The sequence below is a fragment of the Poecilia reticulata genome, chromosome 5, assembly GCF_904066995.2.
Source record: "Poecilia reticulata chromosome 5, P_reticulata-male-v2, whole genome shotgun sequence".
Taxonomy (NCBI): Eukaryota; Metazoa; Chordata; class Actinopteri; order Cyprinodontiformes; family Poeciliidae; genus Poecilia; species Poecilia reticulata.
The window spans coordinates 23,068,998-23,211,671 of record NC_088834.1 but is presented as its reverse complement, the minus strand read 5'-3'; the positions used below and the strand labels follow the sequence as shown (position 1 = coordinate 23,211,671).

At 40.7% G+C, this 142,674-nt stretch overlaps 7 protein-coding genes and 3 long non-coding RNA genes across 12 annotated transcripts in view; 6 read left to right on the top strand and 4 right to left on the bottom strand.

Moving 5' to 3' along the window:
* Positions 1 to 53,019: 53,019 nt before the first annotated feature.
* LOC145551731 (uncharacterized) lies at positions 53,020 to 81,503 on the bottom strand. The gene is made up of 4 exons (XR_014087618.1): positions 80,552 to 81,503; positions 62,677 to 62,734; positions 61,651 to 61,707; positions 53,020 to 53,590 (listed from the first exon to the last, which is right to left on the bottom strand). It is a non-coding gene; the product is annotated as an uncharacterized LOC145551731 (long non-coding RNA).
* On the top strand, positions 53,502 to 60,965 carry LOC145551730 (uncharacterized). Its single transcript, XR_014087617.1, has 3 exons — positions 53,502 to 54,299; positions 55,219 to 55,375; positions 59,754 to 60,965. It is a non-coding gene; the product is annotated as an uncharacterized LOC145551730 (long non-coding RNA).
* msx1a (muscle segment homeobox 1a) lies at positions 74,558 to 77,541 on the top strand. The gene is made up of 2 exons (XM_008409399.2): positions 74,558 to 75,640; positions 75,873 to 77,541. Exons 1-2 carry the CDS (start codon positions 75,214 to 75,216, stop codon positions 76,289 to 76,291), a joined length of 846 nt encoding a protein of 281 aa, XP_008407621.1. The 5' UTR covers positions 74,558 to 75,213; the 3' UTR covers positions 76,292 to 77,541.
* Positions 81,504 to 87,039: 5,536 nt separating the features above from the next.
* LOC145551732 (uncharacterized) lies at positions 87,040 to 87,922 on the bottom strand. The gene is made up of 2 exons (XR_014087619.1): positions 87,660 to 87,922; positions 87,040 to 87,566 (listed from the first exon to the last, which is right to left on the bottom strand). It is a non-coding gene; the product is annotated as an uncharacterized LOC145551732 (long non-coding RNA).
* A 2,952-nt stretch (positions 87,923 to 90,874) lies between these two features.
* On the bottom strand, positions 90,875 to 92,808 carry LOC103464960 (cytokine-like protein 1). The gene is made up of 4 exons (XM_008409398.3): positions 92,213 to 92,808; positions 92,079 to 92,123; positions 91,719 to 91,865; positions 90,875 to 91,625 (listed from the first exon to the last, which is right to left on the bottom strand). The coding sequence occupies exons 1-4, from the start codon at positions 92,357 to 92,359 to the stop codon at positions 91,524 to 91,526; spliced, it is 441 nt and encodes a 146-aa protein (XP_008407620.2). The 5' UTR covers positions 92,360 to 92,808; the 3' UTR covers positions 90,875 to 91,523.
* Positions 92,809 to 92,899: 91 nt separating this feature from the next.
* On the bottom strand, positions 92,900 to 105,500 carry LOC103464959 (limbin). 2 transcript variants are annotated; one of them, XM_008409396.3, is made up of 23 exons: positions 104,883 to 105,500; positions 104,697 to 104,772; positions 104,441 to 104,619; positions 104,277 to 104,333; positions 103,978 to 104,164; positions 103,777 to 103,877; positions 103,542 to 103,607; positions 103,307 to 103,441; positions 102,765 to 102,904; positions 102,352 to 102,676; positions 102,032 to 102,271; positions 101,317 to 101,492; positions 100,823 to 100,982; positions 100,515 to 100,691; positions 100,116 to 100,426; positions 99,428 to 99,602; positions 98,025 to 98,168; positions 97,678 to 97,905; positions 97,372 to 97,583; positions 96,844 to 96,931; positions 96,574 to 96,749; positions 93,670 to 93,771; positions 92,900 to 93,419 (listed from the first exon to the last, which is right to left on the bottom strand). In XM_008409396.3, exons 1-23 carry the CDS (start codon positions 105,102 to 105,104, stop codon positions 93,065 to 93,067), a joined length of 4,032 nt encoding a protein of 1,343 aa, XP_008407618.1. In that variant the 5' UTR covers positions 105,105 to 105,500; the 3' UTR covers positions 92,900 to 93,064. The 2 variants fall into 2 exon arrangements, with proteins under 2 accessions (XP_008407618.1, XP_008407617.1); XM_008409395.3 differs by having other exon boundaries at positions 102,349 to 102,676; positions 104,883 to 105,499.
* A 730-nt stretch (positions 105,501 to 106,230) lies between these two features.
* Positions 106,231 to 116,500, top strand: evc (EvC ciliary complex subunit 1). 2 transcript variants are annotated; one of them, XM_008409394.3, is made up of 20 exons: positions 106,231 to 106,653; positions 106,726 to 106,839; positions 107,280 to 107,366; positions 107,887 to 108,110; positions 108,188 to 108,272; positions 108,368 to 108,466; positions 108,538 to 108,666; positions 108,768 to 108,929; positions 109,531 to 109,747; positions 110,351 to 110,499; positions 110,626 to 110,724; positions 111,932 to 112,144; positions 112,276 to 112,385; positions 112,534 to 112,735; positions 112,940 to 113,164; positions 113,271 to 113,400; positions 113,581 to 113,683; positions 113,949 to 114,075; positions 114,177 to 114,273; positions 116,193 to 116,500. In XM_008409394.3, exons 1-20 carry the CDS (start codon positions 106,474 to 106,476, stop codon positions 116,339 to 116,341), a joined length of 2,901 nt encoding a protein of 966 aa, XP_008407616.1. In that variant the 5' UTR covers positions 106,231 to 106,473; the 3' UTR covers positions 116,342 to 116,500. The 2 variants fall into 2 exon arrangements, with proteins under 2 accessions (XP_008407616.1, XP_008407615.1); XM_008409393.3 differs by having other exon boundaries at positions 116,190 to 116,500.
* A 101-nt stretch (positions 116,501 to 116,601) lies between these two features.
* minar1 (membrane integral NOTCH2 associated receptor 1) lies at positions 116,602 to 121,827 on the top strand. The gene is made up of 4 exons (XM_008409392.3): positions 116,602 to 117,380; positions 118,059 to 120,066; positions 120,605 to 120,823; positions 120,955 to 121,827. The coding sequence occupies exons 2-4, from the start codon at positions 118,069 to 118,071 to the stop codon at positions 121,147 to 121,149; spliced, it is 2,412 nt and encodes an 803-aa protein (XP_008407614.1). The 5' UTR covers positions 116,602 to 117,380; positions 118,059 to 118,068; the 3' UTR covers positions 121,150 to 121,827.
* A 4,219-nt stretch (positions 121,828 to 126,046) lies between these two features.
* LOC103464955 (rac GTPase-activating protein 1-like) lies at positions 126,047 to 135,771 on the top strand. Its single transcript, XM_008409391.2, has 17 exons — positions 126,047 to 126,370; positions 126,664 to 126,763; positions 127,431 to 127,633; positions 127,817 to 127,971; positions 128,354 to 128,420; positions 128,516 to 128,569; positions 128,729 to 128,806; positions 128,932 to 129,046; positions 129,174 to 129,310; positions 129,388 to 129,552; positions 130,569 to 130,664; positions 131,637 to 131,835; positions 131,918 to 132,023; positions 132,128 to 132,260; positions 132,625 to 132,733; positions 133,456 to 133,564; positions 134,611 to 135,771. Exons 2-17 carry the CDS (start codon positions 126,679 to 126,681, stop codon positions 134,684 to 134,686), a joined length of 1,887 nt encoding a protein of 628 aa, XP_008407613.1. The 5' UTR covers positions 126,047 to 126,370; positions 126,664 to 126,678; the 3' UTR covers positions 134,687 to 135,771.
* Positions 135,772 to 142,639: 6,868 nt separating this feature from the next.
* LOC145551729 (uncharacterized) overlaps positions 142,640 to 142,674 on the top strand; it is a 3,162-nt gene continuing 3,127 nt past the window's right edge. Inside the window, exon 1 of the mRNA XM_081607297.1 lies at positions 142,640 to 142,674. This exon is cut by the window's right edge and continues 1,288 nt beyond it. The gene's annotated coding sequence lies outside the window, so the exon portion shown is untranslated.

The following is a 142,674-nucleotide window of genomic DNA, read 5'->3' as shown; positions in this document are numbered from 1 at the left end:
TTAAACCCATAAGCAATTATTAGTTTTCTCAAAGTGATCTTGAAATAAAAGCAAGCTTTTCACAAAACTATAGGTCAATTGTCTCACGGCAACGAGGAAAACCTCAGAAAGCTGAGAGTCTAAAACATTTTAAATAATTGGAATTTTACTGCTCAGGGGTCCAGGGGAATCGTGGGAGTATTTGAAGGATTCACAAAGGATACAGAAGATTTAAGATGGTAGGACTTTACACAGCCTGGAAATCTAGAGACCTACATTTCCCATGAGCACCGTAACGGTCTGTAACAGACGCTCTCTATCAGGCCTTGATGATTAGCATGAGCACAGTAACGGTCTGTAACAGACGCTCTCTATCAGGCCTTGATGATTAGCATGAGCACAGTAACGGTCTGTAACAGACGCTCTCTATCAGGCCTTGATGATTAGCATGAGCACCGTAACGGTCTGTAACAGACGCTCTCTATCAGGCCTTGATGATTAGCATGAGCACCGTAACGGTCTGTAACAGACGCTCTCTATCAGGCCTTGATGATTAGCATGAGCACAGTAACGGTCTGTAACAGACGCTCTCTATCAGGCCTTGATGATTAGCATCGAGACATTTTTAGAGACGACTTGAAATCCTTACACTGGTGCAGTTTGTCTATGAAAAGCAGAACGACAGGTATAAAAAATACGCTTTTTGGACATCTAATCTACGGGAAGTGGTGAATGAGGATAATCATCAGAGTATATTTATGATTACTTGAATTTGAATATTTTTACCTTCTTTTAAATACAGTTCTTTATATACTGTACTTTTTGGTACCGTTTCAGGGTCTGCAGACAGAAATTAGCTAGAATCTTTTATGAATAGTACTTCAGCTCCTTATCCTTGTTTATTACAATAAATAGATGACCAAATAATGGAGCAGATTGAATATCCTGATTGCCACTGCATCAATGAGATTAAGCTTAATCCATAACTACGTGGTTGTTGATGATCTCTAAGACTGTTGAGGATCGTCGCAATGTTTTATTGGCCAAGATAAGACAGACCTTGATGTTTCATATTAGTCTGCTGTGCTTTTTGTCTTACATCTCTGATTTTTTATTTTATTTTTACTTTTGAATCCTGAAAACTGAGCTTTACTGAGGCCTTTTTCTTATTAGCTTTTAAAAAATTACTGCGTAATCATCTGTTTTGTGTCACTAACGCATATTATTCAAATGTAGCTATATTTTCTTAATCTTTCCAGATGCAAAATGTCTTTTTAAAGGCAAATTTAGCAGCTTGAGGTTTACCTTCTATTGCAAAAACACATTCAGCCCTCATTCACCATCAGTGGCAGGCCCGCACCACCACGCCCCAGCTGGAACACTGGGAACTCTGTCACTGACAGTCAATCTTCATTTCTGGAGACTTCTCTCTCTAAAATGCAGGTCCCTTAACAAGGCTGAATCACGGGCGTAGGCAGGGAGGTAGCTTTGAAATGCAGAACTTCCTTGTACCAGAAAATAATCAAGGGGACTTAGGCATGGCACTGCGGCCGGAAATTCGCTGTGAATTCATTTGAGAACTCGGCTCTCTGGCTTTTGCATTAATTTTGAGTCCACTCCGATTTAGTCTTTTTTTTTTTTCGGTTTCTATGTTAAATACTCAGTTAAGCTCAAAGGTCAGAGCTGTTCCTTTGGCAAAAAAAATGGACTGAAGCCAACCTTTGGTTCATTTATAAAATAAATACACAGAAACATAAATGCGGTGGTGCACACACCTCTGGACCTCTGGTAAAATGCTACAGTATTCAACCCACTTGTTCATTTTCATCCTTCCTTTAGTTAAAAACATACATAAACATGCTTTGCAGAGAGGTGACATTAAACCAAAGGATCTCGTGGTACAAAGGTATCAGTGAGAAGTAGAGTACAAAAAAATTCTCTGCATTATGTATAAACCAAGACAGATTAAATATATAAAGCATTGAGAAAAAGTGAGAAAAGCATTTAACAAAAACTGGACATATTTCCACAGCTGAAACCTTTTCTTGCAAATCAAACATAAAGGCATGAACAAACACTCACAATACCTTGTGGGAGAACCTGTGGATGGTCAAATGAAACAAAACTTAAGTTCTGGTCCTCAGTTCTATAAGGAGTGTTTGGTGCTGAAACGTCACTGGTGGTGGCAGCATCATTCTCTGGACTTACCTCTCCTTAGGTGGAATAGGGGCCCATTTTGGTCCAAAAACTTCAAATGTTTTGCTAGAAGATGAATTTCATGTTTCAATATCACCGTGAGCCCAAGCAGAAATCAAAATTCCCAAAAGAACAACATCACAAGAGGGACACAGACATTTGTGAATCATTTTTTGAGTCCAAAACTAAATCCAGGTCTGTGGACTAAGAATGTCTTCACAAACATTGTGGAGTAAGAGGGAGCAAACATTATCAAGTCAACTTGTGACATGTGGATAGATGTTCATCAAAGATTTACCAAATGCTAAAACAGATCAAAATATGTTTCACCAACTTGCTAGTTTAAGGGTGTACATAATTACAGTCCCTACAAAAAGTATTCACAACCTTGGATGTTTTAGTTTTTTTCATTGCTTTTACAAATCAATCAAGACTACGAGTACCAATTGACTACGTCTCTGTTGAACTAGGTCAGTCGCTTTTAAAGGGGTGAAGACTTATGCAATCTCTTATTTTATGTCAAATGTTATATTTAATTATTTTGTGGAAATCAGTTTTTACATTAAAGGGTTTTTGTTTTTGATTATTTAGTTTCTTTGGTCAAAAAAGTCACATTTTGTTGATCTTGATTGATTTGTAGAAGTAATACCAGGCTATCATCCAAGGAGGGAAGCCTTGTTTTTTTTGTTTGGTTTTTTTTTGTCCAGGCACTTTATACATCCAAGTAATAGCACCTTTTTAGTTCTTGCTATTTTTGATTTGTTTGTTTTTCTTTCGCCAGAGTTTGGAACTGGGTGTTGGGATGATCCATCACGGTCTCAATTTTTCCATCAATAAAACTTGGCATTTTAGCAAGGGTGTGTGCGCCCTTCAGAGTTCATGTATCTCTCAAACAAGCTTGCCTTTGTTCTTCACATCTCACAGAGATGGTCCGTTATGTTCTGCTTATCCCACAAAAAGCCCTATTTTTTCACCATTTCCACTTTTCTTGTTCATCCTCATTTTATTTCAGCATGGAATAAAAAAAAACAAAAAAGCTGTGGTTGACACTGAATGCTAAGCCTTCCCACAATTTGTCTCGATTACTAAGACAAGTATCCGTGGTTAGACACAATCATGCCACTCCACACACCAAACTACAGCTGGCCTGTGAAGGGACGCGACGAATTGTGGATGATCCTAAAACTGCTTTCGTAGTTTGCCTCTGTGGTGATTAATATGCTTTGTGAATAATATAATTGCCCCCGAGGATACTGATAAAAGTGGGTCGTGACCTCATTCAGCATGTGGAAATACACTCTAGCCCTGACTAAACAGGGCTGAACCACTTGTCAGAGTCTGACATTTCATTACAATCCTAATGTTCTCATCAGGCCTCAGAACGGTAACCAACCATGAACTCTTCAATCTGCTGTTTCCATTCCTGTGTTCGGTCTTTCCCCCCTTTCTCCTCCTCTGATCCCAGCTCTCCCTCAGCAGCGTATTGCCTTCCAGCCAATTAGCAAAGCCAAACAGAGCAACAATCCCTCTCTTGGCTTAATGCACTAAGTCTCCTCGGCAGTAAATACCAACCGATTCTTCAAAGTATTGTCATTCAGCGGGGCCCTGCTGGCTCTGGTCTTTGTCAGGAAAAGAGGCTCCCGTCTTTGAAATGGCAGGCTTTACGAAAACCACGGCATGTTTCAGACGGAGACAAAAGGCTGGAAGTCCTATCGCGACGGCTGATGAGGCCTGATAAAGGCAGATTACAGTTAGCCTGGCTTGTTTCATCTGTGGTGTTTTATTGCGTATCAAGGACAGGTCGTGTGACAGGCAGCTTAAACTGTCTGATCTCACTGATGTGAATGTCTAGAGACAGTCGAGACCACTGTAATCGTTAACGTTTAGGAACTGATTCAAGTTTGATGTGAAAATAGATTCAGTCCCATCTGGGAATGTTAGAGAAAAGCCCATCTTACCTATGATTTCTCTTTACTGTCGACCTCAGTCAGTGGGAAGTGATTTTCATCACCTGCCCCCTAGGGGCCGCTATGGGTCTCTGCAGAGGCGCAATTTTTTGTGTCTGCTGTGTCTGTACGCGCTGACAAGGACCATAAATGTGGATGTCAAACAGACAGGAGATGGGGGGGGGGGGGGAACACTGGTCAGATGAGGAGGAGGATGAGAAGAAAAGAAGCAATAACAAAAGGTTATTTTAAATAAATTCTGTGTGACTGGAAATCTGCTTTTTCTTCTCTGAGCAGGCAGAAGAAATAAGTTTTTAAGTATTTACTGTTCAATATTCTTAATTAAAAGCGTTTTAAAATCACAGTATGCAAAAATGCAAATAAAAAATGTATAAATTCTCTGAGATGACAGATTCAACCTGTTTAAAAACCTAATGTTGTCATGACAACGGGACCAACCTCTCAAGATTTTTCCATTTTCTCTATTTAATTTCTCTATCATCATTCTCTCATTTTCTCTCTTTGGCAGCAGGCATGGTAACTATCAAAAACCCAGAGAAACAGTTTGTGTGGCTCCTGCTATAATTAAAATCAGACTTAAAAAAAGAAACAAAGCAAACAAACAAGCAAAAAAAATAAAATTCCCAAAAATCATAAACAGCAGAGGTTAATTTGATACCAATGAACTTATTTTTCTTGCATGGTCCTTGAATGACTTCTAGAAATGTCAGTTTCTCAGGTGTAACTTAATTCACTTGGATGTTTTCTGAAGTTGTTTTACTACAACCTCTTTCAATTTGCCTACATTCATAAAACCATCTAAGTTTTATGAAATATGACAAACTGTGACCCCAGATCCAACTAGAACACCAACCATCTGCTGCTACATGTTAGTTATTGGAGCTATGAAACCACCTTTATTAGACAGATAATATACAATTACTTGTGAGAATAAATTAACTTACTGTCAATGCCAAACATCAGATACCTTAAATTTCTGGAGCTCTATGCTGACTTGATCAATATGTGTCATGCATATTTTTTCCCAACGTATAGCACAAAGATTATATTTGTGATCTTTGTTTACCGTTTATACAGAAAAATATTCTGAATAAAAGCAAAATAAAATAGTCAGACTTCACTCACCTTTAGTTTCACTTGTAGAAGAAAAATTATATTTGCTGCTGGAAATGTTTTTGATCAAATGTATAAGGGGGGAAAAAAAAGCTTTGGAGTTTAATCTCCAGTAAATGTCCCGTAACCGTTCTTCACATTCACAATCTTTCATCATTACTGTTGACACAACATTCAGCATATCAACCATTTCATTCTGCCTTTTTATGGCAATTAATTATACATTTTAAAGAGAACGTAACACAGGAAAAATACAGATCATGTCAGTCTTTTTTAGGACCCTTCAATACAGAGGGCCGTGAGTAAACGGTACCCTCCCCTTCTTTTTGAAATTGATTTTTATGGGCATGGTAAAACAAAAAGGAGGAAAAGTATGAAAAAGTGTCACATTACAACTGAAGATTTTAAGATGAACGTCTCATTTATAATAAATTAAAATAACACAAGCCTGTGTTTTCAGATAAGAAAAGTACTTTTTCACATCTGCTTTGACCACTATTGATTTAAGTTGTCATCTGTAAGGAAATGCGAGGATGTTTCCCTGAGGTCGCCCAGAGTTGTGCCGGCTTGTGAGGAAGTAATATAAAATATTCAGAATTAAATTCACAACTAAGACTTGATTCTACATCTTACACTATTTTCACAAAATCCATCAAATGGGACAGTATAGAGTAAGGAAAATAACGTTTACGTTTTACCAACTGGAAGAGATTTATTTATTTTTACTCTCTTTCCGGTTCTCAATTTTTCCTTTTGACCAGCTGGAATTTACCCCATTCAATTCTCTCTGTTTTAAACAAATCACACTCCTGAACAGTGAACTAACTTAACCTGCATGAGGCAGCGCTGAAAAGGACACAACTTCACCATAACGACAAAGGAAGATAATCAAACCAAACGGCATGACAAAAGAAGCATGTAGTTAAAGGAGAAAAAGCTTTGTGCATCTGTCCTTTGTGTCCCCCTCCCCGGTGTCATGTGAAAGTCTGCTGGAGGCAGCTTAAGGAATCCCAAGCATGTCGCTGGTATGAGAAGACCCTGACCGACGCCAGACCGAGCGTCGGTGCCACTGTCAGTTGGTCCGTCACAAAAACAGAAGGAGGGGAACAAAAGTAGGACAGGACGTTATAAAACGGATGAGAGGAAGGGAAGTACGAGAAGGGGGAAGACTTAAAGCGGAGCAGCAAGTCAGGTGCCTGAAGGTTACGGTGGAGATGGAAGGGCAGAGAGGAGGGGGAAGGATGAAGCAGGACCCCCTGCTGAGTGTCCGTCTCAGACTCCTGTCTCCCACTCCTCTAAAGCCACAGAGCTCATCACATCTTTCTCTCCTTCATCCTTTCCAAAAAAAACCCCAAAAAACAAGGTGAATACACTCCTAGTGGACAGATTCACTTGTTGAAGGCAGTCCTCCCCCTCTATCTGCCTCTCAGCCTTCATTTTGGGGCCATTTTCACTTCAAAGCCTCTCCATTATCTGCCATCTCTCAGGGCAATTAGGAACGGGCCGACTTTGAACGGCAGGCACAGCCACTGCATTAAACTACTCATCCCTTGTCATGGGGGCTTTTGTTGGCGCTGCCCACATTGATGGAGAGGATACAGGGGCCCTGGGAACCCCTTCCGCCCCCAACCTTGCACCCCCTGCCCTGATTTTTGACTGGTAAACTGTGGAGTAAAATGGTGTGTAATTAAGTGGCAGTGAAAGCAGGTCCTGTTTAGGTGTGTGACCGGCTTGGTGGAATAGAGACGGGCTTGAGTTGGCACTTTGGAGATGAGAGGGGGTCGCAGAGGGTCACAGGCCTTCATGGGATGTTGGCGATGGCAGTCCAGAGATTAATCTCGGCAGGTCCGTGGCAAGGCTATGAAGTGGAGGGAATATTTGTGTGTTTGCTGGTGACACGATTCAAGCCAAAAGGATGAGAAATGGGTAAAAATGCTGAGAAATTAGTTGAAATGTTGGTACATATGTAGAAAATCTATATAAAGGATAAAGATTAAATGTTGAATTAACCCAACATTCATGCTTTTTGGACTGTAGGAGGAAGTCAAAAGCATGACCTGGAGAGAACCCACCAGGCACAGGGAGAGCATGCAAACTCCATGCAGAAAGACGCCGGGCCGGGAATCGAACCCAGGACCTTTTTGCTGCAAGGCAATAGTGCTACCAACTGTGCAGCACTTTTTAAGTAATATTAAAAATTATTGAATATGATTTAAAATAATTACTAAGTTAATTATTTAATAATAAGTAAAAAACATGGCAGAGTAGTGTGACAAAATGGACATTAGAAATAATTACACCCCTCCCTTTTCTTACTTTATTTAAAGACTTCTGTTTGACTATACTCACACTTCTACTCGAACTGAGATGCATTAAGCTGCAGTTACAGCAGTTTGCCACCAGTGGGAACATAGAGCACGGTGAGCACTCCTGACTCAGCGAGCCAACGGCAATGGACCTTACCACAGGGTATGCGTTTCATTGGCTAATGCCCATTTTACGTCACAGCGCAGCTATCATGTGCCTTACCGTCTCACAAACTCATGCTAATGTACATTGTGGACAACCAGACCGACAGAAAGTTTTTTGCGTCAGGACTCCAAAAAAATTGGTTCTCTGTCAGTGGGGTATCTGTACAGGCGATGTCAGGTATCCTGATTGTGTTTGTGGAACTAAAATTCACAGATTTCCAAAATCTGAAACGGAATGCCTTGCTTGGATCAAAGCTTGTGCACGACCGCATTTGCAGCTCAACCGTCGTAGGATCAATAAGAACAAAGTGTCTGCTGGCGTAAGTATTATTGCTTTGCTTTCTTTGTGTTTAGTGAATGAAAAAAATAAAGTCAATAATAAACAGATCCATTATGAAAAACTTTTAGCCAAGTACAGCATAATGGCAGTACCGATACAACTTCTACAACTTCGCCGATCTATGTTTTCGCATCCACCTGAATAATGTGTAGTTGCGCCACTGGTTACAGCTTTACGTTAGCTGAACAGATCACCCCTGTGTACCGTATCTGACATACATTAAAGATTTTATTTCACCTGAAAAGGCTTTTTACTAAACTGTAATCGTGTTAGCCACGCTAGCACAGAGTACCGAGTATCAGGCCTAGGCACACTGAAACATTTGTAAACCACAGAAATCAGTCATTTCAAAAGTAACCCTCTAAACCATGAATGCCCGACTTACCTTACAAGAACAGTAGGCATCAGTGATCTTGTCCACAGCTATATTTATGCTGAGGGTGTGAGGATCTGCTGTTTTCCTCATCGATCGGTAGCATTTAACTGTGACTCGCACAATGTTGGAGGCCTCCCGTGGCTCAAACACCTTGATGTCGTCCAAAAAAGACGATATGAACTTGTTGGTTCCTCTGTCCATTGTCGTGGCTGATATTTTTTGAAAATCCAGCAGAAATCCCATACTAATCGATTCAGAAATACTCTGTAGAAAGTCAGTTGAAACGAAATATGCCATGTTTAGACATAGAAACTACGTCCCTCGAGGCTTTGTTTGTGAGCAATGCAGTCACGTGGGACTGTCGAGGGGCGTTTCTGGGCGGCTGGTCAGCGGAGGCGTTCACTGTCGCTCTCTTATCTATTAATTAGCGCTGCTATTTATATTAGCTGTCTCTTATAGGGGAAGTGTGCTAGAGGAAAGTAACCAGATATTTGTGTGAAAGTTTTGAATCATTAATTGTTTGACCTACATTGTAAATATTTATTTATGAAGAGAGCCAACGGCAATTTAGCACAGTAACGGCTGGTCAGCGGAGGCGTTGTTGACTACCTAATGCTCCATGAAAGCCAGAGTCCATCCAGCAGAACAGCCCAAGGTTATAGTTAGGGCACTGAAAACCTCTTTGGTCAGACTTGGAAGCCATTTCTGCTGGATTTCGATTGGCTGTCCCTCAGTGTTAGCACAGATTTTTTCTGTTTCTTAACACAGCAACGTGTCTTGGACTCCCTGATGCCTTGACACATCAACGACTTCACAAAAAGTCGTCCTCAAAGGACTTTCTCAGTTCTTCGATTTTATGTCTCATTGTCATCAGTTCTTGGACAATACTCATTACAGGTTTCACCAAAGAACTCAAGCCCTAAACCCAGCTTGAGAAGAGCTTGGGGTCTTCCTCATCCATAGGAGATGTGACCACCGATATAACATGCTTTAGGAAGAGCGTGTTAAATACCTGATTACACTCTGCCTGAATGTTCTCTTCAATCCCCATAACCTGGACAAAGGCCTGAGAAACCAGGTTTCCAAATATGGCTTTTAAGTCGCCATATTTGTACTACAAGTTTTCAAGTAAGTCCAAAACAAAATCAGAAAAAATCTCTGTCAGGTAGCGCAACAGGCATTTGGTCCTCTCTCTGATGCTCTCATTCAGGTGTAATGATTCAAAATCCTTCCAATCTTCCTCTGGAATTTGACAAATAAATTCCTGGATCGCAGGTATTGCATAGTCATTGACTAAAATCTGCAGATCTCCTCTTAGTAAATCCTTTGCCATCCTGTTGTATTAAACGCCGATCTGTAACCTCTGGTACTGTCTTGGAATGAATTTTACCAATAGGAGTATATATCCATCCATCTATCCATCCATTGTTTTTACACCCTTGTCCCTTAGTGGGGTCATCTAACGTTCCGGGCGAGAGGCGGGGTACACTGGACAGGTTGCCAGTCTGTCGCAGGACAACACAGAGAAGGAGAATATATATATATATATATATATATATATATATATATTTTTTTTTTTTTTTTTTAACTGTTGTAACCATTAAACAATCTCCTCTTCAGGTCAGCTTTATAAGTGGAGACACATTGTTGATGTTATATTATAAAATTACATAAGTATTGGCAAAGCTCAATGTAATTTTCACAGGTGGTGGAGAGTTGTTGTCAGCAGCTGCTTTAAGTGACTAGAAAGTTATTTATAATCTAACTTAGTTACTTTCCAAATCAAGTAATCAGTAATCTAACTACCGTAATTTCTGCACTATAAGGCGCACCTAAAAATCTTCAATTTCCTCAAAAGCCGACAGTGCACCTTATAATGGTGCGCCTTAAATATGGACCAATACTGAGCCACAGCAGGTCTAGCAACTACGGTAAGCAGCCGCCGATTTCATTTTGCCCGTAGAAGAAGAAGCGCGCTGTGCATGCTGGGATAGTTGTCAGAATGCTGGTTTGTTAATAAAGTTTGACTGACCTATCTACCTATGGACCTGATAATCAGGTCGTCTGCAGGTCATTTAGCACCACGTTCTCCACGAACTGTCATAATCCATGTTTCTGCGTGTTTATTTTTGAGTTTTTCTGTGTGATCCTGTTCCCTGTGAGTCCTGTCTCTGCGTCTTCCCCGTTGATTGTCTCCCAGGTGTGACTCGTTCCCTTGATTCCCCCATGTGTATTTAGTCTCACCTGTTGTCTGTGTTCTTCGTCGGATCCTTGTCTATTGTTGTCACGCTCCAGTAGAACTGCTAAGTCCTGGTTTGTGTTCGCTCTTATTTAGTCCTTCAAGTCAGTTGCTACCGGCATTTAGCTGTGTGCTTGTTTCCTGCTGTGCTGCCTGTCCTGGACTCCGAGCATTATTATCAATAAATTAATCATTTCATCTATATCCTGGGCCCCGCGTCTCTCCTCACCACCAACCACCCCACCTCATGACAGAAGGATCCGACCAAGACCACGGTGAGGAACGCAACTACCATCAACATGGACCCATTTACCACCCCCACCGCTCCACCCGCTTACCCATTCCTCAAGTCCCAGGATATCTACAACATTGAATACGAGGAGGATTTCTGTCATCTACTCCATATGTTTCACGCTGACCCGTTCATGCTGGACCTAATTCAAGAACTTCACGAAGAATTCCTCATAAAGAGAAGATTCATCTCACCTGGTCCAGCATACACTCCGTTGTCTCCAGCCGCCACAGTCTGCCCATCACCTCCGCCAGTTCCAGCTTCCGCTCCAGCCGCCACCCCCTGCCCGTCTCCATCCGCCTGGCCGCCCGAGCCTGCTCCAGAGTTTCCCCGAGTCTGCTACTGACGCGCAGTCACGGAAGGCTCTCTTCGCCGACTGAGGAGGGGGTGCGGGTGCGGGGAAGAGAGACAGAGTCTGCGGCGGCAGCGTGTCGGTTGGTCTGTGTTACCCAGAAAGCAGTTGGGCACAATATCGCAACACCAACACCGTGAGTGAAACAATGACTGGGGAAGCCTATTATATAAAATACTCGGGGAACACTTCTTTATTATTACACATCCACATTTGTACGGGACGGGTGGCAACCCTAACTGTAGCATCTGTTCTATGCGCCTTATAATGCGGTGCATATGAAAAAAGTTTTAAAATGGGCCATTCACTGAAGGTGCGCCTTATAGTGCAGAAAATACGGTAAGTTACTTTTTCAAGGAGTAACCAGTAATCTGATTAAAGTTACTTTTTCAAAGTAACTATGCATCACTGCCTTTGAGCATGCATTAAATATACTTTTCATCAAGCCCTCATTTCTGTATTAAAAGTTTTTTTAATTAGTCTTGACAAAATTATGTTCTTAAATGTTTTTATTAGCTGTAAAATGATATAATTAATAAAAATTAGGCTTAAAATGTGAGTCTGCATATAATTAATATAGATATGTATTAATTTAGTTACTGAAATACATGAACTTTTTAAGTAATCCATCCATCCATTCACACACACACACATCTAAGGAGAATTTATACAGACCAATTAACCTGATAATCATGTTTTTGGACTGGGAGTAAACCGAAGTACCAGGAGAGAACCCACCATGCACAGGGAGAACATGCAAACTCCATACAGAAAGACTCTGGGCCGGGAATCGAACCCAGAACCTTCTTACTGCAAGACAACAGTGCTACCAACTGTGCAGGCCTTTTAAAGTAATCAAATTTACTGAATATGACTGAAAATAATTACCAAGATAATTATTTAATTTAAGGTAAAAAAAAAAACATGGCAGTTTAATTCTAATTGTTTTTTTGTTTATAAATGTATAGACACACTACAGGAGTTATTTTACTTAACAATACACACACACCTAAGGAGAAGAGTGATGTTTATAGACCATTAAAAATGAAAATGGGACGAAAGAAGAGGGAAAGCTTTACAGCAAAAATGTAAACAAAAATGTAAACGACAGCAAAAATGTTAAGAATAAAGTAAAAACAATTTAAATGTCAAGCAAATAGTTTAATATTTTCATATTAAACCCAAAAGAAAAAAACTCCAAACACTTTTTCAATAAAATGTTGAAGCTTATCTAGACATAAAGTTATGTCTAGTTTACAAACTATATGCAGAATGGAGTCTAAATATTGAGGCAACAAATTTAAAATGTATATATTTTTTAAAAATATGTTGAAATGATATGATTGTAAACCAAGTGAAGAGCTGCTGCAGTGACATCTTGTGTGAATGAACAGCATTTATCTTCTTTAAGGTTGCATTTCTCTTTATTTTCAACATTTTGATTTCAATTATGAAATATTCCTTTTTTCCCCCTCAACATTTTGACTCTATTGTCAGAATAAATTCCTTTCCCTTCATCTTTATACTCCAATTAGATCATCAAATGGAAAAAAAAAAATCCTTTCAACATTTTCTTTGATTTACACCGACGGTCTCATAGCAGAAACAAGAAAATCAAAGTTACACCTTTAGGCCACTACTTGAGAATTCACAAGTTTGTCTAAAAGCAAAGCTGCTGTCCAGGTTTTAAAATCCCACATTTATCATTTTCTCCATTTCCCCCTACCATTGAAGCTGTCGTCAAATTATTGTCTCGTTTTATCCTCTTTAGTATCCTACAGCAACTTTTACTACTCCAGACTGTATAAAGTAACTTGTAACAGGCCGCCATAGCATGTGTGTTGAGTGTTATATGACTTTTTTGTTTAAGGATAGTGGTTTTGTTTTGCTGCTGGTGAAGTAATGAAAAGAGCCAATGCAAAAGCACAAAGTGAAGACAGCTGGAGCTTTTGGTCCATGAGTGAAAATTTGCACAATTCCCAAAATGTTTTTTTTAATTACAAAGTTTCTTGAAATTGTTGTCTTTAGACAAATAGTTTTGCTTCATATGTATCGCAAAAGACATTAAAAGAGCTGTTTTTATTTTGCCATAAAATCTACAAAGGACATACTTTCCCTCAGTTATGCACCTTGAAAGAATGTGGCGGTTGCGGTGGAAGGAGGCTGATTTAGTCGTGCTTTGATGCTCTCTCTAGTTAGAGGCCTCCCGCTGAGCAGTGACATCCTGTCAGCGTGAAACCTCTTCTCATTCCACGGGTTAGACACTACATGACCACAAGATGTTTGTGTCAGAGTGAGGGAGACGCTGAAATGACTGCTGATACTAACAGCTCAAATTAAGTTTCCGCATTTTACTGACTCAATCAGGACTCTCTGACGAGCCACAAACTTCCACAAATTATATTTTGTGTTGTGGAAAATTTGATGCGATGGCATTTATCTTCATATCAACTGTCTTCAAGACGTTCGGCCGAAGTTTGTGTGTGCGTGGTTGTTTTTCCCCTGTGGGTCTCCGGTTCGGCCTTGTGTTTACCGAGTTCCCTGCTCTTGTTCGGCGCTGGCTGGAAGAGAGTCCGTGTGACCCTTAAACCGTTTCCCTTTCCGTCCCATTGCAAACACAATCTTCCGTGCGTTTTCTCAGGGTGAGGTGTTATGTTGGAGAACATTAGTGGACAAGCAGCATTGTAAAGAGCAAGGAACAAAGCAGATAAGTCAGGGGAAAAGTTCAGTGCTGGGTTAGGTTATAAAACAATGTCCCAAGTAGATGTTATGTGGTATATTTTGGGATGCATAACAGTAACAGTGATAATAAAAAGCAGTTCAAGATTAAACTGATATCAGTTTTGGCAACAGGTAGTACATCTGTGATTGAACTACCGTTGCAATCAAATGGGGCACATGTGAGCTCACATATGCTGTTAGATGGCCCTGGGTTCAAAACCTACCTGGGGTCCTTCTGCATGGAGTTTACATGTTTTGCCTGTGCATGCATGGATTCTTTCCGGGTACTCCGTCTTTCTCACACAGTTGTTTTTGTGTTTTTGGTTTTTTTTCTTGTGTGTGTGCATGGTTGTTTTCCATTTGCGTCTCTGTGTCGCCTGATGATGAACTGGCAACCTGTCCAGGGTGTACCTTCCTCTTTCCCAATGTTGACCAGAGATCCTTACCAGTGATCCCACAAGGATAAGCAGATTTAGGCTACAGTTTGATGTTTTGCTGATCTTGGAACCAAGAGTGGAAAATTTTGTAAAATGTACTATCCCTATAATACTGTTCGTTTGTGGGGCTGGTGCACATAATACTGCAGAGTTTGTGCTTCTCACAGTAAATCAAAAGTCTTCTCACACTTGGAAACAAATTTAGATTTCAGAACATTTTTCAGCCAGTCATCTGAGAATGGTACTAGTATGGTCCAACTAAAAATGTGGTAGAGAATCATCCACCTAAACTTGACTGGGCAGAAAGAACATTAATCTGAGAATTGTCCAGGAAGCCCAAATTAACTGGTGAAGCAGGAGATAGTCCATACCCTGAACCTACAAGTGTAGGGATGGTAGGATTGCCATCAGCATACAATTAAAGTATTGTTGAATACTTTTCTTGAGAAGAAATGTTGTAACTAGTTAGAGACTAAAAGGTTGCTGGTTGTAGATTATGATGATTTTTGGACCAATCCTGTGTGGATATCTCTTAGATGGTGAGGGTAGCTTAAGACTTTTGACTGGGATTGTCCTGCTGGGTCATCCCCACAACTTCACAAGTCAAACACATCCCTGACCTGTAGATATAATGCATTATTTAAACAGAATGCCTATGCTTGATGTAAAATATGAAAGAGCAATATATTCATCTAAAAAAGCTCCCATCCAAAACTCTCATAATTAATTAATTTATTTATTATTATTATTTTTACTTAACTGTCTGGAAATGATGACAAAGCCATTTTTACAATGTTGACTATGGAACATTTCAAAAAGCCATGTTGGATGCTAAACTCCTTTGTTAGGAACTTCTGAGTATAAATACACTATTAATTAATATTTTAATAAAATCCTATTTATCAACAAGAAAGCCAATACTTGTATTTTTTATTGCAAAATATATTACATATTGAACATGACATTTTTTTTTAAAAACCTGAAGCAATTTTATTGCTTTTTCCCCATTACTTTTACACTAAGAAATCTGGTTTTCAGGTTAGAAAAAAAAATCTGGAAGTCAAAATGGAAAACTTCAAGGTTTTTTTTTCTTTTCAAATCTCTTCATTGTTTCTTTATGTTTATACAAGCATACATAAAAAAGTTCTGATTTTACAACGTAAGATGCAAGATCAATAGTAAAATGGCAGAGTAACATTGAGATGCAGATGATTTTTAAGTTTTAGTTTGCTGTCATATTTTGGTGCTGTATGAAAATGCAGCACTTCACCCTGACAGGTGGGTTGTGCAATAAAAGAAGCTTATGTCATGAAAAGTGCAACCGTAAGAATAACTGTAGCTTCAAATTTACTTCTTCAATCCTTTAACTGAGTACCACACAGTATCCCCAGGGCTGGGTGGAATTTGTTGCAATTACTTCTGCAGGTAATTAGAAATCATTATCAGTGTAATAAAGCAATTTACACAGCCCTCAAGGGCCCTCAATGCCGTGATCTAAATGTGGGCTGGTGTTAAAGAAAAAAAAAAAAAAACAACCCAGGTCTCGCAATGTTTTAATTGCACAATGCCTGTGGGTGGTTGAGGTTTCAAATGGCTCTGATTGATGCTGAGGTAACAAACAGGTAACAAAATTGTTAAGGAAATAGAGCCAGGGGGTCAACAATGAAAAACTGTTAAAGGGTGCCAGAGATCCGAAACAAAGCCTGGCAGCTTATAAAAATGTTGAACATCAACACAGAAGGCATGTAGCATTTAAAATGAGTTAATATGTCAATCCCATTTGCTTTGTTTCTGTTTCTTTTTTTAAACATGAACCATTTCTCCATTTTACAAAGGAACGGTGTTGTTGTCTTCCTGACATGAAGGGAGACAGATAAAATCCTCTTTTGGTGCAGACAATCCCCCTTGGAATTCCCTCGTCTGTAAACACCAAACTGTGAAGTCCTAATGAGGACTGATCCCCACTCCTGCCCTGGTTTAAAAGGGAGAGTCAAGCAGCGTCATTGACCCCGGTTCTCGACTGCACGTTCCAAAGATTAAGCAAACACTGGTAATTGCCCCCGAGATCAGGTTCTGTTTTGACTGATGTCGCCCCCATGCCGCCCAGTCTGTATTTGATCTGCAGCAGGATGGCAGCAGTGCTCTTCATTCACTCTTCACGTCTCAGCTTCATGAGGAAAGAAGGCCAACAATCAAGAAATAAGAGAGTGAGGACTTCCTGTCATGCTGTTGACACGTCAATTGCCTTCATGTTTCAGCAAGATGAGTCTTTGCTTCTTGCTGTGGTCGTCCTTTGACTGCCACTTACACCACACAGATCATCACTTTATTATTTCTCCTCTTGAACTGTGCTCAGGTTTATCGGTCACAGTAGTGACTGTGACCGACCGTCTTCACTACTGAAATTGAGAGAAGCAAAAGAAAATTGAGCACAAAGCCAGGAAAAACGCAGCTGAAAATGTCAATGTTTCATTTAAAAGGTTCAAGTTTGTGGAATCAGTGCAGCTCAATATCCACCCAAGATAAGGAAAGTCTTTATTTCAGCCTCAAGTTCGTACAGTAGATAATTACGCAATTTAACACAGTTTTTTTGTGTGGTTTTGGGAACTGACAGTCTGACAGGACAACCCTCCTGTCAGACTGGCAGATGTCACGGTCGCTGTCCGTTAGCTGCTACAATATCTTACATTATGTAAGTTATATAGAGATAGTGTAGTGTAGCTTTTCTCCACATAAGCAATCTATGTGATGGTCTTTGTGATAGTGACTTGCTGTTTTGTTGTGTGTACCTCAAACTGTTCTTGATTTCAAAAAGTGCAATTTAACATTACTTAATTGCTTTGAAATCCAGGTGTTGTAATTTAGTTTTGTTCCCTAGTTTTAAGATTTACAAGTTTTGTTACAAAATCTGGTGACAAATACCCTTCAACGATTAGTCAAGTTATCACAGGATTATTAAAAAGAGATGGTGATAATAAACACACTAGGAGATCTCACGGGCCAAACCCACACCAGCTTGTTTAATCGAAGCCAAGTATTCAATCACAGACACAAACAATGACATGCATTTCTAATTAATTGTAATTCCTTTTCAAGATCTCACCCTGTGGTGATGTTGGAGGTTTCAGTGGAAAAAAATACATTAAATTTCATGCTTCCATGGTGGATAACATGGTCATTAAAACAAGCAATTCCTCTGCGCTTTTACTGGTGCAAACAAATCACGTCCAGACGGCCAGAGAAAGCAACATTAATGAGTCACATGGGGCTGGTTACAAAAGCAAATTCCCCGATGTTGGAAAAGGAAAACGTAAAAGATCAACTATCAATGAACTTGTTTTATTGCTTTAAATATGATATAAAAATTCCAGGTAATTATTAGCGTGACTTGTGTTAATATGCATGGAGGAGCTATTTGAAGGCGAGTGAGAGAACTGGATTTCAAACCGCATTTTCAGTTTAAACTCATAATGATTTTTGGCCCCTTTTCAAGCAGACGTCAACGTCGACATGACATGCAGACAAATGATTGCGCAGATGAGCCAGAAGCTCTTTGCAGTCAGTCATGACAACCTCTCGGAGTGTTACAGCCGACCCTGTCAACAGGCTCGGATCAAAACAGCCAGGAGCCCGGCAGTGTCGTGGCCGGGCCTGACCCGGGAAGATCAAACCCGAGGAGGGGTTAATGCCTGCTGGAACCGTCAGTCTGCTTTTCATTTTCTACCTGCTGAATCATCTCGGTGTGTTTTGTCGGTCTCTGGGGAATAACTTTTTTTTTTCTTTTTTCAAATAAATTTGACATGTTGATTACGGAGGATTTAGTGGCATTAGAGGAGTTCGCCCCCCAAATGAGTCCACCCTGGGAGCAGCTGGGGGATTAAAAGAAGACATTTTTTCCAAGGATGAAAATGTGCAAAGAAAAAAATATAATAATTGTCATTACGTCTCTTCAAAAGCGCACATGGAAAACACAAACTTGGTCTTAAAATCTCTTTCTAAGGCAGTTTGTGCATTTTATAGATTTAAACGATGCTGCCAGTACATTCAGTGATTTAGGTTTGTGGATCAATTAGTTTGTATTGCCAGATTGTCTTTATTGATTTGATAATTAAGCAGTTAGTGGTTAGCAATATGCTCTCTGACAGCCAAGGGGAGGCTTCAGACTCTAAATGAGGCATAATTGACAGCCTGTGGGCAAAGCTAATGCTAATAAAACTGCCTGACAACGCTGCAGGAATGTTGCCTCTATTAATGAAGCACTACCAGCCCCTCTTCTGTCTGGTGCCAAGGCACATGTGGAACCTCTAAAAGGGCTGCATTTCTGGTGGAGTGAATTACCCCCTCAAACCAGTCACACCAGGATATCAGGATGCAGCGCTGACTGAAGTTAAAAAGATCCAACGCAGGACCTAATCCCCTGAAAGCATTACTGTATACACGCAAGCTCACGGGGATGACTCGAGAACGATTAGACCCGAGTACGCACACAGGAACTGAGTTTATGGGAAGAACGGCGATACAGTAAACACTGAGTTAAGGGAGAGACGGCTCAGAAAAGTTCATGATATGTGGGTCAACTGCTCTCAATCAAGTCTCCCGACGACGGCTGAGAAGATGCATTGCTTAGGCGTGAGGTAAGTTGTGCTTTTGGGTAAAATAGTTCTCGCACAGCATCACTTTCCTCGTGTTTTGCTTTAGATTAACTATTACGGGGAATTACAAAGGGATCTGGAGGCAGAGGAAGGTAGAGGACCACAGTTTAGTAGACACAACAAAGTGGCAGACGAGGAGAAACATGATGAGGAGGAAGGAGAAGGATGAGAGGGATCCTCCTGTAATTGGTGAAGCTACATGGGGGCCGATTCAGGCCCTGGGCTGATATTAAAGTGACCCGAGAGGCTCCAGACACAACAGGGCCTCTAAACAACTCTGGCTCCACTGTGGAATGAGACGCCCACGCCAGCCCATTTCAGACTGGACCGCGCTGCAGGATGGGCCGCCAGTTCGGTTCACAACTGCTTGCAGTACAACCTCCCTCTTTAACTATGGATATGGATATTACCGTATGTTATTTAAGACGTTTAAAAGCGATTCCGCTCAAAGAGTTTGAATATGACATGAAAAAACTTTTTTTTTCCTTTTTTAATTACCTGGATAAATAAAACGCACTACTTCAGTCATCATGAAACCATCAGTTGTGAATTACTGTATCTCTTTAATGACAATCATTAAGTCAAATTCCAATTTAGCATAATGTCTGTTTTTTTGGAGAAGCAGTCAAAACAGCTGCTGATTTGTAAAGACAGGGTGGCAAAGCAGCTTGGTTGCAGTCTGAACACAAATGGTGTTAGTGCTTCCTCAGGTCTTAGAAATGTGGTAACGTTTCGATTGGACTAAAATCAAAATGTTTTGGCACTTCAGTTGAGAAACCTGAAGTTTCTCAACTTTTTCTAGGGAATAAATTCCCTAGAAAAATGCTTAGAAACTTTACTGAAGTGGAGGTGAACAGACACACTGGTTGAATGTACCTGCAAACACATTCAAGACTCTTGTATTGTCATTTAAAAAGAGCTAAAAAAAAAAAAATTTGAAAATGTGTGTTTCTTTTGATGGCCCCTCCTTTTGCTCAGCGCATGTCTATTGGGATGAAGGTTGTACATTTTCTTCAACTGCAACAGATAAATAAAATCGCTTTTAATCCAGATTGTTTTCTTGCACTTTTATTTTATGATTACATTTCAGTATATTTGGACATTTCACTGAGCATTGCTCACCATCCAGGTGCAATGTTGTTTAATTGAAAACCTATGAACACATGAGCGTACACCAACGCTGGCAAGTTGGTAGAGGAGAGTATTAATCAGAGAAGCAAACAAGAGGCCCATAAGGATCCATAGCTGAGAAGGGAAAATCCATTGAAGTAATTATTTAGTCCTGCAATGAGCAAATCTGGAGTTTAATAAAGAAAGCCGTGTAGGGGACAGAGTAAATATGTGGTTGGAGATGCTCTGAACAGATTAAATGAACATTTGAACTTAGTTTTTAGATGGAAAATGCTACAAGTAGCAGGAAACTAAGACCTGGAAACGCCATCCTCAAAGTGAAGCACTATGGTGACAGCGTCATGTTCACGATGATGTATGAGCATTAAATATAGAGCTGGAACTACAATTTACATCTCTAATAATGTGTTAAAATGGCCCAGTCAAAGACCACATCAGAATGCAGTGGAGAAGCTTTGGCAAAACTAATACGATGACGATGAAGAAGAAAGAAGAAAAGCGCCAAGGTTTCAGTCTCTAGACTCACAGAACTGAGCGTCCAAAGCACATTTTCTGATTTTTATTTCTCAAATAATACTCTCTCACCTAAGAATCCAACAAGGATCTGTGCCTGTGGGTGTTACATGCTCAGTGTGTCTGGAGGCTTTTTGCAAGTCAAGTGATTAAATGAGTGTAAAAGTGGCAACGGCGCAATACAAATAGGGATCAATAAAAAGCGTGTCTGCTTTTCTCTTTGCGAAAAGCAGACATGCAGGATAAGCGGTGCGTGTTCCACGCAGATTGTTGTGTCTGGAATAATCAGGAGGTCACTCTGAAATTAAGACTCTACTGCAGGGATATTTTGACGCAGCTTAAAACTCTGCTCATGCTTTGGAACTTGTGGGAAAACAAGTGTCATGGAAAGTTACGGATCTTTTTGTTTTCTCGTGGCGCATTAATGAACGCATGGCAGAGCTGCCATGACGGTGAAGAAAGCCACTCGTCAATACAACAGAAACACAAAACCGTAAACGCTTTTAAAGCTATGGACACAGCGAGGTTAATCTTTATCAAACCCACGCTGCGGCGTGGCCATGTGTCTGAGCCACACATTTCCCCCAATTGAAAACATCTTCATTGGGGATGTGTAAACATTAAAAGTCCTGATTGTCCTCTTTTTTATTTTTTTCTGCAGTTTGGGGTCCTGCCTGAGATCTGATTTTCCTCTCTTTGATGTGACTTTAATTCTCGTTTTCTCCTCCTCTCCCCCTTCACCTAACATGTGTCCCTCATTACATCACGTCATGCCAGAGAACAATCAGTTTGTCAAAACACATCTCCGGGGCTTAAACGGGGAAAGGATGAGAAAAAGCTACGAGGGGAAGCACGGCCGAAAACCGAAGGGACAGTCAGGAGCATTATCTAAGCAGTAACAGATAGCTGCTCTTCACATTGCTGGGGCCCCGGGGGCCTGGCCCATAGGCCCCTTCTCCTTGATGTTCGCACCGGGTCGCTCTGGGACCAGATCAGGGCGGCTCATTGAGTGACAGCTTCAATAAGGGTAATTACAGTGGGCTGCAGGGCCCAAGTTATGTAGTCTGGCAACTCCACCCACTGTGGAGACAGAGTGACTGTGTTAACTACGGTGTTCGACCAAGGTAGGCATCAGTCAGCCAGCGCCGGACCTCACAGCAGTAAACACAGACACACACTCATCCACACAAAGGCTCACATACACACACATACACACACATATAGATCACTGCTATTTAGTTATTAGTTTGTTCCCAGCTTTTTTTTAAATATACTTTCAAAAATTTTATGCAATGAAATAAATGATTCAAAACGCAAAAAAATAAAAAATAAATCAAAGAACCATCATATCTGTTAACAAACTGTTAAAATATCAATGATTCGATTTTCTCAAAGCATATTTTGCCTTTAATATAATTTGGCCCAGTACAGATAAAGCTGCTGTGATTTGATGGATAAAATAATACTTAAGCACGCAACTGTGATTGCTGAGGTTCTACAGGGCCACACAAAATTGTCTGCTGGGTCACATTTGGCCCCCGAGGCCCGAGTTTGACAAACAAGTGTTCAAATATTGTACATCTGGACTCTGTAGAAACATGTCATTTTTTTTTGCTTTCTACTATGATCACTTTTATTTTTGACACGTTAAACAAATGTTCAACAAATATTTATGCTTTTTTTTTTTTTTAATAGATCAACACGAGGATCTTAAAATAGCTAAAAATTTCATGGGCAACCACCAGAGAGAAGCTGAAACCTGATCCACGCAATGTCTTTTCTGCCAGTGACGAGTCTAGTACCAAAAATGTTGGACGAAGCAGAGGCAAAGGGGTGTTGAGGCTGATTAAGACCCATGTAATGTGAATCTAAACAGGAATTATGGACGGTTTGAATGACAATTTCAACATCTTGCACCATAAGAAAAGGCTTGATTTTTATGGAGAGAGAGAGAGAAGAGAAAAAAGGTTTTTAACTGCAGGATGGATTTCCTTATCTGATTTAAAATCAAGAGTTACAAATAATTTTGCAGAACTTGTAAACAACAAAACACGTGCAGCACACCTTTGAAACCGCGGGGTCATTTGTAACTCCTCTTATTGACTCCTTCATCCTGAGCAAAGTACACACATGCCATCAAAGTCAGCAAAACAGCTTTGCTACAAAAGCCGGAGGTATTTGTGGGCTTAATTACATTCATTTTACTCCTGGCATTTCGATGGTAAAACACTTAGCGCAGGAATTTTCGTTCTCTTTGTACCCCATTGTAATGAATACAAACCCATAATTGTTTCACACCCAAAGGCACTAACTTGACTTTTAATTTTCCACTGCTTGCTTTAGTAGCTGTGCCAAGTTTTCTTCAGGTAATGCTGAAACTCTGACTCACAGGGGTGCCGGCCATGAGAGCGAGGCCATCATTGAATGGAGCTAAATTTATACCGCGCTCACAAAGGTTTCCTGGTATTAAACGGTGGTGCTGTGGAAGGGGAAAGGGATAGTTTTGTTGTTGTTGATTTTTTTTTTCCCTTCCTGTTTGTAATTAGAATTGCTTTTTAATTATGTTTTTACTTAACAGCATCACAGCAATCAGTCAAATGTAATTAAAGGCCAAGCTCAAAAGCTGAAAAAAGCCACATCCATAACAGCTGCGCTTTAATGGTGAAAATCCTGTGTTGGTCTCCTAATTATTGCTTAACCATTGTCACAAAGGCAGCAAAGAGCAACGACTCTTGTGGGTTCGTACAGAAGGGAAAAATCAACCTCGGTGGCAGAGGGGGGACGAGCGCTCAGAAAGAAACGCACCGAGAGGAGAGAAAGTGACTCCTTGGCACGGAAAGACGCCGTGCTACCTTGTTGCTCAACGCTGAGTCACCCTCTGACATTTCGGGACGGTTATCCGCACGTATAACCACAGAAAAAAAAGAGCATAATCACTGCAGGATTTATCTTAGCTATTGTGGCGCTAATTAGAAACAAATGAGCTTTGTTGTTGAATTGCATACTCATACATTTTTCCTGAATATAAAGTTTGGTCTTTTTTGGGGGGAAATGGGAATGCGGGGGGGGGAGGAAATCTGCTTAAAAACCAAGAAAACAAAATCACGGCAGCTTTATAATGAGTATGAAAACCAGCTGTGATGTCTCCGGCTTGTGCGGGAATCTGTTTACAGGGTTCCCGAGATGAGCTGGGATCAAACGTGTAGGGATAGGGTTAGGGTTCAAACTGCATTTGAGGCCTTATCGCTAAGGGAGCAACACTTTGCAATCTTTCTTTGTGGTGTCATATACCTCCTATGTAGCTGCTGTGGAGAATAGGATTCATGCAGGTTTCATTTCACAACAGTCCACAAGCCATTTAGTCTCAGATTTGTGACAAACAACTCGTATGCTGCTCAAGCTTTATCTAACCTACAAACTGTTTATTTTTTTTTATACAAGCATTCTCAAAGATTACCCCTGATTAACAAGAACAGAAAGCCGAGAGACAGCTTTATCCTGATATCTCCAAATGCTACAAGTTATAACTTATTGTTTTGCGGCTAAAAAAAAAAAAAAGAAAAAATCCCACATTAACCGTCAACACGCTGCTCTTCTCATCATGAAACCTGGCACGTTAGTGCTCACTAACAGCTCAATGAGTTTATTTTGCATTTAAAGTTTGCACTTTGATTAAATCACTCAGTGATTAACACTGAAGAATGTGTGGCAGAATGCGGTTGTGTGCTTTGGCAGAGCAGCAGCAGAACAAGCTGCATTCCTCAGCTTGAACGCTTGGGAGAGCCCGTCTGCTCTCTCTCTCCCTCCCTCTCTCTGTCTCTCTCTCTCCGTTTTAGGTGCAGCGGCAATCACTCTTGCTTGTACGTTGCGGTTTCATTTGCTTGTTTTGACAAGAGTATTAGCTTACAAGATCCCACCTTTTAAGTGTGGGAGCATTTGGAAATAAACAGAGGCAGCATCATGAGAAATTAATGCAACAGCAGCAGGCAGGAAATAATGTTGACAGATGTTCTAATCTGTTGCCGCGTTGTTAAAGTCCCCGAGGTGAAAAGCAGAATCGGTTAATCCGGCTAATGAGGCAAAAATAATGCTCGGAGCTGGAGCCAAAAGTTCTCCATCAACCTTTTTTTTTTGCTCATCTCTTTTGCTTTTGTGTGCCCAGTTTTTCAGACACAAGACGGCAAAGTGAGAACAGGCCAAGAAAAAGCGTCAAGCTGTCTACGGCGTAATGAGCATCCGTGTTCTTATTTTACATCTGCGACCGCTCCGTTTGGGTGGTCGTGCCATCCGTGCTTTCCTATTTAGGTGCACAAACATGAGAAGTGTTGGAAAATCTAATCAGGGTTCAAAGATATTGTGTTTTTGTCTACATAATCACGTGACCTTTTCTTTTTTTTTTATAGCAGACATTCACCAAACAACTATCAGGTCTACTTACATCCTAAACGGCCTGAAAGGCCGAGCTGCATTCACATTGGGCCCCGAGATGGATTCCGACAGTGTCCGCTTTTGACAAGTGGGGAATGGAGTACAAGGATAAAGAAGACAGAAGTACTTATTCAAAAAGTGACAGGACAACACGTGCAGAAAGTGAAAACCAGCGCTGTTGTGTGCATGCATGCATGCGTGTGTGTGTGTGTGTGAACGCGTAGCAAGATGGAAACGTGCATGTGGAAATCTGCTGTTTGGCTCTCAGCGCCGTGCCAACACTGTGACAGATTGCTGAAAGACAGGGCGGTGCAAATAAAACACTAATGACACTATAATGGCTCATTAGCTTATGATGTGGGCAGCATTGTGTGCACGCATGTAAAGACGTGAGCACGCCCCGAGAGAGTGTGTGTGCGTGCGTGCGTGTACGTGAGAGAGAAGAGAAGGAGAGGGATGAAATGCCTGCAGTAGGAGTGTGTTCCCAGGCTAACCTGACTAGGTGAGACTCTCTGGCACCAGCCTTGCAATGCAGCCTGGGGGGGGGAGCCGTACAGTGCTGTAGCCTACAAACTTAGGTATGCACACGCACACACACACACACACGCACCCACGCGCACACACACACACTCACTCACTCCTATTTATTAAAAGCCCCGGGCCATTCAGGTTGTGCTTTTCTTCTTTTCATATCTTGTCCGACGGTTTCTTTTCAAAGCGCCACATGGCAATTACTCTTGAATACTGTTTTTTACATTCTGTAAGTGCATGTTTCACAATCTGCAAATAACACGCTGGCGATGCGCTACATGACGCCTCGCTCTTGGAAGTCTGTGGGAAAGCCGAGACCCTTCTGTGTCGCTCCCCGTTACGGCGGTGTGACGCCTTTAACTCTCCGGTTAAAAGGTGCTTGCTGTAGCGAGTCACGGGGGTCAGGTCTCTTCATGTGTTTGACATTATTAGCAGAGCTACCATGTAATCCAGACTCAATCCTCGAGCCAATGAGACTTTATTGGGGGTAAAGGGTGATGGTTATGGAAGCTATTAGACAATAATGGAATAAACTCCGTCCCTTAACTTATTCGGCCCCAGGAGGATTGCCCCGCTGCACCGAAGCTCTTCATCAGCCAGTATTGAGGCAGAATTGGGGAGCTTTCACTTAATAGTCTTATAATCCACGTTCAGAGTTATGGTTCAATCAAATCAATCAAATTTTGTTTGTATAGCATATTTCAGCAGCAAGGCATTTCAAAGTGCTTTACATAATTAAAACAGCATGTGACATTGAATAAACAGAAAGAGAAAGAGGTTTAAAAAAAAAAGATTAAAAAAGATAAAAACTTTAAAACCCGCACCCCTTTTCAACCGGGGGGAAAACACCCACACCCCTGTCCTTATCTGGGACTCTAACCCTCTGGGACTTTAGTCAAAAACGCCGTTTGACAAGGACTCCAACCTCTAGGTTTTTAGTTGAAATGCCGTCAACTGGGACTCTAAACCCTGTAGAACTTTAGTTAAGCGTCATTTATCTGGGACTCTAACCCACAGTTCTACATCTATCGTCTAAAAGAGTGCTTTCCCAGGGTTAGTGTGAGGGAAAGACTCGCTGAACTTGTTCCACATATTGTGACCACAGAGTTCAATTGATTTAATTGAGGTTTTTTAAGACAGACCAACATAAAGCAGTGCATGCATCACGATGTAGAGTCGAACCAAAGTGATACAGTTTACAAAACTAAATCAACGCTTTGTGTAACCACCTTTCCCTGCAATGATAGCCGAATGTCTTATAATCTCTACTAGCTTTACAGATTTAGAGAGAGAGGGCTTGTATTTATTTATTTTACCAAATCTTCTTTGCAAAATAGCTAAAGCTCAGTCAGATTTAATGGAAAATGTTTGTGCACAGCAACATTCAAGTTTTGTCATGGATTCTTGATTGAGTTTAGTTAGGCCATTTAGAGTATACTGTGAAGAAACACGTTTTCTTTTGCGGTTGCCCATCTTTTCTTCACCCATCTTTCCATCAGCATTGATGGAGCTTCTGAATAAAACCATATCTGCATCCTGATGCTGCCACCACCACATGTCACCACATGGACACACGTGGTGGCTACGTGCTTAGCATGTTTTGGATGTGATGTGCTTTCTGGTGACTGTAGAGCTTTACATTTGGGACTACAAGTTAATTTTCTGTCTCACCTGATGAGACCACCTTCTTCCACAAGTGTCTTTCCTTCAAATATCGCTCCCCCCCCTACTCTTCCACAAAGACCAGATTTGAAGTGCTCCTTTAGTCTTCCTGATGTTGTTTGTTGACTAATGTTCTCTAACTAACATCTGAGAGGTTCAGAGAACAGCTGGATTCATTCTGACATAAAATCACTCATTGGTGGGATTTGTTAGTCAACCTTATTTAGAGACATCGGAACCAAAACAGGTCATATAAGCATGCCACACTTGAGATTTTTCTCTCAAAAAAAGATATTTCAAAGCATTGCTAATTTTCCTTCCACTTAACAAATATGCACAATTTTGTGTTGGTAAAGTCCAAATAAATTACATTCAAGTTTGTGGCTGTCGCATGACAAGACGTAGAGAACTTCAAGGGCCTAAACTGCTTCTGCAAGTCACTAACGCTAGATGAAAACGATATAGTTGCCTTTTCCATTTTACAATTTGCACTTGGTGCATATTGAGCTTAGATTTAAGTAGAAAGTTGTGTGACTTTTGTACAAAGAGAGCAAAGTGGGTATGTTTTCAGTCGACCATCACTGCAACAAATTACTCCATAAAAAGAACAAAAACAAGTTGCATTCCTGCTGACGGCAAAGTCGCATCACAGATACTTAAAAGACTCGATTATGATGAATCATATGTCTCCCAATGTAAGAGTGTTATTATCCGTCATTACCATCAAAGATGGCGCACTGATGATTGTTTGTTAAGAGACCATAATTACAAGGGAAGCGACCAAAAAGTCTTTGAAATGTCTTAGACTATATGATTGTTTTGAAAATCCAGCAAAGGTTGCCTGCACTCACTCGGTCTGCTTCAAATATTCCGATTTCTTTTGTCCCGTTTCTTCCCGTCAATGTGGCAAAATAAATAAATAAATAAATAAATCACAAAAATGCCTGTTGTTGTTTCATATTATCCGCAAAGAAAAGTGACAACAATGAGAGCTACAGAGTTCAGTCTAACCTGCGCCGGTCACTAGGAGTCTGTGGTTGGGCGTATTTTATTTCCTGAGAATGTAGCACGGAGGCTAAGCTCCTCATTCTACTGGAACGTGTTTTCCTTTCTCCCTGTTTGGACACACAGCAGACAAGTGGAGGTTATGACAACACCCGATGAGGAGCCAAAAGACTTATCCAACAAGTAATTAGGAGCGGGGTCAAGTTGAGAGAACTAAGCCCCCTAATTCCTGCTTCAATGCCGTGGGTGAGGTAAGGCCCGACTCCAGATCCTTTACCTCCTGAAAAAAAAAAAAAAACTAACTAACTAAAACGCAACAAGAGGAGAGAGGGAATGTGGTGACTTTTGAAGTAGGGTAGAGGGTTTGGCATAATTTGGTTCCAGGCTTCCCCTGAAAGCTAATGACCTCTTTAAATGAGCACAAACTCACTATGTATGACCGCTTTTTCTGCTATTAACAAGCAATTTTTCCATATTTTTCTTTTATCGTTTTTTTCCCCCCACCATACAGCTATCTCAATGTGTTCCTGTGAAGAGTAGGAAAATATGAAGACATTTTTTTATTCCTTAGAATATAATTTAGAATAAGCTTGAAAGACAAAACTCCTGTCAGTACAATAAATCAGTTTTTTCTTTTATTATTAGTAGTATTATTTTCAAACAGTCCTCAGTAACAGGTCATTTTAAAATTGATCTAGTAAAAAAGGACCCAAGATACATAATTCTAATTTATTAAAGTAACTTATTGTAAACTGTGGTCAGAATTTACTTTACACTGGTCATCCAAAACGAGACAGGCCACCAACAGAATATATATTGGTGAGATATTAAAATTAGGGGTGCACCAATTTATCGGCCAGCCAATTTTTCTGTGCTGATTTCCTTCATTTTGAGAGATCAGTGATCGGCCAATTTTTACATGTGAAACTGATCTTATCCATTGATGTTATCAACCTCGGCAAAGGTCTAAAAATCAACCACTGTGCTTTTCTTTTCTCCCATGAGAAAGGTTTGACTGACAGACCGGCCGACCAGGGCATGTCTGCACATTTACAGTTAACATTAATCACCCCACTATTGTCGATTCAGCAACTTTCTTGATATATTGAGCAACATTTCAGACAAAAAAACTCAGCCAGAAAACTGCAATCCGTGCACCAATAATTAAAATATAAAATTTTTGATCCAAATCTTATCTCATCATTCCCCCTCATGATTATTTAACAGATGAAATTTGTTACTCCAAGGCAGCTTTTGAAAAATAAGCCAGTCAATGATTCGAATGGCAAAACAGGTAAAGCAGGCGCATGGTGCGCCATCTTGGCGTTCCAGCTACTTTTACATTCTCTGTTTCACGACAGCATAAACCAAAACATAATGTCTCAAAACATAACAGAACAGGGATTTATCTGTGGTAATTGCTTTTCTTATAAATCAGTAGAGAAGCAGGTTGTTTAATAATTTGAAACACATTTTATTTTAAGAAGAAAATTCCATTTGTAAGATGCTGATTATAGAGGGTTATACATTTATATCCCTCCCCCAACAACGATTTTTAAAAAATTATTGTTGTAACGATAACGGCAAGTTACCAACCACTAGTTACCAGGCACTTATGATCAACTAGTTATAATCTCTTGAACTGCGTTTCTGTTTTCAAGTGTTCGTAAAAATTGGTTGGTGTTGAAAAACCTCCATTTACACTTTATCGTAAATGTTCCTTTTGATGGTGGCGCTGCAGAATATGCAGCCTGTCTGTGAGTCTAAGGACTTTATGTGAGCCCTGGTGAAAAAAAGAAGAAAAAAAAAAAACGCCCATGATGTTTTCATAGCCACAGCAGGTCTGTGCAATTGACCTTCTCCCTGGCTTTCATGTGGCACAGTCCTAAGCCTCACCTCAAACCCACAACATGCTCCTAAATCAGCTGCTCAGGACAGACGCAGCGACGTTTATTATACCTGAAGCGACTCAAGGGTCAGCAGTGTGATTTGCAAATTTACCCTACACAACGTCGTTGCCCTACGCCTTCATTTTATTTTATTTTTTAGATTAGCCGTCGGTCTCTTTGTGACTTTCTTTCTAAAACTAATTTTATTGTTTACGCATGCAGATTGACACAAGAATGACAAAGCAACTAAAACACCATTCTTGTCAAGAAAATGATTGTGGTCTTAATTAACGAATCTTGCTGCGTGTTTGAGCTTGAGGGCCGGTCTCTGTGTTTTGGACCGTGCCCGTGCGTAGCCGCTGTGGCGGAGGTCGTCGCGGAGACGGCTCCAATCAGCCGTCTCAGCGATGGATTAGACCGGACTCGGAAGAAAAATGGGAAATAGTCTTCTGTCTCATAAAAAGCCATTAAAGTTTATTGATGAGACTAATGTGTGTGTTTAAAGTAAATTAGAAGGAGGGGGCGGGAGACGCCATGCTTTGAGAGAGAGGGTGATGAAAGGTTTGCATTAATGAACATGGTGGATGAACTTCTGTTTTCCATTTGGGCAAACCGCTTCCTCTCAAGCTCAATGCACTAAAACCACAAAAGCACACAAACACACACACACATTTAGTACCTGCTTACAAATACTGTATATTCTGCAAACTGACAATCCCTCTGCAACACACTCAGACACAGACTCTCAACCCGGCCTCCCTCACAGCAACGTACACATGTAAGTCATATACTAACCAGAGTAGGCCTGGCGCCTGGGGAAAGCAGCCTGAAATTGCCCCTAAGAAACCAAATCCACTTTATCAAACTGCCAGATGTCACTACCAATCCTCCTCCTGAGGACTCTGCTTTCACCAGGCAGTAGCACAGAGGGAGCACTGATTCTCCTGAAGAGAAAGAGAAAGGGGGGAGATAGTGACACAGCAAAAAAGAAAAAAAAAAGAAAAACAGAAAACTTTTTTTTTGGTAGATTGGTAGATTCATCATCTTTCATTAGATTATTTTTATTTCACAACCAATCACTTTTAAAAGATGTATCTTATAGCTACAAATATGTTGTTTGTGCAGCCAAGCTTTCAAAGAACAATATAACCTCTATGTACCTTTACTCCCACACTGAATCTAAAAAACATTCAGTGTTTTAGATTTATTTCACCCCAGCATCTGAAAACCCAAAGCTGAAGCCAAAATTATTTTCAACTATGCATACTTGAGATGACAGTTCTTGTGCCGCACAGTATTTTTCAGTCAACGTGTAGCCTGTCTTTATTTCCAGTTCAAAAAGAATCAAGCTTGGCATTTTGAATACTCTGACTTTTTCACTTGTAATTACATAAATAACAAGTGGAGGAAGCCTGCAGCACTTTTCAGCTGTTTCTACGTTTTAAAAGGAGCGGCGACAGAGCAACAACCAACATATGAATGATTTTCAAGAAGCTGAAGATAGATTTATGGTTAACTTATTGAACTGGACTTGCATGTGCCAATCACGCCTGCCCCTGCACATTGGCCTCATGTGGTGTTCGGTGGCTGGTTGGTAGCACCTCCAAATTTTTTTTAACTTGGCACCTTTCACTCAAAACAGGCCATTTGGAAGGTGGTCTTATACTGGCATTTACTGCATATAAGCCATTTATGAGGGTTATATACAAAATCACACCACTGCTCGGCTTGTGCACGCTCAATATGGACTTCTTAAAGTGCAACTCTTACTGAGCCGCTAACTTCGCCTAGCATTAGCATTTTGTTTTGGTGAAATCTGTACTGCATTTGATCACCTGTTGCTCATAATCCAAAACGATGAGTGTGATCAGCCCTAAACTGGATGATTTTACGCTAAATAGAGAAGAAGTAAACCTCAGTTTGATTTTTTAAAAATCTTTACGCTTTCTTGGTTTCCCCTTAAATGGAGCTAAAATTTCTTCATGACACTCTTGTGACTGTCATGTATCATTTCGGCTGTATCTTAACGCCACCCACCATCTTTTGCCAGCCTGCTGCCAATGGGGGCTCCAGTCTTCTCCCCCCTGGAGGTTACCTCCTGCTGCCTTTTTGGGGTTGTAGACAAGGTAGCCCCAGCAGACAAGACTCGACCTGCATCAGGTGCATGGTAGCAAGCCCCCATCCAGGCCAGGTTCCAGGAGGGTAACCCAGACTTCTGATCGCAGGTGAGGTTTTCTTAACCATGTGGCCAGATAGCTTTGAGAGTTTTAAAACAAGAAGACTTTACTGAATTGTTGAAAGTACACGTTTCCTGAAGACCTCCCCTCAGAGGTTTATATGGAAATTCCTACTGGAAAGAGATCCTGGTTAAGATCCAAATTATGCTGGAGGTTCTTCTGGCTTGGAAAAAAAAAAAAAAAAAACTTGGGAGAGGGGATTTATTAATTTTGTTTCCTGGACTTATTTCCAAGGCCCACTCGCTGAAAAGCAAAAGACAATGAAAGGAGGGATTGAAGGATGTTTTGTTTTTTACCAACTGAATGTAAATTAGTGACCTTCCAACCTCAAAAATGTGAGATTGAAAGGTCGTCCCCAAGAACCAGATACCAGTGGAAACACGCAAAATGTTGGTTAGCTTTGATTGCTGTTATAGCAATAAAGATCTTTCCATTCATAATTGGGAGGATATGAATCATTTCTGAAATCCTAGTTTTGATGAAAAGAAGAAGAAGAAGAAGAAAAAAAAGCTGAAAATAAATGTTTTTTATTTTTATTAGTGCTGATGCCTGTTTCCATTCATACATAACACAAATACAAGTACAGAAATAAATTTTTGTTAGAACGAAAATATTTTTATATCTGAATTGGCCACTTTAGAGTTTTAGACATTTCAATTAACTCATTGAAGAAGTAATAATATGTTAAAAAATTGAGTGTTTTTAACAAATCCTACTTTGATCGCAGTCACCAGCTAATCTAAACTACAACACTCCTGACACAATTTCAATGTTCACAAGCTCATGCATATAATTCTAAAACTTCATCTTTTTTTCTGACTCAAGCTTGCAATCATTGTTTTCTTATTCTTTTTTTTTTGTTTTACTAATAAATGGTAAGTTGTACAACACATTTTTCTTTACAGGGAGACAAAACTATCAAACGTGCCCGTTTAAAAGTCGCTTCAATTCACTTGGACTACTTTTCAATGTCGAACGTGTTCCATGCACGATACCGTGTTTTGTTTTTGCAATCTAAATAAGGCGTGCGCAAAAATGAATTTTCCAAAAAGGTAAATTTGTGTTCATAGCAACATGACCGCGGTTGCTGGAGACGCCAAGCAAAGCAAAAACACTTTTCAAAGTCCAACAGCTCCCGTAAGGGCTCCAGCGCCTTGCTCGGATTGAACAGGAAGTGAGAGGTAATTTGCCGTGAGCTCTGTCCAGCTTCAGAGCTCCCAGACATTGTGTCGTCCAATTAGAAGTGGAGTCGCATGCTCACAGAGACACGGAGCCAGCGGGTCACAAAGTTGAAACAGACTCCTGCCGTCCCCAGACAGATGTTGATTGAGTTCCTGGTAATCTGTTTGCTAAAATCACTCGTACCCCATTTTCAGGCTTTTGAAAAAAATTTTTTTATTATTATTTAGAATCCATGTGTTTTATATAAATCTGAACAATCAGCCGCAAGCGGGACTGCCAGAGAAAAAGACGAATATCGTTTTGAAAGCAAAATACTTTGTCATGGGTGCTTTGAGAAATGGAAATGGGAAATGGGGACATGCAATAAGAACAATATGGTTTAAATCAAGTCGGCCTTATTTTACCATTATGTCACTAATTGCATTTCTTGCTTTTCCATTCCGAAAATAGATGTTTTCTTCGGTGGGAGAGAGACATTTTAACGCATTTTCATGCCATAATTAATTAGTTCCACTTAATAGCCTGGAAAAGGCCCCTGATTGTACTAAAAACATGCTATCTTTCCCCATCACATCCAGACACAATCAGTTACTGATTGGTCTTCTCTGAGGAATCAAGGGTTTATAATGTTACATAGCTAACGTTCAGCTGAAGGTTACCGACTTTTGTTTGTTTCGGAAAAATGCTACGTTTGTTTAAACATGACACAATTTGGCAAGGCGAACAACTTTTCATACTTTGGTTTGGAAATGCTACTAATGTTTCTCGTCTTTACGACGGATGCTTTTCAAAGACGTCATGCTGCTGAAAGATAAAAAAATAGAGAAATAAAATCTTACCTGATTCTGTTTTTTCATCCCTTGACCTACCTCCGATTTCTGATAATGCAACTTTAATCTGTCACACTTAATTCATTACGTCTCAATGTAGGGACTGACAGTGCTCTTATGTTAGGCTATAAAGAGAAAATATGGAAGTAAATATGTGTCACCAGGATTTGAATAAAAAATTTCTTACCCAGTTTAACCATATTCAAATTGTAAATCAAATACCCACTGCATGCTTAAAGAGTGGGATAACTTCTATTAGCAATGCAGGCCGATAGAAATTTATTTCCCAGCATTCTTCAATCAGCATAGGAACACTGTTAGTTTAGTACTGCTGGGATTGCTGACTGATTTAGTAAAAAATGTGGAAATAAGTCTAAAGGAAAAGCGAAATAGCAACTTCTTTAGGAGAATCTTTAGCCTGGAACTTTTTCTTTTCTTTTACCTAGAAGTAGTAACTTCTTCTTTCGAATGCAGACGTGGTTAATGTCGATGTTACCGTCATCTTCTGACACAAACTGAATTGTTTTTAACTGGTGGAGAAATAGCCAAATAAAATAAGTATTTGGAGTTGTTTATCTGAGGCCTTAATCCACATCAGCTGGTCCTGGAGGACGGATCCGATGGCCTGGGCCGAAGACGACGTCCACCACACTAAAACAACTTCAGTTTCTAAAACATCAAAGCGGTTCATGCAAATGCTACTTTGTTAAACTTTAAACTGACATTATGTTTGCATGAAACAGTGGGTTAGGAGGTGCCACCATTTGTACTGACAAATGAAAATGTAAGCAACTATCTAACAGAAATACAAGGCCATGTAAAGATCTATAAAAGACTTTTGTTGATCATGAGCGACATTCTTTGCTCTGAGTTTAGCTTCAGCTTCTGGGAACAACTGGCTTGAATTTGTAAGCTAGTTTATCATTTCTATATTACCTGCTTACATATATTTTGCAGCACATCCCCCTGTGACGTCAGCAATGAAGAAACTGGCAGCACAATAAAAAAAAGGTGTGAACGTCTTTCATTCTGATGTGATAAATTCCTTTTTAACACAAGTGTTGACGCTTGATTGACTCGTTTTTTGTTTTTGTTTTTCAGTCAATGTCACCTCTCAAGTCTTTGGCACTTCCGCGTTGGCTTCAGCTTTCTGGCCCGGAGGCTGCTGGTTAAACTTATCTGCTGTGTGAGTGCCAAGCTGCCCGACTGCCGCCTGTGGCTTGCACGGGGCGCGGGGGGGAGGGGGTTGACACACAATCGCACAGAGACTCTTAACTACTCTGACAACAACAGTTGATTCATGCAATTTTCCCATCGTACACAGGAAGCGGCTTCTCAGGATTCCCATATTCCCAGGATGCCACGGGTAACATGGTGTTTCCTTACCACCTCTTCATCTTCATCTTTATTCCCCTTCTCCCCCTTGTTTGTTTGTTTCCCTGATGTTTTTATTTAAGGCATCAAAAGACACCCCCCACTTGCTCCCTCCCTTGCGACATCCCCTCAAAGCCCCAGAGCAGTCAGAATGATTTGTAAACTTCAAAAGACTAAGAGCCCCAGCCTGGTCTCCTCTGCTCATTTAGGTAATTCAATAAGCCAGGGGGGACAAGCGCAGCGGCACACTGCTTCCCCTCCTGCCCTCTGTACCCTCGCTCTTCCGAATGGAGCCTCTGTGGACTATCTAGCACACATGTCAGTCTGTAATGGAGAAAGACTCCGCTATAAGGAAGGATCCTGTAAAGGAATACTTCATGCCGTATTTGTTTAAAAAAAAGAAGAAAAAAAATCAAATTTAAGTGTGTTTAGATTAGCAGCCAAGTGGTCCTGAATCCTGCTTTCTTTGCCTTCATCTCTCGTTTTACTCACATCGAAAGCAGCATGCGTGATCGTTCGTTCTTCCCCCCCCCCGAAGCGCTTTCGTTCTTACATCACGACAAAAGAATGTGAATTAGGCCCCGTATTAATGTCTGTGTTTGATCTGACAACCTTATGAAGCAGAAGTGGTCCGACGGAGAGACCCTGGGGAACTCCTGTGTGTTGCTGTCACATCTCTGCCTCTCCTCGGCAAACGCTTTATCAGCCAGATCAGTGTGTGCGTGCGTGTGTGTGCGTGTGACGGCTCAACGAGGCACCAGTGCCATTAACGAAATCAGCCCCCCGACGACTTTCCTCTGCTTGTCGAGACAGAGGTGGCGGCAGGTTTATGCAGGCAGCGCCACAATGGGACCAAGCCTGTAAATGCTGGGAGGGCATAAATCTCTATCTTTATCAAAACCACACAGAGACATTGGTGGCCACTCCCACTGTGGGATCCCTGTAACCATCAAATCTGCATCTGATAAGCTTGCCCACTCCATTTTGCTGGTCCACATCATAGACGGTTCATACTGCCGGACAAAGCTTGGGGGCGTGGGAGGGGGGGTAAAAAAAAAAAGAATACTTAAAAACCAACACACTCTGAAACAAGCCACAGAAAATGATTTGAAATTGCATGACATGTTGCAGCTCATGTCGAAACACAAATCACAGTCTTTAGACCTCAGTGAATCAGTTTATTGTAAATAGCAATTAAAGAAATTGGTAGCGAAAGGTGGTGGCTGCCATGGTTGAAACAGTGTGCCTTTTGTCTTTAATTAGACTATTTGAAAAAAAAGAGTGACACCTTGATCTGCAGAATATTGCCTCATCTTTTAAGTCTTTCCACACCTTTTTCCACATCCTGAGCTCGATACATGGCTCGTGATAAACTGCAAACTTTCATGAAACGATGAATTTCTTTTTTTTTTGTGTTCTCCCACAATTGTCAGATTTGTGAAGGATGTATCTAATAGTTGTTATGTAAACACTTGAACTCTGCAGCTTCCCCAGAGTTACTTTGTGTTTAAGTGCTTTGCCAAGCCTAGGTAGGCCACACTCTTTCCATCTCTGGATGTTCAAAGCTTGAGATATTATTTTATTACCCAACCCTGGTTTAAACTTCTTCACTCCATTTTCCCGGATCAGTTGTTTTTTTTTTTCCCCGCTTGGTCTTAACTAATGCTCTCTAACAAAAGGTTGCGGCCTTTACAGAACACCTGTATTTTTTACTGAGAACAAAATAAACACATATTGACTCTGTTTACGAATTAGGTGATGTCTTGCACATGATTTGATTAATGTCAGAGTGAAAGGGGCAGAATACAACAGCAAATATCACTTTCTTTTTATTTATATAAGTTTGGAAAATTGCTTTTTTGTAGGGTTCTTACACAGTCGCGAAAAGTCTTAAATTTGATCCTAATTCAGGGGATCTGCATGAGTTTGAATAAAGAAAAACATAATGTTGTATCTCCAGGCTTTATTATTATCTTAAAGGGGCCTCCATCAATCCAGTCCAATCCAGTCCATCTGTCCGTTTCCATATTGAAAGTCTGACTACTGTACAAAAAGTCCTTGCATAAACTTACTACGAACTCTTGCATTTATGCAAAATGGGAGAAAAGGACTGAATGCTCCTTGAAAGGTCAATCATTTTCACATCAGAAATGTGTAAGAATGTAGACTTTACAATTATGCTGTACTTTATGTTGGATAGCACATAAATTTACATTAAAATTCCTTGACATTTGCAGCGGTTCTGTGATAAAAACGTGTGAAGGTTCACGTGGTATGAATGCTTTTGCGCGACCCTGCGGTCTCCCTGGCTTACTGTCTCTGTCTCTGTCTCTCTCTCTCTCTGTGTGCCTGAGCCCACCTTCTAAGGAGGCAGTAAATGGTCCATTTTATCTCTTCTCTGTCAGCCATGACTGCAAGACCACCAGATAGCAATCTAGAGAAAAAAAATGGAATAAAAACAATATAATCACCCCCACAATTCTTTTTACAGTTGTTCAAAAACCGTTCAAAGCAAAGTATGATTGAGATAAAATTGCAGAGCTTCGTCCGGAGGAAGGAAATGCTGACTTTGCCTCTTCCTCATTAACGCTCGAGCGCATACGGGCCGTGCGGCCCGCTGGTGCCGCCCGCATGGCCACGGTCAAGCAGGCTGGCACTGGATGGGTTTTTCTCCACAGTAAAAGCAGCTCGCACAGAATATTTAGGTTGCACTGTTCAAATATTTGTAGTGCCCGACACAGTTGCTGCCACCCAGAGCTGGCGAGTCGAAGACTGCCGGTAATTGATTTAATTATCAGTAATTACCCAATGGTTTTGTGTACTCTCTGTAGTCCCAAAGCAGAGGAGGGGGGCGTAGGGTATGGGACAGGGGGCTGAGGGGGGGCGTCAAAGTTAATGATGTGTTTCCATCTTAATTAATGCTGTGGTAAAGCTCAGCCGTACAAACACATGTAGACGTAATTTTGTGGCGACTGGCACAGATCGGCGCTGAGGGTGGTGGTCTTTCACAGGGTGACATGAGTGAAAGGACCAATGCCACATTTTTGTAGCCAGACTAAAACACCAGGTGTAAAAAAACAAAAACAAGACACAAATCTAATGTGCGTGGGCCCTTTGCATTCACGCAAGCTCCTGAGCTTTGGATTGGTAGGGGGGTTGTGTGGGTAGGAGGGGTTGGGGGTAGCTATTAAAAGTCTCGAGTTCTAGCCTGTAAATGTCATGTTTGGTCAAAGATTTCCGTTTTTGCCTTCTAATTGGTGTCGGGGGGATTTGGGGTTTTGAAAGGAGAGAATGAAAAAAAGCAAGTGAGGAAAGCGCGGAGGGGAGGGCGCGGGATTGGTGGTGGCGGCCGTGGGGGGGTTGAAGGCCGGGTGGGGTGCTTAAGCTCATAAAACTGCAGAGTTGCATTGAACCCAAACGGAGTTTTAATGGTTCCAGCTTCAGGAAAGCACGACTCGGGTCACTGAGACTGGAAAACGGGGTTGCGCTAGAATAATAATTCCCCACTTTGATTTGACAGCACAAGAAAAATATTGTGTCAACACATAAAAGGGGGTACTGGTGATCATAAACTACATTTACTGTTCAGGACCGTTGAACGGGAGGTGTTGCTGACATGAGAACGTCAGTGTGGGAATGAAGAAAAGCTGGGTCAGGTTTTAGATCTGCGGAGACGTATAAAGAAGAAGTCTTCGACTATTCAACAGACTCCTTATGTTGGAGCTTCAAAGGTGACAGTGAGCTGTTGTCATAACTCCCACTTGTGAATCTGAAGGCATTTCTCTCTCACACTGTGTGCACAAACACCCCCACGTCTCCCATGGCTCTCCTCTCTTACCCCCCCTCCCACCACCTCCCCCCAGCTAGGTCTCGGTCTCGACAGTGAGTGGGTTACTCCACTGTTTACAATATTTCAAATTCCCTCTCAAGTGTTTGGTTTGGCAGGTTGTTCGGCCTTTTCCCTTGCAATTACAGGCTTGCTGGGTTTCTCAAATGGGGCTTTTGAAGAAATAACACTTTTCTCCCTAAGCTTAAAGGTGGTGGTGCTGGGTGGGGGTGAGGGGAGTTTGGCCAGTAGCTCATACAGTCAATCACACAGACCGAGCCTGAGCACTGTCTGACGCACTTGGCTACTAAAATATCCTAGAGTCTTGCATGAGTGGAGACATAGATGTACACGTACACTTTATGCCTCTCAGTTTGGTCGGTTTTCAACTGAGTTGCAGAAATGTATAGATTTGATGTGAAAACTATGAAATACTTTTAATTTTGTAGCTAAAAAAACAAAAAAAACAACCAAAAACTAGCAGTGTGCCATGCAGACTTTTATTTCCTCTTGCACTATTAGTGTGAGAATGAAAATATCAAAACATCATGTAACCCTTACACAATGTGCGTTTTCATTTCACAACCACTGCAAATTGTCCAGCCGACGTTTTCCATCATAGGAAAGCTTCCTCCTTTTTCTTTTGGCACTTTTGCTACTATACATTTGTAGAATCGTAGAAAGTTTCGAAAAGCAGCTGGTGGAAATAAGTAGCCTGAAGAGGAACGGGTGTAACAACACTTGCTGATCATAAGACATGACAGGACCTCAGGTTAAGGCAACAAGATGACATGGAGGTTTTACAATACTTAAATAAATAATAAATAAATAAATCTGTAACATTCAGTCTAGGCATCAGAAGTCTATCGTGTAGTTTTGACATGCCTTACTGCCAAATAGACATGAAAAAGATTTTATGTGTTTAGAGTAATAAATGTTTAATAGCCTGCAAAGCATGTTTCAAGGATTCTTTGAGAGTTTTGTTTTTAAGTTCAGATCTGAAGAGATAATTTATTCAAAATGTGAGCAATAGGTGATGAAATGCAGTCCGGATTTCTCAAAAACAGATCCGAACGTCCTCAGAGGTAGTGGCTAACAGTTAGCTAGTTGCACATCTCTCATAGTGTTTATGAACCTTCACATCTTGTCTGTCACTTAATCAATATTTCTTTATTCTCCCAGGGACCCCGAAATGATGTCATATAAAAAAATAAATGTTGGGAAGCAGGTTCTTTCTTGTTAATAGTTAGTGTAATACATATTTCTTCTGTTTTTGTGTTAACCTAAACACTACAGGTGATCAAAATTCATTCTAAAATAAAACAAAGATAACCTAAGCGAATACAGAAACCAGTTTTTGCATCATGATTTATAATTCATTAAACAAGAAAGCTGTCCAAACCGAACTGGTCTGATATGAAAATATATTAACCACGGTGTGATTAACCACCTCTGGTTTTTGTTCAGCTGCCTCAGCCAGACTATTGCCAGATCTGTTCGATCAATAAATCTGCTGAATGGAACCTGCCTGAAAAAAAATCAAGTAGACAAAAAGGATCTTTAAAAGTAACACATAATGAAGAAATTCACTGACATCTGCTGGTCCAGAAAACCTTCCAAAATTATTTTTAAGGTTCTGAAACTTCAGCAAAACATCATTATTAGACACATTATTGACACACAGAGAAACATGGAGCCGTGGTGGAATCCAGCTTCCCAAAGTAACTCCAAGGGAGCATCAATGACTCATCTGAAGCACCGCTGACCTCAACCGCGTCACTTAATTCAACAATAAAACAGAGAATGTACGAACACGGAGGGTTTCTTCCGCTCCCATTAATGGCCGTCCTCCATTGAGGCTGGATTAAAAATTCCTCCGCCAAATTCTTCCATGTGAAAGAGTGAGTGCCAAGCAAATGCTTGATGGCCGCCAAGAATAACGAGCAGTTTAAGGGTCAATTGTAATTTAAAATAAAGAAAATAATTACTTGAAAACTGGATTCTGTATTTATCCAGTGTATTTCTGTTTAATTTTAAGACTTGTTTAATGATCTGAAACATTCAAGGGCCAAGAAATACGACATCTAAGGAACAAATCCCTTTTCATGCCCGTGTAGAAAAAACAAAAACTTTACAAAATTCTTACCGCTACTATATAGCATTGACACACGGTGTCAAATGTAAAATATTCACCATTTTATATGGGGCGCAACAAAAACAGCTCCAACAAAGTAATTAGATCAGATCAGGGAATTTATGTCTCAGGTAAAAATTAGAGCTCAAACTTGTAAATAGTGTTAATTTTGCAGTTTTTAAAAACTGGCTTTTATTTTCCAGGCGACTTGTTTGGTTTCATTTTGGAAGCTGATTAACTGGGAAACTTGCTGTTTTAAGCAGGCCTGCACTGGTTAATAGAGCGATAGGGATCAACCAGAGAAACGTCAGCTGTTGCTTGAAAACAAATAGGTTTTTAAACATGACAGTGGACCTCTGTATTTATGTAGAGAGGATAAAGTTAGCTTGTGGAAAACAATGGCATCTGATGCCTGCAATAACAAATTGAATCTAAGCAATTAAAACTCAAAGTTCAGTGATTCACAAGACTTTGGTATCTGTTATAAGCTCATTTACTTTTTTAGAGATAAAGAAAAAATTGCACTTACATCTTGTTACTAAATGTGGGCTTGAAAAGAATCAGCCATCAGTAACAAACACAGAATCTGATAGATAAAAAATTTTTTCTCAAGAGATTGTGCTGTGTCTCTTGACTCGTGGAATTAAATTACGCATTTTGTTTTAGTGAACTTAAATTCACTCTGAGAGAAGATAACAAATGATCCGCATTCATTCCATAGTGCTCAGTATTTCTTAAAGTTTAAAGTTTAAGTGAGCATCATGTTCTTATCTTCTGCTTAAGTTAGAACAAATGAGACAAAGAGGAGAAAGCGAGACGTGAGCGCTCAGAAATAAGATGCTACCGTTTTATTCATCTGAAGTTGAAGACAATGAGTGATTTAAGCACAAACATCAGGTCATTGCCGCATGACGTTCTAGTAATGATGTTAGATGTAATTACACAACTGCTTTGCTAAACTTTTTCTGCGAAGATTATGATGCCCTGTTCAGATGAAAGGCTCGATAATATCAACTTCTTTGGCCTTGCATTGTCAAGGGGGAGTAAAGGAAGGAGGGGGGTGAGTTCCTTACCCCGAGGCTAAGAATCTGCCCCCTCCCTCCCTCTCTTCCTCCCTCACTCCCTCCTTCCCTCTCTACACCCCCTCCACCCACACAAGGGAGTTACAAATCCCATTTACTCTGACTGGAGCCAGGAGTTGGCTTGAAAAGGCCGGGGACAAAAAGCGATTTTCCACGGAACAAAACCATTACAATGGTCCCACTTTGATCTGGGCCCTCCCCGCCTCCACCTTCTCCAGTCCTACCAGTGCCAATTGAACTTTGTCACCACGCAACTGTCATCCACTGAGGGAGAACCCTTCCCACTCTGAATGAAGCGATCCGCAGCAATTTACTCCAGACAGCACTTTGAAGTGTCAGGGAGAAGTCAGGCTCTCGGACCGCGCCTCTCTCCCCGCCGCCTCGGCCCTTTTCTGTCCTTCTCCCCGCAAATTGAAATGGCCAGCGAGACAGCGTGGACACTCCAGAGGGGGCAGCCGCAGAAGAGAGGGAGCATTAAATGTCCAGCATTGCAGTTTTTCTCCCTCCTCCCCCCCCTCCCATCTGAGTAACAGAGGCATGCAGTGCTGGCATGTGGATAATAAGCCATGGGGCCCTGCAACATCAAAAGCTTGGAGAGCCCCTAAGAATACAAATGTGAGGCCTAATGGTACACTTCATTAATGTCCTCGCCATCAAAGCCCACTTTACTGACTTGGGAGATTGACTAATTTACACATTGTGGGAAATTGCTCCCAGCCATGCGTAAAACTGCCAGGCATTTATATGGAAAGACTCGGAGGAGGGAGGATGGAGGGGGGAGGGGGGGTAAGTGGAAGGGACAGCCTGGGTTTTCTTCTGTGTTTTCTTCGTCTGTTGGAAGTGGCTGGAGGCCAAAGAGCGCCGTCACACATACAATCTCCGTGCCTTTGTTTCTGACTTGGGATAATCATTTAAGGCATTTTAAACGTGCAACCTTAGCGTTCTCCCTCCTCTCTGACTCATCCTCGTCTCCTCTTTCATCTCAGATACCGCCTTGTTTTAGTCTTGTTTTCAGAAAACCTTTACAAAATGTTTATTTCTCGCTGGGAGTGGGATAATACGGGCCTCAGGTTTGATGTCAAATGGAGCAGGAGCCTGAAAGCTCGCTCGTTAGATTAGTTTAGCAACAAAATGTGGATCAAGAGAGAGAAAATAAACGTGTGTAGGTCAAATAAGCTGTTCAAACTACAGATCTAATCAGGGAAGTGATGTCTTTGAAATTTTATGATTTTGATTATTTATTTCTGCAGCTGCTCTGACCCTAGTTAAAACATTTGCAATTTTAAAATGGTGATTTTATTTATTAAGGGGGGAAAAGAAGTGCCAGTGTGAAAAGTAAATGCCTCCTAGAGCTAAAAACTAATACCTGGTCTGTCCTCAGCAGCAAGGACTCCCATCAAACAATCGCTCACTCCATTTTGGAAAATTGTTTTCAGCCGCATCGGAGGGATTTTGAACGTTAACGGACCGTTTGAAGTCATACCGCAGGTTAAGAATTGTATGATGTAAGGCAAATTCACTGGCTACTTCCAAAACTTGCACAAAATGTTAGAATGAAGCCATTTTAACGCTTGTGCGTGCGAGGACTGAGGCAAACGTAGAGGTCTATGGAAAATGATACAGGTTTTACGTGTGTGGAGTCGGTTGGACATACAAGGGTTAAGGTGGATTCGGTGTATCGCCCTGCTGCGCAACCAGGAGAATTCATGGTTCCATCAATAATGGCAGCACCACCTCATGTAAGACTGAGTTCAATGTAACTCTGTGCACTTTATAATACATGTAAGTAAGTGACAAAAACTTTCAAAAAAGTTAAACTTTTGTCTCATCAGTCCACAGAATATTTGTCCAAAGATCTTTTTGGTCAACAGTGGAACTGGCCTTGGATCTCTCTCAAGCCAATTCTGTTTCTTATTGCCGAACTAAGACTTAACATTAACAGAGACACTTGAAAACTTCATTTCATATTTACTTTGTTCATCTTTGCCTGTTGTTAAAATTAGGTTGGTAATTTAACCCTTTCATGCATGGTGGTCACTACAGTGGACAGCTATCTAAAAGTAATTTCCTTGTGCTTCTTGTGGATTTTTATGTTATAAATGCACACAAACCACTTAAGTGGACACTAATGCATCATAAAATACCCTATCAACAATTGGCCATCAGCTGCAAATGCAAAAAATTGTTTTTGTTAAATCCAATATGGCCGACAGACAAAAGCATGCCAACCAACCCGGTCCCTCCTTCTACTGTAGACGACTCTTGCAGGTAAAAAAAATATTGTGACATCAGATAACCCCTAAAGAACAACACTACTGATGTATTTTTCAAATAACAACTTTGTATTTGGATAAAATTACAATGACAAAAATAAAATGAAAAACAAAATTTTTTTTTACAAAATTTTTCTTCCTACCTTTATTTTATGCCTTAAGAAAATAAAATAAAAAAATTGAGAAAAAATTTTTGACTCAAAGGATCATAAATCATGCATGAAAGGGTTAAAACATCAAGATTGATAAAAATGTAATGAACCTGAAATTAACCCATTTGATTCCTACAGGGCTGCAGTTTTTTTTTAAATCTGTATGTATGAATTTCACAGCATTTGGATTAGATTAAATTCAAAGTTACTCACCCAACCCGGTATTTTTACCGGGTTGGGTGGGTCTTCCACGTCTTTTGTTGCCGTATCGGGCCAGAACTGTAAATTTCTCACAATGTTAAACGGATCCTCTGACGAATCCAGGGAAATCCCTCTCTTTGAATTAACTTTAACAATCACACACTCATACCCACAAAAGCTCCTATTACTGTCATCAGCACTTATTACAAGCCATAGCTGCACGCGGTCCGGTGTGTTTTACAACCATGTAAAATCGTGCTGCGGGGATTTAAATGACAGCTTGAGATATTTTTTGTAGCAGCTGAGCATAAACTTTAGCACGAGCGTGCACTTTATTTTATTTTTTTGCGTGTGTGTCTCAGAGGGATCTGGAGGGAGTTAACGCCTGGTTTCAGGCCCTGACACCTTTGATACAGAGCAAGTCTTTCAGCGGGAAAATTAGACGGTTTTAATTAGTCTTTTTGAAACAGTGTAGCCGGCCGCAGACACCGATGCCAGTTGCCGCTCTACTGAAACACTGAGGAGAATGTGAAAAGTGTGTTGAGTGTCTGTATATGTAAGCACAGCTTTGACATAAGTAAATACACGAGCTTGGGTGGAACACCTGTTTATGTTGGAGACTGAAGGGGCTGACAGACATTATAAAGGAGTTTTCAGCTTTTTCCATGTAGCAAGAAAGTAGCAACATTTTTTTTTTTTTAAATAAGCTGAAATAGCAAAAAGTGTTGTGAGCCACTGGAGCGTGTGGACTGTTGGCAGGAAAGGGAGCTCAATGTGTCTCATTTGCAATCTGCACAAAGTTTTGAAGTTGGCCCGGCCTGAGCTAGTGCACACTTCAGTCGCTGACTGGTCAACAGAGACGGCTTGAATATCGTGACTAATTCGACCAATTAAACTGTCACGGGCCTTTTTTTTTTTTTTCTCGAACAGGCTGCTCATCCATAATGCTGTCCTCTGTTGCCCTGGTCTTTGACTCAGACTCTCTCCTTTCACAGTGGAGCGGAGAGAGTGCCACTATGACAGCTTGGCTGGGCTCAGTCACAGATCAGGATGACTCCTCAGAATCTGAACCATCAGGTCAGTTTGGGACAATGTGGTTCCATCATGTTGGTGATTACTAGATTTACTGGCAATAAACAATTTTCATAAGGTTCGATTTACAACAGCTCAATAACAATGTCACATGAACTAAACTAGTTATAGCTCATTCAAAGACCTACCAAGCAGGAAGTGCTGTATTATGTAATATAAGAAGCAGTGGCAGTTCTTCAATAGCAGTGAAGCATGGCATGATGACCTTAAAATAAAAAAAAACAAACAAACAACAACAAAAAAACACAATTAAATAAAGAAACAACAAACAGCTAAAATTAATGTCTTCTATTCACAGAACACAGATCTCCAAAATCTCAAGCTGTGTTTTAAAGGGTAACTTTTCCAAGCTGAATCATCCAGCTCAGATTAGAACCGGTTTGACTATTTTAGATTTTTCAAATATATATAATCAAATACTCCTTTCTAAGCATATGATAATTCTAGCATCATTAACCAATTTCAATAGTCTTACAGTCAGTCCTCAGTGGTTTGACATCGAAATTAGTAATAATCATTCATATGAATCTGACAGATCATTTCTATTTTTGAATGATCTTTGATCCTATAAATGTTCTCCATATGACAGAAGGCTGACTTTGTAATTGTCTTTTTGTGTCTCTGGAGCTTCAGGTCTGAGTTCATCCCTTCCCTATATTTTGGGCCTGGTGGTTTCTAGTTGTAATAGCTGAAGTTGTGTGATTCTTGATCGTTCCTGTTTAGGAGCAAAAGTAATTACTCTGGCTTTGTTTCTCTTCAGCTGAAGAAAGTTGAGGCACTTTCATGCATCTGCTTGACATTTGAATGGGTTCGTAGTCACCCGGTGACATTGCAATGTAGACCTGTGTATCATCTGCATAGTTATGGAAACTAATCTTATAACTTGTAATAATCTGAGCTAGTGGGAGCATGTATGTGTTAAACAAGACGGACGCTTGTGATTAAGCCTGAGAAAGCACTACAAACCAATACTTGACAATATTAAATGATCAAAAGGACTTCTGGCTTCAGTAGACTTCTTACAGTGCTGCTAATATTGCAAATATATTCTTAGTTGGAAGCAGAAGATGACTTGTTGTCGTCTTGACACAGAAAGACATGAAAATGTTTTCATAAATACAGTTTAATGTTGATTTAAACAAGTAGTAGTTGGCTTCTCTGCTCAGAGCCTTTCAAAGTCACTACGGAGCGGCATCAACAACCAACCAATGGAGTCATTTCTCGGTGGACCTGACATCAATGGAGTAAGCAGAGTCAGGTCTTGTGAAGCTCAAAGGGAGCGCTTGAATTCACCTTTTGTTCGTCCCTAAACTAGACGCTGGGGAGACCGCGCCAATCTGGTCAGCAGATCTCAAAGAGAGAGAGAGCCACACTTGGATTTAAGTAATGCGCTGCTCCTTGTTGAACAAATTCACCATTGTGACTCGTTAGCCTGATACTATCCACATACCTGCTTTCGGGGAATGCCTGTGAAAGGACTGCTCTGGAGTCTCTGCCAAGAGGAGCGATGGGAGTGCTGAGGAAAGAGGAGGGGTCCAACCTAATGGGTCACAAATTCACATTGAGAGGAGCCACATCTGCATTTTATCAACGGGGCCCAGATAGTGTTACAGGGGGACGATTGTCTGCAGATTGGCCATTGGTCCTTCTAGAGTGGTAAATTGTTGAGCAAAAGCAGAGCTGCGCGCGGGATGACGTAGCATGACGCCGACTGCCATTCACTCAAGTCACGAGGTTAACAGTGTTAAGAAAAGACCTGATAAACGTGGAAGATGCTTCAAATAACTCCACGTTGGGCACCTTCATGTTCTCCTGGGACATTCTCCATCTGTGATTATGTTCGACGCTTCAAATCTTGATAATTTAGTTATGTCTTGTTCACGTTAGTTTCCTCTTATTTTTTATATTTACTCTCTCCGACATCAAACATATCAGCAGTAATTTGGCGGAAAGCCTTTATCTGCTCAGACATGCTCTCTTCCCATGGCTGACCCAGAACATCGTCTGACACGTCTTCCCCACAGGGAGCTTGTGGACGTGGGGGCCTGGCGTGGCCTGACAGTACAACAAGCCCCATGAGGCGGCGGCGTCCCCGTCGGGACCCCCTTCTCTCTTCCTCTTGCTTCATTACCGTCTTCTCCCCTTCTTTTCTCCCTTTCATCTGCAGCCTATCGCTGGCTCCGAGCCGCTCTCATCCGGGAATACGGTGAACGAGGGGCGGGAGGCCGCAGACAGAGCGGATATGGGAAAAAGCAGAGTAAACATTTCAAAGGCTGGGGATTTTCATGTTAACTTTAAAGGCCCTCTTTAATATTAAAACAGGCTGCAAATTAGATAGAGGCAAATGTGCGCTGTTTGCACGACAGCGACGCGCATGATAAGGGTTTTTGTCTCACCGATGGATCAAAGCTGAATGAGTGAAAATAATTAAAGTTCACAAGAAGAAAATTTGTCTTGAGGGATAAATTGATTGATCAATGGAGACTCTGATTGGCACTATTTATTCATCATGACTTGGATAAAAGGTTGCCTTTGATCTGCTGCTTGTCGTACTTTCATAGCTTCTTGCCAGGCAGCTCACATCAAACCCATGCAGCTCTGTGGAAAAGTGACTAGATAAAGTTCTTGAATTGGTCTTCAAAGGGCAGGCCAATAAAGACGCTCAGACAAATCTCTCCGCTTTATCTTGATTGTCAGAGTAAATGAGAGGGAGACCCATTCCACTTTGTGATCACCCATTTTCACTCTAATTTTGTTTATGGGACGGGGATAAACAAATTAGAGCTGATGGGCGGGATAAGACGTACACACACTGACACATATACAATGTTTGCACTTGCTTACCATGTATTGTCGTCATTAGGGACCTCGCAGTGGTTTGAGAGTTGCACTTTTTGATAACTTGTGATTACGTTTTTCTTTCAATTAGTTAAACACAAAATAGTTAGTAGTTGTGGTTGTAGAAGGAATTTGATATTTTCTTTCTGTACAAATTCAAGTCTGACCTGTGTGGTGGGCATTTGTATACGGACCTTTAAAATCTTGCTGGAGATTCTCGATTGGATTTTGGTCTGGACTTTGACTAGGCCAGTTTACATGGCTAAACTATTTTGTTGTTCAAAGTTTTTTTTGTTTATGCTCTCTATTTAACTCCACCCATCTTCATATCAATTTTCCTGTTTTTTCCCTGCAAATAAAACTTCTGACAGCATGATGCTTCCAGCATTATGTTTTTATTGTGAAGTTATTTTGTTCAGTGTGACTTACAATGCTGGTTTTCTTCTACACGTGACATTTTGTAAAGTGGTAGCAAGACATTTTATGCAAGCAAGACTTTGCATTAAAGATGGTTTTTGTTCACTAATTTTCCTCTGAGGAACCCAGGAGGCCATTAGAGAACCGACATGCTAGTAAATACCATTTACACGGTACTGATCTTTGGGCAGACTTATGAATTATGGAATTTACAACAGGTTTACAAAGGCCAATTTCTATATTCAGGTAATTTCTGCTTTAAATTTGCTTAATTTGCATATTACAACCTCTCAGTATACGCTGTTTCTCTTTAGAAATTGCGCTTCATTAACATTTAAAATAATTACTTACTCAGAAAACATCACATTCCTGCAAAAGAAAACAACAACAACAACAAAAAACACTCATTTTATTGTATTTGTTTTTGTTTAAGGTAAAGCAATTTTGGTTCAGCATATTTAATCTGATTTTTTATGTATATAAATCTTATTTAATTTTCCACCTGGAATTAATAATAATAAATAACTTTTTTGTGAAATTGTCAGAACACATTTTACAGATTTATTTTAGATACATACAATTAGCAATAAAACAAGTGAATGTCTCCTGATTCACCAATCAAGGTAAGCAAATCTGCATAAATCAGTCACCAATTAGCAAACAAGCAATAGACTTTACATTTTTGTCAAGAAGATTCATTATGAATTACATTTGACACTGACTCAGATGTTTTATTTGACAGGCCTTGAGCAACTGGGTGTAGCTTATTGCTCTCATGCTCACAGAGGCCAGCTTTAAAGAAACGTCTCTCCTCTGATTTCTTTGATCACCTAAAAGCTCGTTCCTTCACTGATTACGCAGATTTTAGTGAAATCCTCCATCTGCACATCCTTGCCGTTTTATTGTGCATTTTCTCTCACATGCAGCTATGCTCTCCACCTGGAAGCCGCCTTATCGCCAGACTCTCATGCACCCCCCAGACTCCACTAATCAAGACAAACTCCAGCCCTCATCTCCTCCAAAAACCCACCCTATCATATCCTTCTCTCATTTCTTCCCCCCCAATCTCTGCCTCTGACCCAGAACTCTTTCCCTCCCCTCCTGGCTGCTGGGCCGCACAGGGTCCCACTGTAATTGGTTTAGACATAATTTACTGCCCACTTGGTAATGTAGCATTTCAGCATCTGATAAAAATCATATCAAGTCGCAGCGCTGGCCGCCACGGCTTGAAAGGGTCTCATTGTAATCATTTAGATACCAGAAGAGGTTCCTGCTCTCTTTCACTCAGCTTCGCTCGGTTACTCTCCGCCCCCCGTCAGCCTCTGTACTGCTGTTCTCTCCACCAGGACTTAAATTAACTTTTATGTATATTTCACCCACATGTAAAACTCCCTGATGACATTTCCCTATTTATTTCTTCACTTTCTTTTCTTTTTTTTTTTTTACTGCAAACCATTTTTCAGGGTCAGGACAAAACGTTGAAACGATAATTGTGGCTGCTGTTACTCGCTTGACTTCTCAGGGTAATAATATTCTTGTTTCCCTTTATTCTTTAGAGACAGGGCAGGAGGAAGAAATTAAACTTGCGTCTTGCAGGAGGAAATACCTAAAAAAAAAAACTAAAAAAAAAACACAGAAATGGGGAAATTGTGAAAGTTTTTATGATAACTGCTGCAGTGTTTTGCAAAAAATAAAATAAAAATAAAAACACTTCAAAGTGTTCTCATTTTATTATGTTGCAACATCAAACTTCAATGTATTTTATTGGGATTTTATGCAATAAACGTACAAAAAGTATAAAATTGTGAAGTACGAGGTAAAATATACATTATCTAAAATTTTTTTTACAAATAATAATAATAATAATAATAATAATAATAATAATCAATTTAATTTATAATGCACTTTTCATTAATAAAAATCTCAAAGTGCTACACGGTGCAGCTAGAAACAAATAAAATCAGCAATCAAAAACAATAAAAAAAGACAGTCATTTAAGAGTGGAGTAGGCTTGTCTAAAAAGAAAAGTTTTCAAGCCAGTTTTAAAATCGGACAATAATTGCGGGGCTCTCATGCTCGATCACCCATAGTCCTTAGTCTTAGAAATAGAAATCTAGAAAAATGTCTATCAAACAAGGTATATAATTCAAACACTGCATGAATATACTGGCTTGTTAGAAAACATTAAGGACCAATCAGTGTAATGAAGATGAAGGAACACAGTAGACAGGTCCGGTTGAAAGTTGTGGAGAAGTTTCATGCAGGTTTATACCAAAGCCTTGAAAATCTCAAGCAGCACTGTTCAATCCAAAAATAGAAAAAGTACGACAACAGCAAACCTAGAAGCCATGACCTTACCTAAACTGACAGGCAAGTGGATTATGAATCAGAGGAGCCACGAAGAAGGCCGTAGTAACTCTGGGGCAGTGGCAGAGATCCAAAGGTCGGGTGGGGCAATTTTTGGCCAAGTATAACTTTTCCACTGATACACAGTCAATGGAGCGAAACTCGACTCTTTATGGTGTAGGATTTTGTTTTTCATTATAACTGCATAGCAACTCTGTGTGGGTGGGGTCATCCACGGAGGGCGGCCCCAGAGTCTGGACAAACAATCGACTTAAACACAACAAGCACAAAAACACAAAAGCACCTCATTGTTAGACAACGCTGTTGTTTTCAATCAATCTATTTTTCCCAAAGCTACCAATATGCTCAATCCTTGTTGTAAGTTTTTACAAAAGGCGAAGTCTTTCTCGTATGACCACCAGGGATCGGAAGTCTTCTGACATGGTGTTTTGAGCCTGACGTGGCACGCTTGCATCCCCAATAAAGTAGGTACTAAAAAAGTAGTCAGGACTGAAACAGACATAAAAAGTATCAAAATGAACGAGAAGTTATTATCTGTTGAAATTAAGAAAACTGTAGAAGAAACAGTCCTGTACACTGTTTTGTTAAATTCTGCATTCATAGTAGCCCAGACTCCTCCAGTTAAAACGCTAACAGGATATTGAGATAATTAGCAGGATGCGTAAGGATATGAACTTTGGGTTCAATTGCATGTGAAAGGACTTTTCTTCCAGGCTTATGAGAGCGGAAAGGAGACTTATGAACCAGCTAATCCAATGATAACACTGATTGCCTCTTAGCTTGCAGATTTTCAAACTATATATATTTATATTTAAGCCTATAGCATGATTTAGAAGACTGATATTTAGACACTGTACTGTGAACCGGTGATGTAGCCTTATCAGTAAATTAAAACGTATAGAACACGTAGAGATTTTTCTGCTGTGTTTTACCCAATAAGCCTATTACAAAAGCTAATTTTAAAATAACCTAATACTGTTTTCCCTTTTAGAAGGAGTGATTAGGATCAAAATTTCCACCCACCCACCGAGTTGCAAGAGGGTGGAAAACAAATCCTCATCGCCTGGCGGTGGTATTTGAGATGGAAATTTAGTGGAGCCGATTCCTATTTCCAGGTCCTGCAGTGGATCCCTATAAGTGCACAATTTGCCATGTGTTTTATGAGCGGCACTAAATCTGGGTTTTATCAGTGTTAGGGAAAATTCCAGGGGCTCTCCTTGGGTGTCGTTAACATTCGGAGCGACAGCCACGAAGGTCCGTCCACTTGCTCCAGAGCTCATCTGCTGTCTGCCTGAACACAGGAAGGAAGAAACGGAGAACAAAAGATAAGTATCTAAACATTAAGCAAGGTCTTTGTGCAGAGAACATTTTAGATTAAGTAGGAAGGTGACCAGGTAGCAATCGCAGCCTCAGCACTACCTGCTTGAAAGAAGGTTCTTTACTATAAAATCAGCGGACTTGAAGTAATTATTCGTTTTGATAAACATTTTTAAACCTATTTTCATAAAGTTTCATTAGATGCTTTTTCTTATCCTTTTGGAAATAATCTCTGCTAGTAGCTCATTTCTCACGCGTGCAGCGTATAGCTAACATTTGTTGCCAAATTTAACTGGAAAGCAAAGAAATCTGTTAGAGATAAAGGTATAAAAATAAATTAAAGGGTCCAGTAACTTGATTTAATCTGGTTCAGTGTCAACATTTAGTCTTTTGAGTTTCAAACAACAATCCTTGTGAATCAGATTAGCATGAAATAAAGTTCAGCTGTCCTGGTAGGACCTTATCAAACTGTGTCACATTTGCAAAACATCTTGTTCCACCAGGGTGTCAGTCAAGGGAAGGCTGAAGAGGGAAGGAACGAAGAAGACATTCAACAATCAAAGGAGAAAACAGTGGTGTTACAAGAACTGCGCACTTCCCTAAAAGTTTGGAAAAGAAGAGGTGGGAGCTGGTCAGGAAGACCCAAGAGCGACACTGTCCTACGTGGACTGGTCGTGTTCTAAGTATGACGACAATCTCCTCTATTTTACCATATTTCCTAGACCAGCGAGTAGGGTTGCGAGACAGAAGCCTTTTCATTCAAAGAGAGCATCCAGGACCAGTGGCGCAACTACACATTATTCAGGTGGATGCAAAAACATAGATCGGCGCCCCCCCCCCCCCCCACCCCCCCACCGAGGGACGGAACGTCAGGGTGAAGGAGCGACGCTCACTCAGCACCCCCCCCCGAGGCGACGATACGTGAAGGGTAAAACTCGCTACATTTACCTCGTTATGTGCGCGAGGTGAAGGAGCGTAAGGCGCGCAGAATTGTAAGGGAAAACATCATCGGCGCGCCGCCCCCTCCAGACGGGGTTTTGGCGCCCCCTCTGGTGCTGCGCCCCTATGCGTTGCATACCCTGCATACCCACTTTTTGCGCCACTGTCCAGGACTAGCAAAAATGTTCCACAACAGTGTAAAACAATGTTGTAGAAACCAAGACTTGAAGCTCATGGCCACAATTTAAAAAGTTTGGCATCACCAAAAGAACAACTTGACCACTGTTCAAATTGAACAGAATTATGCCCAATATAATATAATTTATGAAACTGCTTTTCTCCAGATGAATTTGAGGGTGTTTTTTTTTTCCTATCAAATTAGAGCAAATCTAGAACATGCTGTGTGCTTTCTTCTGATGACAGGAAAATAAAATTTTTGGAAAGACTTTGAAAGAGTGCAGAACTAAATCTGACAGAAAGTCTCTGGTCACCTGAAGAGGGTGGAGGACAAGAGGAGTTCTGATAATCTGATAGATTTAGAGAATAAGGCAAAGTAGACAAATATTTCCAAGTCAAGATGTAGGATGATGTTGTACTGATTTTGGGAATCAGGTCAGTGAGAAGTCAGAAAAACATGACTTTTGTGTGTCTTTTATTACAAAGGTCCAACACGGGAGATGACATCGCCAAACTGTTTCACCAGCGAGTTCTTAGGAAAGAATCACTTCCTGTTCAACACAGCGCACTCAGTCAGTCCCAGCACTTCTCTCTCTCTGCTCAATTTACAGACATCAAACATCAAGCAACCCCCCTAAAAAAAGTATAGTATTTTTTTTATATATATAATTTTTATTTTGTCCATTTTACAACATAAATTATCAATTTAATGAGTCTCTAGAGGGCTCATGTAAGCTAATTATATTATAAAACTGTAAAATTTGATGTGAAAATAAGACTTTTTGCTTTGCACAATAGTAAATGTTTCAGAAATTTAGATTTTTTTAAAACAAGAGCGTAAAATAAAACACCCCAGAGAAATGAAAAAAAGTCTGGTTACCTATCTTTAAAGGTTCTTCTTTGGGAAGAACCAATGAACAGGTTGACGATGATTGTGCTGTTTTCTCAGCGTCCTCAGGGAAGCAAGTCAGAAGAAGACGACTGACCTTGCTTGATAAATGCAAAGCTGAAGTTTAGTTCTATCCTAATTATCTCTTAATGCATCCCTATTTCCTTTGGTTTTGCTTTTTTTCTATGCGATTCTGCGCGACTCGAGGGGCACAAGCAGGTGGGGAATATTAGACCATCATACGAGACTCTAATGGGATAGCTTTTCCTTCACTCGACGGCCTAAACAAAGTGCCTTTACTGGAAGAATAACCACAAACCACCAACCAGCCCATGATCCAACCATTTAGGTTGTTTGGATGAATTGGTGTCCACCGGGCTACACAGGCACCAGCCTGAGTCGGCTAAATCGGGCGTCAGCTGAGGTTAACCTTCTCGTCTGTTTGGTGTGCCTGTGAGCCGTCAAAATGCTGAAACTCTCCACCACTGCAGGGCCGCCATCCAGGGGTGAGCCATTAGTACTCATTGTGAAAAGTGAGTTTTTAAGTGCTCGCTAAATCAAAGGCAGGCTTATATTTTCTGAGGAGGAAGGACTTGGGAGTAAATAGGTGGTTTTCCTGCTCATTCCAAAGTAAATAAGATAGAAAACTGCTTCCATCTACTTCGGAGCTCAGCCGTCTGGGTTCTATTTACACCGCCAGCTATTAGCCATCTCGCACCATCACATTTATGGCCGTGTGCACAGATGAAAGGTATTTGTACGCATGGAGAAAAACCTTGAGAGAGACCAAGTCTTGTTTGGCTGAAATAATAGAAAAGAGATTATCGATGCATGTGGTTGTCTGCTTAAATGCCCAACCTCTGACTTGATAGTTTTAACAACTTAATAGCTTGTACAAAAGGGCAAAAGTGAGGCCCATTATGTTGGGAAAAATGCAATCTGTTCACAGGACTGGAAACAATTTCACAAGCCAAGCTGCAAGTTAAATGTTTTTTTTTTTTTTTTTTATTGCTTGGGCTCGTTTAGAACAGCTCTTAGAAATCAGGTGTCATTGGCAAACAAAGTAATTACATTTTAATCCCAACTAATATGTTTCAAAACTGTGTAATGAAACAATTAATACCAGCACCGCCTCCAACCTCCCACGCCTGCAGGCGATGGAAAGCTGCCAAACCTTCACAATCCTCGGCACCGTAAATGAAAACACAAATGAAACTGTATATCCGTCGGCGAGGCGGTGCTGACATCACCGCCTCCGCCTGTGCGTTGTCGACTCTCTTCACACGAGAGCGTGCACTTGATAAGACTTTGTGGCCGCTTAAGAGGCTTTCTAGTGGTTTTCATCATCTGTCAGGTGTCAAGTGTGGTTCTTTGGCTTTGTTATAATAAAATCCCCCCCCCCCCTCCACCCCCTCTGCCCTCTTTAGCTGTCACTGATCCACAGAGGTCCCCTCATCTACCGAAATTCGCCCTAATGTCAAGCCATGAGAGATTAACTTCAGGGCAATAACACGCAATTAGATTTATTTCCCCCCTCTTAAGCCTATTAGGCTACAGCTGAGCAGTCGGTGGTCATGCTTTAGCTGAATTTAATTGTGTTTCTTATGCCCAATGAGCTGTGTACCGCGGGGGGTGGGAGGGACGAACAGATCCTCGTTTTGCAGAAATACGCACCTTTAAAGAGTTCACAAGTGGACGAGGCGATCGTGGCTCTGAGGCAGTGCTGTGCTGCCAGCAGGGGAGATGTGGGGACTCTGCGAACTGCAAAGTGAAACTGACACCACCTCTAATCGTTTCACTTTATATGCCTTTCACGTACTCACTAATCCTGTTACGCGAAGATAAAGATGTGTCTTCCACTCTGAGCCCCTGTGCTGCTCTGACAAAGGCCTTTTTTTGGGGGCCTTTGTAGATGCATAGCTTCATCCTTTCTTTGCCAGTCGAGGGGCAGAACAGAAAGGAGAAAACATAGATGCAAAATTGCTGCTTTTGGTATCAAACGTAAGAAAAATCCTTTTTTTCAGCAACGACTGGTGATCCGAAAGTGGGAAGGTGCCTCTAATATGAATAATTACTGACTATTCAGGGCTAGAAACATTTTTTTTTCTTTCCAAACATGACAGTAAAATCAACACTCTTTTGTGTGGAAATTGTTACTGAGCAAAGAACAGCAGACATTTGAAGATGTTTTATTTAAAAAGGGAGCCTTATTCCCTGTGACACATCTAGAAACCGGTGTGGCTCTTTCAGGCTGCAGGAGAGTGAGAGAGAGCAAAACCACAGAAGAAAACAGGAAGGCTGAAGGGGGATACAGTTTTATTCTTTGAACTTTCTGTCAGATACGAGAACTAAAAATGTTGGCAGCCCTGTGGACAACTTTCTCACACGTGGTACCAGGTCGACTTTGCTTCCAATATTAGGAACCACTGATAAGATATAAAAAATATCTTGACTACAAATAATGTATTCTTTTCTAAAGTCCCTGATGAGAAATCTAGTTTATAGTTCCCTGATGAGAACTATAAACGTTGGTTAGCCAAAGCTTTACACAAAAACAATGATAATAAATTGACAATAAAAATCATAATAGATTATTTGTTCAATTTTGATGCAGATGAGAAACAAATTCACTACTTAAGAAGTCGTTCACAAAAGGATATAAATGTGTTCAGATGCATATTTATAGTAAAACGTCAAAAAAACATGGTTTGCTGTTACTGCTTTCACCAGCCTTGTCCGATGCTCAGCTTTAAAACGGCGCATTGAGGATAGGCATGACTAATGACAGTCTCACGCAGTGCTTTGTTTGCTCAGAGTTAATCGTCTCCCAGGCTTCGGCGCAACCCTTCGCTCAGTTCCTGATTGTGGGATTGTCTCTCTCTGCCTTTGGTATGGTCCTCAATAAATTGAATGCAGCTCAGTCACACAGCAGAGCAGTGCATCGCAGCAGCTTGTGAGCAGCCACACAAACTGATTTACTGGTGCCAAGATGCTAATTCGCTAACTTTCTCTATATGTCTGGGCATGAATATAAATCTAAAGCTGTAAAAGTACAGAAGCTTTAAGTCTGTAGCCGAGGTTAGATGTGGATGCCCTTCCATTAAAGCCCATTTTATCTAAATCTTTGGGCTTTGCTTTCCGCCTTAGCTGGACTTTGTCAAAAGCAGCTATTCAGGGGTTAAAATCAGATTCGCTAGGGTTAAAAATAAATTGAATATGGCACAAATTGCATCGTATTCCAGGTTAGAAATTTCCTTTTCTAAACAATGATTGAGGGAAAAGTTAGTTGCAGTGCACACCAGAAAAATGTACGTATTTGGCCTAGTGTGGCGATGCAGACGGAAAACATGTAACAAAAATAGTTTTTCCCAAATAATAATTTGAAAAGTACAGCATTCATTTGTTCTCAAATGAAGTCAGCTGGTTATAGGGTCCATCTGAGTGAAACTTACTCTCAGCTGATCGGTGAAGGGCTTACATGTTGAAGGCCAAAGAACACAGCGGTCAGGTCAGGGAGAAAGATTTGGAGGAGGTGCAGAGATTCCCTGCTCAGGAGGGAAGGGTCTCCACAAATATGGCCTTCAGTAAGAAGAAATTCACTATTCAACGTAAGCCATAAGAACTCCAGCTTAAAGTTTGTCATTCATATTATTCTAAAGGTTTATGTGGCAGATAACACCTCTGTGGGGCGAGCGGCTGACCTTACTGGTTCTACAGACGGATCCGGAAAAAGGAGGCTCGTCGAGCCACCCAGTTTGGAAACTTGTTTACTGAGTTTCCTTGCTTTGTCCAGAACCAAGCAAGTCTCTGTGATCCCTGTGTGCAGCCCATGACACCGAGTCTGGGAAGACCCAACAAATTGCTGCCATTAAAAGTAGATCGCTCCACCCATAATGAGACCAGCGAGCACTCAGAGACCCATCAAGCCTCACGCAATCCAATCAGAACAAAAACAAACATCGTGAGCAGCGAGCCCTCGTTAGGCCATCATCTCCCCCAGACCCTCGCTCTCAGTTTAAAACACTGCCTGATGACTGAACAAACAAACCCTCAACATCTTTACTGTTTGGTGTTTGGGGTTCTCGGGGCCAGATTAGTAATCATATCTCTGTCCTGTTATTCTATGTCTCAGCAGAGGGGAGGAGGTGTGAGACGGCGGCTTCCAGCTACAGGCAAGGAGAGGGGCCAGTGGGCTTTCACTGAAAACATAATTGGCATGGCCCCAGTGACACTGTCCATCAGATTGCGCTGAGCCTCTCTGTGTGGATTCGCGGGGCCCCTGCAAGGTTTCATTAAACAAGGAGCAGAGGCCTCCGAGGAGATGTTTGTGCAGCCTCAGTGGCTCCACCACACAGCGAGGAGCGCAGCTTCGTAAGCGCAGCCTCGCTCAGAAACAATTAGCTTGGGAGCTGTATCTAATAAGGAGCCTAAACGTTTTCTCAAGCGCTCGAATAGGTCTCCGCTTTAAGGTCTTAATTTAAAAAAAGCTGATTTTTGAAACTATTTGTGATTATTTTAGAGAAAAAAATTATATTTTAGCCCTATCAACGTTAGCTAGCATAACTAGCAATGATATGACTGAAGAAGAATTATCACCACATGTCTTTGCAGGATCGTTTTCATTCAGCCACATATGAAGATTTTCAAGCATGAACAGAACCTTTATGAAAAGAATTAAGTGAAGTGAAGTGACGTTTGGAGTACTTTCTATGCTGTAACCTTATGGATGAGTCGTCCATGAAATCTTAAAGTAACTTTGGTTCACTGGCCACTTCTGGGAAGGATCAGTGCTTCAATGTTTTCTCTATGAAAATGATTTTCACTGTGGTATTAAGTCCCAAGCCCCTAATAAAAAGACTTTGCAACCTTTCGATAGACAGAGAGATGTAAACCACTTTGCTTCTCCTTTGTTTTTGAATTCTTTACATACTTTAGCTCGTCAGTCAAGTTCTGTCCAAGTTATTATTTGATTGTGCAGGGAGTTGTGTTCACCACTTGAAAACGGGACAATGTATTTAATCAGGATATCTATGTCTAATATTCTTAATTTGATATTTAAGTCTGACATGAAGCTGAAACAGAAATCCTCAATTTATTCTTGCTTCGGAAGACTTAATTCTTTGCACATGCTTATTTTATACCCAATTTTTAAATAACTTAAAAGTGCCTAAACTTCACAGTCTCTTTTACTCTCTGTCTCAATTGTGATTTAATGTAACCTTTTGTAAAGTTATATTCAGTCGACAAAATGTTTTTGCTCAGCGAAGAAGACGTTGACCAAACATGGTTTTTTTGCACTTGCGTTTGCTGGTGAAAAAAAAGAATTAAATACATTTAAATGTTACAGCTTTAAGTTTTTATTGCCTATAGAGTAACCTTAAACCTATCCCTAACATGTCTGGAAGGCAAAATGTGTTACTAACAGTATTTTTGCTTTGATAAACTACTTTCTCATGATAAAAAGGAACATTTATCAAGTTGACTGAACACCATGATGACCTGCTGAATAAAGTTTTTAGATAGATAGCAGTTATCCAATGATGCTGCCTGAGCTAGTTTGTCACCAGTCGCAACTTTCAAAACCAATCCTTCTGTAAAACATCTGTACCTTTTGTAACCAAATACGCATGTCTCCAAACAAGTTTGTAAGAGTTCACAGCAATAGCCAACAATCATCCATTGGCGTCCAAACCAAATGCACAACGGTTCCGCTATGACACAAAAAACATGAACCGAGATCCTGCTCTGCATAAAAGAGCCAAACCCGAAGTCATGGGCCTCAGCAAAGATAATCATCAGAGATATTGAATAGGAGGATAGAAGAATAATATGAACCCTAAAACCCAGAGGAATCCGTGCGGCCTTATAAGGTCTTCAGTGATGGAGAGAGGGCAGAGAGGGTAAGTGAGCCAACAAAACATCGGACAGTACCAGCCCGTCCATGCATGGGAAAAACCTCGCTCTCTGAATGTGGAACCAATGAGTTTAATAAATAAAATCACATCCAAAAGAGATTCCATCGTAAGTACCTCACTTGGGTCCCAAAGCCTGGGTTGAATAAGTCAAGGTACAGCCAACTTTTCATCCTAAGAAAGAAAAAAAAAAAGAGGTTAATATTTTCTCTTAAGTTACCCTTAATTCCAGCGTTCAAGTGGCTCTTAGCATTTTCCACTAAGCCATCCAATCCTGTCCCCCAAAGCTGCAGTTAACAGCCACATTCATCTCTAAATAGCGCACTTGTAGCTCTCAGTATGCTCATCTGTCCATCAGGTGAAATTTAATAATCATATTTGTGTAACTCGCCCTCATAATTCCCACGCAGACACACTCAACAGAAGCTAAATATACACCACTTCAGCTGGCTCCACAAGTCTACTTGTGTCTGCTAGCAATTAGTAAAGCAGGTTTGTGCGACTCCATTGTTTGGACTGCCGGCCTCTCGCGGAGATAATGAGCCTTAATCGTTGAGTGACACCATAATTGCCAAGGTGTATGGTGACACGACAACAGACGCAATTACCCTACTTTTGACATCAATGCTCTCATTAAATGATGTCATTGAAATGTGATGCTTTGGATACACACCCAGCCACCCTGCCTATACTATGCACGCGTACACACACCTATTACGCTGACTGTGTTCGAGGTTTATAGGTAGAAAAGTACTTGCCTGCCTGGGAATCCAAAAACGATGCTTCACTATGTGTTTTTTTTTTTTTTCTTTAAGAGTCAGTGTTTTTGATTTATATCCGTTTTTTATTGGCACGTTTATGGTTTAAAAGTGTATAAAAATGAAAGGAAATACAGATTTTATTGTGATTTTATTTTTTATTGTGCACCACACTGCAAGCTTTAACATTTTATTTTAGTCACATAATCTCTCACTGAAAATTTTAGAAAAAGCAAATGTTTATTTTGAACCGATTAGAAAGAAATTACACATAAAGACCACACACATTTTTGCTAAAATAAATGTACAAATACATTACTTCACTTTAATCTAATGGACACGATACACTTTTCAAAAATAAAAACAGAAGAAACATCCAATTTACCTAATGCAGACTTGGGGGTCTGTCATTGTTGGTGGAGGACCAGAATGCGGGCAGGATGCTGGCAGAACAAAATGAAAAGTTTATCTGGTAAATAAACTGAATTCATACTGACCAATCAAAACACTTTACACCAGAACCACACACACACTCACAAACGCACAAGCATTCATACACCGCAATGCAGACTGGTAGGCAAGATTGGGAAAAGAGCTTTGCCAAGGGGCACACAGACAGGAGGAAGCTGGAATCATGCCCACAACTTGGAAATTTCAAGCCACTGAGCCACTTTCAAAGTATTTATAGATGTAAATTGAAAAACTTAGAACATCGAGGACACAGTCCAACAAGCCAAGGTAGAAACAGGGGCTTGAGAGAGACCGGCAGTGATGGGAAACAAAACAGGAAACAACAGGAGAATCTTACAGGGCGGGGGATGAAAACAGAGATTTATATACTGGAAGAAGTGATTACTGGAGTTGGAACGAGAGAAGCCGATTAACTGAATGAGAAGCAGCTGCAGGACAGCATTAAACTAATAGAGCTAAATGCGGAAATAAAAAAAAATATGAGCAAACACAACAATAGCGAAAGTAAACAAGCACTAAAGTAACAACAAATGCAAGATTAAAAGTGACAAAGCAGCTTAGAAATGCGTGCTACAGAGAAAACAGAAGGAAATAAAACCAGTGTGCGTACAAACAAATAAAATTGCTAATATAAAAGAGAATCTCCACTCTCTCAAAAGAACACAAAAAACCTAAAGTACAAAACAAAGCTATAAGATAAACATAAAATCCTTCAATTTCACCTTGTGAAATGCTGGTCTTAGTTGTGTTTTTTTTTATATTCTGGAGCAATAAAACGTAAAAATGTTAAAATGTGAAGTTTCTGAAGCCGGGGTGAAGTTTAGATAGTGGGAAAGATTTGTTGTTTTGGCTCCTTTGGTTGGAGAGCTGCGGAAAACAAAGAGGCATCTTGGGGTTATCAAGTCTCCATAATAAAAACATCTACATGCCAGCTGGACTGTAAATAGTTTTGCTTTTTCCTATTATGAAAAAGACATAAATGTGTGAAGTTTCCTAAACGCCACTGGAACGCTTCCCCCCCAGAAACACACGATTTGGCTGAAACTGAGATTGTGTTCTTCTGAGGAACAAGTTCTCCAATCGGAGTAAAAAAAAAAAAAATCTCATGCCCACTATATGGAAGAATACGGAGGTGGATCTGTGATGCTGCGGGCTTGTTTCTCTTTTGAAGGCCCTGGGAAGTTTGAACTCTTTGAAATATTTTAGAAAAATAAATCTGGTGGGCTCTGCCAGAACCCTTAAAGCGGGTTGTCTTGGGGTCTCTCAGCAGGACTAAGATCCAAAACACATGTCCATAACAGCAGAGAAAGGATTCACCTGACAGAACACTGACCTTTTCCAGGACCATCTCATTCCCCCTCAGACCTGAATCCCACAGGTTTGCATTTGCAAAAAAAAAAAAAAAAAACATATTTGAAAAGCTTTTGTGGCATCTTTACAGGTGGTTCCTACAAACTTTTTAAAACAGACTTGTTGGCACAGATTGAGATTTTTGGCACCTAAAACAAAGGCGCTCCCTTGTTTCTATCATTCGCCTCTGCAGACCTTAACGCAAGCAGTGTGACTGCAATATTCATTTCTGTTTTCACTTAAATAGGGCTTAGAAGGCCATTTACAAGGTGCTTTTGCAAAGCGTGCAAAAGTGTTTTTTTTATGATGTGTTAGGAGCTGCAGTTATGTTGGCTACCACTTAAAAATATGCAGTAAAAATGTGTCAAGCAAATCGCTCATTTTGCGTTTATTGTCACACCTAACACCTCTGCTCCACCGAACGAGAGGCAAAAACAGTAAACTCAAACGCATTCAGTAATTGTCACCACTACAACTAATATTGTTTCACAGCTTGGTCCCCACAAGGAGCAGTGGGTCCCCACAACGTCGTATGTGTCAGGAAAATGGTCCCCACAAGGTATTACAAACAAACGCACCACACACACACACACACACGCACACACACACACACACACACACACACACACACACACACACACACACACACACACACACACACACACACACACACACACACACACACACACACAGGAAACAGAAGCAGACAAACAGAAAACACAGGCAGAAGTCGGAGCCTATAAATAAACCAAAAATAAATTGTAAGGTTGACTTTTGCAATTGCATATGTGAAGGAGAATTTACCTCCATGTAACGTTTTAATGAGCTTCAGCTAAGCAGAAACGCTTTCAAGAAAATAGTGATAATAATTAAAAGAAAGTTCATCAGTCAAAATCCGCTCTTGATGAAACTCTATAGCGTGTGAAATATTTGTCCCCGGCTCCTGTGAAAGCTTTGCAGAGATCCGTGGGTGCCATAAAACCTGAAGGCAATTAAAAGTGCTCATCTTTCACCACGTTTCTAAATTCTGTAGCAATTAATCTGCCCAATTTGATTATGAACTGCACAAATTAAACAATAAAGACCTGTCTAATGAGGGATTAATTATGGGTAGCGGGAGGGGAGAGGGGCTGGAGCCGCAGCCATGTGTCAGCGTCTCCTGCAGACAGCGCAGGGCCATAAGGAAGACAAAGAGGCTTGGCGTCCATGTGGTCCGGCACTGATAGGGCCCCCCTCATCACAGATCAGTAGATCCGCAGCCAAGAGAGCCCATAAAAGGCCTGGCCGTAATTGAAAGTGCCAAAATCAATAGCGCTGACAGGCCTTAATTAAATTAAATATGTCTCCCATAGGAGAGGACTGGGGCCCAGGGGAAGAAGAAAGGAGAGCAAGAGCTGCTGCCTGAGTGAGCTCACTGTGAGAGGACTGCTGAGACATCCAGACTGCGTGTCCATTACGGAGCAGTGACTTTACATAACTGATAGGAGATCAGACCAAGGAGAGGTGTGTTTTAAAATGCCAAATGTTCAGAGGTGGTAAAACGCAAAGGGAGTAATCATCAACGTAATCGTGTTGTTTTGTTTACCAAACTTGATGGTGAATTTTAGATGTAAAGTGTGATATATTTCCAAGCGTTGTTACGTTGAGAACATCTTTCTCTGGTCCAGGGAACGTGTTTAGAGTGTAGCGTTGGTTTTTAGCTTCTTTTTGTTTTGCATAATGATGAACTCCTAATCTGTAAGAGTAAACCAAAATATTATTAAAATTGAGAAAAAGTCACTGTAAAAATGCTACACCTGCGTCGCATTAGTTCCACTGCTTTTCCTTGCTAATCAATGACTTTATGAGTCAACAGATTTACTTTTACAACTCTTATTGCTATCCCCAAAAATAAAATACTGACCCGTGGAAGCTCTCCGTATTTAGACATGTTACAGTTGCAAAATTTCAAACATCTTATTGCAGTTTAATGCAATTTAAAAGTGCACACCGCAAAACAATACACTCTGGTTTTAGTGCAAAGTAATGCGCTTTACTTAGCTCCGTTAATATTCCCATTAACTCCGACCAGATTCCCTCTCCTCGTTGAAGAAAAACACCACCACAGCATAATGCTGCCACCACCATGTTCTCTTCCCAGTTCTGGGCAATGCATTGTGCAACACTGTCCGATATCGTTTTACTTCTTCAAAGCACTGCAGCTATTCCAAATGTGGATTTAAGAATATGTTTTTACTACATCTGTGTTTTCAGACGTGAAGTGTGCTGTAATTTCTAAAGGTTGCGTGTCTTGGGCTTTCAGGATTACCATGCTGCTGGTCACACAAGGGCATCACCTGGATGAAGAAACAGAAACTCCTCATCATTTCAGGCTTTGCCCATATTTAAAAGATTAGGCAGCAGGAGTCAGTGAAAGGTCACTGGCAGTGTGTTGCTGTGCGAAGAGGTGAACGACAGACAGGAGGTTGGTACGGAAGGGTGGTGACTGGGGGAACGGGGGCGGGGTGGGGCAATACAGGAACTTCAACCCCTCTGGATAAACTTGGGTTGCAGACGGTTGAGACTTGTGAGATTAGAATGGAGCCAGGTCTGCTGCAGACTGGTTGGAGGGACGTGGGCACGGTGCAGCTCAGCCCCGAAACGTTTCAGACAAACCTCCCCTCCCAACCCCTCCTTGAGTTCAGCCCATCCTCTTCTGCTCTCATTTGGTTTTTTTCTTTGACTAAATCCACAGAGCATGATGGTCAGGAAGACATTCCTGATAACGACACACACATTGCCCTGTACAACTGTACAACTGTATAATACAACTGTATTTAAATATCTTTGACCAAAGAAAATACACATACCCCCAAAATCTATTCACATAAGGGGTTTTATTGTAATAATAGAACAAAATTTATTTAATGAGTAAGCTTTGTAAATATTTTTTTAAAAAAATTTATTTTAAATGTACTTAATTAAAATAATTTTAAAAATTACTCTTAATTAAAATATTCTTCTTCTTCGTCTTCTCATTATTATCGTTTTACTGCATTGGTAGGTAATAACAAATACGTCTTTGCATAACAACAACAGCAACATTAATAATAATAATAATAATAATAATAATAATAATAATTAGAGCTAGCATAAAGGTGTACATGTTTTTATTAGTTCCAAATGCGTGTGGCGGCGTTTCAGCGCTCCACGTCATTTAGTGCATCTTTTTAATGACCAATCAACTGGATGATTTGTTTCCCGCAGCTATTGCTTGTTTCGCGCTTATTAAGCATTCAACACTAATTTGATTTCTAATCAACAAGCGCACTCCGCGTCTGGGCGCCCCCACCTAAATGATGGAGTTATCAAGCGCTTCGCCATTAGTTAATCAATCCATTTTTTTTAGATATCATGTTAGCCAGACCAGTGATTTGCAAACGATTTCACCGTGCAAGGATGTTTAATGGCGTGAGAGAAATAAAGGGGAAGGCGATCATTTAATTTCACACCAAAAGCTGCACCGCGGGTAATTGAGATCTCTTTGGCTGAGCGATGAAATGTTGTAAATCTTAAAAAAAAAAAAAAAAAAAAAAAAAGAAAGACAGGAAGAAAAAAGCAGCAGTTTTATCTGGATTTTACAGCGCATTGGGCGACAGGCTCAGGGAGTGATACGGCTGCTGGCACGGTGAAATGATTTTGATTTGGAAGTCAAGCAGGGGTCACAGCGTGAGGGATGCTGATCCTATCAGGCTGGGCGAGAGAGAGTGTGTGAGTGATGCTGGAATAATGAAGAGACGTGGAGCCTATGGAGCCTCTCGGCAACGCACCGAATACACAGCACTGGACCATAATAATGGTCTGCTAAACGTGCCTGCTAAATGCAAAATGAACCCAAACTGAATGTGATTGGATCGGGTTGTTATGAATTGAGCTGAATTGATGTAAAAGGAAATTGGACCGAATTGCGCTCTATTCGATCACATATTAATCGCATTGAGATGACGCTATATAAATAAACTGAACCGAATACAAAATTCCCGATAATTTATTTACGAGTGCTATTATTATTATTATTATTATTATTATTATTATTATCAAAAGTAATTGTAATAATAATATTTCTATTAAAAATCCCATCATATTTTATGAGAAATATTATTTATCCTAAGATAAAAGTGATTTATACAGCTACAACTTATAAAAGCGAAATGTCTGGGTGATATGGCTTTCTGCCCTAGGCGGCATGACCTTGGGGTAAAGGGGGTAAAAAACAAAACAACACAAAACACCAGGAATTATTTGACATTTTTAAATATATTTTTCATTCTTATTGTAATAATCGTGATAGGAGTATTTAAAAAAAATAATATCCTCAGTTTAATAGGCATTTCCACCAAAAAAAAGTATCCATTGCTGATAACATAATTTATTAAACTGACAACATAAAAAGCATTTTAATAGAGAACTGATATGAATAATAATGTCCAGATACATTATAATAAAATCAACATGAAACAGCTCAACATTGGGCTTGTTAAACTGAAATATTAACCAACATCACGAGTACTTTTCAACAGCTTAAATCTCTAAAAAAAAAAAAAACGGGAGGGCTATCTGTTGTTAGATCAACACTTAATTAGTGACATTAGAGGAGGAGTAGGAGTTTACATCGGTCCTTATACAACCAAACCCCTACAAGCACTGATCAGTGTGGAAGCAACTTTCACTTCTTTTAAGGTGGACATACTGGATCCGTCACTCCTGTTAAAATTACAACCACATTCCAGCTCACAAGGTCAAAATAAAGCGTTGCTATAACGACTGATGACTGTCTGTTGTCGCCGTTGCTTTTAGTTGCATTATTGCCCCACACATTAACCCTCTTGCAGACCGTATACCAGCGTTGTCCATAAACATTAATGCTTAAAATTGTGCTTCATTGATCAGTTAAAGTTGAAACACCTCTGACTGCGCCGATTACAACAGAACTGTGAATTTTCTCTGAAAACCTTCAACCAAAAACCCAAAGTTTGGATAACATTTCCACCTGTATCTCACATCGGACCTTCTTAAATCACCGTGCCCGATTCTGCAGGCACATTTTTCTTTGCAGAGCCTCTCCTCAGACAATATGCCCCCCGCTAGTCTGGCGACAGCCGAGCTGAGAGAGTTTTTTTTTTCTTCCCCTCTTTTCCTTCCCTTTCCTCTGAAGCGCAGAGTTTTTTTTGTTTTTTTTTTCTTCATCCCCATCTCCGCAGGGACGCATTCATCCAGCCTGTCAGCTCGGGAAAAGGTGAGGGAAGATAAATGGGAATAAAATGTATTTTGTTCTTGGTCAATTTAATAGACTTAGAAACGTAATAATTTGAGCAGGTAAAAAAAAAACAGCAACCATTCTTCTACTTTAGGAGGAGTTTTAATTGTGGAAGCTTTAAAATAGTTTATTTCCTTCGGCGTGCCTGGATATCGGGACTTTATTTCTCTGCTTCTTCCCGTTTCTGCGGGATTTATTATCTGTAACATTAAAATCTGGACATAAAGTATAAAGTGAATAACTTGTGCCTTTTGTTTCCGTCGTGACTTGATGGAGGCACGTCATTTCAGTCACACTGATAAGAACTGGCAGAACAAATGAGGCATTTTTAGTATTTTCTTTCTTTCTTTCTTTCTTTCTTTCTTTCTTTCTTTCTTTCTTGTCCAAAGTTATTCCATGCTGACTTTTTGTGAGCCATTTCATTGTTACTTATATTTGAACGTAAGAACAACCCCAGGTTTGTAAAAAAAAAAAAAAAAAAAAAAAAAAAAAAAAGAAAAGTTCCCTATAAACCCAAACAATATGGCGGACAGGGGCTGAGTTATCACATTAAACTGGAAGTAATGATGTTTCCACACATTTGATCTGGCAGCCGGTCCATATTACACGGGTCATTTTGTGAAACAAACACAAAACTGTGAGGATCAATTTCGCAGTTTACATGGGTCAAAGTTATTTATTTATTTATTTGCATATGTTGTAAGTTGTTTATTTATTAAAAACTCACTAGGACTCGTCTTAAACGTCTTATACACATAATAGCTCCCACTAATTTAAAAAAATAATGCAAAGTACATTTTCCAATTTTTTATTTTTAAAACTTTATGATATGCTTTTTTACGAGAGAGAGAGAGAGAGAGAGAGAGAGAGAGAGAGAGAGAGAGAGAGAGAGAGAGAGAGAGAGAGAGAGAGAGCGGGTGTCATTAATTGTATTTATATTTATTTTTTTGCTTTTTTTTTCTTGTAACAGTTATTCGCAAGATAAAACGGATCCTTTATGCTGCCACCTAAAGCGACGAACAATTAATCCAGGAACTTGGAAATATGTACCAACTAATCCCGGACTACTTTTTCTTTCAAATGAACGCTGCGGATGGACGTTCACACAGGTACAGCTACACCTGCCACGCTGATTGGCTGGAGCGCATCCTGAAGCTTAAATGACCGAGAGGCATTGTTGCTTAGTGGCAGCAAAGTGGCCCGCTCCGCCTGATTGAGCTAATTGCTCTGAAACAGGATCCATTATGTATAATTATGGAGACCTTGGGCCGGACCGAAGGCTGCTGCTTTCATCTCTCCGCAGGGGGAAACTCACCAAGAGAAATCCACTCAAACAGTCACGGAAGCGGCGAAGTCACTTTCCTTCGAACATATACTTGAATCTTCTTATTAACAAGTAAATAAATAAGATAGCATACCTACCTACCCGCGCGAGAGTGTTACTGTCCCCGGATGGAAGTCACTTTACAAGCACCAAGAGCAAATATTTAACCTAAAACAACAACTCCTTTTGAGATCCACTTCTCTTTTCATGTCTTTACAGTTTAAATTGACAGAGCTCGCATGAAAAGGGTTAAGACAACTTTCGGAGGCGGCAACAATGAGGCCTTTGTCTGCAGCCCCTGCCCCCTGCGGAGGAATCAAAGGTAGTTTATGAAGTTAAAGAAAGGCCCGATGGGCCTTAAACCTTTTTTCTGTAACTTAACTCGGCCCTCATTTGTTGCCCCGGGATTTAAATAAAACGGGATGGTAATCGTCCTCCTCCGTGGCACATCAGTCTCTCTCTCTCTCTCTCTCTCTCTCTCTCTCTCTCTCTCTCTCTTTCTTTTTTTTTTATAAAGGCTCGAGTTTGGGATGTTGAATGGCACTAAAGTCCCGCTGCTGCCACATGAAACTAAAATATACAAAAGTCTGCAGTAAAGCGCCTTAGGGGCTCAAAAAAATGCACGTATTTTTTATTTATTCACACAAAATTGTGTTTTAGTGACGACTGAAGAAAATGTGTCCGTGAAGCAAGACAATTGTCGGTTTATAATTAAGAGATGAAGATCGTCTCGACATATTCATAATGTTACAAAACAAACAAACACGCAATTTCGCATTTGATTCATTTCTCTGCATAAATATGAGCCGCCTAAACCGAGGCTGCTTCGTGTCAACTAGTCAACTCAATTAGCCCCTTAATAATTTACTCACATTAGTCATGTCTCGCCTTCTCTGAACAAGTAATTGTGCATCTTTTTTTTTAATTAAGTAATAAGTAGTTTAATAAATCGTGTGACTTTGATGTCATGAAAAGCGTGGTGAAATATTTAAAAGTACGTGACATAATATTTTCATTTCTGCTGTTCATATTGTCCCTCCCTACCGTCTTTTTTTTTTAGTCGTTTAGTACCTTACTGCGTTTCGCAATCGTTCTGACTGCTGGCGAATTATAATGTTCTGAATTCTACTTGTGATTTTGAATGAAATTTGAACTGATTTATCGTAACTAACTTAAGATGTGACAATAATATTGTCACATTTCGTGAGAGTCAATTGGCCCCAAAGTGGATCAAAAGCAGAGTCAATGAAAATAGTGTAATAGAAAATAAGGTACATTTCAATTAGATAATAGCAATTTCTTAACATTTTTTTATTAAACCATGTTTTCCACAATTCTTGCAACGACCAAGAATAATAAATTGGTAGGCAATAGCTTATTGACATTAATACGAAATGTTTGTTTACGTGTACGAAATGGAAGTATGAAGGAACGAAGTGGCAGCGCGGGGGGCCAATTGATCCGGAGCTTCAGAAGTCATCAGCTGATGCCTCCTGTGAATTAGTGTAAAGGCACACTCCTGCACTAAGGTAAGTGTTTGAGCCCCCAGGCAGAGAGGTCTTCCGTCGGCTGACGGAGCCCCGGAGCATCGGGTCTCTTTTAAAAGTGTTCCGTGTTGCAGGTTTTGGGATTTTTTTTTAAGTGTTTCCAAACACACAGCTGCACAAAGCACATGCATCATCTGCAAATGCAGGATGTGCAACTGGGGGGGGGAACGATTAAAACTAAGACAATAATCACCTGCAGCTGTCAATAAAAGTCCCAAAAAAAACAACAACAAAAAAACGGGTTCGTACCTTGATTTTCATGACTTTAGCAGTCAAGTTCTCATTAAAAACTAACATTGGTTTTCATGGCCCTCTTAACCGGTCACGACACGCCTCTCTCTCTCTCTCTCTCTCACACACAAATAGCAGATTATTTACCTTATCTGGCTATCTTTATTGCTTTGCAGGAAAGGTCGGCCGGGCGCCTCCGTCGCAAATCATTGTGTCACCTTGAATGTTAATTGCACTTTTTGAGAAGCGTTTTTTTTTTTTTTTTATGTTTTAACTATTTCAAACCACCGCAACAAGCCCAGACTTAATGAAGCGGCGCGCCGCCAAAAAGGGAGGGAGATGTCCCTCTGACCGCGGAAAGCCGCGCCAGCAGCTCTCCGTCCATCCACAGCCACGGGTCAGCGGCGGTGTGGAGACGTTATTACGTGCGTCCCAGGAATCCTTCATTACGCCGCTGCTGCCTGCGCCGCTCGCGCAAACCTGTGGGCGCCGACCCCCTTCCTCCACATATAGCCTGACATCACACGACTCTGGTGCTCATTTGAATAGACTGCAGCGGCATGTGATCAGCTGAGGACGGACTAATTTCTCGGGCTGAATGGCTCAGTGTCCCTGGGCTAGGGCGGACAGAGGAAGAGGAGGAGAAGGAGAAAAAGAAAGAGGAGGAAGAGGAGAAGGAGGAGGAAGTGCCGCGCTCTCCCGGGTGCGAGCGAAAACTTTTTTTTTTTTTTCTTTTTCCCAATAGTCTCCCCTAAACGTGCAGCCCTTTGATCCGGGCCGCTGCTGGCGCCTAAAAACAACATAAGTTGTCTGCCCATTAGAGAGACTGACAAATCGTGACAGATTGTTTATGCGTGGTAATTAGCGGTACTGACGCTATAGCCTGAGAACTGATGCAATAAAAAAAAAAAACTCTACCTGCCTTCACTGCAAGGGAGTTTGGATAAATAAATGTAAAAATCCTATTTTTATTTATTCCTCTTTAAAATAGAAAAAGACATGAGTACATGCCATTCCAGGAAGACTGACTTTGTATTTCTTCTTGCATAAAACTGTCCATACCCTTAAAATGACGACAATCACTTAAAAAGTTTAAAACAACTAGATCAGTGAAAACAGAAGGCTGGACACGGACTTATTCTGACATCGAATCAAAAAACTGTTCACCAAGGTTTATTGTGTACTGTAGTGTCCTTTAATGGGAATTGAATTTTACATGCATTTGTTTGGGAGTAATGGGAACAGAAATACTTTTCTGCCCTACCATCACAAATGTAAACACGTTGACTTTAATGATGCGTTGTTAGACAGCAAAACTCCAGACAGGACTGTCTGGCGCAGAACAAAAATAGATATGTGGGGGGGGGGGGATGCAGCACAGTGGAGGATCTGTGATGCTGTGGGGGGTGGGGGGGGGCGGGGGACCTCTCTTCCAGTAATCATGGAAACCTCACAGAAGGAAATCTTGGAATGAACTATTTCATTTCAATAAGAAAAAAAAAGAAATCTGGTGATCTCTACCAAAAACCTGTAAGTGGGTCATGTCTCTAATACTCATTGAAGACACATTTCTCCCTAGAGAAATGATTTATCAGAGGCAATATCAACCTTCTCCCATCTATGGGTGAGATGAAGAGCAGGGAGATAACCTATGCTCTCTGGACAATTTGGAGTAGTGTGCTTCAATCTTTTAAAATAGCCAAAGCGCTGCCCTATTGGCAAAATGGAATTGTACACCAAACCAAACCTTGGCAACCGGCAACTTTTGCTGGTGTTAAATTTTGCTCATGTGATATTTTGTTTTCTTGCCAAATTCTGTAGAGTAAACATTTTTTTAGTGTTCAATGATGCAACTGCAACAAGATGTGAATTTATTATTCATCTTAACAAAGAGTACCAAGAACTGTGTCCACATTTCAGCACTAAAAAAGAATAACAAGGTCAATCTTGCTATCAAGCTGATCTTCTTAATTTGATTAGCTCCAATAAATGACACTTCTAGCTGCTGTTGTCAGAAAAAATATGGCAACTTCTTGGAATAGATTTTAAAAATGTTATGTCTTTTTCACTAACATGTTATGATTGAAGTAGCTTGGCCTCACTCACTCATTTTGACATAAAAGGACAAACCAGGTGCCAAAAACGACAACTATGTAGAATTACACTAATTTAGCAGAGTAAACATATTTTAAAGTTGCCTTTACATTACATACAGCAGAATCATCGATTGGAGTCAGTACAAACACACTGGTTAAAATGTAACAGTGTGTTTTAGCAGTATGAGAAGAAAAAATCTTATTCTTTTTGTTCTTGGATATAATTAGAACTAAAACGCCATTTGGGAGCGCTTACTCTTGATTAAACCACGGATCATAAAGAGTTTGTTTTGTTTACGTGTATTTGAAGTCGGTTATATTGCTAAACTTCCTCTGTCTGATTTTAATTTTTTATTTTTTTAAACCCCACATCTCCCTCGGTCCTGCCCCCTGTCCACGCTGATTGGCCGCCTCTCTCTCCACGCCTGCTTTATTACGCAGCTCTTCGCTCCAATCTGGCCGCATAAACATGAGGATGCCGTCACTTTAGCAGAACTCTTCCCACGGCCCGCAGTCACAGTCGAGACTTGGGGGGGGAAAAAAAGTCGTCTCTTTTCCGTATATTATTTATTTTTTTTATTTTTACTTGCGCGCAGTCGGGACCTGTATGGCCCCATCGATCGCCATGTCAGCACTGACCGCCGGTGTGAAAAGCGAAGACCTCTCCCCCCGATCGGCGCTCGTCAGTAGAGGCGAAATGCAGACCAGCCTGAGCCCCGCAGAGGAGACCGGGAAGCCTAAAGTCTCGATCCTGCCTTTCAGCGTGGAGGCGCTGATGGCTGACAGGAAGCCCAGCAGAGAGGTGCCATCTCCGGACGGCGCGGCCGGGACGTCCCAGTCGTTGGGAAAAGGGACGCGGATGGGCGCCTTCGCCGGTCTGGACGCTTCTGTTCCCGCTTTGCCGATGAACTCTGCGTTTTCTGTCGGCGACATTATGAACATGTCCGATGATGTGCTGATTAAACCCGAGAGCCCGGATAGTCAAGAGAGGACTTCGTGGATTCAAAGTCCACGTTTCTCCCCGACACCCCCACGTAAGTCCCATTTTAAAATGCTTGTTGTGAGAATTACGCGTGGGTAAAGTTTACATTGTACATAGTGTAAAACTAACGCGTAAATTTAAGAGACCAAAATGTGCTAGGACACTTTTTTTCCCGTAAAGTGTTCAGTTTCTCATAGGTAGTCAATGTTTTTTTTTTATTTTTTTTTATTTATTTTTTTAATCAATATTATTTTGGTAACCGGGTCGCTTTGTTGTCGTTGCAGGACGCTTGAGTCCTCCCGCCTGCCCGCTACGCAAACACAAGACAAACAGAAAGCCTCGGACTCCGTTCACCACGTCCCAGCTGCTGGCCCTGGAGAGGAAGTTCCGCCAGAAGCAGTACCTCTCCATCGCGGAGCGCGCGGAGTTCTCCAGCTCCCTCAACCTCACGGAGACCCAGGTGAAAATCTGGTTCCAGAACAGAAGAGCCAAGGCCAAGCGCCTCCAGGAGGCAGAGCTGGAAAAACTGAAAATGGCAGCGAAGCCCATGTTGCCCCCGGCCTTCGGGATCTCCTTCCCCCTCGGCGCACACGTTCCGGCGTCCTACGCGGGTTCGCACCCGTTCCAGAGGCACTCGCTGCCGGTGTCTCCTGTGGGACTGTACGCCGCGCATGTGGGATACAGTATGTACCACCTGGCTTGACAGGGGTGAGGGGTGAGATGGGGGTGGGGGACACACAAAAGAAAGAGGGCACCAGCAGGACTACGTTTTAAAGAGAGATTGGGCCCCTTTTGGACCTACGATGCGACAAATGAGAAAAGCATCCAGGTGGGGAGGTCAGTGTCGCGTCTGGTCAGGGAGGATGGGAGCAAGGCCTCCTAACGGACCCACTCTGACGACGCTGTGTTCTCTTCCGTTTCGACCTGGCCAGTAAATTCCCACGTGTGTGCGCGTGTGTGTGTCCATTTTAATCTGAAGTCTGAGATGTGTCAGACAAGATTCTCTGAAGATGGATTTTTTTTCTTTTTTTTTTTGCAAATATGGAAGATGACTTGCAACCTTCAAACGTATTTTGACCTTAAAGTCAAGTGTGGACATTGAACAGTCCATGACAGCCAGGTGAAAGGTGACAGGCCTTTTTTTTCAGAGATCAAGGAACAGCTTGACATATTTTTTTTGTACCTACGAACTTTGACTGGGCTTAAAAAAGACAAGCTGATGTCAAACTACACACTAACAACTCTACAGCGTTGGAATCGGTGGTTTTTAAAATTTTGTTTTCATGTTTTACTTTCATATAAAGGCGCAACCGCAGCGTGTCATTTAGTCCGTAAAATCTGGAGAATCACAGCGTTTGTTTTTATTTTTTTTTTATTTTTATAACAGCACTGTCTGTTGTTTCATTGGTTCCCTTATTTTGGAAGGGGAAAGTGTACTGTAAAGTAATGTATATTTGAAAAAAAAATATCCTCATTTATATTCTGAATATATTTGTGACATAACTTAACAATAAATTGTTTATTCTTTTTTCCCCATGTTTTTTGTTTTAAATTGCGCTTTTTCATTTTAACTGCAGGAGGTCTTCCTTAGACCTATTTAAATATATTTTAGAGCGATGTAACCGAAAACAAATTATGTTTGGGGTTATACATTTTAAACAAGAGATTTGGGTTAAAAAGCTGAACTCTTCCCAGCGGGTGCCTTTCATGTGTTATGAAGTGAAAAAGCGCAAATTTTCAACTTTTTCTTTTCTTTTTTTTTTTTTTAAATAAAGACTTGTCTACACAAAAGACTTGTGTAAATCTGACAAGTTGGAGGATGAGACTCTTTTTCGCTGGTCAAGCTTAAACATCTTCAGGAAATGCATAATAGATTAAAACAAGCTGCATTCAGAAAAAGATATTTGTAAAAAATGAGTTATTTAAATGTCACAAAGAAAACTTCTGATCTCATTCGATCCCTGTCATGGTCTCTGTTTCGACTCATCTCAGCGTCGGTTTGAAGTGGATTTAATCAAGTTCCATGTTTTTCTGCGGTAAAGTTACAACGATAATGCTGTTGTACCGATTCCAGTTTTTCGATTTCTTCCGATTTTGACCGTTTTCCCCCCTATAATGTACAATAGAGGAAACCACATTCCCCTGTTGGAGGTAGTGGTATTCAACCTAACTAAAATGCAGGAACTTGAACACTATGAGTATTTAGGCATCAAAGGAAGTCTTTCTGATTTTCAGGACTGAAGATGTGATTAGCTTTGATGCATTTAATGAATGATGGTGGTGGCAGGGTTCGATTTATTGAACATTTGATCTGCTGAGCCGATCACAGATCAGGGTCGATTGTAAAACGGGTCAGTTCGATTTTAAGCCAATTGTTCGATACATCTCGATATTTTCTTAGCTGTGCGTGTTTTTCCTTTCGCCTTTGAATCGCCTAACCCAGATATTAAAGGCGCCAGATGGAAGCAGGAGGAAGAGTGGGTGGTGGACAATCACTTTTGCTGACTTCAAACCACAGAGATACATTCTGAAAATTGCCTCTCTTGGGTGGAAATTGCTCGTAAACAATCCGCCGTGCGACTGTCATTACGTGCGTTTAAGGGTGTAAAGTGAGCCGGGTGGCAATTCATTACGACATGAGGTGGACTGAGCCATGTGTCGGTGTGAGTCTGGAGACGAGTTTCTGACGCCCTGGAGTAAACGCAGACAGAAAAGTATCCGAACAGAAACTTAAAGTCGTTTTCTGCCATCAGGGAGGAGGGAGGGGGAAGAGAGGAGAGGGATCAGATAGGAGGGTTGGGGGGGGGAATTACAGACCGCTCCGCGGCGCTTTTAAAGGCTTTCTCCGGACTTTCCTGCCATTCAGGCAGGGGTTAAACTGGAGTAAAATAATTGCTGTAATGAGCAAAGGCAATCTGCCGCAGACAGAGGCCGGCTCCAGCGAGGCTGTAGCTCCAGGCAAGGCGGAACTTTTATCATTCCTAAAATGTCAACGGGGGACTGGGACGGGCAACACGCTCAGCTCAGAGCGCTGTGGTGAATGAAGCAAGCAACCAGGGCAAGAGCCTCTTCACTTATTCGGGTACAATCCTTTTATTCGTTTTCATTATTTATCGTTTAGACTCATTTCGAAAAGGTTTTCTTTTCTTCGACTCGGCTCCTCAGATCGCCTCCGCTCCGTCTCGTCCAGCATGCAGGCATGAATTAATGTATAATCCCCGACAATAAGTTCAAATCACACGGATGGACGCTCCTTCTGAAAGGAGCAGAAACTTGACACAATGGAGCCAAAGGGGACCGGTCCTCTCTTCTGAAGCCTTTCATTCCTTTGTCCCCCACTGTTCTCTATGCTGCCAGGGGCCAAACACAAAACAAAAGTCACTTGTTTATGTCGTGGAAAAGATCACAGGAGGTTTTTCTTAACTCCCTGGTAAAACCTCTTGATCCCCAAAGGAGGCAAATAGGTTATTATATTGGATAAATGATCATAAAAAGAGGATGACTTTAACTGTTGAATGGACGGGGTATTATGAGCGATTTTAGCTTGTAAATGTAACCTGGGTATCTTTTTAAAAGCTGGTTTTCCCCGCTAAGCCCGTGTCATTTTGTTTAGAGTTATGTGGAACAAAATTGAAAGAGACTGACAAATAAAGCAAGCCCTCACATTTCTTTCAGAAACTCATCAAATGAACCGTTGAGATTTACCTTCTTCCTCTTTTTTTTTTGAAGAACTTCTAATGATCCCTAAGCAAATTTTCACTTTGAGGCCCAATACTGTACACAATTACATGTATGACTCACTATGACTCAAATAACCCCAAATTCGGTCATAATAAGCTACGCTTAGTCTCATACGAAAAGAAATAATAATTCGGCTTTAAATGTGCGATTAAGTGATATTTGAGTATTTTTGAGGGGAAAAAAAATTTCAATTCATCCCAACTGCTTAATCACGAATAAAGCAATATAAAATCAGTGGGTGTCGTTTTATGAGTACGAAATGGAATCAGAGAGGTACGAAACGGCTTCACTTTTGAAAGACCAACCATATTCTCAAATTTTTATTACACTGTAAAATCATATTTAGTGATTTTACTTATACGAAATAACATACAAATATCAATAAAATTCTAAATATATATATATATATATATATATATATATTTTTTTTTAAATCATAGGGGTATTTCTTTTTCAGCATTACTTTAAAGAACTGGCCTTTCACTGGTTCACGACCGGCTTCCTCCATGACAGATCCCACACCACCACCTTCTGTCCACAGGCAGATTAACAGAAGATACACTGCAGCCGTAAACACGCATATGGAACCACGAGTTCGTTACAGGCTCATTTTATTTCCATAACACACTTATTATTTTTTATTATACATATATATGCAACCTTCTTTGATCTCATTACGATTTCCTAAAAGCAAAAATAGCCCCATATAATTAATACAATTACTTATAATGCAAAAATGAAATCATTTGAATTGAAAAAAAAAAAGAAAGTTTCTGTTTATGTCCATGCGTGTAACTACACGCCTGTCCTGCGCCACATGCAACCTATAATAACGCCACATGAACGTGATAAATCATAGCCCAAAGATAGCCATCATCGGTAATTTCTTGCGGATGTCTCTCCACTAAAAGCGAGGAGGCTAATAAAACCTGGCCTCCTGCAGAAAACCAGATGTTGACGTTTTGACGGGAATGTAAAGCAATATCGCAGCGCATGTTTTCAGAAATGAAAAATCGCAGTAGGTTTTTTGTTTGTTTTGTTGTTGTTTTTTTTTTTTTACCATGGAGTCAGCTCTGAGAGAAAAGAAGAGATAAGGAGAGATGTAAATTGACCTACTTTTTTTTTTGCGTGATTGTGATTCAGCTGTTGAAACCTCATTTAAGCGGATGAATATCCATCCATCCATCCATCCATCCATCCATCCATCCATCCATTTACTTACACCCTTGTCCCTCAGTGGGGTCGGGAGGGGTGCTGGTGCCGATCTCCAGCTAAAGTTCCGGGCGAGAGGCGGGGGTCACCCTGGACAGGTCGCCAGTCTGTCGCAGGGCAACACAGTCACACCTAGGGGCAATTTAGACGCGGATGAATATATTATTGATAAACATTAATACACAATCACCTAGGCTGCTTCATTATTTCACGTGTATACGCTACCTGAGTTATTTTACACAGGATATGTTGGTCTATATTATGTAGGCTGACAAAAACTTAACCTCTCTGCAATGATGAGAAAATGAGTTAATGCACACCACTAGAGGGCAGCACCGTCTTGACCTCCATGCCATGAAAGGTTGACATGTCTTGCGCTCGTCTGACTTTGCTCAGTCATTTTTGTGCTGCGCAGAGACAAGAACACAGTTTTCAACGACGAATTTGTTAAATCTTTCCACACTACATTAAAATTAAATGTACTATTCATCATTAAGTAAGCCAAAACCAAATCAGATGTCTTTAGCGGAGGAAGAATATGAACAACGTGATATGTCCCTTGCTATTGAGACAACGTTGCTCTAAATAGCAATAAAAGCGCTAAATGCTATGAAACCCCCCAAAAAGACTCTGAAACACAAAACACATGACTGCCAGATCAGTGTATGGCTGCACTGTATTGTAAACATCAGAGAAAAAGTCAAAGCCCAATTGATAAGCTGCCAAAAATCAAAAAGTGGCAAGAGGGAAAGCCACTGTTCAAAGAAAGTCACAAGTCTGACTTCCAGTTTGTCACGACAAACACATGGAACAAAGTGCTGTGGTCAGATGACACAAAAATGTAACATTTCATCTAATAACATGTGGAAAACTAACATTATACCCCTGATTTCCATAGTGAAACATGGTGGTGGCAGCATCGTTCTATGGGGGTACATCAGGTTGTGACAGGATTTGATTCTGGTGCAGAAATGCTTCTAAAAGTAGCAGGATAGTGGAAACTTTTTTTATTTTTTGGAAAATCTTAAAAAAAGCAACAAAACCAACCTAGAATAACTAATCACCCACTTTAATCCAAGTACGGTTTGATCACCCTGAAAGTTATTTGGGCCTACCAGAGTAAAGTGGGATGAATAGATAACAAATGCCACTCTTTAGCCTGATTTTCTTTATAAGAACATTCAAAACCATATATTCTTTTTACTTAAAATCCCAACATTTTAGATGAAACTTTGGTTTTAGTGTCACTAAGAGTGAAAACGTTAGAGGGGGAGACTTTAGCAAGGCTCTACAGCGAGATAAGATGAACACTCAGTCTTGTCACTAGTGCTTTGGATTTTCTGAAAACGTACTCCTAGCCTTTATCAGTATATAAAACAGCAGCCTAATAAGGTGTATTTAGTGTATGCAGGGGGACAACATTGTTTACCACAACACAGCCTCTCAATCGCCTGGTTTATTGACGAGCACAATTATTATAAACAGAGTAGAGAATGTGCCGGTCATCTATTGGGGGAAACATTTCCTTATGCGCACTAATGAGGCAACACTTCTCTAAAAAAATGCAATAAAAGCGCTAAATGTGATGGAAAATTGCCTGAAAGCCCTATAAAAGAATCGGAATCTCAAACTGCATGGCCGCTACTTTAATGTGAATAAGTTTGTGATGTGTTCTTTATAAGGGAATTTTATTTTAACAAAGCAGAGAATGATTACTGATTGCACAGCATTTGGGGTGTTTTTGGGTGCAGTACCTGAACATTACATTGCCACGGCCGCCTGCGGTTTTAATGTTCTGTTCTAGTTTTGCTTTTAAGAGTAGGTGCATTGTGCTGCCCTATAATTATGATTAATAAGAACAGCAATTAGGCTTTATGAGCGCACTGTGGGCAGGTTTTCTCAATAAGCCACATGGTGCTGACTAACAGTTTGGTCCTTTCAGGGTCAGTTTATTATAGCTGCGAGGAGTTCAGACATGATGGATCAGAAGCAGGGTCTACTTGGAGCAAAGTAAAAATTGGTTTGAAGGATTCTAGGGATTCTTCACGGAGCAGATGTGACTCGGTTTCTGTTCCCATCAGACAGTTTTCAATATGGCAAACTGCCTTCTGGATATGGACAATAGCATCGAACAACTGATGAAAGACTAAATATCGGAGAACTAAAATTTGACAATGATTTCTCTCAACTATATAGTGCTTCTAAAACGTGTTCAGAATTTTTCAGATCTTAAGTGGATGAATCACCTTCATGTGGTGACCTGACCATCCCGTAATAAACCCCACAGCCTGTTACTACCACTACTGTTTTTCAGAGTGTTTATGCTGAGAAGGAATTATAGATGGGTGGATTTTTTTTTAACTCATTACATTTGAAGGCAATTGGTTTCAATGGATTTTAATTAGGGGCACCAGGGTTAACAGGGCATGCATATTTCTCAATCTGCTTCACAACTATGCAGCACTTTGTCTTGGTCTACTAATCAACATTTAAGCAAGATACCTTTAAGGTCATGATTGACTGGTGAAATGTGGAAAACTTAAAAGGATGTGAATACTTTTTCAAGGCACTGTTCATAGTCAGAGAGGATGAATAATCAATAAAGTCTTGTCTTAAGCTACTGAAGCATTAAACATGTGATCAATTCTTCTTCCAGTGTGGTACCTGGTTGACTAGCACCATCTGCTGATCGATCCGAGTACCTTAACCCTGCTGCCAAAAGACCATCACTGCAACTCTACTTGTTCCTGAAAGCCCTCACGATTCTAACTCTTAAAAAGTGGATCAACTGTGTGATTCCTAAAGTCTCCATAAGCTCAAACTGGCTAAAGGGATAGACTGCAGTGGTGAAACATAACCATGGAAACTCAGGTCAGAATGAAAATTTTCACGTGAATTATTGAGGAATGAAGCCAATCAGACAAAGCAGCAGAAGCAATGATGCAAGTATTGAATCAGATAATTTTGGAATGTTAGTATATATTTTTAAATGGCATCAGTGAACTGATGATTCAGTCTTTATTATAGAACAAACACTGTGACACTTGAATAGTTCCTATTATTAAAGACCCGACTCAGCTGAAAGTATCCTTGTTTTTAGTAATCGGGTCGTCCAACACGTTCTTCTTAGGATTTCACAACTTTAGGTACCTTAAAATCAATAAATCGTGGCTCATTTGGTAAAAAGTAGATCTGAATGTGTGTTTAAACTGTGAAAGGTCACATCAGGACACGCAATGAATTGCCATTGATATTTGATGTCAGTAATTTTTTAACATACCGTTATTGAAAAGGATAGCCAATGCTTATTGTTATCTGGTTGCCTTTGTTAATGTGATTTGGGAAGATGTGTGGAGTTTAACTGAAACAGAAAAGAAATGTCACCTATGTGGTTGTTTTTTCCTGGTGTCCAAAGGGTAGGTAGACATATAATATCAATATCGTTTGGTTATTAGCCATTGCAGCAATATTAGCATCAGATAACCAAAGGTTAAACTGATGGGTGGTAGAGTACTCTAGGGAGGATGAAGATAGCAGCCACTGTTTTAGCTCTTGTATTTATTGCTGTTAATCCAATATGTTGAGGTCAAAATCTTTTAAAGCAGCTTAAGCATCACTCACTCCACCAGCAGTTTGTGTAATGGGCAATGTGGGCTATTGCCCAGGGTGGCATCGGAAAAGAGGTCTGTCACATCAATGATACATTTTTTGACCAAAATGCAGAAATCCATTTGTGACGAAGGATGAAAAAGGTAAGTGGTTCATTTACAATAAAAAAAAATGTGCGACCATGTAAGTAAATGGTAATTAAGTAAACTTTATTTGAAAGTATATAGAATAGTTCAAATAAACCACAAAGTGATTTACATTTTAAACAGGTGTAAAAAGACAATAACAAAAAAAACATAAAAGTAGAGACAAAACACATTGAAAATCAAACAGCAAAAATCTAGTTAAAAGCTCCATGATTTGAGTTTTCTGTGTGTTTATTTAGGTTTCTGTGTTGGTTGAGTTTCTCTTGACTACCCTCTGAGTATTTAAATCCACCTGTTTCTCTTGTTTGCCGTCAGGTCCTCATCTGATGTCACTCTTTCTAGCTGAGTTACCAGTCACTACCTGTGTCTGAGCTCTTAGCCTTCTGCTCACCTGTGCTGCCTGGATTTAGTGCTTAATTCTTCATTAAACCATCATTTCCACTGCGTCTACCTCACCACTCTACTACTGCACAACATGACACTCCAGCTGGTTCATTTAAACACTTAACAGATTCAAAACAGCACCAAAAATGGAGGCAACACATTCCACAAACCTGGGTCCTTCTGTTCTAAATGGATCTCTTTCTGTCTAAAGATGTATTCTGGGGACCTTTGACAGACTTCGACCAGAATATGCAGCAGAGGATTAGGAATCCTTTCTAGAGTGTTGTCTATGGAGACGACTCTCTAGCAGTTCAGGGATACTGATGGTGGGTTTATTATAGGAGGAGGAGAGAATGATCCTTGCACCTGGGGCATCAGGGGAAGGTTTGGTTCTTTCAGAGAGAAGCAGAACTGATTGAGTGGGCATGTGGCAACACCAGCGGGGAGCAGAACTGCAGACAACATCAGTGGAGAAGGTGAGTTTTCCAAGCAAGTTAATGTCACGAGGAGGATGTTGCTCTAGAGGTCTAATATGAAAGCATTTTATGCACTAGTTTGACCTGGGAGACACAAAGTGAATAACTCAGATGTGGGCAGGGGATAACTCAAGGAAGTAAAACTGACCAGAGAACATAAAAGCTCAAGATAGAAAACACACTGAAGGGCCTGACTCCACATCACAGGCAGAGTGATCATCCAGCTGCTCCTTTTATCCACAGAGATCTTGATGATGAGAGGACTGGAAAGTGCCTTCTTCCTGTTATGTTAAGAACATTACAAAAAGCTAACATGGCTTCAGTAAGATGTATTTAAAATCAATCAGGGATAATATTTGCTGTATTTGTGGGAAATCTGAGCTCAAACACAAAGTAAAGATTACATTTCATTATATCAATAAACAAATCTAAAAATTTGAGATCTATGCCTAAGATTCACAAATTTATGGGATGCCCCTGGTGGCCTGGAGGCCATAAGCAGCAGCTTCATTTGCATATGCCTAGGGTCGATTCGGACTCCCATAGATCAAAATCATGACAAGAGGGAACCAGCAGATAAAAGCCATAAGCCATGTGTGTTAGTTTTGCCCAGAACAGACTCATACCTTCTCCCGTGAATCGAAATGCAATAACGCAGTTCCGCCAGCAGAGGCCAGCAAAGGATAGGACTGAAATCAACAATCACAATCACAATCACAGTCTCCCAAAGTTTAGGAGAACTTTGGGAAGGCAGAGTTCATAATGTCCATAAGTGGGATGTTGATAGACTCCTAAAAAAAAAAGAGCTGAAATTGAGAGGCATTTCAACAAAAGTTAAAAAGCTTATACGATTTTTTTGTTCTAAAAGATTTCTTCATTTTTTCCATGCAGGACAAATGTCAAACTATACCAAGCACTAAAGTTCAGGGCCGTGCAGAGACCACTAAAGGGGCAGGTGCTCAAAAAAAAAAAAAGGGCACATCCAACCGTATTTTAGGACAGAATATTAACAAAAAGGGGCTCAGCTTTCAAAGTTTAATAAACAATGATAAATTACAAAATTGTGAGATATACAATCAAAGCTAAGGAGAATCTCTACATAGAGCATACAACTATGCATATGTAAGATATTTTATTAGTAATTTCTTTCTGCAGGTCTATTTTGTTATAGGAAAGTATTGCAATATTCAAAACCACAATTTAGCAAGATATGTCTAGAAATGTCTAGACCACCAGACATATTTTGTATTTACATAATTACACTATAAAACAGCTGGCTGTTTGCTGCACTTGCAGTGGAGATGAAGACGGTCCATCCAGGAAAGCAGAGTTGCATCAAACTTTAACGTGGAACTGCAGAAAAAAGAAAAAAACTAAAACAAATATTTAATTGTTAATGAATGTCACCATGAGAAAAGCCTACTGAGTTTTGCTTAAAAAACTTTTTTAAACATTTAAATCACACATTTGTCTCATGAAGTGAATTTTTTTTTTGCAAAACAAACTTATTTGCGCATGTCAGAAATCTTTTCTTAATATTCAAAGGTTTTGTTTGTGACTCAAAGTTTTGCTTGTGATTCTCACATGATGTCGTGGGCAGGGCCCAAAATCGCAATAAAAGATTTCTGATGTGTGCAAATAAAAGTTTGTTTGGCAAGTAACTTTTTATGTTCACAAGACAAAAATTAGTTATTTAATTAAAAAGTTTTTTAAACAAAACGATTTGTTTTTTAAAAAAGAAATCATTACAATTCCAAAAGTTTTGATTACAGTTTTATTTTATTTAACTGAGGTTAGTTTTTTTTCCCCCATTGAATAATTGGGAAAAAGTTTTTTACTTCATACTCTGTGAACCAGACCCTAAACTTAAAGTCTGGGTTGAGTTTTTTTCCCCTTCATTAATGTCACTTTTATTACATTCATTACATCCATCATGGTAATTCAGGGTGAGTTATTTTTAATTCTAAATGAATATCCTTGTTGGACTTTTATTTAAGTGTTATTTTCCTTCAAGATACATTTACCTAACGCCAGAATAAATGAAATGTACATTATGCAGCAAAGGAAATTAGAAGATCGGACATATAACCATTATGGAGATGATCGGTTTTGGATGTGCCCTTATTGCATAATAAATACTAAAGAATGACTGATATCATTAAAGATAACAGGGGAGAAGCTTTTAGTTATCTAGCTTTGCTAGCAAAGTCGTTAGCTAGCAGCTAGCTTATAGCACACCAACAACAGCCTAATGTCTGCATGATAAAAATACTGAATCAATAGATAAGAACAGTTTCTCCTCACCTGGCTGTCTCCTCCTGCTCAGCAGTTCTTCAGAGAAAGGCAGACGCAGAGGCCTGTCAGTGTCTGTTGTATTTCATAACCTCTCTGCTTAAACCGCGACTCCGAGCTGAAGCAGAAACGATACTTCAACGTTTTCAGTCATCTGACAAGCAGCAAGTCTACTTCACTTTATTCACCAAAAACGGTTTTTTTTATTTACCATAATCTGGAACGTTCGCTACGTTGAGCTCCAGTTAGCCGCCTTAACGTCTCCGTCGCTAGAGGACCCAAATTTGGGTCCTCGGCGCTTGCCGCAACAAGATCAATTAAAAACACATGCTATACATTTATCAATATAGGCATATTGCATATCCACATAAAGGGAAAAAGCTCTTCTAAATGATAAGATCGATATTTTCTTCCTCAACAACACCCAGATTGAACACTAAGCAGATTAATAAAAAGAAACGCAATTAGACGCTAACGAGGCACACCCGGTAAAAAACGCAATAGTAAAAGAGCAAGGAGGCCCGATGTACAAAAACTATTAATCAGAGTAAAGCCGAAGCTCTGCGGTTTTTAACAATACTAGAGTCACCACGCTACGTGCAAAACTCAATGAACCAGCAGCTAAAGAAGACAAACAGAAATAGCTCATTTCACGAAGGTAAAATCAAAAATCCAGTCCTACCTTTGCCGTTTCGTGGTCATAATCCATATTAGAGTAAATATTTCCACCTGGTCCGATAATCCCTTTTCCCTGAGTACATCTCAAATGGTTTTTGGTTAGGCGCAGAGGCATTTCCGTGTTTTATGGGGATTGACGTTACGCCGGGTGAAAATTGGTCAATTTACGTCACATGCCTTTTTTTAGCTGTAATTGGTGAATAACTTTAGTTTCCGTATTAATGTCAACGCCCTCAGATTCTATTGGCTCTGACGGTTCGAACGACATGTCAATCGTCAAAATTGACCAATGGGTTCCCGAGAAACTGCCCCGCGTAGTTTTGAAAAAATGAATGGGGAATTGGGAGGTTTTACGCACAGAGCGCAGAGCGCAGCTATTGTAATGTAATTATGAGATATATTAGTTTTTACTTTGATCATATCATTTTGACAACTTAGTTTTCATTGCTATTTGCATTTTCATTGTTATATAATTCTATTTGAAGTGTTATTGTGAGTTAATCTGGTCCATTTTCAGTCTATTACAATTTGTCTATTTTTTTTCTCTTTTTATGAATGAATGCAATGTGGATTTTTCAAAAGAACCCCCAAAAACAATTATTAGATGTAATTACTTATTTATGATAAATAATAATTTATTATATGAAAAGAATAAATGATTAAAACAGACCCTACAGAAATAAAAACTAAGAAAGTTCAAATGGCACAAATTGTGCCAAAATGGCTCATTTGGAAGGTCCGCCTAGATTTTTATCTAGAAGCACCTCTCTAAAACTCATATGATTAACTTTTTTTTCATGAAACTTGGCACAGTAAAAGGTCAGATTGTGTACTGTTGTTGCTACTTTTTTTGGCTTTCACTGCATGTTTTGAAAGGAGCATTCATAGATTGAAGTGGTTTTTTTTAGGCGGAAATTGATTTTTTTCTTAATTTCTGCTGTTTATCATATTAATACACTTTCCTCAGTAACAGGCAGGATGGTTTTTAGAGTTGTAACATGTTCCCTAGGGTCTTGCCTTTGTTTTGATACCAAAACAATTAAAATAAACTCTGTAGTTCTTGAGATACATTCAATTCATTTTGGGCATGTTATTTTCAGCCATATTGCTCAAAAGGAGGCCATGTGCCGATCAGGTTTTAACTCACTGCGCGAGAGGCAACTGCGTCATGCGTCACGTGCAAAAAGGTCAAAGGTAACAAGGTGACCAGAGGGCGTTTTTTGTTGGACAAAAAAATAAAATAAAATAATAATAATTTTAGTACATGTTATGTGTCACAAGAGTGCTTAGAAAATAATAATACAATAAATAAATAAAAATTGACCAAAAGGGCACTTGGGGGCAAGGAGCAAAAAGGGCAGGTGCTCAAGCACCCCCAGCCACCCCCTCTGCACGTGCCTGCTAAAGTTAGTCTATTTTGGATCACTGGGTACCTTTTACAACCAGATGATTTAAAAGCAAAATAAAAAAAAAGAGCTGTTACACTTAAGAAGGTTTTGATGAGATTTTAATGGCCCCTGTTCACAAAATTGCAGATGCAACCATGCTTGTGTTTGTTTAAACCAGCCCCTGGTTAAACCTATCATTTACATCATTTAGTGTTAATTCATTGGTTTTTCCACTGTTTATTCAAAGACAGGAAGAATAAATGCAATCTGACTGATTTGTCGCCGGCATTTTAACACAGCTCTCACGTTCTTGCCAGAGCAACATGTTCCTCAAATGTAAACAACAGAAAATCTCCTTGAACTATTTTGTCAAACCAAACGCCTTTTGCTGTTTCTTTCATTGGTTTCACATTTTCCAAAGGAGAATTTGATCTTCTGTGCACCAAAACCTGATTTACACCTACACCTTAACCAGTCCGCTCCACTTATTGGTTGACCACAAGCCCCTGAGTGAGCTGATGAATAAAACACTCATGAGCTAAAGAAGATAAACACAGCAGCTATTTTAGAAAAAAAAAATCCAAGGAGAAATCTGCTGTTTTCTTAGTGTGGAGAAATCATCTCTCGGGGACCTGATACAACAATTTGGACAATATCCTGGCGAGAAAACCTTTTATTCTTGCACTTTAGCTCAGTACACAAACCAGCGCATTATCAGGAAACTTCAGTGAAAACTCTTTATCTCTGAGCTAAAATTAGCATAAATTGTAGCGCATGCTAGTGGGTGATGTCGTAGTGACTGGCACAAATACAAAGGGGTATGAAAAGTAACTAACTCAGCTGAGGGAGCAATAAAGTAAAGACTGAGTTATAAATGTAGTTATTTTTAATTGTTTGCGTATCAGATGAGAGTTGGTCATTTTGATTCTGTGCCGTTTTATAATTTTCTCCTTTTGTGCCAAACATTTTGGCAGCAAAAATAGGAGCTACATCCCACAAGTCTCTGGCGTACAGCTACTGAGTCTGAATCAATTTGTTTGTTTTGAAGTGATTTATGTGTGAGATTTTGTTTTACATAACAAAAACATCACATTTTAATGGAGGTGTGTACTTTAGAGATCCCCCCCCCTGCCAGCATGCCTAGGTTTGCCCATTTAGGGCCCCCTAAATGGGCAAACCCATGTGGGCCCACCACCATGTAGGGCCCATGTGGGCTGTGGCCCTACATGGGCAAACCTATGTGGGGCCACCGTGGAACCCGCGGACAAACCCATATGGGACCCATCTGGTCTGCCCTCCTTTTCCCCATATGGGGCCCACCTAGGCATGAACGATGGAAAGAACGCACGGACATGGAAACTGGTCGGAAAATAACTTTTTTTAATTACTTGAAAAAGAATAACAACCTCTACTGATTGCGAGTGTATACATGTTTATGTGAAAGGTCGTTGCCCTTCTTATTCACAATAACAAAGTAGCAGAAACATCACAGCTCCTTAGATGCTAAATCTATTCAAGAACATTCAGAGAGATACAAACAGTACAAGAAAGAGGAAAGAAACTCCATTTGTTCTCCAACATGTTCGGCGTCCATGTCGAAGCCCTCAAATGTTTGCAGGAGGCCACCCTGTAAACATCGCAGCTGTGTTACTGTGAAGCTCCCAGTAACACAGCCTATTCCACACAAACCTTTGATCAGCCCCGGTAAAGAAGCAGAGGTCAACGCTGCACACACAAGCACCTTGTACTGGTTTATTATTTGAAGGTTTTCATCGGCATGGCTGGTATTCAGCTAATTTCCTGTGGAAAGTTCTCCGCTTGCTGCTGGAATGTGACCACACGTGTCCCCCCCGACATGCAGCCGGTCGCCCGGCCCTCAGCCAGCGAACATGCAGGACGTTCAAACAGCCTCGTCTTCGGTGTTATATGCTTGCTTTTGCTGCTCTACATTTGGATACAATAGATTTTTTTACGAAGGTATATGTCTGTGTGAATGAGTGCGAGCCGTCTCATCTGTCCTCTTGCAGCAGCTGCAGTCTGTCTTCAGCCAGGTTTGGGCTGCTGCGTCCGGTGTCGATGGCCTCACAGTCGTCTGTGAAAAACACCAGGTCCTACGACGAAACAGCAGAAAAAAAACGCAAGTTTACGTTTGGTCGAGCTGCTCCGGCTAAAAAGTAGGGAAAACACAGCTGAGAGGCTCTCACTCGGTAACAGATTCTGGTGATGATGCTGTACAGGTTCTGGGTTTTCCGCTTCAACACGACCATTCTGGGCTTCTCCCTGCAGCTCTGGCTGGGATGGTTCAGCACCACGTAGAGAAAGTCACGCAGTTTGTTGGTGATGCATGCGTTCTAGAGAGATAATGGTATGTTTTTGAACTACAAACATCTTCATTTAGTTAGGTGTTTTAACCTTGATGCAAACAACCAAACAGTTTAATTGAACGTACGTCTCATCTGACAATCAATCATGTTCACCTGAAACAACCCATAATGCTATACGTACAAAAACAACGACAAAAAAAAAAAACACGGGTTTCCTCTATAGATGTTCTTCCAACTTACATGGACATCAATGTGGATGACAGGTAGAACTTCAGCACACGCTTTCTACAAACCAAACAACACAGCAATTAAGAATTAGACAAAGTCAAAGCCTGAGGTCTAACATGAACACTGCTGCAGTAAAGCGCTCTTACGGTACGGTAGAAAATGTGGATCTTGTCCAGCAGGGTCATGATCTCTTTGCTCAGGCTAAGCGCTCTGGAGTAGCAGGTCGGAGGAGTGCAGTCGCACTGAAGCACGACGCTGAAGAAGCAGAGGAGAGCCGTCAGTCCCAGCCTCATGTCTGTCAGCTCCAGAGAGGTCCGGCTGCCTGTACGGGGGAGTTCAACAAGAAGGCTGCAGAGAGAACGACTGCCTCCACTTTTAAGGATGGAGAGGGAGTTTAAAAAAAAAAAGAAAGAAAGAAAAATGAGGATGACGTGGAAGAACTGGAAGGCTCGGCAGGGAAAGAGAAAACAGATTGACTGCTGGAAAGGAAATCACAGAGGCTGTAGAAATGAGTTAATCTTACTCTGCAATGAGCAGATCCAATATTTTTTTTTAAGTCGCCGACTGTTCTGGTTCGTTAATGCAGACTATGGAGTACAGTCCATGCAGAAAACGAGACATAGTTCAGCGAAGGAGATAAGAGGTAGAGAATATGTTTTAAGAAACAAAAGTCAAAACTGGAGATTGTAATATTTCCAGCAAGGCTATTTAGTTCCATGACTGTTTATACCAAATCCATATCTACAAGCGTCACTGTTTGAACTGCATTACTGAACTAAATGAACACTTTCTGAAATGTTCCAGTGTCTAATGCAAATAAATGACATAAAGCGTAAAACGTCAGCTGCCTTTAATTGAAACTAAGCCTGATGCTGCATACATGATGAAAAGTACAAAAATATGCTCTTTCAGCTCCAAAGTAAAACTATGAATTTATTGGTGACTTTTTCTATACATGTTTTTACAACATAAACATTAGAAAAGGCACTGTGTTCGCCTCAGGTTGCAGGAGCAACTGAGCCTTTCTTGAAATTGAGAAAATTCCTCTTCTTTTTCCTTTCTGGGACGACAACAGAGTTGCTGGATTCAGGTGGATCCCGAAACACAAACAAGCGTTCTCCGGAGGCAAGGCTGCCCGCTGCACCGCAATCTGAGGTCACGCTTTCCCCTGCAAGGCAGTGCGCCGTTTCCTCCGCCGTGTCGCTCCGCAGCTGCGGAACGAGCGCGGCTGGCGTCAAAACATCCTGCGCGCCTCTGTCGTTAGCTAGCGACGACAGTCTGTCATCTCTGGGACGCAGGAGATGGGATCTAGGGAGCAGCTTTTCCACCGCGCTCCGCCTCTTTTCCTCCAGCCTGACAGAGTTGGAAGACAAAGGAGCTGCTGTTAGCTGGGTCGGAGTGTTTCTGTGCTTACCTCATGCCTTTGCGGCCACTGGCGCCAAGCCACAAACATTCCTCTGATCAAAGCCGTGTTTCACTTTAATTTGGGATTTGTCGATGATGTTGGCGAACCACCGATCCATAAGTTATTCTCTGCGGTAGCTGAACATCAGGCCTGCATTTAAAAGCAAAGCTGATGATCACAGAAACGTGCTGAACCCACCTCTCTCTTTCCACAGCGCCATTTGGCGTATTAACGATGGTTTTCCGCACCGCAATTTCTCTCAGCCTGACAGGAACGGCTCTGTTCTGCTCCCCGGCACAGCTGCGGAAAAAAGCATTGTCGTCTTAAAGCAACTCAATGGCTTCAGACCAAAGAACCGTAAAGTCACGTCTCTACCGACAGACGCCTTCCCCCCACCCTCCCCACAAAGCAGTGTTCTCATTCAGAGATGACTTCGGGGTAGGCCTCTTAATAAAGTAAAAACATTCAGTTCGCTTCACACTGCTAGAGTGAGGCGTGAACTGCATGATGCAAAACTCAAACTCTGAGAGCATAAAAGAAGACATGAGTGAAGCTTTTCTTGTCCACGGCCCAGTGGAATAAAAGTATTTTATTGGGCTCTCATGTGAAAATCACTGCAACAGACTGTCTTCATGAATCAGACTAACTAGTAAACAGATTCAACCTGTGAGGGATTTAACCTCATCTTAAATGCAGCTGTTCTCTGAAGGCTTCGCGGGTTGTTCAGGGAACATTAGTGAACAAGCAGCATTGAGAAGACCAAGGAGCACAGCAAGCAGGTCAGGGAGAACGTTTTGGGGGATTTTAAAGCAGATTATGAAACAATATAACTTCTCTTCTCACAGAGAACATTTGCATTGCTCAGATTCAATCTGAACGAGTCAACGGGAATAATAAAAAAAATAAAAAAATAAATAAATCTGAATCAGCATAAGTTGAAATCCATGTGCTGGTTTGGAAATGATTGTCACTAAAACACAGCTGAATTTAATATTTTGAAACTTAATTTGATTTGAAACAGTAGATTTTTCTACTTCACCTTCTTGAAAGATGAAATAAAAAAAGTAACTGAGTGCAGACTGACTGAACTGTGTTGGGCTTCAAGGAACGTAGAGTATTTTGAGTTGGAATGGGACACAAATGAAGTTGTCAGATATCATTCGTCATGTCAAAGGAGCTGCAACCAAACTTTTAAGTTGATGCTAAGCAATCTACATGTATAAGAGGAAGAGTGATGTAAACAAATGCTAAGTTAGAAATGCTAAGTTAGCACAGTTTATCCCGGGTTAGAGTCAATTTTTAAAAGCATTTACGCAAGTTTTGCCAATCAGTTTTAATCTGAGCAAAGAAAATTTAAATACAACCTAATTTCAGTTTGATTCAGCAGGGGGATCAGCACATGTCATAATGTGACACCATCTGGATCTCTTCTTGATTTCTTGTACATCTTTCTCACTCGGTTCTGAACCCTACTGATCACGTCATCTCTCTTTAGCAGGAGTATAAAAGAAAAGACGATTTTTATGTAAAACTTTGAAAAGAAGAAAGACCTTGAAAGGGAAAACGACACTGCGTGGCTTTCCAGACACAATATTTTCTGTTGGATTACTAAGCAACCTCCTGCTGGAGGCATTCCTCGTCAGCAAGGCGAGCCAAACGCAGCAGGAGACAGAAAACAGTGTTCCAGGCTATTAGGATAAGAGAGGGAAGCGAAATGAAAAGTAAAATCGTTTATCTCTTCATCTTAGTTCAGGGGAAGCAGACTGCGGTGAAGTTATATAAATTAAAGATCTCACTTGGAGATTGTTGTGCTTCAACAAGCTTCCATTAGAAAACTATTTTAACGAATTTGCTAGGAACAGAAGCAACACGAAGCAGCTGATTCATCCAAAGATGTGTGCTAGCTTGTGCTAATTTGTTGGTCACCAAAAGGGCTGAAAGAAACAACTGGCTCTGTTTTCAGTAGGAAAACTGCTTTAAACTCCTCCACAGATTTCTCATGCAGTTTAAACATTACAATATGCTTCGTTAATTTTATATCATGTTCGTTTGACAAGGCCTCCAGATAAGACTCAGTTTATGAATGATAACCATTTGTTTTTGTTTTAGAAGATGGTAAAATGACTTTTTATGAAATTAGAGAAATACTCCAAAGGCTACTGAAGCAAAACTGATTATTTTCTGGGTTAAGCAGAAGATCATTCACTGCCCTATATTGCTTTTGTTAACTTAAAGTAATACTGGTACAACCTGTATTTGCAGCAAGACAGTTCTGAGTTGCTGAATAACAACCTCCAGAACTTCATTATCATATCATTATATTTTTCAAAATTAAGGTCATATTGTCCACATATTTTGGACTTAATTTTCTTTTTTCAGTCTTCCAACTGAAAACAGTTCCAACAGTTGTTAATTTCAATCCATTCTTAACAAATATTCCTCAAGAAATGATCAACAAAAGTCTCTAGATACAGGTGTAGAGCCATGAACTGGTGGTCTTCACACTTTTTCGGTGTAGAGAAAGCAAAAGAAAACACTTCTACCCACTTTCCATCAAAGAATAAAATAAGTTGATGATTTTAAATTCATTCCAGGAGGTTCAGTGTGTTAACGTGTACACTAACCCAGTTTAACACCCTCTTGCCAACCCTGAAAAAGTTTATTAAAAAAAAAAAAAAAAACAACCTCAAAAACAAACAATCAAGCGGAGAGATTTAACTGGTTAGATGTCATCTGAGACGGGTTCTGATAAGTAAGACTACTTTCAAAAGGCACTGACTGATGTGAAAGAAAGTTAAAATGTTTGGAGTTTCTGTTTAAATTGACAGAATGGTTTCTGTTTGTGACACGCAACACAGACGTAGACATAGATTTGGTGAGCAAAGGTTGTTCTTAAGGGAGAAAAACAAAGAATTTCTCTGGAGTTGTCTAATCATATCAGATTGCCAGAAAAAATCTAAAAAGTTTTTTTTTTTTAACCACTCACTATAAATCAAACCTGTTCTCATCATGCGACCCAATACAGTAAATCCTTAAAGGAGGTGACCCAAACGAGGCTTTGGTCATCTTTGCCAGATAATAAACCACGGACTCTCTCCTTACCCGGAGCGCTCTTGCTCTGCAAAAGCAGAAGCGGGACGTCGTTTGCGGCAGAGCGCGTCGCTGAGCGAGAGAAGCTCACTCTCAGGCAGACTTGGGAGGAGGAGACGCAGGACCTCCAGGAGAACGTCGTTGGAGACGCGACTCTGCTTCACCAGCTGGGAGGCGAACTCCAGGTCCTGCCAAGTACAGACTCTCTTTACGCTCTGTTAACCGTCGGCAGGATTTCCACCGTGTATTTGGTATAGAAATTAACAGGGAATAAAGTCCGACCTGGTCACAGTTTGAGTAAAGCCTTTTGAGCTCGATTTGTTCTTTTAATTCTTCCTTGACTTGATTGCTGGTGGAAATCTCTTGAAACCTGAAGAGAAGAACAGTTTCAACACCGGGAATGTCTAAAGCCTCAGTTGACCCCTAAACCGTTTTATCAAACATTGTTTCTATAAAAACATCCAATCACAAGGAAACCAGTAAGATACATTTTTTAAACATAAAAATAAAGGGGAAAAAATACACAGACAGTTGAATGCTAATTTAAAACAAGTGAATAATTAAAACCAAAACTTCCTGAGTAAGCTACTCTAAAAGATGAATGTTTTCAGTCCTGATAAAAGAACCAGATGGATTTTGATAGTTACTAGGGGAACGGTATTTGCCTTACAAAACCAAGTCCACTGTAAAGTTTAGAGAAGAAGAGCTTAATGAGGCGTACAGACTGGGTGTGTTTAACGTAAGTTTATTTGTTGCAGTTTGGGGGGTGGGGGGTGAAAGACATTTAGAAGTTTTAGCTCGATGGCTCACCTTTCAAACGTCAAAGCAACAACCTGCTCAGACTTGTGAAGCGCGTCCTGAAGGATGGACGTCATGCTGCAGTCGGGCTGGACCTCGAACACGTCATCTTCCTCTCTGGCCTCCTCTCCCTCAAAGACGGTCTGGATCTTGTGTGACGGTACACCCAGCCTGTCCAGCTCTGTCCTCTCCGACTGAAGCTGCTGTTCTGCTTCTTCTAGGCTCTTTTTGCAAGATTTGCAAAAATTAAAAAACCCCCTTCAGTTTAAAAGGCATACGAAGAGACAATGGACGATTCTCGAGACAAGATCTACCTACCAAGCAGTGGCTGTGTATACTCTGAGCCACATCCTGCAGTTCTGAGATATTTCTCTCCCGGAGCTGTTGGATGAGCTGGCTTTGCAGGGTGACCATGGCCTTGGACGTCTCCAGCACTCTGGTCCAGCGCTCAGCCTTCTGGAAGACGATTGTAGCCATCTGCATTGCCAGGTTGTCTGCCTGACAGAGCAGATAGTCTTCCCTCTCCCTCTGCATCTCCTCCATCACCTGCCAAAAATCCCAAACAATGAATTTCATGGGCTGGTTTGATTATAGAGAATTTATTGAAAAATGTTAACTCCGACTGGACTAGTTGTAAAAGTGCCTGGAAAGGAATCAAACACTACCTTGTTCATAACACTGTTCTCCATCTGCCTTTCTTTCTCAAACAGATCAATCCTGTCCTGGAGCCGTTTTTGGAAACGCACCACCTCAGATGTATCTGCTTTCTTTCTGGCCTCTGTGCTTTTCCCCTTGGATTGCATATTTTCCTAAAAATAATAAAACAAAAACCCCAACAGAAACCACAAGTATTGTTGTGAAACAACTCCAGGTAGAGGGTTATGTTGTGATTAGAAATGAAACCACCCTATAAGTCACGTCTAATTTCTTAACTACATGGAGTCATCCAGAAGCCATGTTCTAATAGGCTGCAGCTGTCTTGTGCTCCCAGCGTACACCGCTCACCATTCCTCATGTATTTAAAGCAGCATGAGCCAGAATCGTCTTTTCATGTAGTCCAAGTGATGTGGTTTAATGGAAAATATCGAGGAATAATTGGATATATATAGTTGAGTTTGGAAGTTACAGCTAACGAAAAGGACTATAGAAATTTAAATGTAAGAAAACTACGACATTAAGGTGCACATTATAGTTTCTGCCCGAGTTCCGATCAGCGTTGTTGCTCCAGGACTCTTATTTCTCCAAACAACCTTGTCACTAAAATGCTTTATTTTAGTGAGCCATGCAGGAACTGCACAAGACTTGCTTTTCTTCACACAATAAGTTTTTTCTTGTACTGCATTTCCCTGCAGAGGACATCACTTAAACCCTATCAGTCCATTTAGTAGTTCACCCACAACAACTTATATGACCCTAAATGTTCACTGCAAGTTCCTGTCACACACATGGTGGACATAAAGGGATGTTGAAATAGTGGTATACAAACAGCTGCAGTTAAATGTTCTCTGCTTCATTTGGCTCAGACACAAGGAAAAAAATCTAATGATCTACATCATTGTTTACTGAAGGCGGGGGAACCATGAAGGACCAAATTTGGAGAGAATCTGTTAGAATTTCACCCACTTTCGTTGCTTAAGCAATCAGATCTTGGTGATGGAGTTGTTTACTCCAAACTTTTATTCTGTGGCTTTGCACACATTCAATTATTGTAGTTTATCTTTGTCAAGTTAAAACAAAAAAAATCTGTTTCATGTTTTCCAAAAGAGATTTTTATAGGGAGCTTCTACAAACTCTACATCTGTTTCACTCTGGATGAAAGTATAATTTCTGGTTGGAAATCCAGACTCAAAAAACTTTTTGTCTTTCAGAAACACTAACTCGTGCTATTTATTTGTCACATTCCTTAAAGTTTTTTTTAAGTCCTCTGTCTCTAAGACACTGAAACGTGTTGGGCACACTTGTTTGATTTTATATTTTGAGAAAACAGAGGTCACTAGAGTCAACGATTTTTAACTGGGTCTGTAGAAGCGAATAAACTGATATCTGTAATATGTGATTATCTATTCACCATCTCCTCTTCGCTCTTTGCTCTCCATTCAGCCAGAGCAGCATGGAGTTTAGTTCTGGAGACGGCGTGGGGAAGCACCAGACAGCGGTCTATTACAGACAGACTCTTCTGAAACTCCAGCTTCATCCTGAGCCGGTCGTCCTCAGACAGCGTCAGCTGAGACGAACACAGACACCTAAGTGGGAAAGTTGGAAATGAACAGGAAACTTTATACATACAAGGTAAGAGCTTTCTTGACAACTGAGCTGAATAATGGCAAATAATGATATTTCCATTATTCATTGTTTTAGCCAGTCAATCATCTAGTTTCAGCCCCTTCAGTAGTTACTGGAGAATTTCTCAACATGCAATGTGGAAAACAGGGATTCAGATTGTGACAATGGAAAATCTATCAAACAAAACACTCGGGTTGCACTGATTGCAGTTTTCTGGCCGATCGCTGATTACCAACTGGCATGGCCTGGTGGGCGGGGCTAATAGTTAATTTTTAGACCTTGCCGAGGTTGATGAGATCGGGGAATAAGATCGGCTTCACATGTAATTATCAACCGATCACCAATCTCCCAAAATTAAGGGAATTGGCACCGACAAATCAGTGCACTCCTACAAAATAATGCTCTTCTTTACTTCCTTTAATGCAGCTTTTCCTATATTTGGATTTCATGACGCATGTTATCGCATTGCTGACCGAAAGAAATCTCTCCAGTGAGCCCTGAGCTCCTTCTGTTCCTGCAGCTCCTGCTCCATGCCTTCCTGCAGAGACTGCCTGGTGCAGCTGAGGGTGCGCAGCGCCGCCTTGCCTTCCTGATGAAGCCTCTCCTGGCCCTGCAGAAGAGTACCGCCCCCTTGCCCAGCAGACTTGCCAGGCCCCGCCTCGGGTTCCACCTGCAGCACGGGGTGTTTGGCACCCGGCGGCAGCAGTGTCAGCACGGCCTGAGCCGCGGCAGGCTGGATGGCTTTCACATCAGCCATCACTCCCTGGATCCCTCGCATTGTCACCTAAAGAGAAAGCAGAAGATGAACCACAGAGGTTCATATTTCAGCATCCAGCTCGATTATATCACGCCGTCGGCTGTCGGAGGGGCACCTTGCGGATGTCGGCAGCAGCCTCCTCATCCAGACTGTTGATGAGCTCTGCAAGCTCCAGGCTGTGAGCGGTCAGTAAGTTCTGCCAACACTGCAGATGGTGCACTTCGTCCATCTTCTCTTCCAGACTTTTGGTGATGCTGGACAAATCCCTCTGTCTCTGCTTGTGGACCCTCAACTGGAAAGGAGGAAACGGGGAGATTACTAACAATGCAATTTTAGTTTAGAAACGTTTTTTTTAACGACCGGTCTCCCTGTCTGTGCCAGAACGAACTGACTTAATGAAGTAACTTCATTTCATCTCCTCACCATGTTCGAGATGAGCTCTCTCCTCTTATTGATCAGTCCACAGTGCATCGCTCTCTTCTCCTGGTTCAGGGTCTCATCCAGTCTTTGCCTCACCATGACGACGTCTTTCTGGGCCTTTTCTTGCAGCTGGTCCAGCTGCTCTGAAGGTACAGCGCTCCCCCTGGTGGTCAATGCAAGCAACAACTTCAAATAATGTCAGCGATCCACAGTGATTTTAATGTACGGTAGAAAGTAAGGATTCTACGATACATGTTAGAGATGACACAACTGTTGTGTGGGACACAAGTAAATGCAAAATACGACAGAAAAGGATTTCCAGGAGTTTCATCGGCTCTCTAATGAAACAAGTTGTGGGCGTCTTTGCAACTCTAAGTATAAAAATGATGACATTCGCTCAAATGTCATGTTGGTTGATTTGAGAAGTATCTGAACGTTGTGTTGAGTGAACATGCTGGTGTTAACGGGACAGGGGATGAATGGGCTGCGGTGCCGACCTCTTGATGTGGGAGAACCAGCTGTCCAGGTTGCTGGAGGCGCTGGAGAACGTTTCGGAGATCAGGTCCTCCAGGCTGTGCAGGCTGTGCACCAGGAACTTCCTCTGAGCGCTGCGTTCAGCCAGGACGTACCGCTGATTGGCAACAACCACATCCAGCACTTCCTCCAGCTGATCCTGGTCAGAAAGTTACATAATTCTGCAATGAATTAATAAAATAACATTTTGTAAATGTGATATACATCCATGGTTTCTTCTTCTGTACAATTTTGAAGCCATCTCACAAAGATTCAGAAATCTGTGAATTTGCGGTGCCATGCCCTGGTGGAGACTTTTTTTCTTCATGTTTTTAAATTCCTGATTGTTTTCATTCAAATTTTTACTGTTTAAAAAAAAATTGAATATAAAGAAAGCTTCCTAATGGATCCCAGGTTCATAACATATTCATGTTCAATTGCCATTTCACGAGAGGCAAAATGCTTACGAAACTCAAAGTGTAGGGCTGAAGCAATCAGATTCATCGTGATGAATCTGATTGTAGAAATCGACAATTAAAAAAGGAGGAAAAGGAGTTGAATTAACTCTCCATTTGTATTTTGTAATACGTTTCTTAACTTGCATAAAATAAGCTTAAGTTGTTAAATGAAAAATCTGCAGAAGGTTGACTAATCGTCAGCATAATCAATAGAATAATCGATTGCTAACATGATGTTCACCTGACAAGCGAAGTACTCATGCTGCAGTCTCTTTGCTGTGCTCTTCTCCAACTCGCCCATCCTCATGGCCTCCTCCAGCTCTTCTGAGAAGATCTTGTGCAGCTCCACCCGCCGCCACTCGATGATCTCTCTCTGGACTTTCGCTGAAGCATCTTCATGCCGGACCAAGAGGACGCGGCGAAGGTGACTCTGGCTCTGCTTGTGTAGCTTCTCCAGGAGGCGGCTGCATTGGAGAAACTCCTGGGAACGTCACAGACGAAAGGTCAGCGAACGGGGTCATTTTAAGGGCACTTCTTCCGACCGAAACACGTTCTCACCACCTGCTGGTCCGCGTGCTGACGAAGTCTCTCGACCTGGGCCTTTTCAGCTGCTTGCTCCTGATGCTCCGCCTCCATCTCTTCGTGCGTTTCCAGGTTGCACCGTCCGGCCAGGGCAGCCATGCGGGCGCCACGTTCCTCCTTCAGGCGGCCCTCCATTCCGAGCAGCTGCCCGTGAACCACACTGAGCAGCCTCTGCTGGGCCTGGGCGCTGATCTGGGCCCGTGACCGCAGCCCCCCTAGCAAGCAGGACATCAGGTCTTTGTACATCTGAATGCGGGTGGCCTCCAGGTTACTGGAGGCTTGCAGCAGGGAAGACGTTTCAAGGCTTTCAGGAAGAAGACAGAAAAAAGTAAAGCAGTTTGGTTATCCTCAGAGTTAAATTGAGGGTTTTAATAAGAGATTGGTTTACTGACTTATCCAGAGCTTGGTACATGTTCTGTGGATCCTCCAGCACCATGACGTCCACCATCTTGTCCTCAAATGCAGCCTCGTCTTTGATTGTCTCACTCATGCTGGACTCTGCATACTCGGGGTCCAAATGGCATCTGATTCTCTGCAGAACAAAATTCAGCAAGTGCATGAATAATAAATCACACATTCACAGAAAATAAATACAAACATATGTGTATTTTAAAAGTACATACAAAAAATAAATACTTACAGCTGAAACACCATATTTGCATCTTTTGGAATATTTACAAAAGACTGGTTACAAGGTTACAAACCAAAATACTTGGCACAAGTCATGCTATTTAAAAGTCAATAACTCTTAATGTTAGTCGAGAAAACAGTTTTTTTTCAGATTTTACCTTTAATCTATATACCAGTATATATATATATATATATATATATATATATATATATATATATATATATATATATATATATATATTTTTTTGTTTTTTTTTTTTTACAAATGAATGAATAACTTATCCATATCTTAGAATTTTGATACCTTTTGCTGAAAAAGGCAAAATCTTTCCCTGGAACTGGTGAATTTAATGGCGAGTACCCCCAGCAACAGCAGCACCAGTGTGATGAAGAAACCAGCAACGAATCCAGCAAAATGGACTCCATGGTTGGGATAAATCTGGAAATAGTTTCAACAGAACAAGATTTCTTAATCTCATGAAAGAGAAAACTTAAAGAACGTTCATAAACAAATGCTTAATTATGCAAGAAAGACTTACCCTATCAGTTGAATTTACTGTCAGTGTCAGATTGGCCCTCTGTGGCCCAAACATACTGACGTCATTCTGTGGGGTAAAAAGGACAAAACCCAGAAAACACACTTGGTAAGATTGCAGTGAATAATCCTACTATCTTACTCTGAACAAATTTTGAGATTTTGAAAGAGTTGGTTTGGCAAAGGTATTAGGTAGATTAAATAAAATATGATTAAACAGAAGGAGGAAAAAAATTCACCTGTGATGCATTGGAGAAGGTCAGGAAAGCAGGAAGATCAAGGAGCTCATTCTTGTGACTCCTTACGTGAGCGGTGTAATTAACCACAACACGAGATCCGGCTAAATCAACAAAATCCAAATCAATTTCTGGATCCCAGAAAATACAACGTTTTAAATGTTAGTTAATAATACTATAGAACATTCTGATGCAGTTACACACCCAGCAGTGAATCGATAGCAAATGTCTGGTAGCCTCTTTCGACGACCCTGCCTTCAGTTTTGATGGGTTTGATCCCAGATATGGAGTCTCGTACGGCCACCTGAGACAGGTTGGTCCCGCCCTGGGGGCTCAGATTGTGGATCAGCAGGAAGAACGTCAACTGGGGGGGATCGGTGTCGGGCTTCACCTAGGTCGAGTTGATTGACAACAAAAGGTATGTCTTTTTCTACCAACAAAGTTCATGGACAAGCAAAAGAACACAAAGTTTTCCAAATTTATAATGCACACGGCTGATGTACCTGGGCGCACTTATAAAATCTAACCTCGAAGAAGAATGGAGGTGCAACATTCTGAACCTGTGGAACCAATAAAAACAATAATAATAATAATAATTTCTGACTATTTCTAAAAACATGTCAAAATTATTCCAATAAGCGTAACATTCAGATCAGAAACAGACGACCTGAGGAGGAGGCTGGTGTGGGGTGTGTCTGATGAGTGTGCTTCTGCTCTTTCTGAGGTGCAACATGTTTGAAACGTAGCTAAAGGAGGAGTAAATGGAGTGTCCCCAGGGCCCTAGGGGAGCCGACGACGAAGGTGGGCCCCATCCATAAACAGACAGGAGCCCGTTGTCCATTTTACCTAAAGAGAGACCAGGAGAGACCTGTATTTACAAAAGTATAAAGAGTCAGCATGTGTCTGCTATTGTTAACACAAACCATTAATCCTGAGCATCGCCAGGCCGGCTGACGTTCCTTCTTGGTCTTGATGCTTTGCATGAAGGGTGCAAAGGTTCTGCCAATGGGAAAAAATACTATTATACATTAATTGAGAAAATTTGTAGCTAAAAGAACAGAAAAACCCTTCATGGAAACAAACAAATGACAACAAGCTAAGTTACTTACGCCATATTTCCCTGAGGTAAAAGGTGTCGTGTCCCATTTTGTACCCACAGAGGTACCGTTATAGCAATAATGTTCATCATTGTCCTCGGTGACACCGTCGCACAGTTTCACGTCGTGACCGCAGCCAACATTCAAAAAGAGCGAAAACAAACACAAAACTTTGATATGAAAGAAAAACGAGCATAATGTCCGCCTTTGTGCGATTAAGTGTACCCGAAACATCCGTAATTTAGTGAGCTACCAGCGCCTAGCTAACTGTCCGTCTTGTTTCTGCATTGTGCCGCGGCTAAAATCTTCTAAATATTTATTTGACTTTGCTTTATTCGCAATAAATGTATGAGGGTGTGTAGCGCACAAGAACATCGTTCCTGGTTGTCTTAATCTAACGACGCAGCATGGTAATAGACACACAGTTTACAGCAGACTTCTTCGCCGAGGACAAAATTATAGTTGTAAAAAAAATGTCTGGAAAAGTTGGAAAAGATGAAAAAACAGACTACTCCTTTAAGAATTACAAAACAACGAAGTACACCATAAAGCTTCCTGTTAAGCCTTTCAAAATAAAACAAATTCTTGCATTGATGGTCCCCATGGGCTTTCTTTTCTAATGTCCAAAAAAAAAAAAAAAATCCTTTGAATATGCTTATTTGTTTTTAAATCTTAAACGGTGTCAAAATCTTCAGCTGAGTCTTAGTATTTACGATTATCTAAAATGCTCCAGGTGCTCAAACTAATTAAAAAGACGTAAATAGCCTTTTAATTATTCTGGGATTAAAAGCCCTAATCAGATTCCAATTTCAGAGTCATCTACTTTTGAAGTGTACAGCTAATGCCTATAAGGCTTGTACTGCATATACAAAAGGTGGATAATTTCTCTCAATGAATGAAACACAAATAGAAAATAGAAAACCTACATGGCATCACAAAGTGCCACAATTCATAAAATATGAAATCATTAATGACTTACTTTATTCTGTGAAAAATCGAAAATATTTTGGAAAATATGAATATATAATATATCATGATTTAAATTTTTTTTTCACACCTATGCTGCCCTGAGCAGAAAGCCATATCCATCCATCCATCCATCCATCCATCCATCCATCCATCCATCCATCCATCCATCCATCCATCCATCCATCCATCCATCCATCCATCCATCCATCCATCCATCCATCCATCCATCCATCCATCCATCCATCCATCCATCCATCCATCATCTCACACTCTTATCCCTAGTGAGAGGTCGCCAGTCCATCGCAGCAGAAAGCCATATCCACACTATTTGTTTGTGCCTTTATTTTGAAAAAACACGCCTAAGATTTCAGACCTAATTTGTTGGGTTTTGTGCATTGACTCCTCTTTGTGAATCTGGTCCGTTCATCGACTACAGCTTGAACCTTGTTTGTAAAGTAGAAACAAAAAAGTTTTGAAGTGACTTAAAGAATTTAAACAACATGAACGTCTTCTACGAAAGATTTGAGTCCGAGGATTTCAGCTTCTGCGATGAAGTTGCGGCTCTTTTGAGGTGTTACAGTATGAACCCAGACCAGGTCCGTGATCTGTCTATGTAGATTAAATCTTATCTGAAATGCCAACGGCGGAAGTGTCTCCGGAATGCAGCACCGATGTTCTGGTCAGTGTCGCCGAGTCGCTGCATGTGGATCCAGGACTGCTGACGGCGGCTGCAGTGTGTGGAGGGCTGTCCGGCATCCTGGCTGCAGCTCTCCTCTATGTCTTCTGCATGAAGCCTCTGTTGTTGACCAGACAAGTGAGCACAAATCGATTCCCCTTAATGATTTCCTTTAACCATAAAAGGCTACATTTACCCGTCTTCCTGCAGGTTTACAACGCAAGGAGGCTGCTGGAACCTGATGTTGGAAATATTGACTATAATCAAAGTGACTGTGTCAGCAACAGAGAGAAGGAGGCCCCGAGTGGCTCCGCCAATGACAAGGTGCTTATCTGGCTTCCTCTCAAACAGCATGTCCGAGTGACCTCATATACATATAAAGGCCGTCAATAATAATACTCGCGTCATTATTTTTAAGCATTTCAGAATAGAAAAGGGTTGAAAATAAAAGAATAGAAAACGCATTTTACTGGAAGTCTCAAAAGAGAAGAATACGGTATTTAGAAAGAAAAACATCAGTGTGTTAATATTTGTTGCTGCTTGTGTTGTCACCTATCTTATTACCAATAATGCATTTATAATCAGCTGATAAGAGTATCAAGTTTGTGAACCGCTGAAGAAATTACTACATTTATTTGCTGATATGTTCTAATCCATGATCTAATATCATATTGCTTATCGTTAATTCATTTTTAATTCATTCTTGCACCAATATCTACATCTTTAGAAGTGTTACTTTCCCATTGTTCATGTGCGATGTGCAGGAAAAGAAGTGTCCTCCTATGAATAGTGATGTGGCTGCATTTGCTTCCAGAGCCAAGGTGGTTTACCCAATCAACCAGAAATACAGAGTAAGTCCTTCTTCTGTCTTCTCACACACGACTGAAAACCTCAATATTTAATTTTTTTTTACCAAAATACTCTTTTGGCCCGACCTAAGCAACGTGTGCTTTAAGCAATAGCATAGTTTTGTTTGAAGAAAACATTAATACTGAAACAAAAAGATCACAAAATACTGTTTACTGAAAGATATTTAAGTGGCAAAATTATTTAACTTTATGTTATTTTGTAGGTAGTGAAGAATGTGAAAGCCAAGCAGCAAGTTATTCTTTATGATGATTATTTATAATAGTATCTGCAAAGTATTATTTAAGGGGTCTTGAATAGAAACAGATGCCACATTTTTCAGGATGTTTATTTGTGAAAGAAAATGGCCAAATCCTATCACTTGACAATTATGCTTTACTTTGTTTTGGTCTCTTACACAAAGTCCCAAAGTGGTGCTATGAATGGTTTAGCATGCATTTTAATGGCAATACCGATACAAAATTATCATTTTTCTTTTATCCTTTTTCACCATCTTCTCGTCAGCCGTTGGCAGACGGCGCGTCAAACCCGTCCCTCCATGAGCAATCAAAGTTGCCGCCGATGCCTAATGAGGACTCGTCCTCATCCTCCGACGGAGAGTCTCTCAGCCAGGAGCAGGACAACAACGACAGCAGTCAGTTCCTCTCCAACATGGAGCTCCCTACGAGCCTGCAGAACCAGAGTTTCACCAGAGTCTTCCACTACCCCCACACACTGACACACACCGGGTGGGAGCCGCACACCTTCTGGAGGTTATGTGTTACCAAGACAACGCGGCATCCTGGTAACTATGTTGTCTTTACAGCTTTGAAGGCAGGATCGGCCTCTACTGTTTGGCCTTGCAGGAAGTGCAACAGCGCAGCTTTCAGCTTCAGGAAGAAAAGTATCTGGTGAGCTTGTGATGGTAGATTAATTTGTCAATATGCACCACAAACATGCGCAAATGATGCCAATTATTACCATGTTGTTTTACTGCGCACTTCAGATTTTCCTGCAGATGCTTAAAGTTATATTCAGCACTCGGTTTCCAAAGGACAAAAACGACGCGGACTTCGCCAAGGATACACTTCTGATGCAAGAAAAGGTACAAACAGATGTTTAAAATCAGTTCCACGCCTTCATTTTGTTGCATTGAAATGAATCTCTCATTTTAAGAAACTGAATGAGTTGAGAAAACGGCTGGCAACGGGCCAAACCACCAAAGAGACGATCCAGGATGCTTTCTGTTCCCTGGAGGAGATTGAGAGAGCTCAGAAAGATCTCCTTGAACGCAACCTTCAAACGGTAACTGGAGCCCTGATTCCCCCCCCCCAAAAAAAAAATTGGCGTAAATCTGCTAGATAGCTTAAAGGATGAGTGTGACTCGTTTTATTGTGTCTTCATAGTCTAAAAGTTTCAGCTCACAACTGGAGGATTTATGTCAGCTTCTTTTGAGGAGGAAAAGCGGCTTCTCTCCTGAGGAAGCACATGATGACATCCTGTCCGTCGTTCAGACTCTCTTGACAGTAGAGGAGCATCTGACAACGTTACAGGAAGCTGATCTGAAGGTAACGCAGCATTGTTTTTGGTCGGGGTGTCATTCATTTTCTTGTCTCATACTTTTTTTGGATCAGATTACTAGTCCTTTGAGGAATTATTTAGTCTCTGGTTCCTTAAAATTTTGAGTGAATTTCACACTTCATGAATTCCAAGAAAAAGAAATATATATTGAAAGTTTCAGAGAGAGACCAACACTAGTGGGTGCGTAGCTGTGAACAGGAAGAAAAAAAGAAAAAAATAATTAGTTCTCAAAGCTTCATGCAAATCCAAATCTGAAAAGTGTGGCATGCATTTGTATTCAGCCCCACTTAGTTCATACTTCATTGTTGCTATTACATCTACAGGTTTTTTTTTTCGGGATATATCTCTAACATTTTATCCATTCTTCAACCTGAGCTGTGAATCTCTGCAGCTCCTCCAGAGTCAGCATTGCTTTCTTGGCTGATCTCCTTGTGCAGCCAACCAGCTTTGGTGGATTGCAATATTTTAGCAGTGGATAGATCGTTGCTCTCTGACATTATCTAACTTCTGAAGACAGTTTGTGGCACTGGAATTTATTTTTCATTTGTAAAATACTTGTACAAATCCTTGTACATATGTTTTTTTTAGAGAACATTGGAGAGGTTGCTGTGGTGGGAGGAGTTGTCGGGGCTCGTCCAGTCCCAGCCTGCCTTGCTGAGGTGGGAAGTGACTCTGAGAATGGGTTTGATCGCCACAAGACTGGAGCAGCTCATGAACGACGAAAGCTCGAAGCTTAACCCGGCGGAAACTATTCTCTCTGAGATTCAGGCTGGTCTGACCGAAGGGCTTCAACGGAGCACTGAGGGTAAGATGCAGAACCTAAACATGTCATGGAGGAATGGCTCCAAAATATAAAAGGATAACTGCATCAGTGTAACAATGTGTGTGTATTTCTGCTCCTTTCTGGCTGCATCTTGCAGTGCTCAACATTCAGCCTACTTTTCTAACTTTAAGGACCTACTCTTTTAAAATAGAGCATTTTCTGGGATTTCTCTTTAGCTCCTCCAATAAGGCCAGGTTATTTTAGGAGAGCACACAATGTCATTCATAATAATGTCTCCCAGATTCTTATGCAGCCTCTTGTGAAACTGTCCTGCAGGCACTATGGGTATTCAATGAAACGACAACAGTGTTTAAACATAATCTGGATTTGAAGCACATAGCCGACCAGCAGTTTATCACCTATTTCTTTACTCACATTTAGTGATTTTGTTAGTCACTTTTATTACTAAAAGTGACTAACTTTTAGTAATAAAAGTTAGTCACTTTTATGACTAACTTTTATGACTGTGGAGAGGCGAAGCTGTTGCTAATTGCTCAATTAAAACTCCTATGTTCTGCCTGTATTGAAGCCTGTTTATGTTGTATTTATGGAAATAGATTTAGGTTTGCTGCTTTTATTTTACAGAATGTACAAAGAAGACAAGGGAGCTGGTGACTGAAAAGTGCCGCAAAAAGGAGTCCAAGAAGAAGAAACTTCAGAAGAGTCAGATGAATGAGAGGAGTAAAGCTCTGGAGCTGGGACTGACTCGCTGTGACCTGCAGGAGCAAACCTCTGTTAGAACACTTTGTCTGTTTCCTGGGTTATAATTTTCTGTTGGGCTTTGTTTTTCCTTACTTTTCTTTTTTTAAAGCTGTATTTATTGAAACTTGTAGCTGATTCTGAGCTAACTCTGACCTCAGATCTACCAGGAGCTACTGATGAGACAAAGGAAGCAGATCTCTGATTTGGAGTTGCACCAGGATAACAAAATTGCAGACGCCCTCTGCAGCCTTTGGAAGGTAAAGCAATTGAATTGTGAGTTGTTAAATTGTGTGCTGGTGATGAAGAGCTGACCCATAAGCTGTAGGTGTTGTTGGTTGTTAGAGGCTGATATCGGTTCAAGTTAAAAAACCCTTATAAACACTTATAGAAATACCAAGGCTCTTCAACGCTCTTTAACGGCGATGGTGCAGCTAACGTTGCAGTACCGTAATTCTGCCACACTTCGCGCTATCTGAAAAATTCCAACGGTTTCTGAAAGGGGAGACGTTGCGCTCTCCAGCCAATATCGGGTTTTTACGGTAAATTCACTCCCGCCGTAGTAGGGAGCAAAATTAATCTGAGGAGCAATCTTTTAATAGACGGTAAATTGCGAAACTGAAACTGACTGGCTAGATATTGAAAGTTCTAGTTGGTATGGATCTATGGGCAAATATATTTACTCACAGGACATTTAAAGAACTGCATACAATTAAAATAAGCAAAAAAAAAGAACTATCCAGGCGGAGATTTTAAATTTAGGATATAAAGGGTTTTAACCTCCTCTTCCTAGATAACTTTCTACTAGCACTTCATAGTTTATAAGGTAGCCACAATGTAACTCAGCGATATGACAGAAGCTTTACCTTTGGGCCTTAACACTGTTTGAAGAAAGAAGAAAGGACAATGATTATACATAAAGAATACATAAAAACAGCATCAACAGCATGCAAATTCTTTCAGTTCCTAACACTACCAGGTGTGCCAACAATAACTATTTGGTGCAGAAGTTTGAGTTGATGAGAGACTTTTTTAAAGTCTGCTATTTCTTTGATGGCGTTAATAATTTTGTTTTTTCTAAGACTACTCAAAATACGCAAAAAGTCGGTATCGGCAAGACAGAGATTTAGAAATTAGCCACAACAAAATTTATTGGTGCGTTTCTATGTTATTTCTACCATACTTCACACTAAACTAAAACTGGTCCTGCATGCTAATAGCTGGATAAAAAAGGGGGGAAGCTCTTAATATAAACTAAAGCTCAGCTTTGTTGTTAGTAGATTTATGAAACAATATATATAAAAAAAAATTTCTCATGATTGGTCATTGCATGTTATTGCAAGTCGGTGTTGAAGATTTTTATTTTTAACATGTTATAAATGTGCAGCTGTGTCACTCAGTCTACCTACCTACTCTGTGTATTGTATATGTGTGTGCTTATGCTGATGAGTAATCCTGCGCCTCCAGAAACTTCGGGCCCTTTGGTCAAACAGGCTGAGTGAGATAGCCAGGGACATCTTTCTGGCCTCTGTTCCCACTCAGCTGAACCTCACTGCTGAGCGCTGTGAGAGTCTATGGCTGGAAGTGGAGCAGGAGCTGGCTGATCAGCTGCAGCAGGCAGAGAGCACCGCCAGGCAGCAGCTGGACGACATCAGGACAGAACTGGAGAAGGATCAGCAGGTAGACACCAGGCTGTGAATCAAATGTCTCCTTGGCAGCCGAATTCCTGTGAAGAAAATTATGAATCTATCTAGTTTTCATCTTAATTCGCTCCTTCACAGAGCTTGAAACGCAGTCTGTCCTTTTTGTAGGTGTGGATTGAAGGGATGGCTCTGGGGCAGTGCTGTCTCAAACATCTGGGTGAACAGCAGATGGAAATCATTCAAGCTATGGTGGCCAGACAGAGCTACACTCTTAGCAGGTGAAACTTGGGGGGCTTGGGGGGGGCATGTCAGCATTGCAACCACACTGAAGATCCACATAAACGCACATTTAAATTAACGGTAGAGGTTTTTTTTTTCCCGGTGTAGATATGTTCCCTTATTAATGCTGCATGATTTTTCTCTTAGTGACATAGGGAAGCTGATAGAGAAGAAACACAAGCACCTCTCGCTGCTGATGGAGCGGTCCTTTACTGTCCGGCACTTCAGTCTGCAGCTGCTGAAAGAGATGAGGCTCTGCAAACTAAAGGTGCTCTCTCAGACTGACTTCAGAGCTCTGCTAGTGGAAGAGCCCAGTAAAACCCAACCCTGTGTTGATTCAGCTCTCAAGGTAGGAAAAGTGATGCATGCTCTGGTTGCACTTACAAACGATGTGTTCACAGACCAGAAAAAAAAAAGAAATTGGACTTTTAGTTTCTAGCCTGCGGTCGGTCTTCAATTTCTTGATGCATCTCTGTCTGAAACAATTGAACCACCTACTTTTCATCCACTGGGATGAAACACCGTCTTAATTCCCCCGATTGTCTCCATACAGAACAGCAGGGCCAGCCTCGCAGAGAGGCACCTGGGTCCAGAAAGCAAGCTACTGGAGAACAACCTCCAGCAGGAGTTCCTGTCTGAGCTGGAAGCCGCCACGGAGCTTCTTCAGAGCCACGCGCAGCTGGCGCTAGGCAACGCCCTCAGCCATGCCGTCCATCACAAGATGGAGGCCGTGCCCACACAGTCACAGAGTTCCTCTAAACACGACCCGAGCCTGAGAGTAGGGGCTTGTTTGACCATCTTAATCTGAGAGTAGGAGTAATTGGTGCCAACCAAAATACAGAACATAACAGGTTTTAATTTCCTTTTTTTTTCCTTCACCTTAGCAACACCTGACTGAGGCTGCAGCAGAGAGCGTCTACTTGACCAAAGATTCTCTCAGGGCGTTGGTTCACATCTATTACTCTGACCTACGAGATATTTCTAGTAATCTGGATCAGTCAAACATAAACCATGGTAGGATTGCCTTACCGGCATGACGTTTAGCTTCTTGATCTAAATGTTCTGATGTCTGTTGTATATCAACTGATTTTCTGCCTTTTTGCGCAGGCTGCCGTATGCATAAAACGCTATTGCTAAACCGAAAAATAAAAAAGACGCTTGACTATTTCATTTTGTTTTTGCAAACTTTTTCAGAGATGAATAAGAGGAAAGATGGCAGGAGCCAGCTGAACAGAGCTTTGCTGAGAGAACTTGTGAACTGGGGCAAGAGACCCGCCTCTGCAGAGTTTCAGCAAAGGTAGTAGAGTTCATCAGAGGAATTATTGTGTTAATCAAGACCATCATAGTGGATTTTAAGAGATCTGTTATGTGATAGAGCAAAATTGTAGCATAGAATCACACTAAAGTATATTGAAGTTTGCTGTTGTGATTGGATAAAATGGAAAAGAAGGTATTTTGAGAGGCAGTGTAGAAAAACGCAAACAGTAGTTACAATTTTAGATGGACTATGTTAAGTAAATAAGAATAATTAACTCTTTGCGCTTGTTTTCATGCATGGTTAGGGTGGAGCTGAATAAAAAAACGCTCCTTGAGAAAAGTCATCTGGATCAGGAGAGGATTTACGAGGAGCTGAGGAAGAAAAAAGTAGAGCTGGACCAAAGCATGGAGCGGATCAAAGCCCAGTTAATGGTTGGTGTGGCACTGTAATTTTCTATTTGTCGCCAGGTGAGTGAATTTGTTTATGTTGCAGCGATGCTGATTGAGAGCGCTGTGTTGTCTGCATCCATTAGGAGGCAGAAGAAAGCTTCATTACCGAGCTGGCAGCGGTAGCCCGCGTTTCTGTCCACAGTGCAGACCAGAAGTCCAGCAGCGAGGAGGACAACTCTGGTAAGCAATCTTACCCAGGGGTAAGAAAGTTTAAGGTCATTCTGACATTGAGAGAATTTATGTTCTTTCTGCCACACACAGAAACACATTTAGGCAATCCTGATTATTTCTGGATATTGGTGTAAAGGTTTTTGGTTGCTATGTTCATGTCGAATGTAAAGGTTCAGAAATGAACAATGTAAAACCATGTTTTTAAGTATTGAAACTAAGTATCCACTTTTCTTCATTTTGTGTCCATATTAAGTTTTTGTCTTTAGCAGTAGAGTGTATCTAAATAGGACTTAAATAGAGTGACTACTTGGTCGGTGACAATGTAAATATCATTTCATTGCTATTTGTGCCACAAGTGACATGTACTTAAACACTGTCTGATATTTTTATTTCTGTTGTCCAAACTAGGGCACACACAATATCAAGAAAGTATTTCATTGTGATACTACTGATATGAGGTGCAATGATAAAATCAATTCATCCATATTTTTTTTGGATAATTTCCTTCCTTTACCATCAGATCAGACAACTTCTCCACTTTCTTCCGTTAGCTGTAGCATCTCAAGCACTAGAGGTAAACATCAGGTTTTAGCAGTGAGACTCCATCCAGCTGGTCAAATATATCAAAGATTTGCTGGATTTGCATGCCTGACACTTCAACTATAATATCCTGACAAGTATAGCATCTGAGCAATCTTGCAATTGTAATAATGCACACATGGATATTGCGAAGACGACTGAAATTCAGTATAATATGGAGCTCTCGCCTGAAACTTTGCAGAGAGAATCCTTTAATGTTGGATAATTGGACTCTTGGATGAATCAAATCTTGCAGCATACCCTTGAAGATGTCAGAATTTAACCTAACATATTTTCCGCACTATAAGGCGCACCTAAAAACCTTCAATTTCCCCAAAAGCCGACAGTGCGCCTTATAATCCGGTGCGCCTTATATATGGACCAATAATGAGCTAATACAGGTCTAGCAACTATGGTAAGCAGCCGCCGATTTCATTTTCCCCCGTAGAAGAAGAAGCGCGCAGTGCATGCTGGGATAGTTGTCAGAACGCTGGTTTGTTAATAAAGTTTGATACTACATTTAAAGCCAGGGGGGGGGCGGAGGGGCGGGGAAAGAGAGACAGAGACTGCGGCGGCAGCGTGTCAATTGGTCTGTGTTACCCAGAAAGCAGTTGGGCACAATATCGCAACACCAACACCGTGAGTGAAACAACGACTGGGGCAGCCTACTATATTAAGTACTCGGGGACCACTTCTTTACAAATGTGGATGTGTAATAATAGAGTGCGGAACAAATTGGCAACCCAAACTGAAGCGTCTATTCTATGCGCCTTATATATGAAAAAGTTTTAAAATAGGCCATTCATTGAAGGTGCGCCTTATAGTGCGGAAAATACGGTACGTTAAACGGGCACGTTGAACATAAAGTTTTTGAAAGCTTTTCGGATATTCTTTGGGCTATCTTTTCCTTTTATCATTCTTTTTCAGGCTCATTTTTAAAAAAAAATTGTGTCTTTTAAAACAATCCACTTTAGAACTATTTTGGCATTTCTGAATCATTGTTGTGGGGTTATCACCAAATCTTCTATTCTTCAGACCCTTAAACGATTTGCTGAAAGTGTGTATGGTAGCCAGCCTACATTCTGCTGCTCAACAACCATGCTGTTTACAGCTTACCACCTGTAGTTTTACAACTGCGTTAAAGCAATGATGGATGAAGCTTGTTTAGTTTCCAGTTTGCATCAACAAACGGGCAGTGATTCATACAACTGGAGAAACATCCAGTCATCCCAGCACTTTATCTGTAATCCTGTGACCAGGACTTAAAGATGTGGGAGTAGTATGAATGTCAAACTGGTGAACCTACCAGTATTTTCTGTTGTCTTTCATCACATGTTGTTTTTCAGCAGGTGAACAGAGTACCAAGATACTCGACCTTCTGGCCCTGAACCCAGCATTAGACCCAGCCTTGAATCCTTCTTTGACTCCACTGTTTGCAACTCCTGTGATGAAATCAAAGCCAAAGAAGAAAGAAGAGAGAGAGTTTCATCTCTCCTGAAATTCCTACAGGACAATTGGAGTACTTGTATAGTATTGATATTTTTATACCAACTGGACTGAACTGGTTTATGTCAATTAGGTTAATTAAGTTTATCCTTTGTTTGGATGTATTTTTTTTCTACCAGGAAACAATAAAAGTCGAAAATAATGAAGTAGACTGATCTTGTCAAGCTCTGTTTCTTCTTCTACTCGTCTTGCCATTAAAACTGCAATACAACGGATTTGACACTAATGCATTGCTGGCCATACTGACACCCGTACCGTGGCTCGTTCACTGCATTGATTCTTGAGTGCATGGAGATGATGGATACCCTGGCCTCCCTCTCGGCGAGTTGTTAGATGAATTAGAGATGTCCTTCCTGATTGTAGCAGAGTGCTGCTACTCAACGATGAAAGCCTCGCCCTTTTTCTTGCTCTAATGGAGTTTTAAGTACAAGCCCTTATGGATGATAATGCAGAGTAATAGTGAAAAGTCTGGGAGTCTGGCAGACATCTCTGTGTGCAGGAATCTAGTGGGAAATTTTAGCCCAGACCTTTGTGTTTCCTGTCAGCGGCGATGTTTTATGTGTGTCAATTAACAACCATCAATTTTTCATCTGCCCCTTTAATTGTATTGCTAAGCTTGCACCCATAACCAGCTTTTGTTATGGTACCCTGAGAAAATGTAGACCAGATCCACTCACACGTCCGCGTTGACCTGCCAAGATTATCTATGCGGGTTCAGTTAGATGTGTTCGTACGATCGCCTTTGCAAGTGTCGCGGCTGCTGATCTGTGATGAGGGGAAACCGTTTGGATGTATTCTGAGGTCCCTCTGGGGCCTGCAGGGACTTGTGGGAAGATGACCTGATTTCTAATTTTCTCCTCTCCTGCCTGGGCTCTGGGCTTCTCGCTTTCACAATCTGAGAAAACCGGAGAAGGGACCGTGAGGGGATGATGAGCCGACCCAGCCAGAGCTACTTGGACTATGCAAACACACTAATGTGGATTTTGTTGATGGATCCAAGAGTGGCTTTAAATCTTTGCCAGTAGATTCAGGTGAGTAAAAATAGACGCAAGTAAATGGAGCTAGAGTTGCTGCATGTTTACAACTTCTATTGGATTTTCAGTGATGTCCTAGAACAAAAAAACGTGTTGATGTACCTTCATTAAATGTTGGATGTAATGGCTTGTTCTAATTAAACTTATGCTGTCTTTAAATACAGTATCAAATAATCATCATCATTATATGGTACACTTGCAAAGTGGCACTTATGGCCCGGAGCTGTTAACAGAGTTAAGTGGAATAAAGATGTCCAGAGAGGTAAAGATGTGCGCAGTGTGACGGCGTCATTAAATCAGATGACCAGTTATTTTAGGACCACAAAATAAGGTCGCTCCTTCACTCCATCTGAGAAAGGCATTTTTCCTGCTTAGAAGGTTGCTGTATAAATTCAGTTGATGCATTATAGCTGAAAGAAACCTGCAGAGTAGGGAAATTAAACATTCTACTGATTATTATGTTTTAGTTAAACCTGCTACTGTAATATTGCTAATTAAGCAATAGAGAAGTTTGTGTCATTTCGATTATTGGTGGCCGCTTCTTTTTGGCTGTCATTTACAACAAAAGGGCTTGTTATGATTAGTTACGCTAAGCACAGTTTAAAGGAAAAGTCTTTCAAGATTAAGCTACAACCTGTTATTTATTTTTTTGCTTACTATTTGCTCTCCTAACAGGTGAGCTCCAATGGCTGACTTGCAGCAGGAATATCCTGTGGTCCTCCTGGGCATCCTGGAGGAGCTGGCCAACATGCGGCAGTGGCTGACATTCCAGGACCTTTGTCGCATGGTCAGCACCCGCTTCGACCTCGAGCACCTCGTCGAGCTCAGGGCTTTACTGTTTGCTGCCGCCAGCAGGGATCCCTGTTTCCCCGCCACGCTGTTCCGAGATCGGGTTTCCACCAGAGGCCAGGGACTTTCACCCATAGGGGTCGCTGCAGACATTGTGACTATCTTCAATCTCATTCAGATGACAGGTGGGGTCTCTGAAAGCAACCATCCAATGAGAGCCCAGACAGTAATCCCTGTCGACCAGTCGCCTGGTCCCAATCTGCCTGGTTTACACCCCTTGAACATTCCTGGTCGAGAACGAGCAAGCACTCACATTGACTTCAGTGGGAGGCCCATCGACCAGCACTTGCTTTTTCCAAAATCAAATTATTCTGCTCGCAAGCGCGGAAGTCTTCCCCCGGATCCCATTTCATTTGTGTCCTCCCCTCCCGCCCGGACGAGGGCTGTATCTTTTGACTTGCCTCACACTACATACTCATACTCCAGCAGTCCAAATCTTAATGAGGTAATGAAGAATATCTACCTGCCTCTGGAAACGGACAGTGAGTCGAGTGGAGAATCTGCAGCAATGGAGGTGTTTGAAGCTGAACCGGGATCATCGGTTGACCAGAAGAGAAGCACCTTTAGGAAGGACTTCCACAACCAGCCTCCTCTGATACCACAGGTGACAGTCAGCAGTGAATCTCCTAGTCCTAAATCAGGTCATGCAGGCTTTGACAATCACAGCTTTGAAATGATCCCAAATCCTTATCCATCGCCTACAGCAGTTCATGTGTCACCTGAACAGCGTGCCAAAGCTAAACATGAGAGCTTTGATGATCTGCAGGATTCAACCTATTTTGGACCAGGCTCAATGCCAGAGCCATCTCCTCGACACCTTCGACCGCCCAAGACACAGAGAGCCATCTGGAGTAATAAGAGCCACAGTCTGGAGGACCGGATAGGCATTGGCAGCATCGATATGGGGATGGAATCACAGACAGCACAACTTCCAAGGCGATCTACCCCTGCTATAAGTGGGTCCTCAGGAGGTGAGAGTGTAGATAGTGGACTGCCAAGTGGAGGTGATAAGCTAAAGGCTCAGGCAACACAGACTGACCCACCGGATCCACGGAGACTCCGGAGCCTGGTCCACGCTGATCGCCTCTCTTTCATGACTTCATTAGATGACCCTGAGTTTGGCGAGGATGACATCAGTGCAATCTTCCGCTTCTTAGATGACATAAGCATGTGTGGATCCACAGGAGTGCTGCACCCCAACGATGGCACTGCTAACCAGGACACCCCTGAGGCCCGACGTGGTCGCTTGGGTCAACTCCAAAGACTTTTCCATTCCCTGGAGAGCAGTGATGATGGGCTAAAGGCCAGCGTCTGCAAGTTGTTGCTTCGTATGAGTCAAATAGAAAGACAACTGGAGTCACTGAATGATGTGAAGGCTGAGATTTCTCAGGTACTCTCTGCTTTACAGCGATTGGATGAAAAGATCCAGCAGCCTGTCCTTGGTGGTGGTGAAAGCACAGGTGATAGATGGCTTGAGCCTCTCAGTGGCGTGTCCTCTTTTATGAGCCACCCTATAACTCCCTCTGACTCATCAGAGCCTCAGCCACTGTCTGCAACCGGACATCTGTTTCCAGGGACCAGCACAAGTAGCCTGGACTGGAGCCGATGGAACACCACTGGAGATCAGACGGAAAGCAGCAAAGGTCAAACAGATTCCAAAGGGCAGAAAGAAGGGAAGAAGGACGCATCATCTCTTCGTGCCTCCAAAACCCAGCTTGACGATAAAAGTCCCTCTGATAGCAAACAACTGAACATCCCTAATTCTGCAAGAGACTGGTCGGTGTCATTTTCAAAAAATAAAGATGGTAAAGCATCGCAAAGAAAAATCAGACAGGTAAAAAACTTCTGCTTATCTCAGTCAACTTATATACCATGTTTTACAGACTGTAAGCAACACTTTTTTTTCATAATTTAGCTGATCCTACAACTTATACAGGTTTTGTTTTTATCTCCATGACATGTTTTGACATAGCATAAATTCATACTGACTGACATTAGCTCAGGATTTAACATTTCCATCTGCCGTTGTGCGGAAAGTTAAACACAGGCTGGCAAGACGGCCAAAGCTCAAGAAATGGGCCCACATTTGCATTTTTTGACTGGTGTGTCTTTTGCGCTTTAGTGACTTATGGCCTGCAGAATACAGGATATATTTTAATAAGTTTCTACAATGCATCGTGGTGCAACCTATGTATCTTTTACGTTTCTCAATAGTAATAGAATTGTTTTTGCATAATCTGCACATTTTTATTGTATCCATCCGTGTCCATTATGTTCATTACGTGGATGTTTGAAAGATTAAATTGAAAAAAATGAGTTGCTTTTACTTTTGATTTATCTAAAATCTATGTTTGGTTTGTTTTTTATTCCAGGGAGATCAGTCAGACAGCACTACTAACCTGCTTTCCCAAAAGCCTGCCAGCATGGTGGAACAAGTGTTTAACTCGTCCCTGTTCCGTCACAAAGATAACAGCTTAACAGGGGGGCTTGGGTCTGGGAAGGTCATTGACCCCAGACTGGCTGAGGGAAGAGGGAGAGCCATATGGACAGTCGATGACAGAGAGGCACGAATCTCCCCTTTGGACCTACAGGTAGGAAATATTGACTCTATAAGTGCTACAAGCATTTATTGATATTCTCTTTGTTACATAGTACCTGGTTTAAGACATCAGTAATTTAGTCTGTCAATAAAGAAAAAAACAAGTAGCATTTTATTTTTCAGGGTCAGGAGTCTCTGAACCCCAACAACATGGAGTTCTGGATGGATGACATCTACACTCCAGGCTACGACGGTCTGCTCAGGCGTAAAGAAGCCAACCTCCGCCGACTCAAGATATGCAAGCTGGTTGCCCTCATTGCCACCATTGTGGCTATTATCCTCATCATTGTCATTCTCATTTGCACCATGGGCACATGAACACCCTCACAGAGAACATACGCTGTTGCCTATTCTATTTTCTTTTATTCCTTCTTAACTTTCAGCAGCCACGTCATGTACTCGGAAACTTGCACGGCATCCTAAATGAAGATTAATAAACAAGAGACCCTGACTCCTGGACTCTAAAACTAGACTGGTGATTTGTAAAGCCTGAGTACTTCTAGTTCTTAGCATGATATGCCATGGCTTATTGCATCAGAAAAAAAACAGCCTGAAAATGATTTCCCATCCCATTTTTGTACCCATTGCTGGGATTTATTTGAAGATGTATGATATCAACATAGCAGATGGTTGCAAGCAGAACTCATTATATATGAGAACAGTTCTGGTTGAACATAATTGAAGCTAACAACACTGAGCCAATTGGCAATGGTTTCAATCTATTTTATTGTTTTGTGTCCTCTCTTTTGGTACATTGCATTGTATTTCAGCACTGAGCACTGCCTGCTGTTCTTTTGAGAACAATCCAGGGCTAATTTCTCACTTATGTCAGATAAGAGTTGTACCAGTAGGTGAGAGTTTGGGTAATTTGTAGTATTGGATAGCGTGTCCGAGGGTTATTGTTTTCTTTTAGTTGGAATGTACTTGAACTTCCTTTCAGCTACATTACACACTGCTCAAACAAGCTGGAATCAATAAAAATATTATTTTTATAGAGTTCTCTCCCGTTTCTTTCAAACAGGAAATGTAATCTGCTTAATCCGCTTATCTAGGGCGCAGGGTGTTTACCGGAGGTCAGGTTTCAACAGTCAAAGATGGTTGTTGTCAATGATGCTTTGGATGTGGAGCAGTGAAGGAAAGCAAACGCCTCTTCCAGTAAACACTCTCCGAGTGGGAGATTCCACTTGCAACTCAATTGATGGGAAGACTGAAGTGCACCAACGTGTACATTATTTTTTGACAGGACTCACTTGCCCAGAGCTTCTTTACATACCTGCAGACTCACTCAACACCATCAGAGTCTTCTGGTTTTCATTCACTTGTTGGGTCACATCCCATTAGATGGGATGTGACATTAACAGTCACAAGGTTAACTTAGGAAAGCAGGTATATTTGACAAGATGTCTGAGATTGAGCGGTGAGAGTAACTCAAAGCATTTAGGCTTTCAAAGCCCACTTGGGTCAATCAAAGAATGTCAAGCCTTTGAGTAGATGATCTACTGAAGAGAAGACCGCAGGTGTCGCTCCCATCAAACCGACTCACTGACAGACTCACTAAAACTGGGCAATAAAAACTTTAAAAATGTGGTTTGGTTTGATAAGTCTCTATTTCAGCTGTGGCATTCAGATAACAGGGTCTAAATCTGGAGTAAACATGAAAGCATGGATCTAATTAAGGATCCAGGCTGGTGGTTGGGGTGGTATAATGGCATGTGGGATATTTTCCAGACACACTCATTGCCACTTAGCACAAATTACACATTGTTTAAAAACCATAGCCTACCTGATTATTGGTACTTATGTCCACTCCTCTATGACCAAAGTATAGCATTCGTCTGATAGCTGTTCTCAGAATGATAATGTACCAAGCTCAAATGGTTGTAAATTGGTTTCTTGAACATGATAATGAGTTCACCATACATCGAAAGCCTTCATAGTCATCAGATCTCAAACCGAAACAGCATAATGTTAGGAGATTTGTGCATGGATATATTTGCACAAAATGATTTCATATATATCAGAATCTCAGATGGACTCCCCCCCTATAAAAGAATTATCATTGTTCTGAATGAAGAAAAAAAAAAATTCGGACGGGTACGATGAAGGTACACCTAAATAAGGTGCAAGTGAATGAATAGCTGCATAACAGGATTGCAAACTATGGTTCAAGAACAACTAAACCCATAATAAATTATCCACTTACCTCTAAATAAAAAAAAAACTGCCTCTAGGATCAACTTTTAACCCAACTCTTGCCATGTTTCATGTCAAAAAACTTAAATTTTCTGACATTTTCAGGCGGCCAGGCTAACTGGTGTTAGCAATTCAAGCTAAAAGCAATGCATGTCTCTGCAGTTTTTGTTGCTGTTGTGATTATTTTTTGTTTCTTTGTTTTAATGAGACTTTATGTAGAAAAGTTTAAGTCTTGTTGCAAAGCTATTATAATCTATATAAGTGTTGTGATATAAGTTGAAAAGCTTAATATTTAAGCTGCAATTTTAGAATGACCCACATTTCTGGGATTTTCCCATTAAAGAAACTATAGCATACAGAGCCAGTAAGGACAGGCATAAATTCATTGATTGTTTCTCGTCTCCTAAAGATTTTTTCTTTGCTTTGTGTACACCCACAAGTATGTTAGCTGGGTATGTTCAGCTCCAATATACAGTCCTTAGTAGCTCAGCTGCATATTTGCCAAGTGTTACCCATGAGGCTGTTTATGGATCCATTACCCCTCCAATGGTTCCACTGAGGAGGGCAGACCCAGGAGTCAGCACAATCTGCAGGTGCTTCCACTCCAACTTCCATGTAGCTATTAGTGGATCCTGCTACATTTTACACCCACTGGAAAATGTAAAGTTAGTTGAAACTAAGATGTTTTCGTTGTATTACATGTATGCTTTTTATATATGTAAGAAGAACACAAGCAAAGAACAACCGAACCTTTGCAGTAAATATTACTGGTTTGCAATGCTTCATAATTTTGTGTAGGTATGTTGATTTATCATATCTTTCTGCATAAAAGTGGCAAAACAGTTGCAACTATTTTGCAGACTTATTCCAAAAAGTGCTCCACAAATGTTCATTGGAAAAACCTTTATTTTATCACACTCAAACTACAACTCTTGATGTTTTTCTATTGGGATTTATGTGAGAGATTAACTTAAAATGGTGCATAATAGTAAAGCTGAAGGAAATTGATACATGAATTGAATGTAAGCCAGATGGAGCTAAATACAGTTTTCACACCGCTGTATCTACTGTAGCTCCATCCAGCTTCCAGCTTCCTTGTTCCCGCTGAAAAAAAGAGTTCCCCAGATTGTGCGCAGAGCGGCATGCATTATTGACTTTCCACCAGACGTAGTGCCTTGCATGTTCACCAAATTGCTCCGTTTTGTCCTTATTTTACCAAAGCACCTTCTACCTGTTTGCGGTGTCTCCTATGTGATTTAAAGGGGATGGAGCAAACTTGGACTTTTGTTGACTTTCTTTCAACAGGACTCTCACATGAAAGCTATATTAGAGGTGCATGACAAATAGTTGTCTCATCAGCAGACTCTCCCACTTGACCTGTAGATCTCTGCAGCTCCTTCAAAGTTTGCAGATTAGTCATGCTTTTTCCATATTTTGATGTTAGATAGAGGATCTGGGAGATGCTCAAAGCTTAAATGTGCTCCAAACTTCTTCTTTCTGACCTGCCCGTTGTAGTCCTTGGTCTTTATGATGTTTGTTCACTAATATTCTCTACCTCAAAGAGCTGCTGCATCAGATTACATCTACGTATTTGGACTGGTCTCTATATAAATTAGGTTACTTCTGAAGGCCATTGATCGCACAGGGTTTTCTTTGAGAGAATCAGCATAAAGGGTATTGAATGCATTTGCGAGGCACTGCATACTGACAGTTCCCTCTCGGATTTGAAGAGTCAGTCAGTGACTAGTGTAAAACAGAGTGTTAGGAGTTATATTATCCTTGACTGCAGGAAATGTACCTGTAGACATGAATTATTGATAAAAATAGAAAGGCAGTATTGACTGACAGACCCTATTATCTCAAATCAACAATAATGGACCTGCACTGCTCAGTAGGGATGCATGCTGTACTTGAGGGAAAAAAACAGTATGATGCTAAATCAGATGACTAGTGTACTGCAAAGAAAAAATCAAACAGATGCAGACAAAATAGCTGCAGTCTATTAACATACTGTTCAAATGATTTACTGGATACATATATGTATATACGGACAATTAATACTCTGCATGTGGGTGAGAGTGTTATTCTTATTAAATGCTGCACGGCAAGGTGGTTGCTTCACCTAGATATGCCAGCAGTGGCTGATGAATGAAGCTGCCTTGCACATCCCAAGAGCCAGGATGAAGACAATGATACACAAACATTGGCTGCTTCACAGGCTTAAATGCATAATTTCTCCCTACAATTCACCTTACATTGAAACACATAAACATGGTTGAGTAATCTAGGTCAAGAGTACCCTTTTAATTAGTAGTGTTATTTATATTATACATCTGTCTTCAGATCTGATGTAAATCCTTCAGGGCTGTTTAAGAAGTTGCAGACAAAATGGAACATTCTAAATTGTTACAGATGTTTTTTAATGTTTCTGTAAACTTTACTCCAAGGTACAAAGCCAATTGCTGACCCAGACTGTCAAATAAAGAAACTAGATTCAAAATAAAGTCTCTTGAAATTACATATTTTTTAAATTCTCTGTCACACTGAAATATTTCAGCTCACCAAACAAATACTTACACGAGACAAAAGATATTCTAAGTATCTTCTGTCATCAAATGAATTTCATACATTGAAGGAAAAAAGCTAGTCAAGCCAACCTGCGCGTATGTGATTAACCACATATGTGCAGTTTGAGCCACAACCAGGTCTCATTACTGCCTGACTTGAATAATCAAGAGACCACTTACGGTAAATGTAACGCTTCTAACATGAAGACTTAAAAGACTTCAAATCGCCTACATAAATGGCCTGAAAATAAACCCTAGAAGAGAAGCAAAACAAAATCATTCAACTCTGTCAGTCTGGAAATGCTTACAAATCCACTTCTAAGGCTTTGGGATTCCAGTAAACCAAAATGAAAGACCCATTATCTACAAATGGAGAAAGCATGGGAACAGTGGTAAACCTTTCCTGGTGTGAAAGATCCATTAAATTTACTCCAAATTATAAATCTACTTACTGCAGGTAGGTAAGATATTCATTATTATAATACTGTAGTCCTTTAAGAGAACTACATCTAAAATATCCTTATTTATTCACTTGACCGAAACTAATTGCCGTCCTATGTGCAGTTACAAGTCTGGCTGTGTGGGGGCGGCAGAGTTCCCTGACACCAGCTTCTATTTGACGAAGAAGAAAACCGGCGCTGATTTTGAACTGAAGGAATGTGGAAGCTCTGCCAGGCGTGGCAGTGTTGATGCTGTGCTAACACACGACCAGATCTCCGCTGAGGACACAAATATTATACACGTCCATCTAACTATCCCACGGACTGTATATTGGACAGGTAACTGATTTGTGGGTTTTGACGTGATTAATTAATGTCGAGATGAACTGTTAACTGGGTGCTAACGCACACTAGCAACTTTTTTAAAATGCTCATTTAAAAAACTTTATGTCTGTCTTAAATATGTGTATAACGTAGTTTTACGATGTATTTTGCGCTCTAACTGTATATACATGGAATGTTTGAAATGGTACTTTCCAGCAAGTGCTTGTGCTACTGGAAAACAATGATACATATCGCGTACAACAAAAGATACATTCCTAGCTCAATAACTCATTTGTTTTTGCTAACAGTCGCAGTGATACAACATGGAGATGTCCGTTGTGAACCTGTTCAACCAGTTTCAGAGTCTCGGAGCTCACCTGGACGCTCTGAATGAGAACATTGAACCACGTAAGTTACCACCAGACCTCAGTGTGGTATTTTCCGACTCTGTAGTTTGCTTAGCTTGCTTAGTGCTACAGCAGTAAATCTCGCTACACTGGCTGGAAATGTTTGAATCGGTTTCCAGGTCTGGAGAAGTGCGGCAAAAAAGGAAACAGTACGACAAATACTTTATCTTTTGTTTCCTCGCCACATTATATAAACTTTGTATTTCTCTTACATAATAACTAATGCTTCTATTTTTTATTTGTGCTTTTCAAATGGCATTTGTGAATCTGAGAATTCTGTTGTCGTTCTATTGACGCATTCTAAAAAGCAAGATCATGCTACTCATGTCTTGAATTCAGTTGCAATATTTGTGATTTTGCTGCATCAACCCTCAAATCTTTATTTTCCATCATTGCGGTGTTTCGACATTCTTTGTAAGCTTTAGCCTCTCGGTCACTAAATTCAGTTTCAGTGCAGAGAAAGTCCTTGAAAGTGGCCAAATGTGTAGGACTGGGCTGCAGAGCATAAGTGAAGATAAAATCTAAATAAAAATGTCATCCAATCCAACCTTTGCGATTTTGATGTATTACATAGTGCTGCTGTGATAATAAATAAAATGTAATAATTTTTTGGCTAATTAAAATGCATGTTGTTGGTAAGTCTGTTGCACCTTTCTCCTGCCCTGCAGAGTTCCTCCAGATGGCAGTGAACTTTGAAGACTGTCGTAAGAAGTGGCTATTGGCAGGTGATGAGCTGGTTTCTTGCAAAGAAGTATTGGCCAAAGTGGAAACGGAGAGGGGGGCACTGGAGGTCAAACTAAAACACGCGCGAAACCAGGTGGATGTGGAGATCCGTCGACGACAGAAGGCAGAGGCCGTCTATGAGAAACTAGTTGGTGTCTAACTGATTTCTTACGTTTTCTGTTTGTAGAGTTCTGTATAGTTTATTGTATTTTAAAAAAACAACAACAACAGAAAAAGTCATTTATGTTGTCAATTTTAATAAAAAAAAATTAAATAAAATTCATCTGCATTAACTTGTCTCTGTCATCCTGCTGCTTTGTGACGATAAAAGGAGCGGCAGGTACAGCTGATCCGGGAGCTGCTGATCGCAGAGAATAATGGCAGCAGTGTTCACCTCAGTGAGGAGCAGCGGTCAGCCCTGGCCTTTCTCAGCACCCATTCGCAGGCAGCACAAGGCGCCAAAACCAACCTCAACTCCAGCCGAAGGTCAGCCTCACGCAACATGGTCTGAAAAGTTGCTGCATGTGTTGCAGCCAAATTCCTTAGATAATAAGGAATGGAGTTTGTGTGGCGCTCCAGGTAGAGCTATTATACCAAGTGGGAGGTTCAATTTAAAAAAGAGTAAAATTCCAAATAGCAAAAGTATTCACACCGTTTAAACTTTTTGACATTTTGTCAAATTATGCCACAAACTTTGTTTTTGTTTTTTCCAAACCTGTCATAAATATAATTTTATATTTTGTTCTGCATCATGACATGTAAATCAACTGTAATGTGTGAAAATTGTCTTCTAACACTGAATGTGGCCTTTCTCTAACTAGCCATTACCACACATGGTTTGTTCACTGATGCTGATTTTATATTACAGACTAAGTAGAGTTGAGGAATCAACACTGCTGTCAGATATCAGCTATGACCAAACAGATGACTCTCTGGTAAGCTTTTTGTGTCAAACAGTTACAGTAGCTGGGACTTAAGGACCTCATTAATAAAGTGGCTCAATATTTTTACGCTGCCTTCTCTCCTTTAGGACTGGGATTCTTCTGTGATGAAGAATGTGAGACTCCGCAGACGGCCGAAACGAGTGAGTCACGTCATTACTCATCTTTTTCAAACGTGTTTTCTCCCACTAATGACCTAATGGTTTAGCCGTTTTTTTTGTTTGAGGTCTAATTATCGATTCAGTTCACTGACTCTGATTTCTCATTTTCTTGGTTTGCACAATTTACTTTTGAAACTGCAGCGTTCCTCTAGAAAACTCACAGATGGTCCTCCACAAGCAGTGAAGAAGCCCCGCTCCACAGGCCGTACATCAGAAAGAGTAATGCTGCCCCCTGGAGCCCGCTGGGCTCCACGACATTTTAAACACAACCTGTTTTAGTTCTTTATAAGTTCATCTTTCTCTTGACGAAGATTACATAAAATGTCTCCTTTATTACGCTTCAGAATAATGAGTCCATCGTGGCCAAAACGACGATCACCCTGCCTGCGAGCGGCGGCGTCGAGGCGGTCTCCACCATCGAGACGGTGCCTTACTGGACCCGCAGCAGGAGGAGGAGTGGTAAGGACTTTTCTTTTCATTTCACTTTTTCCTCACAACGCGATTTATTACCAATGAAAGCAAAATGTGTGGTTAAATTAAATTTTTCTGATCTTTGCCATTTGACCAACAAAATGATTATCTCCAGCGTTGGCTAACACAACCACCACTGACCACTATGACACTGCCAGTGAAGCCCCCAGCAAGCCGGTCTCTGAAACCCCAGTTCAGTTCCAGACTCCTCAAATTAAAGGAGGGAAGAAGCACCACTTCATTCCCAAAACGGTTGGTCTAAGTTCTTCTCTTTATTTGTTTTTCATTCGAAAACCTAATTTTTAATGAACTACATACCTATCTATCAGGTGATCAAGTCTGAGTTCTGTGCACCTTGCGGAAGAAGAACAAAGTTCGGCAAGATTTGTCTTCGCTGCCAGGACTGCAGGATTGTGACCCATCCGGAGTGTCGGGATAACTGCCCCCTGCCGTGTAATCCCTCAGCTCTTGAAACGCCCATCAGGGGAACAGAGGTATGTTTCTGATCGCTTTATTTCTGGTTCCTTTACATGGCAGATGCTAAAGCTTCTCAATCAGGTTGAGGCCTATATTCTGGTAAAGCACAGAGACAGACTGGATTCCTGTGCTGCTCCCTTCTATGTTTTTTATTTATTTTTATTTTTTACAATATGTGATTGTGCTTGGGCTGCACACTAATTATTTTAGTTATTGATTATTCTATAATTCTGACAACGAATCGATTAATCAGATGGGAAAAAAAAGCCATATTCTGCAGATATTTTATTTAAAATGCAGTAACGCAGAATTCCTAAGGTGAATTCGAACTAGACAAAGCTTTAACTGTGCCACTTGATGAGTTTTGGGTGAAAAATATTTGTAGATAAAATGTTTTTAATGTTAATTGCAAAACGTATAAATATTTTTCACCGTTTTGGCTTAAAAAAATTGCTGAATATGTTCTTTTTTTCACAGCGAATGGCTATTTTTGAGTCTATAGGTAATTATTGATTGATTGCTAAATTATTTCAATAACAGATTCATCACAATTAATCCAGTTAATTGTTTGATCCCCAGTCCAGGCAGAAGATTGCAAAATGTTTTCCCAACTTTACTCCACACAACACTCATGATGTTTATTACAATGGAGACGTTTACCTTTTATTTTGAGATTTCTGAAAGTCTGACGACATTTCTATCCACTGTGAGAACAAAGGAACAAAATGGAGCAAATTTGTTATGTGTTCGGTCTTCCTGGAATCTGGTGAGGTTGACTCCGTTTACTTCAAAATGTCTCCCCTGTGGGTATAAATGACCATCCTGACCAGGCAGGCGGCTCCTTTCATAAACGAGAACAAAAACTGCAAAAATAATAACACAGGTGTTTAGATTATTAGTTTATACCTCACTCTTAAAGCAAAGTTTTATAAAGTTTATTTGATGCTGTATATAAAAACGCACTCATTTGATAAATGGACTCTTAACAAGTATTTCCAGGTCATGTACTCATTAAGATGTCCTTTCTGTGCAGACTACACTGGCTGACTTTGCTCCAACCAGCTCCCCAAGGATCCCGGCTTTGGTCATCTACTGCATCAAAGAGATTGAACGCAGAGGCCTTCATGAGGTCAGACAATAGAAAAAACAAACTGTTTTATGAACCTGTGCATGTGGATAATTCCCAGCATTTTGATTTTTTTTTCCACCTTTTGTTATGTTATGAAATGAATTAATCTAATTTTTAAAAATTGAATAAAAACGAGACAGGATTTATCTTTTGCTCAACATATTTTGGAGCACATTTTCAGCAAAGACTACTTCAAATCTTCTCGGGTATTGCAAACGAGGCACACCCTGCTTTTATTATCACTATTTTATACTTTTATCTTCTGCAAATTCTCTCAGCTGCAGTCAGACGGTTATTTTTAAGTCTTTCCAGAGACGTTTAAGTGTATGGAGGTAATTTGTTGATTTAATTTGAGTTCCAGAGCAGGCTTTCTTTATATTTGGCTGCTGTATTTGGGGATGTCTTTCTAGAAAAGCATCCCTGCAACACGATGAGCAACCATGCTTTACAGTAAAGATAGTGTTACCATGACGATAAGCAGTCTTTTTTTCCCCCCAGTCATGATGCTCTGGTTCGAAGTTGTATTTTATGTTCATAAGACCAGAGAATTTATATTCTGAACAACAAACAATCTTGTGCTTGAGTTTTCAGACCATACACTTTTTTTTTCCCACATTACCTTTTGGAAAAATTAGTGCCATTTTTGTGTAATCCAGGCAATATGAAAACATCTGAACATGATCGGTGGAAACAGGACACACCTGGAAGAACGCCAGCCAAGGCTGGAAATGCATCAGTTTATCATTATAATTTTTGAGGAGAAAAATAATTTTCAACCATCTTGTAAGAAGGTTGTAACATAACAAAATGTGGAAAAACTTTAGCACTAAATGGCTTCTGCATCCACTGGGATTTTCTCTCCTGTAGTGATACTTTAGATGACTCCTCTCCTGTTAGTCCTGAGTGTTGCTATGGTATCACAGGTTGAGCACGATGCCGGCTGAGGTACAGTTAGTCTTTCCGTTCCTGCAGGTTGGCCTTTACAGAGTCTCTGGCCATGAGCGCCAGGTGAAGGAGCTGAAGGAGAAGCTGATCCGAGGCAAGACTTTGCCTTCTCTTAATAAAGTCGAGGACATCAATGTCGTCACCGGTGTCCTCAAAGACTTCCTAAGAAATCTGCCCGAGCCACTTCTCACCTTCCGCCTCAACAAAGTCTTCATGGAAGCAGCCGGTGAGTCTCTGAGACTTTCAGCAGCAACTGGCTGTTTTGTTTGTTATCCATCAGTTTATGGAAACTGTATGTTTCTGTGTAGAGATACAAGATGATGACAACAGCCTCGCGCTGTTGTATCAGGCCATCAGTGAGCTTCCCCCACCTAACCGGGACACACTGGCCTGTCTGATGATTCACCTGCACAAGTAATTTTCATCTTTTAGGTTTCAGCAGCTTATCGTGCAAAGCTTCGTTCTGTCAGGCTTGTACAAAGTTTAATTTTACTTAAAACTCTGCATTTGATCACTAGGGTGTCTCAGAGTGTGGACACTAAGATGGATGTAAGCAACCTGGCCAGGGTTTTTGGTCCCACGTTGGTGGGTCATGCCGTTCCTGACCCAGACCCCATGACCATCCTGCATGATACCAGCAGACAACAGAGGGTAAAGTGGTCTGCACCTTGTGTTCTTGCCATTGATAGGAATTTAAATTTAGTTTATTCCTGTTTTATTCTTTTCTTTTGGTATATTCTTTTTGGTTTTTCTTTTGAGCATTGTGTGTGTTTTCTGTTTTTTTTTTTTTCTTTGACTTGTGTATGGGAAGGTTAAAAATGACTTAAATAAATAAAAGATGAACGAGCTAAAGTGAGTCAGGAACAACAATACTCTCAACCTTAGTCTTTAGTTTAGAAGTGTTTAATGTTGACAGCTGAGGTAATTCATATTTTTTACTTTTGGTTTGATTGATGAGTTGTGGCTCTCTGAAGGTTTTGTGACGGAGAAAGCAGCTTATTTTCTGTTTCCGTAGATCGTTGAGCGCCTGCTGAGTATTCCTGGGAGCTACTGGGGCCGGTTTGCTCATCCCGATAACGTAGACATGGAGACGCCTCAGAACACCGACACTCCAAGCCACAAAGGTGGATCACTGCACACTGATAAGATAAAATAAATAGTAAATCTCTTGAGTTTTGAGATACTTTAGCTAGTAGATTTTGACAACTTTGAGTGAATGGAATAGGTTTTCCCTGTTGTATTCTTCTTGACTTTCTGGTGCCTTTCCATTGTGCGCTTCAGGGCTCCTGTCTGCTTTACTGTCAACCTGTTAACTGCATATTACAAAACGGTTTCAGGGGTTTTTTGTCAGTGTTTTCATGGGATTATTTTATTTTATTTTATTTTTTTTACAGTTTAATACAGTTTTGTGCTTAAATCAAGCATGAAGCCTGTAAAAGTTTCTCTGGAGTTATTTAACTTATAAGAGGAAAAACATAAGAAACTAAAGCATTCAGAAACTGGAACACACTGAATTGAGCATGTCAACTCATATCAGGCCAAACACTAATGGGAAAAAAGATATTTCTCTTTAAGCAGTCGTATTAAAAAGACTTTTTTTCTGTTTTGAGAGCCAAAGCCAAAAAAAAGTCCAACCTCTAAACTTCCTTCTAGTTTTTGGGGCAACTCAAGGAAGCTTTTCATGTTCTTGTTTCAGTTCCTCCCGGCACCATCGATATGCAAACCAACCCACAAAACCTCAGTCAATCCCCAAGGCTCTAACACCAGTTTCAAATTTCTCTGTACCAAGCAAAGAGGGGATATTTATGTTATTGACACCAGTTCTTCCTGTTTGTTGAATTTCCAGTGAGCATACTGGGACCAGTGACGACCCCAGAACACCAGATGCTTCCCAAAACGCCGTCCTCCAGCTCACTGTCTCAGCGGGTCATGCAGACCCTCACCAGCACCACCCTGTAAGCACTTATACGCTTTCACACTGTAATGCATTGTTTTTCCTATACATAAAATATAACTGCAGAGCCTTGTAGAAGAGTTCACACTCTAACTTTTTTCACATTTCAATTACAAATGTCTGTGTTCGTATTTAGTACGTTGTAAAGTCAAGCGATTTGTGGTTTTCAGTAGTTTTTTTGAAAGTAAAAATCTGCAAAGTGTGGGGTACATTTGTATTTAGCAGCCCAGAGTTAATAATGAAAGTACATTTCAGTCCTCTGGTAAATTACCAGATTTAGTCGTCTAGAAACTAAACATTTTACCCATTCCTCTTTGCAAAGTAGCCAAAGCTCTGTCAGACTGGCTGAAGAGTGTCTGCGAACATTTTTCTTTTCTTTTTTTTTTTAGTCTTGCCACACATCATCAAATAGATTTAGGTTTGGACCGGGACATTTTAAAATACACAAATATGCTTTCATCTAAATCTTTCCATTTTAGTCGGGTCGTTTGCTCTCTTGAACTGTTTTTAAGGTTTATTCATCTTCCGTCCCCTCTGGCCTGTTTTTAGTTAATATCTACCACACAGGATGTGGGGTCAGGGTGAGATGTTTTCCATCATGTCCCACATGTTGTTTTGTATCCAGGTGAAAAAGTTCAGTTGACTCACTGGATTTTATTGAGTAAAGAAGCTGAATGCATATGCATGGTTGTTTGTCTTCTCTACAATGATGTGTACTATTTTGCGTTGGTCTATCACAAAAAGTATCTTGCAGTTTGTGGGTTTGTAAGCTGGAAAAAACTTGGAAAGGTTCAAGACTTGACTGTCTTTTTTTCTAATCTAATAAGAATATTTAAATTGACTAGTCTATGTGATATTATTATTGCATAGTTTCCGAATTTTCCTGCAGCTTCACTATGTGCATTAAAGCAAGAACAGCTGACATTTATCCACAGTATTTATTTTTTTAAATGTTTTTTTTTTTTAACTGTATAGTGACATTATTTTTAATGCTAAGCTGCAAATATTGTTTGTCCATTTTTTAACTCCTTGATTTCGAACTCTTAGATTTGGGAGCAAGAGCAAAGCCACGTCAGCCTCCAACCGTCAGGGAAGCTTCTTCGCTTCCCCACAGCTGAAGTAAAGGCAGGAAAGCCAAAACATTTTGATCCATATGAATGTTACTGACTGCAAAAACAAGCTATACTTTTGTCTAATCATGTAGGAAAATGACTGTGCAATCACATGTGACAATTTTCTGAGTGTTTTTTTATTATTATTATTTTTATAGAACTTCCCATGTTTTTTTTTCTTTTCAAAAATATAATTTGATTTGCTATCTTTGATCACTTATACTTTGTTGCTGAAAATTGTGATTTCTTCTCTGTAATTATAGAAACAGAGAAGCCTTTAGTAACCAAGCAACCATTTTGAGCAAATTATGCTTTTTGTGAGATGTTGTGATTGTAACCACCTGTCAAGCCAGCACACGTCAAATACTCGACTAAAACAATGAATGGGGAACTATTTTGTTAGTGGCCAGTGTATTTTTTTTTCTCTTTTATGTAAGACTTTTTTTCTTTGTTGATGTGTTTTACTATACAAACAAATCACTTTTATTTCTAAATCACTTTACTAATGCAATAATACTCTAATAATGACAAGGCGTTTTCTTCATGGCAACTTCGACCACTAGAGGGTGCTGTTGCATCATTAAATACATGCAATCCTTCAGCAGTGAATAGGATTTACTGTATGTATTCTGCACATAATCATTCAGACATACTTGCACGCATATTTTTCTGCAAACCAAAGCCTCACTCATGTGAGCTTAAAGTGAAACCTCCATCTGCTCTGTTTGACATCCAATTTATTTGCATATATATTTAACTAAAGTGTTACACTATACATATGACCAAAAAAAAAAAAAGCGTAACATAACATCCTCCCATGCTGCTTTTATTGTCTCCTTTAAGTGTTGTAGGGATGTTTAGGATACACGATGCATAAAAATAACTCGAAAAAGCAAAATCAACTTAAGTTTGATGTGAGGCCCTGATTGTATGGTCATGTTTGGCAAATATTATATTCCATTTTTTAAATGCATATTTCTTTTTTTTTGTGGCATTGTTTACCTGAATAACATACCAAAGATTTCACAACTGAATGGTTCACATTCATTTGTCTCTGCATCAATTGCCAAGCTAAAAATAAAACATTGTAATCCTGCTGCTTTGTCTTTATGCATGAAGTAGGTCTGTTGGGGGAAGAAAGCCTTCTGATTTAAGGCCGTCTCTGTATACACAATAGGAGATGCTAGTTTTTATTAAATATAATTCAACCCGAACAAAAGGCTTTTGCACCTTTTTGACGCGGATAATTATTACCACATTAAAGTGTGTTATTAATGTTCCTCGAAGCTCTGGTGTAATTCTTCATTTCTCTTCTTTTAATTGAATGCAAGGCCGTTGGTATTTCAGATCTTCAGTGAAAGGGCAAAAGCACAGTGCCAGCTATTCCAAAGCTGACGCGTCCCTGAATGATAATGCCTTTCAGCTCATTGTTCCAATAGTCATTAGAGCTATTTCCATAATCTATTGGGCTGAATGGGCAGGCGATGAGGTCCAGCATTATTATGAATTAAAGCAAGGATCATTTATACATCTTATAGTTATTCCATTAGCACTTATTGTGGAGAGTGCTAAGCCAGGCAGAACCCACTGACATACATTTATGTGGCCTCATTTAATACATCGCCTTAGCAACCCATTTGGTCCTCTGAGATTCAAGTCCAGCTGTTTGTATGTGTGCGCATGGGGAAGCGGAGATGGTGAAAATATGGTGCTCAGTTTCATCCAACTACGTCTGTTCTCGCTTTCTTTTTTCCTGCTTAAAACATCCATTCAGCCAGAAATAACTGCAGAGAAGAGCCTGCAGGAAAAAAAAAAGAAAAAAGAAACTGAATTTCAAATCAACATTAATAGTTGATTAGCCTGAAATAAGGTCTCCTGTGTGTCGATCTGTCCTCTCACCGGGGGATTTTTGTGTTTATTTATGCTGTGTGGTGCAGCATACGCTGGCATGCTGCAGACATCAAACAGCTGGCTGTGTACAGTGCGTCTCTGTAGCTCCATACTCCAGCATGCCCCAGCGTGCGGTGATCGAGCTCCGTTCTGCTGTGGGACCGGCGAGGGCCAAATGAGTAACTAGTCCAATTAAGAGCTCTTAAATAAATTACAATGTAAGCTGGTAAACGCGTAACAACAAGAGCTGCGCTTAATTCCTCTATTTATACAGCGAACTGCGGGGCGGATGTGCCAGAGAGGAGATCGGAACGAGCACCTTCGTCTGGATCATGAGTGCAATCAATAATTACCCGAGTCATAAAGTTAATTATTGCGGCTATCGACTGTATATGTGTCAGGCTGTTGCTGTGTGGGGCACGTAGCAGGCGTCTGCTTGAGTTCAGGGTAAATATTGGCAGCATCGCAGAGATATCGGCTCAATAAGTGCAATTTGAAGGCCTCCCATCTGATCATTTAATTAATAAACTAAATTCTGACCAGAATACTTTTTTTCTTTTTCCATGGAAATAAATACATGAAAACACATTGTCACCTGTGAGAGGTTTCAAGTGAATCAGAATCAATAGATGCAGCACAATTGCTTGAAATGAGCAGCAGAAAAATGGCTACTGGGTACGGTTTGAAAGAACTTTATGGATTAAGAGGAACAGCACCAATAATGCATATTTTTATGTTTACTGTTCAGTTTCTATCAGGCCTAACTTTCCCGCCTTCCCTCAGTTTTTCTCCTATTTCAGTCACCATTCCTTTTCCTGAGGGGGAGAGTTAAAAAGTTTGGTGGAAAAAAGGAAAGAAAGAAAAAGATTTTAAGGCCGATAGTGGAGCTAAAAGGGAGTTGTACAGCTCTTTAGACATCGCAGAGTGTTTTCTGACAGAACTGAAATGGCAAGGGGGTTGAATCCACCTGCCGCTGTTAAGTGTGGTAGTCAGTCGGTCTGAGTGACCGGGTGTTGAAGTCACAGCTTGTCAGCAGGTAACTTGTATAAGGGTTAGCCAGGTTCATTTTTACAAAAGATTAAAACTAACAATGTCTGATTGGGAGATAAATGGCGTAGGTGATTTAACTAATGGAGGAAGAATAAAAAGGTCATTGGATCTATTCACAGCTTCCTGAGGGAACTGTTTTGTGACAGAGGATATGTAGTGAAATGGCTTCTGACAAATATGAAAGATACAAATAAATCTGCAAATTGACTCTTTATTGCACCACCACGCTCTTACCTCTGAGGGTAAAAATGGCAAATCTCTTGACTTGACATTGTTCTGAGTCTTTCTGTGTCTACAGGTTTCATTCACCATTCAAGAGCACTGTTTAAGTTTATTCAGTAAAAATCATAATATTTCAGATTGAGAGTCTTGAAAAAAGGTTCACATCAATCATGACTCCACTGATTCAAAAAAAACAAAAAAGTCATGCACTAAACTTACACTGAGCTTCTATGAACAACATAATATGCACTTGATAAATCAAATGACAAACTCCCACTTGGTTGCCTTAAAAATAATTTATCTTGCATATTTTAGATCTTGTATGTCTGTGGCAGATTGTTTTCATTGAGCACATCTTCGGTGAGAACAGATGATTCGTCTCGTTTGCATTTGACACTTTCACTCAATACGGGTCAACGACTGGATTAAGTTAAACCAAGCTACACTTACTGCCAAAACTCTGGTAAAAGACAGAAAACCTGCCCTGATCTATACACACGCCTCAAACCTGTGAGCATTTCTAAACTGTAGATAATTGTATGCCTTGTTAGCTTTCAGCGCTCTAGCTCTCTTTCCTCAGCTTCATCCCTCGTTCCACTCTTTCTCCACCTCCTCCCCGCTTCCCTCCGCTCCTCCTTTGAATCGAACCACCGTCTTAGCTGGCTGCCGCGGATAGTCGATACCTTGTTACCACAGAGAAATCAATTATCTCGACCAAGCAGCAGGGGAAAGAGGCAATAATGAAAGAATGCTCCTCCTTCCCAGACGATGGCCGCGGTCATTAAATATGAATTCATCATTGGCCGAGGAGATTTATGGAGTGAGATGTGGGCCCAGAGTTCATACTGTCTTTACACCAAAAGTTTTGGTTACACTTGTAAAATAAATGGTTTTCAGACTAATTACGATGCCTTGCTGCAGTATTTACACCACTTGACTTTTATACATTTGAATCATGAGGAAGCACAGTGGTGTGCCTGCTGCGTTGAGTCACTTTTAATTTAACTTAATTCATTTGGCTTAATATTAAGTGTTATGAAAGAAAGTGAAGCAAATTGTTTTCTTATTACAGAGTAAATTTGCTCAATCTAGCACAAGAGATTTTGAAAATGAGGTTAATTTTCCCTTAGTACAGAAAATATGCAATTTCTTTTAGGTCTTAGATCTATAATGAATAACATCCATTTTTGACAAAATAATTAGATGACTTTTACAACTTTTGTTTGACATTTTCTTGACCCCTGTGACAGACTGGTGACCTGTCCAGGGTGACCCCGCCTCTCGCCCGGTACGCTAGCTGGAGATGGGCACCAGCACCTCTCCTGACCCCACTGAGGAACAAGGGTGTAAGAAAATGGATGGATGGATGGATGGATGGATGGATGGATGGATGGATGGATGGATGGATGGATTTTCTTGACCCTTGAGTACTTTTGACTTGTCAGTTTTGGCCCACCTGACAAAACGTTTGAACATCCCCAGTTTAGATCAACACATGGCCTACTTAAAGTTCACACCTAAACCCAGTTAAGAGAACCGATTACAAATTGAGCTCAGCAAGAAAGAACGAGGGCGAAATCTTGGTCACTAAAAACGTGTAAAGCCTGTAGAAACATTCCCCAAACAACCTGCAGCAGTGCTTCTACCAAATACGACTCAAACAGCCTGAATACATCAGCATGCCAGACTTTTCAGATTATTAGGAAAACATTCATTATTGAACGGATGGGCTAAGCGTAAGCTGCATGAGCTTCCACCACAGACTCGATTCAAACGGTGATCTCAGCCTGAGTGGCACTTAGGTGACAGCAGAGTTGGTTACTGACGGGCGACTTGCATGAGGGCACGACTGCCTGCATCGCTCTGTAATGAGCAGCCCTGACGGTTGCAGCTTGAACTACGTCGGGAGGAGGGGGGGGGGGGGGCTAAAACTACAAGACGTCACCACAGATGGAGAAAAAGAAACGGTGCAAAAGAGGAATGGAGCAGAGAGGTGAAAATGTGTAATTTGGACTTACTCTTAAGGCGGCAATAAATTCCATTTTAATGGGGCGCCATGAGCAGAAGCAAGCACTCAGCAGTCTGTTGTGTTTGATGCCAAATTGTGCAGAATAAACAGATTTGCTGTGCAGCTGGTCTAAAGACACAGTTCCCTCCCAACCGTCTCTCTGACTTGCTCTGTTCCCATCTCTCCTCGATATCTCCCCCCCCTCCTCCCATCCCATCCCTCCATCTCCTCTCCTCCTCCGTGGACACGGCGGACAAGAATTAGACAAATCATTACAAAAAGATGGAAAGTGCTTTGATTTATTTTCCTCCACTTAGCCGAGTACTCGTCTCCAGCTGTCACACATGCGTTCAAAGCCGAGAGTTGTTGTTTTTTTTTTTTAACAAAGTGGGGGCGGAGGGAAAAAGTGAGCTGCCTGCCACTAATGAGAAACAACATGTCACATCTGCCTCATCTCCTTCTGCAAAGATGGATCTCCGGTCATCCTGCACCAGTTAATCGGAGACAAAAAGCCTCTTTGTTCAGGATGACCTCTCCTGCACTGACCACGCCGCTGGTGCGATCGTACAACGGAGGGAAGCTGAACATCTTTTTTTGAAAAAAACAACAACAACAAAAAAAAACTTGGACAAACCTTTACATATTACATTAGGTAATATCTTGCAGTGTTGGGATGATGTTCCTTCTAGCCATTTTGATCCAAAGATTGTTTAACAGCAGTTTCTTTGCACGCAGAGAATATTTGTTAACTTCATTAACATTTTATTTTTAGAAACTCCACCACCAAACACAATGTGGTATCTGTTTGCAAATGGATCCCTGCGTGTGTCTTTTGCGCATGAGTTTGTCTGAATTCACGAAATTGAATGCGAAGGTTTGTGCATGGATGCATGATGTGGAATTGTGATAGAGGGGATGCAAGCATGAATGGTGTGTTTTTTGGGGGGGGGTTTCTGGTGAATGTGTGCAGTGACCATGTGTGGAGGTATTTCATGTCCGTGGCTCTGGTTTTGGAATTGTTTTGCTGCATGGATGGTCTAAAGCAATAAATGCTGCACAGCACAGGAGATATGCTCTTATCTTTCCAAGCCACATTCGCCAAAATCTTGTCCCATTATTTGTTGTGGTGTTATTCTCATGGGAAGGGGGGGGGGAAGCCTGTTGCCATGTGGGTTTGGGGGTTAACCCACTTGGCAACTGTTAAATTGAATCTTAACAGACATTACATAATGTGCTGCAAATTAAAATGGCTCCTATCTCGTAACAGCTGCTTCCTCAAGGAAGCAAAAACAAACTCCTTTCTTTAACCAACTAAATCATCTCATTTCTAAGTCATTCAGAGTGACTTGGTAAATATTATTATTTTAAAATGCAAAGTCAGACTGAGTGGAGAGAATCTGTGGACATTAATCTATTAAATCTCCTCAATTTGGTTTAGGTCTGGACTTTGACTGGACCATTCTATCACATGAATATGCTTCAAATGAAACTTCTTGTTTTGGCTCTGGCTTTATGTTGAAAGCCGTTGTCCAGCAGGAAGGTTGGTAGGTTTTCTTTAAGGATAGCCCTGTATTTAGCTTCATTCATCATCCCATCAGCTTTCACCACCTTCACTGTCTCTGCCGAAGCATGATGCAGCCACCCCCATGTTTCAGCACAGGGGGGTGGTGTGTTCAAAATTATAGCAACCTGCAAACGGGACTTTCCATGGGCCTCTTGGGTAGTTTTTGATCTTGATTTGCTCATTAGTTTAGGTGGGCAGCCATGACTTAACAGGTTAGCTTACGCATGGCCGCCATTCACTTTTATTTTACAGATGATGGATTGAATAGAGCTTGAAATGTCGCTTTATAACTTCCCTCTGCTATATGCATCCCTCACCGGTCTGCTGTGCTCCTTGGCCTTCGTGACGTTGTGTGTTCTCTAACAAACTGAGGTCTTCACATGTGATTGTGATTTCCCTCTCTGTCCTCTAGAATGCACTGTTGCCTCCTGTAATCCACCTCTGCACTGTGAAGCGCATCCGTTATCTCGCCTACCTCCACATCTCTATCATGTATCACTTCCCTGTGCTTGTTAGGATCGAGGAGTGGTGCAGCATTGTCACCACTCTGTATCATTTGCACCGCCGTGGCTTTAATTTGGAATGATAAAGTGTTTGCTTTGACTTTGGCAGAGCGCGCTCAGGTGACATATTAATACCTTCCTCTGGTGGATTTCATCTCTGGGGGGGAAAAAAAAAATTAAATTGGGCGGATCAGAGATCATACATAAATGTAAGATGAACAGACAGCGGTACGAGAAGGAGGGAGCCTTAGGACATGCAAGACTCACATGTTAGTTGTTTTATATTAATACCGAAGCTGAGAGATGTTTGAACTCCCCGCAGAAGCTTGGAGGTAGTCATAGCTACGTATTTGATTGAATGTTACATCATACAATAAATTTGCAATGGAAAATAGTACTCTGAATGTGCAATTCTTGTTTATAGTCTGTTACAGAGAAACATTTAAACATATTAGATCGTAACTGGATATTAGAATGTTAATTAGTAAAAACAAAGGTGATGTTAAATTGTGATTTGAATGATATGATCTCAGTGTACCATCATCCAGCTGAGATATGCCTCACTGGAAGACTTTAAAATGTGGGATGATCAATTGCGGAACACATTAATTTTTTTAAGCCACATAATAAGCTGCAAATCAGATGGTAACTGCAGTGTCATTTATTTGGAAAAAGACCGGACGTGTAAATTAGCAATTGAAGACTTTTTTAGGCAATAAATGGCATTACTTTTTTTTTTTTTTTGCAGAAAGTCATTATCCT

What these genes read in the sequence shown, in the direction of transcription:
- LOC103464960 (XM_008409398.3), bottom strand. Translation starts at nt 92,359, where the DNA reads ATGAGGCTGGGACTGACGGCTCTCCTCTGCTTCTTCAGCGTCGTGCTT. An exon ending in TCCACATTTTCTACCGTACC is followed by an intron (nt 92,124 to 92,212) that starts GTAAGAGCGCTT and finishes TTTGGTTTGTAG; the next exon opens with AAAGCGTGTGCTGAAGTTCT. An exon ending in TCATCCACATTGATGTCCAT is followed by an intron (nt 91,866 to 92,078) that starts GTAAGTTGGAAG and finishes TTATCTCTCTAG; the next exon opens with AACGCATGCATCACCAACAA.
- msx1a (XM_008409399.2), top strand. Translation starts at nt 75,214, where the DNA reads ATGGCCCCATCGATCGCCATGTCAGCACTGACCGCCGGTGTGAAAAGC. An exon ending in TTTCTCCCCGACACCCCCAC is followed by an intron (nt 75,641 to 75,872) that starts GTAAGTCCCATT and finishes TTGTCGTTGCAG; the next exon opens with GACGCTTGAGTCCTCCCGCC.
- evc (XM_008409393.3), top strand. Translation starts at nt 106,474, where the DNA reads ATGCCAACGGCGGAAGTGTCTCCGGAATGCAGCACCGATGTTCTGGTC. An exon ending in ACCTGCAGGAGCAAACCTCT is followed by an intron (nt 110,500 to 110,625) that starts GTTAGAACACTT and finishes CTCTGACCTCAG; the next exon opens with ATCTACCAGGAGCTACTGAT. An exon ending in AACACGACCCGAGCCTGAGA is followed by an intron (nt 113,165 to 113,270) that starts GTAGGGGCTTGT and finishes CCTTCACCTTAG; the next exon opens with CAACACCTGACTGAGGCTGC.
- LOC103464955 (XM_008409391.2), top strand. Translation starts at nt 126,679, where the DNA reads ATGGAGATGTCCGTTGTGAACCTGTTCAACCAGTTTCAGAGTCTCGGA. An exon ending in ACCAAACAGATGACTCTCTG is followed by an intron (nt 128,421 to 128,515) that starts GTAAGCTTTTTG and finishes TCTCTCCTTTAG; the next exon opens with GACTGGGATTCTTCTGTGAT. An exon ending in CGCCCATCAGGGGAACAGAG is followed by an intron (nt 129,553 to 130,568) that starts GTATGTTTCTGA and finishes CTTTCTGTGCAG; the next exon opens with ACTACACTGGCTGACTTTGC.
- minar1 (XM_008409392.3), top strand. Translation starts at nt 118,069, where the DNA reads ATGGCTGACTTGCAGCAGGAATATCCTGTGGTCCTCCTGGGCATCCTG. An exon ending in CGCAAAGAAAAATCAGACAG is followed by an intron (nt 120,067 to 120,604) that starts GTAAAAAACTTC and finishes TTTTTATTCCAG; the next exon opens with GGAGATCAGTCAGACAGCAC. An exon ending in TCTCCCCTTTGGACCTACAG is followed by an intron (nt 120,824 to 120,954) that starts GTAGGAAATATT and finishes TTTATTTTTCAG; the next exon opens with GGTCAGGAGTCTCTGAACCC.
- LOC103464959 (XM_008409395.3), bottom strand. Translation starts at nt 105,104, where the DNA reads ATGTTTCGGGTACACTTAATCGCACAAAGGCGGACATTATGCTCGTTT. An exon ending in TTACCTCAGGGAAATATGGC is followed by an intron (nt 104,773 to 104,882) that starts GTAAGTAACTTA and finishes TCCCATTGGCAG; the next exon opens with AACCTTTGCACCCTTCATGC. An exon ending in AGAACAGTGTTATGAACAAG is followed by an intron (nt 97,906 to 98,024) that starts GTAGTGTTTGAT and finishes GATTTTTGGCAG; the next exon opens with GTGATGGAGGAGATGCAGAG.